The sequence below is a fragment of the Miscanthus floridulus genome, chromosome 7 (genome assembly GCF_019320115.1).
Source record: "Miscanthus floridulus cultivar M001 chromosome 7, ASM1932011v1, whole genome shotgun sequence".
In the NCBI taxonomy this organism is placed as follows: domain Eukaryota; kingdom Viridiplantae; phylum Streptophyta; class Magnoliopsida; order Poales; family Poaceae; genus Miscanthus; species Miscanthus floridulus.
The window spans coordinates 114,535,894-114,680,072 of record NC_089586.1 but is presented as its reverse complement, the minus strand read 5'-3'; the positions used below and the strand labels follow the sequence as shown (position 1 = coordinate 114,680,072).

The 144,179-nt window shown below is 45.2% G+C and overlaps 5 protein-coding genes, 1 long non-coding RNA gene, 1 other non-coding gene and 3 pseudogenes across 14 annotated transcripts; 6 read left to right on the top strand and 4 right to left on the bottom strand.

Moving 5' to 3' along the window:
• The first annotated feature begins 14,697 nt into the window (after positions 1 to 14,697).
• LOC136467630 (enhancer of mRNA-decapping protein 4-like) lies at positions 14,698 to 23,713 on the top strand. Its single transcript, XM_066466392.1, has 13 exons — positions 14,698 to 15,529; positions 16,440 to 16,489; positions 16,673 to 16,829; positions 16,907 to 17,125; positions 17,675 to 17,803; positions 18,339 to 18,912; positions 18,988 to 19,883; positions 21,411 to 21,770; positions 21,842 to 21,961; positions 22,148 to 22,318; positions 22,448 to 22,606; positions 22,834 to 22,959; positions 23,061 to 23,713. Exons 1-13 carry the CDS (start codon positions 14,792 to 14,794, stop codon positions 23,367 to 23,369), a joined length of 4,008 nt encoding a protein of 1,335 aa, XP_066322489.1. The 5' UTR covers positions 14,698 to 14,791; the 3' UTR covers positions 23,370 to 23,713.
• Positions 23,714 to 24,434: 721 nt separating this feature from the next.
• Positions 24,435 to 30,735, bottom strand: LOC136467646 (KH domain-containing protein At5g56140-like). Its single transcript, XM_066466413.1, has 7 exons — positions 30,482 to 30,735; positions 29,903 to 29,988; positions 26,670 to 26,818; positions 25,879 to 25,983; positions 25,685 to 25,801; positions 25,105 to 25,248; positions 24,435 to 24,998 (listed from the first exon to the last, which is right to left on the bottom strand). The coding sequence occupies exons 1-7, from the start codon at positions 30,589 to 30,591 to the stop codon at positions 24,849 to 24,851; spliced, it is 861 nt and encodes a 286-aa protein (XP_066322510.1). The 5' UTR covers positions 30,592 to 30,735; the 3' UTR covers positions 24,435 to 24,848.
• A 7,177-nt stretch (positions 30,736 to 37,912) lies between these two features.
• LOC136467648 (uncharacterized) lies at positions 37,913 to 39,804 on the top strand. The gene is made up of 3 exons (XR_010761606.1): positions 37,913 to 38,196; positions 39,288 to 39,390; positions 39,691 to 39,804. It is a non-coding gene; the product is annotated as an uncharacterized lncRNA (long non-coding RNA).
• Positions 39,805 to 41,138: 1,334 nt separating this feature from the next.
• On the top strand, positions 41,139 to 45,645 carry LOC136467642 (ADP-ribosylation factor GTPase-activating protein AGD12-like). Of its 8 annotated transcripts, none has more exons than XM_066466408.1 (10): positions 41,140 to 41,406; positions 41,521 to 41,579; positions 42,505 to 42,607; positions 42,908 to 42,992; positions 43,297 to 43,372; positions 43,544 to 43,707; positions 43,791 to 43,920; positions 44,094 to 44,210; positions 44,303 to 44,398; positions 44,927 to 45,645. In XM_066466408.1, exons 3-10 carry the CDS (start codon positions 42,556 to 42,558, stop codon positions 45,200 to 45,202), a joined length of 996 nt encoding a protein of 331 aa, XP_066322505.1. In that variant the 5' UTR covers positions 41,140 to 41,406; positions 41,521 to 41,579; positions 42,505 to 42,555; the 3' UTR covers positions 45,203 to 45,645. The 8 variants fall into 8 exon arrangements, with proteins under 8 accessions (XP_066322507.1, XP_066322505.1, XP_066322503.1 ...); XM_066466406.1 differs by having other exon boundaries at positions 41,140 to 41,413; XM_066466404.1 differs by lacking the exon at positions 41,521 to 41,579.
• Positions 45,646 to 48,614: 2,969 nt separating this feature from the next.
• Positions 48,615 to 48,688, top strand: TRNAE-UUC (transfer RNA glutamic acid (anticodon UUC)). Its single transcript has one exon. It is a non-coding gene; the product is annotated as a tRNA-Glu (tRNA).
• Positions 48,689 to 49,019: 331 nt separating this feature from the next.
• Positions 49,020 to 55,285, bottom strand: LOC136467631 (putative pentatricopeptide repeat-containing protein At5g06400, mitochondrial; annotated as a pseudogene).
• Positions 55,286 to 57,295: 2,010 nt separating this feature from the next.
• Positions 57,296 to 60,405, bottom strand: LOC136467633 (transmembrane 9 superfamily member 12-like; annotated as a pseudogene).
• A 9,975-nt stretch (positions 60,406 to 70,380) lies between these two features.
• LOC136467634 (transmembrane 9 superfamily member 12-like) lies at positions 70,381 to 75,092 on the bottom strand. Its single transcript, XM_066466395.1, has 2 exons — positions 74,921 to 75,092; positions 70,381 to 72,614 (listed from the first exon to the last, which is right to left on the bottom strand). Exon 2 carries the CDS (start codon positions 72,488 to 72,490, stop codon positions 70,619 to 70,621), a length of 1,872 nt encoding a protein of 623 aa, XP_066322492.1. The 5' UTR covers positions 72,491 to 72,614; positions 74,921 to 75,092; the 3' UTR covers positions 70,381 to 70,618.
• A 2,021-nt stretch (positions 75,093 to 77,113) lies between these two features.
• Positions 77,114 to 83,481, top strand: LOC136467635 (phosphatidylinositol/phosphatidylcholine transfer protein SFH13-like; annotated as a pseudogene).
• A 1,873-nt stretch (positions 83,482 to 85,354) lies between these two features.
• On the top strand, positions 85,355 to 90,034 carry LOC136467647 (GPI-anchored protein LLG1-like). Its single transcript, XM_066466415.1, has 3 exons — positions 85,355 to 85,725; positions 85,818 to 85,877; positions 89,413 to 90,034. Exons 1-3 carry the CDS (start codon positions 85,632 to 85,634, stop codon positions 89,766 to 89,768), a joined length of 510 nt encoding a protein of 169 aa, XP_066322512.1. The 5' UTR covers positions 85,355 to 85,631; the 3' UTR covers positions 89,769 to 90,034.
• Positions 90,035 to 144,179: the final 54,145 nt, after the last annotated feature.

Sequence of the window (144,179 nt, the reverse complement as noted above, 5' to 3'; positions counted from 1 at the left end):
CGTCTATGCATTTACATCAATGCATGTCATATAGGTACGATGATGGATCAACAGATCAATTGAAGGATGATTGGGAATCCGAAGATGGTGTAATGATATTCTCTCCAGGAGATGATGCAATGGGATTTCTATTTAGTTGATGGTGGATGATCTGATGATGCAGATACTAACTTTTTTAATATAAATCTTACCCAGGCGAGCACTAATGCATAACCCCTACTCTTCTGCAATTTAAATTATATTTATGCATTAAGTTCTAAGGAGTTAGTTGAAACCCACTTGCATATATATCTTTATCCTATGAGTCTTACTATTATGATAGGATCATGTAGATTGCTATGCTACAGGACTTTGGTATAAGTCGAGTGATGGCTGTCACTCGTGAGAGATAGAAAATATATTATTGGATTATTATCACTTGGAAAATATAAATGGTGGAAAGGAAAAATGGTGACCAGGCAGGGATATGGTTTAGGTATTGGTAGGTGTAAGAGGTTGTGTCGCCGTGGACGCGGGGCATGGCTTGGTTATACTGCTTGCCCTATCTATGTTGGTTAAGGACCAGTCATTGCATAAGGCTCTAGGCAAGTCAAAGACTTATTATCCCAAGCACATATTTGGGTATGGGTGCTTGTAAGATTTGTTGCTCTCTTGTCGTGGGTTTCGGCTCTTTCCAGACCGACTGTCATGGTTTTTTTTGGTGAAGGAGGTCCTTGCACTGTACAGAGTTCGGGACTCAGGGGCAGGGGCTTGGAGTCCTAGTTTGGACGGGGACCTAGGACCCTAGGATAGGAGGGTGATGGGTTGGTCTTGCTTGTGCCTTGGGTACAAGCAGGGTATGTGTTTTCGGGGTACCCAGCTGGGGGCATTGATTTGTGAATCGTCGGGCGATCCTATACGGCTTGTTTCATGTCTAGCGTCATAGTAAGAACTGAAAGCTAAAAAATGGAATGAAAAAGGAAGTCTAATTGCTTACCACCTGCTTGAAAGTAGTACATGTGCTTATATAGAATAGTTAGTTAATGAACTAATGTGGCTTCCTAATAAGAATCTAATATAAGGACGCACTTTTAGTAATGCTTTCTGTAGATGCAATAAGCCCATAAGTTAGATAGCCTTGCATATCGTAAGAGTCTTTTCTTTCCTCTTGTTGGGTAAGTCTTGCTGAGTACAATTGAGTACTTAGAGTTTTATTCCCCCTATTGCAGGTGGCAGGTGGATGCTTGAGCTGACCCTTGTGTGTGGATTCCTCCTGGTGGGCTCAGAGATGATTTCCTTTATGCTGTGATCGTAGTTTTATTTATAAATCTTACAAAATATTTTTACAAATGAAAGTTTTATAATCTGTTGTCCTAGATCACATATCAATGCTTCATCATGTCATGTTTAGATAGTTATTTCTGTTGTAATTCTGATAACATGTTTATATTCCGCTATTCAGTTAAATTATTTATAACTCTGATAATGTGATTACATTTCGCTGTTGTAATAATAGATATTATACTCTGATGTGGTATTAAAAGTGATGTAAGAAATGGTTAAGAATGATGCAAGCTTTATTCTCTCATTTGTGGCCCTAATAGCAAAAATGTGGATTTCTAGGTTCTCCCCTGGGTGTGCCCAATAAAATCAAGTAATTTAGTATTCTCCCCTGAGTGCTTAGTGTCTAATGGGAGACAAGCACTCCTAGGAGGCATTAGATTAGATGGTTCTACCACATTAGTTGCCGCTCATATCGAATGAGGCGACTACCGCTTCGTGACATGACATGAAGCGTTCAGATGCAGCAATTGCATATGCAACATTTTGGATGTATGGGATTAATGTACGATTTAATTGAAATGAAAGCGGGGTTCGACGATGTTACCTTGGTGGCATGAGCGACGGGAAGCTCTTACCGGACATGTTCGTGCAGGGTTCAAGTCTAACGTTCGCGATGGGGCCGGTGTAACCTGCACGAGCATCGTAATTTTTCGTTTCCATCTCTCGGTGGCGATTCGAGCCGTTCGATTGACTTTAGGCGACCTGATAGCTTTCCCTTGAAGGAGATTCTACAGGCAGACCCCTTCAAACCCTTCTTGAGAAGGCGGATGCTAAAGCTTAGGGTGTGGAGAATTATGAATTCGATTATGCTGGTGAACAAAAACACCGTTGCCACCAGGGCGTAGGGTCTAGCGGTTCATCCAATTTTACTCAAAGTTTTACACCCACACCCCATGTCTCTAGTTTTCAACGTAAGGAGGGGTCAGGCAAAGAGGATGTGTAAACAAGTAGACACTCTCGGTAGCCCTCGAGTGATGTCCGTGCCCCTACCGTTGCTGGGGGTCAGAGGCTCGATAATGAAATTAACACGCAAAGTAAGTAAACAGAGGTGCTTATCTTTCGGTGGCCATTTGTTTGTCATTTTACCTAGGCCGTCTGATCGACCCAGGAGGCCTGTTGGCCCCCCCTTGATGGGGGTTCTATCATCAGGTCCTTCTAGGTCCTACTTGGGGAAGTGGAGAGTCACCTACATGCAGATGTGCCCTGATTCTCGCGCCTAACGTGCGGTAGTGGTGGGCCATGCCTAGGCAACATCCTATTTGACCAAGCGACATCTCGTCGATCAGAGCATGTCCTGTCGGTCCAAGCGTGTCCCCTCGGATTCCCATCAACATCGATTTCTTATCTGCATTGAATAGGGGAAGGGAGAGGGTTTTTTTGTCCCAACCTTTCGCCTTTCTTTCGTAGCTGCATCTCCTACTTAAATAGGGGGGAGGGGGTTCTCATCCCCATTCCTTCACCTATTCTTGGGCTGCTACCTCCTCTCCTTCCTTTTCACCAAATGCGTCGTGCATCACAGCGGTTCCTAAGTGAGAGAGGGTAATGTCAGGGAGAGAAAAACTCACAGATCCACTCATGAATCTAGAGCGCGATATCAAGCTAGAGGTCATCCAACATAGATGAGATGGTGTCAGCTACCTTCATCGAGAAGGGGCCGCTTCCGCTGAAGGAGGAGACACACTAGAGGGTGCTGAGCGTCGTCGGTTTTGCCATCGTCCACGAGGCCTTCGTTGGGATGGAGCCATATGGGAAGCTCTTCCGGCTAATCTTCTCTAGGTGAGTCTTGTTGGTGGGGAAGCTACCTAGGACTACATCGATGGGGGGCTTCGCCCTTGCAGCTGCTTAGATCGGACAGTTCACGAAGCTTGATGAGATGTCAGAGACATCCATCAGCCATAGCGGCCTTTCTTCAGCGGGAAGCGCCCCCCCCCCCCCCGTCTAGGCGCCATTGTTAGGGTTGTGGCTGATCATGATGATGTAGTCCCTGGATGCCCTAGCAAAGGTGCCATGGTCACCAACGTGGTGGTCGACGTTGCAGACAATGGCACCCTTAGGGATCCCTTGGAGCGGTAGGACGTTGCCGATGGAGAGTGTGGCGCTGCGATCGTAGTAGTACTTAGAGTAGAAATGGTCAGGAGATGTAATCGTTTAATTTGTGGGGGAGCCCCAATGTGTACTGTTTTATGTATTCATGAATACATCTATCCCTTTTTATGATGAAATCACTTTGTAAGCAATGAATTTATGTAAAAATGAACATGTTCTTAAATTTTGTTATGGTAAACAACTTTTTAGCTCTTCTCCCTCTTTTTGGCAAAAGAGGTTTAATGCCTTCCGACCCTTCCCATAGTTATGGTCACAAAAGAATTAGAGTGCGGGTAAGTCAATTTTGATCACGCTGGTGAGCAAAGAGACCATAGCCGCTGGGGCATAGGTTTCTCATAGTCCTATCAGTTATACTCAAATTTTGTCCCCAAAATCCTAGCCCTTAGGACTTACCGTGAGAAGAGAGGAAAAACACAGAGAATGTCTGCAAGATAACACAGAGAATGTTTTTGTAAGGTAAACATGCTCATACCAGCCCTCAAGTGAGGTCCGACCCCTTGCACTTTGTAGGGGTCAAATGTCATTAACAGATCAGGGATTTTTTATGACAAAGACCGATAAGAGAAAGTATGCATTTATTTAAGCGTAAAAACGACGTAGCTGCTCAATGTTCCAGGCGTTGGTGAAGACCTCGCCGTCGATGGTTTTCAACTTGTAGGTGCCTGGTCGGAGTACTTCCACAACGACATACGGCCCCTCCTACGGCGGGGAGAGCTTATGACGGTCCTTTTTGCTTTGCACGAGGTGGAGAACCAGGTCCCCAACATTGAAGGCTTGGCCCCGCACTCATCGGTTGTGGTACCGATGCAGCGCCTGCTAGAACTTGGCTGAGCGGAGGAGGGTGACTTCTCGAGCTTCGTCTAGCTAGTCCATGGCGTCTTTGTGGGATGACTCGGCTCCATGTTCATCGTATGCTCTGATCCTTGGCACTCCATAGTCGAGGTTGGTTGGGAGGATGGCCTCGGAACCATAGATCATGAAGAAAGGCATGTAGCTAGTGGCCTGGCTGGGAGTCGTCCTTAGGCTCTAAAGCACCGCAGGGAGCTCGGTGACCCATCATGCGTCGAACGTGTTCATCCAGTCAAAGATCCTAGGCTTGAGGCCCTATAGAAGCATGCCATTTGCGCGCTTAACCTGCCCGTTCGTTCAGGGGTGCGCGACGGTGGCCCAATTGACCCAGATGTGTTGTTCATCATAGAATCAAGGGAATTTCTTTCTAGTGAACTATGTGTCATTGTCCATGATGATGGAGTTCGGTACTCCAAAGTGATGGATAATGTCAAGGAAGAACAACACAGCTTGCTCGGACTTGATCACGGAGATTGGCCGAGCTTCGATCCATTTTGTGAACTTGTCTATGGTGATAAGCAAATGGGTGTAGCCTCGGGGCGCCTTCTTGAGAGGCCCAACCAGATCAAACCCCCAGACTGTGAAGGGCCATATGATGGGGGATCATCTAGAGTGTCTGGGCCAAGAGGTGAGTTTGCCGAGCATAGTACTAGCACCCTTCGTAGGTGTGTATGATCTGCTCGGCGTCAGCTACTGAAGTGGGCTAGTAGAAGCCTTATCAAAACATGTTCCCAACCAAGGTTCTAGGTGAGGCATGGTGACCGTAGACCCCACCATAGATATCACTCAGCAAAAGCTTCCCCTGTTCGATGGGGATGTAGAGCTGTAGGATCTCGGTGTGCGAAACATCAAGCTTCCATCTTGTCCGTTGGTAGCGTGTCATGGAGGAGGTAGTCGAGGTAGAGCGTTCTCCAATCGACCAGAGGGTTGGGCTCTATCACTAGATCCTCTTCAAGCTCTATGACCTTAGGGCCAGATGGAGCCATTGGTTGGTTAGCCCCCGAGGCTAGATTAGACGGGCCATCATTGACCCATCATAACCTTTGTAGCGCACCGAGGGTTTGTGTTGGTCACTGGCGAAGACACCCGTTGGCACTGGCTCTCGACTGGATGCCACTTTTGCAAGAACGTTGGCTGCCTCATTGAGGCGCCTTGGGATGTGATTGAGTTCGAGGCCATCAAACTTAAAATCCAACAGTTAGACTTCTTGGCAGTATGCAACTATCCTGGCATCATGACAACTTGACTCATTCATGACTTGGTTGATGACTAGCTGGGAGTCGCCCTGGATGTCGAGGCATCGGATGCCCAACTCGATGGCGATGCATAGGCCATTGATGAGTGCTTCATGCTTGGCCACATTATTGGATGAGGGGAAATAGAGACGAACCATGTACCACATGTGAACCCCGAGGGGTGATACAAAGACTAGCCCCGTGCTGGCGCCCTTCTTCATCAGGGATCCATCAAAGTACATCATCCAATACTCTTGATCGACGATTGCCGGTGGTGTTTGGACCTCGGTCCATTCCACGATGAAGTCAGCCAACACTTGATACTTGATCACCATTTGGGAGGCATACATGATGCCTTGATCCATCAACTCGAGTGCCCACTTTGTAGTTCTTCTCATGGCATCCTGGCTCTAGACGACCTCGCTGAGGGGGAATGACGTCACGACCATCACAAGGTGTGACTCAAAGTAGTGGCGCAACTTTCTCTTGGTGATGAGGACAGTGTATAGGAGCTTTTGGTTTTGGGAGTAGCATGTCTTGGAGTTGGATATTACCCCATTGATGAAGTACATAGGGCATTGGACCTTGAGGGCATGCCCTTCTTCCTTCCACTCCACTACTAGGGTGGCACTGACCACTTGCGTGGTGGCCGCTATGTATAGCAGGAGGGATTCTCTGTTACTTGGCAGAACTAGGATCAAGGCCCTTGTCAGAAGCAGTTTGACCATGTCAAGTGCCTCCTGGGCCTCGGATGTTCACTCGAAGCGATCGGCTTTCTTTAGGAGGCGATAAAGGGGGAGACCTCGTTCACCGAAGTGCGAGATAAATCAGCTAAGTGCGGCGAGGCACCCTATGACTCGCTGAACCCTCTTTATGTTCTGGATTGGGCCCATCCTTACGATGGCTGAGATTTTCTCTGGGTTGGCTTCGATGCCATGCTCGAAGATGATGAAGCCGAGTAGCATGCCCCTCGGGACCCCAAAAACACACTTCTCGGGATTGAGTTTGATGCCATTCGCTCAAAGTTTTATAAAGGTCTGCTCAAGATCGGCAACGAGGTGGTCAGCTCATTTGGAGTTAACTATGATGTCATCGACGTAGGCCTCAACGATCCACCCAATGAGGTCCTCGAAGCATTTGAGCATACAACGCTGGTACGTAGCCCTAGCGTTCTTCAGTCCGAACAACATTGAAATGTAGCAGAATGATCTAAAGAGGGTGATGAAAGATGTCGTGAGCTGGTCGGACTCTTTCATCGTGATTTGATGGTAGCCGGAGTACGTATCAAGGAAGCAGAGGGTTTCGCACCTCGAGGTAGAGTCAACTATTTGGTCTATGTGCGGCAAAGGAAACAGATCCTTTAGGCATGCCTTGTTGAGACCCGTATAGTCTACACATCCTTCATTTCCTGCTCTTCTTTCATACAAGAACGAGATTGGCTAACCACTCTGGGTGGTATACTTCCTTGATGAATCCGACAGCCGATAGTTTTGCTATCTCTTCACCGATGGCCCTGCGTTTCTCCTTATCGAAGCAACGTAGGCATTGCTTCACTGGCCTAGAGCTCGGGTGGATCTTTAAGGTATGCTTAGTGACCTCCCTCAGAATACCTGGCATATCTAAGGGTTTCCACGCAAAGATATCTTTGTTGTCATGGAGAAAGTCAACGAGCGTGCTTTCCTATTCAGAGGAAAGCGTGGTGCCAATGCATACTATCTTGCCCTCGAGACTGTTGGGGTCTACAAGGACTTCCTTAGAGCCCTCGATTGGTTCGAATGACCCGGTTGACTTCTTAGCGTCGGGCGCTTCTTTGGTGACATCCTCCCTGAGGGTGGTGAGTTCTCCAGAGGCGACGATCACTGTGGCGTGGCCACAGCACTCGACCTCGCACTCATAGGCCCACTAGAAGGAGGTGCCGACGGTGATGACCGCATGGGGGCCCAACATCTTTAGCTTGAGATATGTATAGTTAGGGACGGCCATGAACTTCGCGTAGCACGAACGTCCTAGGATGGCGTGGAAGGTTCCAAGGAACCCAACCACCTCAAAGGTGAGGGCCTTAGTCCTATAATTGAACTGATCCCTAAAGGTGACGGGTAGATCAATCTGCCCGAGTGGCATGGCCCGCTTCCTAGGCACGATGCTGTGAAAAGGTGCTCGGGTTGGGCGGAGACATGTTCGGTCGACGCCCATCTCGTCGAGCGTTTTTGCGTACATGATGTTGAGGCCATTGCCCCCATCCATCAGTATTTTGGTGAGTCACTTTGGGCCGATGATCGGGTCGACCATAAGCGGATATCTCCCTAGGTGTGAGACGCTATCCGGATGGTCAGCCCGATCGAAGGTTATGGCGGTCTCTAACCATCGAAGGAAGGCAGGCGTGGCTAGTTCGATCGTATAGACCTCACGGCGTGCGACCTTCTAACGGCGTTTGGAGTCATAGGCCACTAATCCTCCGAAGATCATAAGGCAGCCATCCGGCATTGGAAAGTCATCATCCTTCTCCTCAGCATCGTCCATAGTGGGGGCAGGGTTCTTCCCCTGCTCCCCTTTGTTGGAGCCTCTAGACAAGAACCACCGCATGAGGCTGTAGTCCTTGAGTAGATGCTTAACAGGAAACACGTGGTTCGCGCATGGCCCCTCGAGTAATTTTTTGAAGTGGTTCAGAGTGCCCTCCATGGGCTTTTGACCACCCTTGTGGTTAGTAGCAGCCACGAGCGAGTCCTCGCGCCATTGTTTATTATTCTTCCTTTTGGCGAAATGATTAGAGGTGCCTTCGCCGACACCCTCGTCCCGCCTTGCCTTGCCCTCGAGGCAATCGAAGATTGCTCTGACCGCATCTTCTCCTAAGGCATGGCTAGTGGTGATGTCCAAGAGTTCCTTGGTGGTTCACGAGCTCTTGCATCCCAGCTTATGAACCAAGGACTCATAGGTCGTCCCGGATAGGAAGGCTCCTATCACATCGGCATCGACGACATTAGGGAGCTCATTGCACTATTGGGAGAAGCATCGGATGTACCTATGGAGGGTCTCACCGGCCTTCTGACAGCAGTTCTTGAGGTCTCATGGGTTCCTAGGGCGCTTGTATGTGCCCTATAAGTTTCCCACAAAGATCTCCTTCAGATCCGTCCAACTCTAGATTGTGTTGGACGGCAGGTGTTCCAACCACGCTCATGCCGAATCGACCAAGAACAGTGTAAGGTTGCGGATAATGAAGTCATCATTATCTACACCACCGGCTTGACAGGCAAGATGATAGTCTTCGAGCCAAGGTCTAGGGTTTGTCTCCCTAGAGTACTTAGGGATATTGGTAGACGGTCGGTACCTTGGCGGGAAAGCAGCATTGAGGATGTGTCGGCCGAAGGCCTAAGGGCCTAGCAGGCCAGGGCTTGGGCTTGGTCCTCGTCGCCATTGTAGCGTCCGCCACGATGAGGATGATAGCCATGGTGGGCTCCTTCTCTTAGGTCACTGTAGGTGCGTCTGTGGGCATTGAGAGTGTTGCGTGCGTCACGGTTGTGGCTGAGATGTTGATGTATCAGGATCGTAGCGCACTGCCTATCGCCTTATGGTGCCTAGTGGATAGATGCGTCCCTAGCAAAGCGCACTGAGGGCGTGCGCTAGCCGTTGTTGAGTTCACGTTGCCGAGACAATGAGCTTTCCACCTGCTGCGCCGCTGTATGCTTGAGCAGCGTGCGAATCTCGTGGTGGGCCTGAAGATCCTCGGGCATCACGGCGGTGATGTTCTGGCTTGCCCAAGCGAAGTAAGGAAGGGCTTCATCATCGGCGATGATCCTTCGGTTCACGTCATGGGCCACGATGCGTGCGCGCCCACCGTCTCCGTGGAGTTTGATCTCCCGATCGACCTCCGCATATTCCCACACAAGCTAGAGTCCGACTTCATCGATCTTCTGCTTTCGAGCTCTCAGCTGCTCCACCCCCATGTGAGGTAGGGCCGCTATCTCCCCTTTGGTTTCACCGCTGAGGTTGCCCACCAGGGTAGCCTCCTAGGCGGAGATGCTTTCGACATGCCCCTCGGGGGTGCTCGTCATGAAGTAGTCCCGGGAGGGGTGATGGCTTCCCCTGCTAGAGTTAGAGCCAGAGTCCGACGCCGGCTCCTCCACGAGGAGGCCGTAGAGGGATTCCATGATGCTTTCGATCATCCCCACAAACTTGATGTTCGTGGAGGACGGGATCATGCACTGTGCCATAAGGTGGTTGATGTTCGCCACGGCATTGTGGAGACCGAATGGAAGCACCATCGAGGCACTTCATGCAGTGTGTTCTGAAGAGAGGGTGAGGTGGCATAGGTCCCCCCTGGATGGCCGGGATCCAAGAGAGACGCTAGGCTGGCGCTCAAGCCTCCCGTAGTTGAAGCCGATGGAGGAGAGAGATTAGATGGCGGCGTGGGCCAACCGAACTCTCCTCCCACCATGACGATGAAGTCCAGGTCACCAAAATGCATGTGTTCGCCTAGGACCCAGCTGATTGTGTGGCTACCCATCCATGCCTTGATATGGAACGCGCAAAGGCTCCTACCTAGCGCACCAACTGTTGATGTTTCGAACAAACACCAACTAGTAAATTTATATTTATTACGCATTAGGCTCGGATGGTGTACTAAAGGACACAAGGTTTATACTGGTTTGGGCAGAATGTTCCTACGTCTAGTTTGCTGCTGCTCGTGTTATTACCACCGAAAAAGGTTTATAGTAGGTGGTACAAATGGTCAAGAGAGGGACAGGTCCCAAGTCTCTGATGGAAAGGTCGAAAGGATGCTAAGAGCTTAGTTGCTGCTTGGGTGTGTGTTGTGTGTGGAATTGATCCATCCCCTTAGCGGGGTGTCCTGCCCTCCCTTTTATAGACCAAGGGGGGAGCTGGGGTTAAAGATGGGAGAAAGAGGAAAAAACCAAAGGTAGTGAAGGTCCTTCAAAGGTGCCAAGTCTTCCTTTTCCCTTGAGCCTGTCCTGTTGACATGGCAGACCACGCCAGGGATAACATGTTTCGCTGATCCTGATAGGGCCAGGCTCTGGCTTTGTTTCAACGAGTGGTCACGTCCCATCCTCCCCCGGCGGATGGTGTGGTGTGTTCCAGAGAGAGGGTGAGGTGGCACGGGTCCTCCCTGGACAACCGGGTTCCAAGGGAGACGTCGGGCTGGCGCTCAAGCCTCCCGTAGATGAAGCCAATGGAGGGAGAGATTGGATGGCGGCATGGGCCAATGCCAACTCTCTTCCCATCATGACGATGAAGTCTAGGTCATCGAAATGCACATGTGTGCCCCCGGACCCAGCTGATTGTGTGGCTAGCCATCCGTGGCCTGATATGGAATGCGCAAAGGCCCCTACCTGGTGCGCCAATTGTCGGTGTTTCGAACAAACACCAACTAGTAAATTTATATTTGTTGCGCGTTAGGCTTGGATGGTGTACTAAATGACACAAGGTTTATACTGGTTCGGGCAGAATGTCCCTACGTCCAGTTTGATGATGCTCGTGTTATTAATACCGAAAAAGATTCGTAGTAGGATGTACAAATGGTCAAGAGAGTGATAGGTCCTAAGTCTCTGATGAAAAGGTCAAAAGGATGATAAGAACTCGGTTGCTGCTTGGGTGTATGTTATGTGTGGAATCGATCTGTCCCCTTAGCGGGTGTCCTACCCTTTCTTTTATAGACCAAGGGGGAGAAGGGGTTATAGATGGGAGAAAGAGAAAAAACCAAAGATAGCGAAGGTCCTTTGAAGGTGCCAGGTCTTCCTTTTCCCTTGAGCCTGCCCTGCTGACATGGCAGACCACGCCAGGGATAGCATGTTTCACTGATCCTGATAGGGCCGCGCATGTTTCGCTGATCCTGATAGAGCCGGGCTCTAGCTTCGTTTCAACGAGTGGTCACGTCCCATCCTCCCTCGGCGGACGGTGCGGTGTGTCAGGGTGCCGAGCCATGACTCTACAGGGAGTAGACAGGGAAGTGACTACACGCCTATTACTGTTGATGGCGTGAGTTCCCTCTTGGATTATAGTGGTTGTCGTATGCTCATGTTAGAATCCGCGCCTGAGGGCTAATGGCGGCGCCCACAACACTATAAGACCAAAGTCGGCGCCTACAACACTATTCAGGCTCTGCCATGCCTAGAAGGGCTTAACGTGCCCATCCCGTCGTATCCTGATGGTACCTTTCTGCAGACGTGCAAGGTATAGTCCTCGGTACTGCGATTGACTCGAATGTCCTGTCTTATCTCGTGCTCGTCATCATGAAGGAGCAGGGCGTAGTCGTCGGGCGAGGCGGAGCCAACCCTCAGCCGTCGGACGAGGTGGAGCCTGCCCTCAGCCATCAGGCGAGACGGAGCCAGCCCTCAGCCGTCGGGCGAGGCGGAATCAATCTTTCCATTATTCGGGCAAGAAGTGTAGTAGCGTTCTTGTCTGACTGGAAGCGTCGACGTTCGATGGTTATTAGCTCCACCTCATTGGGTACCCCGGTATTAGATCCCCAACATCGTGGCTCAAAAAAATCTGACGGATTAGCTTATCCAGAAGTTGATTAGCGCATGTTTTATACGACAATTAGAGTAGTATAGTGCTAATTAACATATTTTATTTTTAATTAATGATTATAATGATAAGATAAGTGTCGGTGCATATTTATTAGTGCATAGTTAGTTGTTACTATTATTTTTAAATAATAGATATAATTAGTCAAGTATTATCATCCCGTCCAATCCCATCCAAAAAAAAAATGGCTCACCCAATCTATCCAACTAAATAGACAACATGAACATTCATATCTAAAATCCATGAATAGCCATATCACATTCAGCCATTGTCAAACCAAACACACCTGGACCTTTCCCCTAACCAACGATTTTTGTTGTTTCCTAAAAAAAAAAACGAACGATTCTTTTGGCTCGTATGACCCTCTAAATTTTTGCGTTACCCTTACCCTGTCGAGTGCTCTTTGTGAACCACCATCTTGAACGACATGCTACTAAAATCATCGAGGATATTTGATTAATAAGATGTAGCTCACGCTTTTGTTTTCACAGACAGTGGAATTGGAGAGAACAGGTTGCATCAGCTTGGATCATCTTCGATTCGCATTTATGTTGTCTATAGTGCTGCCTGGAGAGACTGGACATGAGATCGTCACTGCAGATGACAGGTCTAGCTCGTCTCCGTCATGCTTGATGTAAATGATATAAAAAAAAAGTAACTGCCGCCACACATGCTAACCGCACACCCAACTGTTCTTTTTGTGGCGGCTGAAATTCTCAGCTAATCAAAACTAATTTGCTTTGATCAGCGCTGATGGAAAAAAGGGGTAAAACTGTACCTGTGGTTTGCTGTTGTCAAGCTTGACCGTGACCGGTTGTGGTTCCATCCATATCCCTCGTCAAGACTCGCTCAAATATGGTATTTGCCGTGCTTGTTGTCACTGTAAACAGCCTCCGAAGTATCTAAGGGTGTGTTTAAATTACATGACTAAATATTAGCCTACTTTGTAAAAGAATTAAACATAGGCTAATAAAGGCTAATGGATTTTAACTACCAATTAGCCTCTATTAGTTCTTATTAGCTTAGGATTAGCCCACGTGGCACAAAAAATAGGAGTTAAACATCCATGGGCAGACCCAGATTTAGTCCTAGTAATCTCAGGCCTACCCTAGTTTTAATCAAAGTTAGTGGTACTAGATTTAGAAAATCCAAATTAGGCCCTGTTCGGTTTACCCCATATTCGGCTTGTTTTTTCAGCCGAAACAGTGTTTTTCTCATACAACAATTCAGCCAGAACAATGTTTTTCAGCTAGTTTCAGCCAAGTTTCAGACCAACGATTGGCCTTAAAAGAGGAGCAGGGGCGTTATATGGCGGAGGTAAAAGGTCCATCAATCATAGTTATTAAGCCATATTCAGGTTTTGCATGTATCAACCTAGAACTGTTTTTATGTGTGCATGGGTAAATATTATTAAGCCATATTTATTTGTAAATACAACCTAGACATTTCATGAAGCAATCTGTAACTAATTCAAGTCATTTATACTAATCTATTTTTTTTAACCGGAACAAATTCGAAGATGCGCACAGAGAAAAAAAATGAAAAACTGACCCAACTAACAACCTGAGACACTTCGCCGAGATGCCCATCGCGCCGCTACTCCAGCCGCCTCAACCGCAATAACCTAAAGATGCAAATTTTTCGGTTTTCATCCGCACCAGCACAAAACTGCAGTACAATATCAAATATCCCATTAGAACAAGCAAATTGCTTGAATAAAATGCAGCATATGAACACAAATCACATTTGCTGACACATGCCACTACCTCTTTGTGCTTATGTACTGTCAGACTGAGAAGGAGACACAAACCTCAACCCTAGGGAGGACAGGCTTGGGCAGAGATGAAGATGAGTGAAGTGCCTTCACCTGGTACCGGTCATGCCCCAACCTTGCATCTGCTTGACGACCTTCCTTGAGCGGGTGCTTCATCTCGTCGACCTCCAGCAGCTGTGCACGCGAGGGGTCAGTACCACACCTAGGGTTTGGGCGACGAAGAAGCGCCATCGGGCAGCGGGAGGTGGGCGGGACCCTAGCAGCGGCGTCGCCGATGTCCACGTGCACGCCATCGCCATCCACGAGGATCTCCGATCAGGGGCGGTGGTGGCGTTGGGCTATGGCCTAGAGGTGAGTCGTGGAGGAGGAGAAGGACATGGAGCGGCGAAATCGGCGAGTGGGGGTCGCTGGTGGCGGCGGCGGAGAAGACCCGTGAATCGAGGAGCGGGATCGTGGGCACCAGCGGAGAAGGCAGGAATCGGGTGGAGGTGTCGATGGACGCGAGCGGAGGGCACGAGACGAGCGGCGACGCGAGATCTCACGCGTAGGCATCTTTCCTACTAGGCGAGGCAGCCAGGGTGCGGCGACAATCTTTCCTAATGGGCGCGTTGGGATAGAAGGGGAGGCAGACGGACGACGAAAAAAAAAGTCGCACAAAACAATTGTCATATTTTTTTTTAGTCGTAGGAGATTGTTGGTTAACCAGTTAGCCAATCACAATTAATTGGAGCTAATTTTTAATCCCAACGGGTAACTATACATGTGTGTAAAAATGCACTCAACATTCAGGGCCCTTGTTGCTATAAAGTCAAACGGCAGGGTGCAACGCGAAAAGACAAGCACCCTCCAGGCCTCCACTCCACCTAGACTTTGCCCTTCCACGCACCTCCACTTCGTCCTCCTCCCTTTCCCAGTTCAGATCTACTCCACTGCCACCTCCTCCCCCTCTCCCGAGCCGCCTCCCATGGCGTCTCCGAGCGGAAACCCTAACCCTAATCCCAATCCACCATTCGAGATCGGGAAGCTCTTCAGGCCACCGAACCCCATGCCCACCGCCAGTCCCAACCCCATCTTCCCCGGCGTCGCCGGAGGCCCGGCGGGCCCCTCGCCGCCGTCTGGTCCTTACTCCTACCCTCCGGTGACCCCGCCCTTCCACCGCGGACCCTACATCCACTACCCGCAGGACCCCCACGCCATGCCCCGCCCCGTTGTCTCCTTCCCCATGCCAAACCCAAACCTCAACCCCAACCCGAACGCTAACCCCAACGCCGCCGCCCCGGGCCCTAACCCCGGCGCGCGCCTCATGCAGCTGCTCGGGAACTCCGGGCCGACCCAACTCGAGACCGCCGTCTCCATGCCCCCGCCCACGTCGGAGTTCGCACAACCGCAGCCGCTCCCAGCGATGCCATCTGCGCCTCCGGCCAGGATGCTGAGCAGCACCAGCAGCAAGGTGCCCAGGGGACGGTTACTTGGCACCGGGGAACGAGCGGTGTACGATGTTGACTCGAGGCTGCCTGGGGAAGCGCAGCCACCGCAGCTGGAGGTAACACCGATTACCAAGTACACATCGGATCCGGGGCTCGTGCTGGGCAGACAGATCGCTGTGAACCGGACGTACATCGTGTATGGGCTCAAGCTCGGTAACATCCGTGTGCTGAACATCAACACCGCACTCCGCTCACTCCTCCGTGGTCACACACAGGTACGAGCATGCAGATTAAGAGATATAGTCATTGGTTAGTATTGTGTATAAATTTTGAGACTAATGACCAGCCGGCAGTTTCATCTCATGTACATGGTCCAACTGAGTTGAAAAGTGGCATGGCCTTGTGGTGAAAACTTGAAGAGAAACCTATTTCCATGAGATAGTCACATAGTTTGTAATTAAGCATATTGATGCATATCTTTTTTTTCTTGTGCCATGCTCATCTGCTTGTGTTGTATAGGGCTTTATAATATAGATTGTTAGTTTTGTTTTGACCACTTTTTTGTTTGATTCCATTATGAGATTGATAAGTTAACCATTTCGGACAGACTAACAGGGTGTCTCGATATGTTTTTCAGTCTGCTTGTGTGTTAGAATAGTGCTGAAATAGTATTGTATGCGAGCACACACACTTGTTTTTAATCTAGTGAGCTGAGCTTGAAGAAAATAGTTGTATATGTAGCCATTCTTTTCTCACTGAATTACTCGTGCACACAACTCATCCACATAAATCTTGGTTTAATAACACAGATGATGAGATGTGTGATACATTGTGCAATTCTAATCATTGACATAAAAAGTCAGTGATTTTGTATGTCGATTTTTGTTAGTTTCTTATATCACTATGTGGAAGGGCGGGCCTGGTGCAAGCGGTAGAGTCTTACCGCCTGTGACTAGAAGGTCCCGGGTTCGAGTCGCGGTCTCCTCGCATTGCACAGGCGAGGGTAAGACTTGCCACTAATACCCTTCCCCAGACCCCGCACAGAGCGGGAGCTCTCTACACTGGGTACGCCCTTTTCTTATATCACTATGTGCTCCTTTTTTTCCTTTGTGGATTCATTAATTTTACTCAGCACGTGACTGCATTTGTTTGATCTATCCTGTTGCCATTCTGTTTTTGCCGCAGAGAGTGACAGACATGGCTTTCTTTGCTGAGGATGTCCATCGTTTGGCAAGGTACTAATACAAAATGATGGGATGTTCAGTTACCACTGCACTAGCCAGTGATCTGTTTGCTGGCTATTATCTGGTTATCTAGTATTGCATTTTGGAATTTATCTTGTTGCTTCTAGTATATACATATTATTACTTCTGGTAGACTCCAATCTCCATGTCCTAATTTGCTTTGATCTTCTGCAGCGCGAGCGTAGATGGGCGGATATATGTGTGGAGGATCGATGAAGGACCTGATAATGAAAATAAACCACAAATTACTGGAAAGATTGAAATCGCCATTCAGATTGTAGGCGAGGCTGAAGCTTACCATCCAAGGATATGTTGGCACTCGCATAAGCAAGTAAAGCCTAGCATCACACCCCTCAATATTTTTTTTGCACATCAACCTACAAAGTGACTTAAACCTGTATCCTGTAGGAGATTCTCTTTGTTGGAATTGGGAACTGTGTCTTAAGAATAGACACAACTAAAGTGGGTAGAGGAAAAGACTTTACTGTGGAAGAACCTGTTAAATGTCATCTTGAAAAGCTTATTGATGGTGTTCGCTTAGTTGGTAAGCATGATGGTGATGTGACTGATTTGTCCATATCTCAATGGATGAGCACCCGCCTGGCCTCCGGATCCAAGGATGGCACGGTTCGTACTAAACTTTCTACTTTCGTCATTGAATATTTTGCAAAACTGCACTCGATTGATTTGAATGGTACCTTAAGCTTACTCAGAATTTATCACACGAATAGTCAACTTGTTAAGCACTGTATCTGTTCTATAAGCTCAAATGTGAATATGTATCTCTGTGGTTCAATCTTATTAGACTCTAAATCCCACTTTCGTACAATTTGGGAATCTTCCAGATACTAGCCACTTAAACAGTAATGTCCTACAATATACGTTTATATTGCAAAACGTATTGGGAAGAAAGGATAAAAAGTATGACTTTTTTTTTGTGACACCTGTCTGTAGGTGTGTAGCCTTTGTTACACCAGAAAATTCCCATGCAGCGAGGCTTCTGGTAGCAATTCACTGGAAAACAGTACCAGCTGCTGGCTTAAAACCATTAACCAAGCTATCAACAGTTTTATTCCTTAGCTGGCCAAAAATTTCCATGCTAGGAACAATGTTATATGGAGAAGTGCCATGCATCTCTACTGGCCCTTTTATGATGTATATTGTTTATCTTTGCAGGTTAAGATCTGGGATGATCGCAAACAAGTGCCTTTATCAATTTTTAAGCCCCATGATGGTCAAGCTGTTTATTCAGTTGCTTTTCTTACAGCACCTGAACGACCAAATCATATAAATCTAATTACAGCGGTATGTAGTCTTATATATATGTTTAAACTTTGCCAATCTTTTATTATGTTCACATGTTCTTTTAAGCTTGTGATTTTCTTTTGCATCTGATTTTGAATTTTTTTTCTGGCAAGTTATGGTCAGCCAAACTATTGATTCAGCAGCTTGAAACTCCTACTGCCAAATAATAAATGAGTGCCCCTGTACTGCATTATTAATACAATTCATATTACATCCCTCAACCAAAGATCAAGTCCTAGTTCTTGTTTCAGTTAAAAGGTCTCATAGCAGTGTCATATTACATTTCCAAATAAAATTAGACCCTTAATGGGGTACTAGCTGGGTACAATTGCTATGAAGTATGAACCTAAGATAGCCCAGAATTGGGTAATCTATGAAATGTTTGATACATTGGAGAAAATGTTTATCCATGGTGTTCCTTTAGGAAAGACATAACAATGTTGAGTTATGCTCTTAAATATTCCATGAGAAAAAAAGCCTTTGTGTTTTAGTTAGATATCTTCACCATTGGTTTAACCTTTTGTTGATGGTGCAGGGTCCTCTGAATCGAGAAGTTAAAATTTGGGCTTCTACTAATGAAGATGGCTGGTTGTTGCCAAGTGATTCTGAGACTTGGAAGTGTACTCAGACCTTGGAACTAGTTAGTTCTCTGGAACCTAGAGCCGAAGAGGCATTTTTCAACCAGGTTGCAGTGCTGCCTCAAGCAAGCCTGATTTTGCTTGCAAATGCTAAAAAGAACGCTATTTATGCTGTGCATGTTGAGTATGGCCCAGATCCTGCCTCTACTCGCTTAGACTATATAGCAGATTTCACAGTTGCAATGCCTATATTAAGCCTCACCGGAACACACGAAAGCCAACCAGATGGTGAACAAGTTGTTCAAGTCTATTGTGTTCAAACTATGGCCATTCAGCAATATGGTCTAGAGTTATCACTCTGTTCGCCTCCTACAGCTGATAGTACTGGGTTTGGAAGAGATCCTGCTATTTCCCGTGTTTACGAGGCGCCTCTGGAAATGGCAGGAACAGAGTCATCTACAGGAACTAGTTTCACAGACTCTTACTCTGTCAGTGCTTTGAGTAAACCACCAACTGTTGACCAGTCTGCAGGTAATCCAGTTGCATTTTCTTATTTAATTCTTTCAGTTAATTCAGAAGTAGTTATTTCTTGTGATTTATCTGCAGATCTTGATCTGAAACCATCAGCTCCACCGCTTGCATACTCGGAAGGTGATGGTTCCATGCCTCTTCCATCTGCACCTCTTGCACCAAAGATGGAGGTTCCTGGATCAGGACCAGCACCTGGAACTCGTGATATAGATCAATCAGCTTTTGACTATACAATAAACAGAAACATGGAGCGTGATGCTTTGAAAAGGCAAGATACACCCATGCCCATTAGAAAGGATATCTTAGGAAAAGATGAGCCAAGAGATGGTCACAGTGATGTTCCAATGCTTCCAAATCCCCGTTTGATGTTTCAGGTTGGAGGGAATGCTACACACTTGGTTACTCCATCTGAAATTATATCGGGCACTCTCTCGTCTGCTGAAAACAATGATGTTTCCAAATCTGATGGAGGAAAAAGTCAAGATATTTCCAGCAGAAGCTCTCGGGTTGCAGAAGTGGAACCAAAGCATATTGATGAGAGTAAACCAGATCAAAATTTAGGACTTGAAGCTGTCAAGGAAACTCAGATTGTTTGTGAGAATATGGAGAAGAGTTCCTTGGAGCAAACTGTTGAAATGATCAGTGAGCGCTCAGTTACAACTGATAAGTACAGTGTGGAAGAATCACAGTCATCATCTGATCGACGGGCATCAGACCAGACTGGTGTTGCTGATGAAAATGTTCTGAAGAATTTTGTGGAAATCCCTGAGAAAATTGATTACTCCTCTGCTTCCAGGGAGCAATCATCTTCGTTTACGAAAGAGGAGAAAGTTTTGCACCCTCAAACATCTGGTCAGCCATCTCCTGTGAGTGCTTTCAATTCAACTGAGTCACATGAGCCTTTGAGCTCCACATACCTACCTGCCAGCTCCATCCCAGAAGCTGCTGCCACACAAGGGATGCTGCAACAGGTATGAACTTTGCATTGCCCTGAGTGAAGCACAATACCACATACATTATTGGATTATCCATTTTTTACAATTTTATCTGTTTTATTTTACAGAATATTGCTAAACATTTTAGTGCTACATTGTTACATTGGGCCTGCTCGCTGCAGCTTGCAGCCGCAGCGGCTGCAGCTGTAGCAGTTGTCTTGTACATCTTTTTAGTTCACGAACTGCAGCAGCAGCTGCAGCGAACTTGCCCATTTATATTTATATTTACTGCAATTTCACCTTTTGAGCCGGCAGGGTATACATATCAGACATTTTTAATTCGAAGAAAAAATGATCATATCCATGCAGCCCTAATTTTTTGTACGCTTGCAGTGCCAATATCAGAAGTTAATCTTAGACCTTAAGTCAACCCTTTTCTCTCTGCCCCCCTCCCTCTTTCTCTCTAAAAAAATATAAGAAGACCTTCTCACGCAGGTCGAGAAAACCCCCGAACCCCTGCCCCACCCATACGTAGCAACACCGTAGCCCATGTGATAACGGCCACGACCGGGGCCGGGCCTTAGACCTGTGCTTTGGCGTGGGACAGACGAGGGGATTTTTTTTTAACCCCAGCCTGAAATTCGCTCCCACGGGGAGTCGAGGACCTGAGAAGTGATACTCAAGCCACCTAACCTCTCTATCCTAGCTTTGGTACTGCTTGCAAAAAATGTCACTATAGTGATAAATTATACTAATGCTATGTAAATACATGTTCATGTCGGTGTGAAAAATACATGTTCATGTGAACAGTCTTTTACTAGAGCAACAACTTATTGGTAGTCATCATATAAATTCTAGAAGTGCTGGCTGATCTTGAACATTATACTTAGTGGAGATGGTCAGGTTCCCTGGTTTAGCTTATTTTCATGAGAAGGGATAACCATGTGCAAGCCCAATTAAGCTTGAAATGAATGAAAAGTAGATAAATCTAGTTTCTCAATCCCCACCTTATTAGAGTTTTTTTTTCTCTGTTCTTTTTTTACCCTGGCCAAGTTTTTACTGGCTGTCACCAACAGAAACGAGGTCTATTTACACCTGGCTGTTTTCATCTTGGTCCTGATGTCCTGCATTGAGAAAAAGTTGATTTCAGATTAATTAGATCATTGCAAAACTGAATTCAAAACAGCAGAATTTTGTTTTACTTTAATCCAGTTTCATTGTATTCTACTCTGTATGTACTAGTTTTGGGCGACAATATCGATAAGCCAATCTTGAAATCCTCAGCTGGACTTGGGTCATTATGTTCAACATTTCAACTTGATTCTTTTTTTGTCAGCTTGCAAAACTAGCAAAGCTATTGTTTTCTTTTTAGGAAGAAAGATGAATTCTACTTGTGTTTATGCTCAGTTAAATTTGACATGCTACACTTGGTTAGTGTTACCATAGGACAGGACTGGAGAATTCCCTGTTAGCTATATGGTTTTCTGTTTCACTAAATGTTACAATGCGATAGCACTATATGAGTATCAAGGCTATTATTTACTGTGCTTGTGTGTATTCCAGCTCATGGGGATGCAGAAGGACATGGAAAAGCAGCTTAGTACTGTGGTTCCTGCATCCATCGCAAAGGAGGGCAAAAGACTTGAGACATCATTAGGGCGCACTGTAGAGAAATCGATCAAGGCCAATATTGATGCGTTTTGGGTTCGTCTCCAGGAGGAAAACACTAAGCGTGAAAAGGCTGATAGAGAGCGAATGCAGCAATTGGTTACTCTCATTACGAACTCAATAAATAAGGACTTGCCTTCTAATCTGGAGAAGTCACTTAAGAAAGAAATTTCTTCACTTGGACCTATTGTTGCCCGCGCAATTACACCTATTATTGAGAAGTGCCTGACCTCTGCTGTTTATGATTCAGTTCAGGTTAGTAAATTCCTTCTGTGTTTATTATGCTTAATTTGATCATGTTTCCTCATTTGATTATTTGTTTTTAGAAAGGGGTGGGTGACAAGGTGTGCAATCAGCTGGAAAAGTCTATTACTGGAAAACTTGAAGCTACACTTGCCAGGCAAATCCAAATGCAGTTCCATACATCTGGAAAACAGGCTCTTCAGGTATGAATCTTCCTTTTATATAGATGTTGTAAAGTGGCAGATTATTCCCCATTTAACATGGCGTGCTTTATCTGTTTGCTAGGCATTAATATCTTTGCAGATTGCTTTAGATGTTCAGGAAATATGATATTTGGTGCCTTTGTTTTAGCTATGCTATGTCTACTGATCGGTTTTAAATGGATGCAGGATGCTTTGCGTACTAGCTTTGAATCATTGCTTGTTCCAGCGTTTGAGCAAACATGCAAGACAATGTTTGAGCAAATAGATGGTGCATTTCAAAAGGGAATGTCTGAGCACTCCATTGCTATTCAGCAGCAAGTTGAGGCTGCGCATACTCCATTAGCGCTAACTCTAAAAGTAAGTTGAGGACCTACTTTTGATATAATTGTATGCCAAATAATAGGAACGCCAATTGATGGATACTCATTTTGTTCCGGCCATCTGCTAAGAAATGACTTCTGTATTTTTTTTTTCTCGTACTCCCAGGAAACCATCAATTCTGCATCATCAATCACCCAGAGTTTTTCATCAGAGTTACTTGATGGCAATCGCAAGCTATTGGCACTTGTTACTTCTGGGAATGCCAAGGCACATAATACCAGTGCTTTGCAGCCCATTAATGGTCCTATGGGTGGCCCCCAAGAGGTGGATGCAGACAATTTTTCGTTTTCAATAACACTGCTGATCAGGATTTGTTTATTTCATTTCATTCTTGTGATATGTCTGCTCCTTTTCATGTATTTAGTTAGATATCTGTTATATGTCTATTGGTCTGTTAATGATAATTCTTATTATTTTGTGTTGAGTTAGAATATAAAGAATGAAATAACAAGCATGCATCTAAACATTTATCTACCTTCTTTTTTTGATAGGTTGAGGCTCCCTTAGATCCGATGAAAGAGCTGAGCAGACTGATATCTGAACGCAAGTTTGACGAAGCGTTTACAATGGCTCTTCAAAGGAGTGACGTGTCCATAGTATCGTGGCTGTGCTCCCAGGTATCTTCCTTCCACCAAATTGATCAGCTAAGATGGACCCTAGTTCCCCATATTAGAACAACCTCGTTTTGGCTTTGTGATGCTTATACCCCCTTGTACAGGTTGATTTGCGGGCATTATGTGCAATGGCCCCAGTACCTCTTAACCAGGGGGTCCTTCTTGCCTTATTGCAGCAGCTAGCAATTGACATTCACAATGAGACATCACGAAAGGTTCAATGGATGACAGATGTTGCCATGGCAATCAACCCAGCAGACCAGATGATCGCGGTGCATGTGCGGCCTATCTTTGAGCAAGTCTACAACCAGTTGGCCCACCAGCGGACACTCCCCACCATGACCGCATCAGATGGCACCAGCATCCGTGTGATCATGCATGTAATTAACTCGGTTCTGCTTAGCTACAAGTGATTGTAGCTATGCAACTTTGAACTATGGCCTATTCTATCTTGTTTAGAGAAATTTTGAATGGCAAAGGGAACCAACAACCCAGGAGGGTGATGGTGTGACATTGTGGCCGAGAATACTTGCAAGAGGGTGGAGGCTCCTCCTTGGTGTAAATTTGGCTTCTGTCGCTCTTGAAATTGGACTACTGTAGTAATTGGGCATCCTCGAATTCTCTAGGTCATGTTCATTTGTCATATGATCAATGGGTCTTGTATTTCCGTCATACCTTTATGGAAATGGGTCGAATGTATCAGTCGTATCTTGTAGCTCAGCAGTTTGGAACCAATAGCAGCTGCTTGGTGGTGGTTGATCCACACAAATTTTTGAAGTCCAATGTAGACGTTTGTTTCCGGTGGCAACTGCAAAATTGGAGTTATTCTGTTTGACTATTCGACGACAGTGGATTTATCTATCAAAGTGTTCGTCTGGGATAAAATAAAATACTGTTTATGCTGAAATATTGTGAGAAAAAACCACTGCTCCGGTTGGAAAAATAAGCCGAAAAAGCCGGCTTCTTTCCTGGCTGAACAAGTCCTATGTTCTTAGTTATGTGACCCAATGGGCCAGGACCACGAGACTGCCTAAAGCGTGCTTGAGGCCTTTGAGGCAACAACTCGGCATTCGCTACCGCTTAGTGCCATAAAGTAAAGCTACTAGAACACTCACTCCGTTCTAAATTATGAGTTGTTTTGGCTTTTTTATATAACTATTTTTATTATGTATATAGACATAATAATATATCTAGATACATAATAAAGTAGATAAACCAAAAAAATCAAAGCGACTCATAGTCTGGGGATTGGACGGATATCTCAAGTGCGGTAGCTGAACGCTAGAACTTTTTTATTTTGAGATGGGACGTGAAAACTAGAGCAGCTGGTTGGTAGTTGAATTAGCCGTTAATAGCTAGCAGTGATTCCGATATCAGCACAACTTCACAACATTCGACATATTAACTTAAATTATTCTGCATCAGCAAAGTAGAACCCAAATTGAAAATGCAACTTAAGATGCTCAGTTTACTAGTAGTAAGCAAACGAGAGGTTCCAATGAAATATAGCAAGCCTCCATGTTTGCTGTGTACACAGATAAACAGTTAGCATTGCTTCAATCCCAAACAGCGTCCTTAAATACTATCTTGTCTTGATAAGAATTACAAGCCGAGAGCTTTCAAACGCTCCAAATGAGCATTACACAAACCACGTTGCTACAAAACCCTGCACAACCCAATATATAGCGCAACAACCTACAGCGCATAACCAAACTCCCCAGTAGCAGGAAACACAACTCCAGATATATGTTTTATCAGGTACGGCCGCCCCGATGCTGGTGGTGCGACACCGTATTGGGCCAGTAGCCAGCAAGGCAACCCCATGTGTACACAGGATCGGTCTCAGAATAGGTGATTTGGTTCTCCCTTCATGATGCTCGCAACTTTGTTCATTACCCCCTTGTCTTAGCTCTCTTCATTCCAAGGCTGTTGTGGAAAGGGGACGCTGAACCGGATCTCTGCATCCCTTCCTCACGAAGGGTGCCATTAAGCATTGCAAGCTCTCGTAGCTGCTGCTTCTTGAAGAAGTCCTGGGATTCATCCTGCAAAGAAGAAAACAAGAACTATTCAGCTATCCATTCTTCAAGATGGAGTAAAAGCAAACAAGCTAATAAGAGTTTTAAAAGGATAAAGGTGTTGATGGCATACCACAGGCTTTAGCAGATCTTCAAGGATCTCGCGGGCTTGCATCAGGCGAGCATCAATGATTTCAACAGGTAGCTCTGCCTCAACCAATATATGAAGGGGTTCATTCAGGTGTTCATATCCTGGCTTCCCTCGCATCATTTCCTCCTGAAAAATAATGGCACAAGTGACCCCAATCCCATAGCATAAAGTAAACAGAATCCACTAGATGTACACATGCATAAAGGTAGCTAGGCCATCTAAGGATGGATGGCCCCATTCTGGGAAGTTCCAGAAAGAAAGTGTTTTTTTAGAGAATCACCAGGTAGCCAGTGTGGGCTTTCATACCAAGACACAAACTGGAAGGTACATACAAGAAAACAATTTGAAAAACCAAGCAGTAACAAACTATAAAATAGCCATATTTTCCAAGCCAGAGGTTAATCAGGGATTCAGGGTTGATTTGGCTTTGAATGACTCAAGTCATACATGACGAATCAAGTCCATAAGTTCATAGTTCATATTTCATACATAAACTCCAAATTTCTGAGTACATCTAACAACCAAGTCCATAAAATTAAGAGGCACTAATCTGAATGTTTACCCGTGCTGGATCTTTGATGCTGCCGCGACCTCTTATCAGCACGCGGCAGTCTGTATTTGCCTCCACCCGCTTCAAGGAATTTCCTCTTGGACCAAGGATGCGGCCAACGAAATTGTACTAGGAGAATAGACATAAAAACAAGATGAGGATGTAGCAATTCAAGAGTATAACAATTTGTGAAATAGCACACTTACTGTTGGATATTTATCTACTGGGATATCGACCTTCATTGTTTTCTTGACAATAAGTCCAGAGGAGCTGCCTTGTGATCCTCCAAGCCAGCTATAAGCTGGTGAACTCTGCATGATCAGAAGTTGATCATATTATAAGTTTAGAACCCCTTTTCTCACTATTAGTGTTGGAAATGAAGCAAAGTGAGCTAAGATAGCAAATGAAAATCAACAGAATTCAAGCCAAAGGAAAAGCCATTGTGCAATGCGTACATTTTGATGGATCTGAATAAGTATAGGATTATGCTGAAAAGAGTGACGATGACACATCCAGCTATTCCTGTGCACATGGGTTCTATTTTTTAGAACAATATGTTTATGATCAGGCATAGCTTTGTCACAAGTCATTCTACATCGAATATGATTTCAATAAGAGCTACTGTTGCTGAAACATAAAATAGGTAGCAATCTGGTTAGACCAGTCAGCAGATTGCCAGATTCTGATTTAGGATGGCAACTGATTAGAATTGTCAGACTTTCAACATATGGAGCCAAATTAGTGACAATTAGCGTTAGCATGTTATCCAAACTTCGACACATGGAACACAGAAAAGAATTTAATGGCATCTTGGAACCCACTGCCTGAAAGGGATTATATTATAGTTAGCAAGTTAGCATAGGGGACAAGTAGTACGAGGAATGTAAGCATCTACATTTGAGTAAAAATCAGTTAGAGAAAACCTGATCTAAGCTTTCAAGATGGTAAATTAGGCATGAAGAGTAAGTAAGTCATGTTAAATAGTCAGTATCCATACTTCTGATTGAAACGCTGATGTCCACCCATTCATGTCAGTAGCTGCTCCATTTGAATACAATCCTCCCGTTGTTAGTGGACTACCATGTTCAAGGCCACTTTGATTTAAAAGGGACGCGTTCTCCAATAGTGTGGAAACACGTAAAATTTCTGCTCCAACATTGCAATTACAAGCACAAGATGTAGAAAAAGTTAGCAGTTAGAATTAGTGATTAGTAAATGCAGTTAGCATTAGTAATTAGTAAAGGCAGTCAGAATTAGTGAGTAGTAAATGCATAGATAACCTCACGTTGTTAGTGTCAAGACATTGATTTGGAAGAAATTTTCCATCTTAGAAGTAGACAGCTTGCAGAGTCAGAACAGAGTCAAGTTCTCTTATCTAAAATATTTATGTTGAGAATATATGCAAATATAGCATGTAACTACTATGGCAATCTTGGAACACCAAAAGAAGCTGCAAAAGAAAAACTTATAGTATGATAAAAAAAACATCGAAAACAAAACAAGCAGATATGCAATATAACACCTAAATGAAACAATGCAAAAATAAGTGTTCTTTATAGGATTATAACAGTTTGTCCCATACATGTACCCCAAGAGAGGAGAATAAATTTCTCTGGCTCATTCTCTGCAGATCGTCCTGGCCATTTATTATATCCAAGTGAACAGAAATAAAAAGGTGTGCTTCTATCTATTAATCCAAAACACATGAACCATCTTATATCTCTCACCAAGATCTAATTTTATGTGGATTTTAAATAATCAGAAGCGTGCACGTTGTTTGTCACTGTAAGCACAACAATGATCACTCAAAATTTAACCATCTGGATCTTTAAGTTCACCCAGCCACCCCGAACTGTGAGTCATGCACACTTGTGTCTCAAAGGAAACCACAATTCTACGAATTGTTGTTACCTCCAACCGATCATTTTCCAGCAATCAAGTGTTCACTGCTGTGCCGTTCTAGGAAGGGAATTCGATGACACTATGGTATGACTTCATTGTTATAGCTAGAGTGATCAGATGGACACAAGCCAGAGAGAGAGAGAGAGAGAGAGAGAGAGAGAGAGAGAGACTTCATTGTTATAGCTAGAGTGATCAGATGGACGAGGGAGAGAGTTCATTGTTATAGCTAGAGTGATCAGATGGACACAAGCCTGAGAGAGAGAGAGCTGATACTCATCCAATAACTGCTGGGTACACTTGCCAGAACCCTCTTGAGGAATTTATGGCAACGACAGAGAAATGCAATTCTCTAAATTACCGCTAAATATCAGAGGACTAGACAGAAATCAAGGAGTAAGTCTTATGAAACCAATACATTGAAACAACAGCGAAATGGCAGGGTTAGTGCTACTTAAGACATTTGCCTTTGGCCCACCTATACTTGGCCATGCAGCCCGAGGCACGACGGCACGGCACGAAGCCCGCTTTTTTAGCCCGACACGAGCACGGCACGGCCCGGTGACATGCGGGCCTGGGCTGGCCCGGCCCGAGGCAGCAGGCCGTGCCTGGGCCGCTGCTCAGGCCCGTGGGCTGGCACGGCACGGCCCGGCCTGAGTCAGCCGGCCCGGCAGCGGCCCGGCCACCCCCTCCCCCTCCTCACTCCTCCACTGACTCCCCGCGGCCCAGCTGGCCGGCCCACCATCCCCGCGGCCCAATTGGCCTCCCCCCTCCTCATATATAAGCGGAGCCGCACCCGCACGCCGCGGCCGCTCTCCCCCGCGCAGCGCTGCAGCCCCATCCCACCCCCGAACCCTAACTCCCTCCACTCTTCCCCCAGCCTCCGAGCCTGCCAGCGCTCTCATCCAGCGGCGGCGGCGCGGGAGCCACGCGGGCTAATCCGGTGACTCTACTGCGCCGTCCGTGGCCCAGCTGCTCGCGCTTCCTCCCCTTCCCCCTCTCTCTGGCTGCTCGCGCCACAGTAATCGCGCAACCTCGTGTTCGCGCGTCGTCGCCGACGCCTCGAGCTCCTGCTTCCCCGCGGCTCGCCGAATCCCCTCCATCCCCTTCTCTTCTCGTGGGATCCAACGTCGAGCGCCGCCATCGCCTCCCACAGTCCCGCCTCGGCTGCCGCGGGAACGAGCGCGCTGGCCCCAAGCTCCGCCCCGACGCCAGATCCGGCCACGAGATCCGCCCCGACGCCAGATCCGGCCACGAGATCCGCCCCAACGCCACGATCTCCGGCTGCTCGCTCACGCTTCCTCCCCTTCCCCCTCTCTCCGGCTGCTCGTTCGAGGACGCGTTCGCAACGGCCACCATCGACGAGGTCCCCGACACCGTCTACGGGCTCACGCTCTATCGCGGCGACGCCGACTCCTCCTGCAGGGCCTGCTTCCCCACTGTCTTCTACGGCTCCTGCCTCGTCCGCTACTCCGACCAGAACTTCCTCTCCATACCCTTCTCTTCTCGTCGGATCCGGCGTCGAGCGCCGCCACCGCCTCCCACCTCTCTTAGCCAGCGCCGCCCCTTCGCCACCCGCGCCCGGCCTGGAGGCGACGACGACGCCTCCGTTCCCCTCTCGTCGGGCTGCTGGGCCGGCACGGCCTGCTAAGATGCTCGGGCTTTTCAGGCCGGCCCGGCCCGAAAAATGGCCCGACAGGCCGTGCCTGGGCCGTTGGCCAGGCCCGGCGCCCGGTTCGGCCCGGCACGGGAGGCACGCGTGCCGTGCCGGCCCGACATCCTCCGGGCCGTGCCGAGCCGGGCCGGCCCGGTGGCCAAGTATAGGCCCACCTACAAGCAACAAGGCAGTCTGTTACAAGACTCAGACCAATGGTGCAACACACCCAAAGGAGTTTTCTATTTCTATGTATTTCCTTTTTTTTTTTGTGTGTGTGTGTGTGTGTGTGGGGGGGGGGGGGGGGGGGGGGGGGGATGGGGAGGTTGTTTTCTCTCTCTCTCTCTTTGAAACGCCGGCAAGAGAATTGGCCAGTAAATACAATCAGGAAAAACGAATTCAAAAGAAAAGAAAGGGAAAAGGGACCCGCTCGGTTTGAGTTGGATTCGTATTTCCACAATGAAACAGCGAGCAACAAGAATTGATTTTGCTGTAAGTTTGGCACATCCAAATCTGAACAAGAGGTGCAGAATGCACACGAACACCAATAGTCAACTATTCCTACATCGTAACAGAATATTCTGAATGCGTGGCAGCAGTATCAGTGCATCCAGCTATGGGTCATTCATCTGCTCAAATGCATCACGTTTAAATGGCATGACGGCACGAGATCTAACCTTGATTCAGCAACCGCACACTATGCGGGATCACTGGGATGAACGGGCCAAGCTTGTGCCTCTCCGCGAGCAGTTCGGCAAGGTACCTACAAAACCATCGGAACATGGTCATCATTCATCACGTGTGAACAGCCATGCAAACATAATTTTTTTAGTAAAAACAGGGTATAGCATGAAAATTCCCTAGGTGGGCTTCGCCCCCCGAATTGATCGAAAAAAAGGCTGAAAAATCCCCAAAATCCCACGGCATACACATGAAAGGACCATAAAGTGATCACGAACTGAACCAAGTAAATACTGAGCTAAGCGACTCGCTTGTTGAATCCAGCAGAAATCGAGCGAAAGTTCGACGAGAAGCAACTTTGACCAAAAAAACGAAGATCTTGCAGAGGCGAATCAGATCCGATGCTAAAAGGGCCTAAACCTCGGCGCGTTACACTAGATTCAAACCGTGAAAACTTCGATGCTCCCCAGAACGGACGACCCAGGCCCCAATCCGCTCCTCCAGGGCGCGATCGGAGCCGACACGAAGCAGGGGGGGAGCAGGAGACGCGGGCGAGGCGAAGTGCGATGGCTTACTTCTCGTGTTCGGCGACGGCAGCAGAGGGGGTGCGGAGGCCGGCGATGCGGGGGGAGTGCGGGGTGGTCGACGGCGAGGGCGAGTAGGCCATGTACCGCCCCGACGACATGTCTGCTGCTGCTGCTGCCGCTGCCGCTCTCCCTCCCTCGGCGAGATCTCAGCGGCCCGGGACTGTCGAGACGTCGTCGGCTGGAGCTGGCCTGGTAGATGGCGGCGGCGGGGAAGGAGGGAGGGAGGGAGGGAGAGGAGAGGGGAGTTGGAGGGGGTGGAGCGAGGTCTTATATCGGTGCGCGTGGCCGCCCGCGGGGGAGTGAGTAGAGACTAGGGAGTAGTGGTAGGCGCCCCGCGCGCGGTAACAGGTGAAGTGAATAGTGGCCGGGGCGTGGAGGCGAGCGTGGACGAGGGAGGTTGCGGGCGGCGCCCGCTCTCCCGGTGGTGGTTGGTAAATTTGCCGGGAGACTCGCGAGGAGCCAAGGAGGGTGGGAAATCTGACAGATCATCATCAGATTCAGACGAGGGGCGCGGCCTGCGTGCCGTCCGATTAGCAACGTACGGTACATAAAGAAGTATACGCTGGAGCATACTCCCTCAGTTCCAAACAGAGAGTCAAATCATCCCAAAAATTTAATCAAAATTATAGAAAGAAACACAAAGATTTAGGACATCAAATAGGTATACTGTAAAAAAATATAATTAATGAAGAATGTAAAGATACTAAGTTGATATCATAAATGATAGTATCTTAATTATTATATAACTTAGGTCAAACTTGAGATATTTTGATTCTCTAAGATTCATAGAATGACATATAATTTTGGACCAAGAGAGTACTAACTAGCCTGTTTTTTTTACCAGTATATATAGACATATTTTATACTTCTATGTGCACCTACATATATACCTCATCATGAGTCACATTTCAGTATCCCGAATGGAACAGCACTCCATGGCGGCGGTCAAAAACCATTTGCGATTTAATAGAGACTTCGCTATTTTTGGTAAAAGCTATGTTTTCAAATCACAGTACAGACACAAACACCCATACGTATAGCTACACGCACCTCTTATCCCTATTAGTATTTTCGCTGAGCCAATAACTCTTAAAACATCCGCGTCAAGTTAAGGACTTATCCATAGCCCCAAGTTTCATCTAAGGTTTTTTTTTCCGTCACTCAACTATGAAAATCATCATTTCACTACTCAAACATTCAATTTTTTGGACTCAATTTTATTCTTCAACCATCAAAATAGCCATTCTAGATCTCAAACTTTTATTTTTAGGATCAATCTATCCCTCGTTCTACATGGCACACATCACGAGAATTTAGCATGCCATGTGGAACAACGGACAAATATACTGCCTACAAATAAAAGTTTGAGGATCAAAATGATCTTTTCCAAAGTTGAAAGATAAAATTGAGGTCATAATAAAAGTTTAAGAACAAAAACAGTCATTTTCATGATTGAGGAATGAAATTGAGTATCTCTGTATCTATCTCTTCTCTATCTCTATCTCTATCTACCCATATAATACACCACTTCAAATTATCCTACAGCCACCAAACAAATCACACCTCTACAGTCACAACCTAAATTACGTCCACCCCACAAAACGTACACAGAAAAAGCCGACATTAAAAACGTGCGCACCAGAAAAAGATAACCCTTATTTGGAGGTGTGAAGAAGCTTGTCCTTGGAATATCTTGTACCATTTGGGGTTCATGAAACTTGTCCATATCCTGGCAAACAACAAGAATTTTGGCTAAACCAAACAAGGAATTAGATCCAACAGGGAAGTGCACCGAGAATATAGTGTATAAAGATGTCCTGGAATGGTGTCAAGGTGGTAAGTAATGTCCTAAATGACTATTTTTTAATCTCTATAATCCTTGTCAATTTAATTAGTTGATCAAAAAAAATTATTGCCATTGATTTGCATCCATCAGCAAAAACCGAAATACTAAGACGGAGAGAAGGCTTCGGCAAAACCCTCGGGGAGCAGAGATCAAGGCTTTATATTACCTCGAGATTCATTCTTATGCTGATCCGGTGGCATGACTGGCGAAGAACAGTTTTGGCTCCTGATTTCTTCTTTGCTCTTTCAGCTATCGTGTTGTTTTTTCTTTCCAGGCTTCTAGCTCCAGCTAATAGATTGGTAGTGAAATTGTGTATATGGACCACCATGCTAAAACATGAATCGATCTTTAGTTTTGTCCCTCTCATTGTTTGTCTTCTTGTGTATCGGTTTACACAATAATGAAAAAGTCGCTCAATGAAATTGTTTGTCTTCTTGTGTATCACCTAAAAAACACAAAATTTTGAAGGAAAAAACACGTACTAACTTTACTATGCCTTCTTATGCAAAAAATGTTTCCCCGATTGTATACATGATCAAATACAATTGTGTAAAAGCTAAACTATAGAAAAAAAAAGCATTGATTGTTTTCATGTGCATCCCCAAGATAAAACCGTGACATTAGCACGGACATTATACTAGTTAAGGGAAGTTTGAGAGAGAAATAATTATCCTGCTCTCTCTCTCTCTCTCTCTCTCTCTCTCTCTCTCTCTCTCTCTCTCTCTCTTCCTTCCTATGCTCATTTCTTTTTCATCAAAAATGAAAAGAGATTTCATTGCCTACGAATTGGTAGCGGAACCCTCAAGACTAGCGTTGGATCCACCTCTGCCTATAGCCCATGGTGTAAGCTTAAACTATAATTTTAAGTCGACCTAATGATAATGTAGGATATATACATCAAATAAAGTAATGCATGTGATAGAGTCATTTGTTAATCAATGGTATTTAAAGGTATAGTCAATTATACATGTAAAAAAGTTTTAAAAAGTTACTTTTTATCTTTTGAATTTTTGAATATGCATTCTTTGAATTCTAAGCCCGCCTCTGGTCCGAGTGCTCGAGCATGGTCCCATGAAAGCACTTGTTGATTCACCTCTCGTAACTGAGTCAGGCGTCGTGGTTGTAGTGTTTTCCATACGTATATTACGTGTAAGCACTAAATATTCTCACTCTCTTAATCTATGCTATCAAAGATATGAGATATCCTCTCAGTATCTATCCAATCTATCTCTGCTTAGGCCCCCGTTGGCAGTGGCGGATGCACGATGCGGGATAAGGGGGGGGGGGGGGGGGGGGGGCTAAAACAATGGAGATGTTGATTTGCATGAAGATTTAATGGTGAAATCAAGCTTTTGCTACAGTGATTAGTGGTGAAATCAAGCCCCCCAGCCCCCCCTTTGGATCCGCCCCTGCCCATTGGTATGACTAAACGGCTCCAGCTCCTTGTTATGGTACATGGAGGAGTTGGATCCGATGAAACAAAATATAGAGTGACTTAGCATACTCCTAATTTATTTTGGAACATGAGATAAAAAATAAACTCATTTCTAAGGTGGTGCATGAAGGAACCGAGGTCGAAACCAGTCGCAGCCAGGGAGCTCTAACAAATGAGACCTTAATCGGTTACGAGCGAGAGCTAAGTATTCTCCGCCCATAATAAATATCTATCGCTGATTCAGGAATGATTGACATCACCACCATTGTTGTAGCTCCCACGACGAGTTGCTATCGTCCCTTACGTGTTGTATATCTAACTAACGAAATGTAACGTGTAGAACACAAGATGTGGTGGTAGCTAGGGGAGGATAAGCCAGTACATCGATGATGACTTCTGACGACCAAGCTACGCCCAAGTTTACCCCCTCCTGGTTGCTTGCGTGTTCAAGTTACAATTAGTATTTACAAATGCAAGGGCAAGAAGCCAAGAAGTATCACAAAAAAGGAAGGCGGTAATTAAGCTCTCATGCATGTGGAGCAATCTATTGTTTTTTACTGGACATTTCTGCGCAGATGGTTCTAGGTAAATTAGCAAGCTCGCTAAATAATTAAACACTAGAGCGATAATTGTCATTACTTGAGGCGATACTAGCAGAGGACAGTTGTCTGTGCAGTAGGTAATGCTCCTGTTTATGGAATACACATATAATAATATAGAACCTATTAAAGAACGATAATACAGACCATAAATAGACATTTGTATAAGTATTTTATATCACGGCTGTCAATGCTACCACACACTAGGGGAATACTTGTCTTGCAGAATACACGAGCGACGACTTCCATGATTTAAACTGAACCGTTCCTGATTTCCAGTACGTTAAGCAATTGCGAGATAATGATGATTAAAACAGCGCTGAAAAGTACAAAGCGCGCACAGCACACTCAATCCCATCATCTGAGTCTGATATATGTGAAAAATACAAGACACCAAGATGCCACCTGAGCCTGCCTGCCATTTGCCAAGGAAATAGGAAAAATCATCGGTGAACGGCGCGAGGGGTGATGAGCAGATAGACACTGCCCATTACTGTAGTGGCATTACATTGGCCGCGCGCAGGCCGGCGGGTTGGTTCAAGTCAGAGGCGATCGATCGCTGGGCACGGCAGGGCCAGGCGGGGTGCATGAATGGCGATGACCCAGCGGCGCGTCCCGATCAGCCAGCCTGTCGCGGCGAAACGAAAGGGAAAGGCCCCCGAGGCAAAAGCGAAAGGCGCAGGGTGTTGATTGCGCCGCGAGAAAAGCGGGGCGGAGGATCCACCTGCCAACATCTTCTTCTTCTGATGGCAACGCCACTGATTTGTCCACCTCCCCACTCCCCAGCCGGCCTTCTGCTGAATCCATCTTGGCATTCACATTCCGTCAGGCTGCAGCAGCCTACAGACTCACTCCAGCCGTCCAGCGTCATGGTGCAGACAAAACTGCAAGTCTGCAAGCCATTTTTCGCAAGTTTCACGGTGTTTGAGGTCGACGCATCCCTGGGGTGGGGAGTTCCCTGCGACTGCGAGATGGAGACCGAGAGGCAGGGCAGGGCAGTGGGCAGGCCAGGCGTCTCGCGCTCGGGTTAAAGAAACGGACATAATCATTGGTGCAAAGCGTCCAGGAAGGCGCCAACGCCAACAATTTGTAGTTGTTGGCCTGTTGCAAGCCGCATCGCCGGAACGCAGCGCAGTGCAGGGCAGGCTGCAGGGATCCAATGCCAATATGGCTACCAAATTCTGGCTGGTAGTTAACTCCTATTATTATGTGTTTCAGACATCGGGGCCCCACCCCCACGTAAGCTGTCACTTGCCTACCTGTACTGGCCTACTGGGCCTGTCGGATTGTTTTTTTTTTCAAGAAGCCTGCGCAGATTGCTGATGCAGCGGAGATGCTGCTGGGGCATATCCGCATCTGATATCGGTAAGAGTGCGATCCAAGGGAAGATTACTGTGCAGAGACAGTAAGGTCAAATAATGTTGGGTGTGTGCTGTCTGTGTAAGGGTACCTTTTCCGTTCGCAGGTTTCTGCGAATTGTGATGGTGATGAACTAAATTGGGCTTTTTCCAGTTACTGTGAATCTTAATCACAGTTACCACTTACCACAAATCATTGCCCTTCTGGTTACATTTGTGACCTGACCACCAGACAGACTCTCGTTAATTTCTCCTCAATCATCGCCATCTTGTGTCCATCGTCAGCCATCCGAGAAGATCAGGGTTATTAAAATCCACTTGAAACTACTAGCAACAGACAACTAGTAACAGAGAAATCAGAGCGGGGGGCCCTCCTCCGCACGCTCATGCTCACTCCGTTCTAAAAAATATATATATATATATAATTCTCGTTTCTCGAGAAGCCAATCAATTTTAACTTTGAGCAAAAATTTATAAAAAGGTACCGACTTTTATAATATAAAATAAGTATCAATAGATTGATGATGGGATATATTTTCATAATAAATCTGGTTTCAGACATAAATGTTAATACTAATCACTATAAACTTAGTTAAACTTTAGCAAATTTGATCGGCACGAATCTCATAGTTGCGTTCTTTTTTGGACAGAAGGAGTACGTGTCACTGTCTATTTTTCTTGCAAAAACCCTTAAGCAGGGTTATTAAACCCCACTTGAAACTACTACCACATGAGAAATCAGAGCATTGGTGGCTCCTCCGCACTTCGATACGCGTCGCTGCCTATTTCGCACAAAAGGGTTTCGAAACTAACCCACAACCCAGTTCGTTATTCCTAAATAGTGTTCATGTTTAGATATTTTCATTTGAACCCCTAATGTAAAATTTATTCTGATGCAAAGAAGAGGAAATTCGAGACTTGCCTTTTTTTTTGCATAACCCCCTAGAGTTTTGTGGAGAGCTCCCTCTAGGCCTCCACCCAACCTGAACCCTAACCTCCTCCCTAGTCCTTTCTCTCTCTTCTCCCGACCGTCGATGCCGCTCGCATATCGTCACATCTCTTCCCGGTTCGCTGTCGTCGCTCCTCCACATCCTCCACAGGCGTTTCTCCACCCAGCTAGCTTGTGCCCCCCTATGAGAGGCAGCTTCATCTCCTTTTCTTCCATGTGCTATATATGTCAACTAGATGAATCTTATTTTCTCTAAGCACCTTTAAAATCTAACATGTTAACTTTGATATATGGTGATCCAATGAAGCTCATACATACCGAACTTCGCACCACATAACCCTAACTACTCCAAATCCTAACACTTTTATGAATTTCTTCTTGTTTCTTCGATATGGAGGAAGGGTCGTCAGGGCGATGCCAACATCTGGTTAAAGGAGAAGAAGAAGGATCGAGCAACCCAACTATATAGAGATGAGTCAGTCACGCCATCACATTTGATGCGACTTGATCACGCTAGGCACTTTGGCATGACTCAACTTTCACACAAGCTCCATGTGGTTGGTTTGATCCATGGGAGCTACCGTGGCACCCCTAAGTCCTATCACTGCATGTGACACGACTCAGTGATCAGTTGCACCACGTCTACTAGAGTAGCAAAAAATTAATTCTTAAAAGTTTAGTTAGGAATGAGCTGTTTAGCCATTCTCGGTGGAGAATTTCATGACGTTGTTTCCAAGATTGACAACATCATGTCAAATGGAATGAAACAAGGTTGAGACATCCATCCTTAATGCATAGTTTCGTTGTATTATTTCATAGACATTTAATTTCATGATTCATATAGAGTTTCGTTACTTCTTCTCTGTTCTAAAAAACATTGTCATGTCATTAAAAATATCTATGTGGTAACCTATTAAAAGCAGATGAAGCTCCTATGAAACTTTTACTGAGACTAGTCTTGAGACAGTTTCAGCTGTAAAGCCATGAGATAGTTTTCATACTTATACCAATCAATATAGCCAGGTTCTTCAACTTAAACTTTGTATCCAATCTTCTGCCATCTCCTATCATGAACCTACTAACTTTTTCTCTCTTAACTCATGTGTAGAGATAGTTTGTTGTGTATACTAATTATTTTGTTTTCTCTCTTCTATTTATTTTTATGGCACATCAGCATTTTGTCTACTTGACACTCTAATTAATTACTATCTAGTGAGACTAATCGTTATTAAAATAGGAGGAGCATTAGGAGATCCCCGCCCCACACACGACCCACCCGACGCCATGACCGCGAGCGAATCCACCACCACCATGTGACCAAGGTTGGCTACAGAAATAGGAGAAGAAATCCTCCCCACGTCGCCGTGCTCGTTCTGCGCGTCCACCAGCCCGCCCCCCAACCCCACCCAGCGCGACGAAGCCGGGGGGCGATCGCTCCAGCGCCGCCGGCGACCTTACCCCCTGGGAGCCGCCGGCGGTACCCCGCCTCGTCGAACCCTCAGGCCTCAGGCCTCAGGTTCGTTGGTTTGTTTGTTCTTTTTTTTCTTCCGACATTTCTACCGTGCGGATCCTCTGATTCGGTCGCTTTCAAGCGCTGACGCGGTCAGCTCCTTGATCCGCTAGGGGGGAGGAGAATGTGCTGCGTCGCGGTCGTCTGTAACTCTGGATGAGATCCGATTTATGTGAGTGCGTCTGATTTCGCTGGGTCCCGGGTGTTTGTTTGACACCTCGATTGGTCCCTACTGCAGAGTTTGAATTATGTAGGCATTTCATGCGATTTCGAGTCGGAACACAACCATCAGTACACGCTGTTGGAATGGAATCTAGGATGATCTGTATCGGAAGGCTGGGATAACCTATTAACATCCCAGCTCTTATTCTATGGAATATAGGGTGGTTCATGCTTTGGATGAAATCGAGATACTGGTCAGCTATAAACAGATACCAATGGATTTTCATAGGCACGATCCCACCTCCCCTTCACGCCAATCACCTCCAGTTCATGGTATATATTTTAGTTTGTAAATCCTGCATGATCTAGGCCGATTTCTTTCTGCCAGGCTTCAGAGCACATGGCATTTGCATATTCCTTTGGGGTTGGTGATCACCGTCTTTGGGGTATTGCGGTGGCAAAGGCAAGCGAGGGCTATTGGTTCTTGTTCTGCCCTTGTAGTCGTGTACATCTTGTGATTGCAGAGCTTATCAATGTGAGAGGAGCCAACCACATATAATTACTAGGATGATGGGTTCTTTGACTTCGATTCAGTTTTGTCTAGGTGATATGAACAGAAATTTCACGGACCAACCCTGTGAGCTTGATATCCAGGATTCACAAATATGTTCCAGCCCCAGCATTAATTCTTTTGTACGCTTCATTTTTCAACAACCAGACTTTATTAAGTTATATTTGGCCTGATATTCTCTGGGCTAGTGAAACCTCATTTGTAGTGAGGGACCAGCAGCTGTATAGTGATTCCTGTGTATCACGGAGCTATGTTCTTATGAAATAAAAAGCTTCAGATTTTGTTCTCTTAGTTGGCATGTCTGTTCGTTTCATCATGATAAGAAAATGATCTTAACTCCGGCTAATCCATATGTTGTCTGCAGGTCTAAGTAGTTTGTGTGGTTTTGTGAGTTATCCAAAGTTGCACCGCGAAGATGAGTACTGTTAATCGCTATCAACACATCAAGTCAACGAAGCCTATTGTAGGTATATAAGATATTCTTTGGTAACACAGTACTACGCTATTGCCATGTGGCATGCTTTTGTTCTGCGCATACATTGATGCTAATGATGGCATGAGTACATGACAATACAATGATAGTCATAATTCAATAAATAAATAAACTTCTGGCATGAACGTACTATATTCTTGAATATGATATAAGAGTGTGTTTTGTGCCATAGCTTGATTTTTCAATATTACATTATTCAACTCCACAAATAGTAGCAAGTGACTCTTTGGTTCCTTTTATTTTCTGTCACATACTCACATGCATGTTTTTTTAGGCAAAGCAAGAAAATTGAAGGATCTTATGATAAAAAGTGACAATAGGATATGTGCTGATTGTGGTGCACCTGATCCCAAATGGGCGTAAGTGAAGTCATTGTTTCTGATTAAACTTTTATTATTATGTTTACCATTTCAGAAGATAGCTACTTGCATGGCTTCTCGACAGAAAGATTCTTCCTTTTTATGTTGATAAACTGGATCATTGGTTTCTTTAATGTGAAGACAGAATGCAATGGAGCGCGCACGTGCACACACAAAGCTTTGCTGCTATACCCATGCTATTCGATTGCCGCCGCATTATCGTCGCACTCTTCCCGCGTTCGCGCTGTCGTCGCTCCTCCACATCCTCCACAGGCGTTTCTCCACCCAGCTAGCTTGTGCCCCCCTATGAGAGGCAGCTTCATCTCCTTTTCTTCCATGTGCTATATATGTCAACTAGATGAATCTTATTTTCTCTAAGCACCTTTAAATCTAACATATTAACTTTGATATATGCTGATCCAATGAAGCTCATACATACCGAACTTCGCACCACATAACCCTAACTACTCCAAATCCTAACACTTTTATGAATTTCTTCTTGTTTCTTCGATATGGAGGAAGGGTCGTCAGGGCGATGCCAACATCTGGTTAAAGGAGAAGAAGAAGGATCGAGCAACCCAACTATATAGAGATGAGTCAGTCACGCCATCACATTTGATGCGACTTGATCACGCTAGGCACTTTGGCATGACTCGACTTTCACACAAGCTCCATGTGGTTAGTTTGATCCATGGGAGCTACCGTGGCACCCCTAAGTCCTATCACTGCATGTGACACGACTCAGTGATCAGTTGCACCACGTCTACTAGAGTAGCAAAAAATTAATTCTTAAAAGTTTAGTTAGGAATGAGCTGTTTAGCCATTCTCGGTGGAGAATTTCATGACGTTGTTTCCAAGATTGACAACATCATGTCAAATGGAATGAAACAAGGTTGAGACATCCATCCTTAATGCATAGTTTCGTTGTATTATTTCATAGACATTTAATTTCATGATTCATATAGAGTTTCGTTACTTCTTCTCTCGTTCTAAAAACATTGTCATGTCATTAAAAATATCTATGTGGTAACCTATTAAAAGCAGATGAAGCTCCTATGAAACTTTTACTGAGACTAGTCTTGAGACAGTTTCAGCCTGTAAAGCCATGAGATAGTTTTCATACTTATACCAATCAATATAGCCAGGTTCTTCAACTTAAACTTTGTATCCAATCTTCTGCCATCTCCTATCATGAACCTACTAACTTTTTCTCTCTTAACTCATGTGTAGAGATAGTTTGTTGTGTATACTAATTATTTTGTTTTCTCTCTTCTATTTATTTTTATGGCACATCAGCATTTTGTCTACTTGACACTCTAATTAATTACTATCTAGTGAGACTAATCGTTATTAAAATAGGAGGAGCATTAGGAGATCCCCGCCCCACACACGACCCACCCGACGCCATGACCGCGAGCGAATCCACCACCACCATGTGACCAAGGTTGGCTACAGAAATAGGAGAAGAAATCCTCCCCACGTCGCCGTGCTCGTTCTGCGCGTCCACCAGCCCGCCCCCCAACCCCACCCAGCGCGACGAAGCCGGGGGGCGATCGCTCCAGCGCCGCCGGCGACCTTACCCCCTGGGAGCCGCCGGCGGTACCCCGCCTCGTCGAACCCTCAGGCCTCAGGCCTCAGGTTCGTTGGTTTGTTTGTTCTTTTTTTTCTTCCGACATTTCTACCGTGCGGATCCTCTGATTCGGTCGCTTTCAAGCGCTGACGCGGTCAGCTCCTTGATCCGCTAGGGGGGAGGAGAATGTGCTGCGTCGCGGTCGTCTGTAACTCTGGATGAGATCCGATTTATGTGAGTGCGTCTGATTTCGCTGGGTCCCGGGTGTTTGTTTGACACCTCGATTGGTCCCTACTGCAGAGTTTGAATTATGTAGGCATTTCATGCGATTTCGAGTCGGAACACAACCATCAGTACACGCTGTTGGAATGGAATCTAGGATGATCTGTATCGGAAGGCTGGGATAACCTATTAACATCCCAGCTCTTATTCTATGGAATATAGGGTGGTTCATGCTTTGGATGAAATCGAGATACTGGTCAGCTATAAACAGATACCAATGGATTTTCATAGGCACGATCCCACCTCCCCTTCACGCCAATCACCTCCAGTTCATGGTATATATTTTAGTTTGTAAATCCTGCATGATCTAGGCCGATTTCTTTCTGCCAGGCTTCAGAGCACATGGCATTTGCATATTCCTTTGGGGTTGGTGATCACCGTCTTTGGGGTATTGCGGTGGCAAAGGCAAGCGAGGGCTATTGGTTCTTGTTCTGCCCTTGTAGTCGTGTACATCTTGTGATTGCAGAGCTTATCAATGTGAGAGGAGCCAACCACATATAATTACTAGGATGATGGGTTCTTTGACTTCGATTCAGTTTTGTCTAGGTGATATGAACAGAAATTTCACGGACCAACCCTGTGAGCTTGATATCCAGGATTCACAAATATGTTCCAGCCCCAGCATTAATTCTTTTGTACGCTTCATTTTTCAACAACCAGACTTTATTAAGTTATATTTGGCCTGATATTCTCTGGGCTAGTGAAACCTCATTTGTAGTGAGGGACCAGCAGCTGTATAGTGATTCCTGTGTATCACGGAGCTATGTTCTTATGAAATAAAAAGCTTCAGATTTTGTTCTCTTAGTTGGCATGTCTGTTCGTTTCATCATGATAAGAAAATGATCTTAACTCCGGCTAATCCATATGTTGTCTGCAGGTCTAAGTAGTTTGTGTGGTTTTGTGAGTTATCCAAAGTTGCACCGCGAAGATGAGTACTGTTAATCGCTATCAACACATCAAGTCAACGAAGCCTATTGTAGGTATATAAGATATTCTTTGGTAACACAGTACTACGCTATTGCCATGTGGCATGCTTTTGTTCTGCGCATACATTGATGCTAATGATGGCATGAGTACATGACAATACAATGATAGTCATAATTCAATAAATAAATAAACTTCTGGCATGAACGTACTATATTCTTGAATATGATATAAGAGTGTGTTTTGTGCCATAGCTTGATTTTTCAATATTACATTATTCAACTCCACAAATAGTAGCAAGTGACTCTTTGGTTCCTTTTATTTTCTGTCACATACTCACATGCATGTTTTTTTAGGCAAAGCAAGAAAATTGAAGGATCTTATGATAAAAAGTGACAATAGGATATGTGCTGATTGTGGTGCACCTGATCCCAAATGGGCGTAAGTGAAGTCATTGTTTCTGATTAAACTTTTATTATTATGTTTACCATTTCAGAAGATAGCTACTTGCATGGCTTCTCGACAGAAAGATTCTTCCTTTTTATGTTGATAAACTGGATCATTGGTTTCTTTAATGTGAAGACAGAATGCAATGGAGCGCGCACGTGCACACACAAAGCTTTGCTGCTATACCCATGCTATTGATTACAAAAACCAAATGCTGAATATGCTTAGTACTTTATTTTGATTTTTTCATCTCATTATACATAGGTTGTAAAAGCTATTTGTTTTTTGTGCATTTCAGATCTGCTAATATTGGAGTGTTTCTTTGCTTAAAATGTGGAGATGTTCATAGGGCACTTGGACCTGACATTTCAAAGGTTATTTGAACCGTGACAAACTTCTATTTACATTTCTTTTCAGTGTAATGTACATATATGTGAATGCACCTTCAAACTCATCAGTTTTTCAGTATTCATATGATCTGTTGTCTGCCATAGCTCATCCTTAGACTCCTTACTCATGTCATGCTTCCACCTGTTCTCTATCAGGTATTGTCTGTAACTTTGGATGATTGGTCTGATAGTGATATTGACTCCATGCTTGAGGTTGGTGGAAACTCATATGCAAATTCAATTTATGAGGCTTTTCTTCCAAAAGATCACCCAAAACCCAAACCAGATTCAACGATGGAATATAGGACAAAATTTATAAGGTCTGCTAACTGTTCAATTCCGTACTCTGTAATGTCACCAATGTTTTCCTATATAATAATCCTTTTATCTTTTTTATATACAGAGCTAAGTATGAGACACAAGATTTTTTGAAGCCAAGTTTGCGCATTTCATCGAGATCATCTTTTAAATCTACCACTTCTGTGAAGAGTGTAGATAGCAATTTCTCTAGCACTTCAAGGAAGGATGTCTCTGTAAGTTGTGCTGAGAAATAGATCTTACATTTCTTTTAATACTCACTCTTCTATTTCCTGGCTTCCATGATTTCTGCATAGCAATTGCATGTCTGTGATGGAGCATGTTCATTGAAACTTGTATGGTTGTAGTGATCTAGTCAATCTACCTTACCCTTACAAATTTATCACAGGATGATACAAGAGAATTTGTTGGAGAGTTGAATATTACAGTGGTGAAAGGTACTAACTTGGCCGTGAGAGACATGCTAACAAGTGATCCATATGTTATTTTAACACTCGGAGGGCAGGTATATTTATATAATGTTTATATACATAAATCATTTTATTTATCATTCTAGTTTTGCTCCAAAAAAAAATCAGCAATTGGTCCTAACTGCAGAAAGCTCAATCGACGGTTAAAAAAAGTGATTTGAATCCGGTATGGAATGAAGTGCTTAAGATATCTGTTCCTCGAAATTACCGACCTTTAAAACTTGTAAGTTTTATCATTAGAACCTTTAAATTATTTTCCTTATATTCAAAGGACTCTAGTTCAAGCAAGAGTATAATATGCTAAGTGTCATGAATCATGGCAAAGTTCTTAGGGTGCTTCCTTGAATTCAGTCACATGTTAGTCCCTATGTCCCAAAATAACTACACATCTCACTTTTCTGGAAGTCAAACTTTTTAAAGTTTGACTAAATTTATAGAAACTATTATCAACATCTGTATCTCCTAATATGTTTATTATGAAATTAATGTAATCATACTTATTATAAATCATAAATATTAATATATTTTTGTATAGATTTAGTCAAACTTAAAAAAAAATTGTCGAAGAACAAGTGTGCAGTTATTTTGGGACGGAGGGAGTAATATGTAGTATGGAATAACTCGAAAAAAGCACTTAAAAATAATTACACATAATGCTTCAAGAAAAGGGCAGAGCATTGAGAAAGTAGCGAAGACAAAAGCTGCTGGCCATTAGCGACATGAAAGTAATACACATAATCTCCATGTCCAGGAAGTGTATGACCATGATATGTTCTCAGCCGATGATATCATGGGTGAAGCAGAGATAGATCTCCAACCATTGATCACAGCTGCCATGGCCTTTGGAGATACTTCACGTCTTGGTGACATGCAAATTGGGAGGTGGATTATGACCAAAGACAACGCCCTGATGAAAGATAGCACAGTGAATGTTGTGGCAGGCAAGGTAAAACAGGAGGTGCACTTAAAGCTGCAGAACGTAGAATCAGGTGAGTTGGAGTTAGAGCTAGAATGGGTTCTAGACTAACGATAACTCCCCTGACCTGTCTAAAGATCTATCCTGAAGATACATCGTTGTTTTCAAGCTGTCCACTTGATGGTCTTGGATATTTTTGCGGGATGGCTTGAATCTGTTAAAAATGTCATTGTAGAATATCCTTGTGTAACTGTCGGTTATACTCACAGCCTTTCATTTCCCCCCCCCTTTGGTAACTGGTTGTCATGCCTTGTAAGTATTCGTTGTCTCTTGTTTGTTGTTGTATTGTCCCATTGAAAGGACATGTGTCTTATAAGAGATGACAATTATAGCTAGTGAACTCTTTGTGCTGATGCCACGTTGGCGCTGCACTAGCTATTGGGTTTGTTTTCCTAGAGCTTTGCATAGCCGAGTCTGACCGATTCAGTTTTGTCGTTGGAGATGCTGCTGCACTGGCTAAGTGACATTTTGCGACACTTTGTTCTTACCATTCATCGATAATACTTCTATGGTCTCTAAAATAATATTATGGATTTTGTTCTCACCTTTCATCGATAATACTTCTATGGTCCTTAAAATAATATTATGCAGTATGGAACATATTGCTTCAGTCTCATCAAGAAAAAAAGAGATGCAAGATCTTGCAATCCAAAACATGTTTTAAGAATTTATGGACCTAGATGACACACCGTGACAAGTTCATGGGCAAAAGTTGTATTTAACTCAAAAATATATACCAAAATCCAAAACTGTCACGTTTTGATTAAATACACCGAAAAATACTATCTTTGATAGTGAATATATTTGATATTGTGCATGCTGATACATTCTATAAACTCGCAAGTTATCAGAATTTGACTTAAATATAAACATTTAATATTTTAGGCCTTTGGAATGGAGGAAATTTTTTCTGTTTCCTATATTTTTCCTGTGAAAATAAATGGATTCATGTGAAATTCTTGTACAATTTCTACGGAATTTCTGAGTTCCAAGGGGGCATAACGGATGAGTACGTAATAAGACCATACAATTGCCAATCTTGCTCTCTTTTAAGAAGCCTTACAACTCAACTTATTATACACCAAGATGATTCGCCCAAAAAAAAGAAAAATAATTATACACCAAGATCTTCGTACGCAGTCTGGAGAATGGAATTTGAAGTCTACCCGCGATTGTAGCTAAACGCTAATTATACAAGCGCACTGTATGTACACAACATGTGGCTGGATGCAGTCCGATTCCCATCCGAAAAATGCCCGACCGACAATTGCATTCGCAGAGTTGAATCGTCAGCTCGTCTCCGACCCGAACAACCCCCACCGCAGAGCCGACGGAGGCGAAGGCGCTGATGAGCAGGCAGACGAGGCTGAACGCATGGATGGCGAGCCACTGGTTGGTCCACGGCGCCACCTTGTTCCTCGTGAGGTACATCTCCACGGGGAAGTAGACGCCGAGCGGCCAGAAGGTGAAGGCGCCGAGCAGCCCGATGACCTGGTTGAAGTAGGGGAACCACACGGCCAGCGCCGTGGTCGCCGCCACGTACGCCGTGCGGATGCACAGCCTGAACACGTCCACGCGGCGCGTGCCCAGCAGCGGCGCGTGCCTCAGGTGCAATTTTTCAGCAATCCCTTTGTAGTCAAGAATACCACCGAACACAATCAACAAACTACACTGCGGTAATAATGTTTGAATGGTACACGTAGAATAAGCAAAGCGAGCAGATAAAAAAAACAGAGAATATTCATTTGTTCGTCGTATGTCTTTTGCGGTAAGTACCTTCGATCTACATCTTTTGGGAGAACAGTTTTTTTTTTTTTTGGCGACTTGGGAGAACAGGATTTCAGTCATCTGTCTTCTGCGAACGTGTGTCGTCCGCTCACAAAAAAAACCGCTCGCGTTTCCTTTTTTTAGTTTGTGTCCATCCTGATCTTCAGTAGTGTGCCCTGCTCGTTAGCATAGTCCACCTTCCATCCACCCCGTCCAGCGGTGAAGGTGACGCCTGCAGATCGCAATCGGACCTTTCTCCTCACGGACCGCCGGTTGGCACATGGGGAAAAAAAAAGTACTCCATTTTCGTCGGGTCATCCCAGCCATGCTGTGCACTAATATAAGAACGATTTTAACAGACAACTCCTTCTATTTACATATATGGTTAAAAATATGTCTCGGAAATACCTAGTGAAATTTAGAGGCGGGCAATCTATTTACGGAGATATTACCAAATCAACTGTCTCTATAAATGGATTTTTAGATATGAGCCTCCTAAGAAGATCACCTCTATGCATAGTTGTCTAAAAAAAACATAAATTTTGCATATGAAGTTAGATGAAGATGAGCTTTATATCAAGATTATAGAGCTCAATAATATATGCAACTTTATAGTTGATAAGTTTTTTATTTGAATTTATTTATAGTCCTAGAAATTTATTTTAAATTCTCATATTTTGAAATTTAAAAATTAGAATTGGCAACCTCAAATGTTAACATGGTCTATACAAAATAGAGGAGCGCACCCCTAATGGCTCCCGGTGACCGCTGTTCAGCGGGTGCATACACCACCTCTCTACAAGTTTGTTATTTTTTTGAAAAAACTAGAGGGGTTGCTCTCTACAAGGTTGTGGGCTCTCTACAAAGTTGTGGGCAAGGAGGCTTGCGCGAGATAGGGAGGAGGAAGGGAGGGTGGCTAGAGCCAAGAAGAGATAGGGAGGAGGAAGGGACGTGCAAGCGGTGGAGGTTAGAGCCAAAAGAAGAGGGAAGGAAGCGAGTGGGCGACCGTGCTTCTCGCCATCACCAGATGCACATGTAGCGTAAGGGAAGTCTAGTATGGCAGCGTCTGTCTTTCCGTTTATACAATATGGATGTGCTTGATTAGTACCAGAATCATTTCTAGCAAAAGAAGCCATTTTTAGCTAAAAACCAATGGAGATGGGGAAGTCCTTTATAAGCTTCAATTTAAAATACAGGAACTATTTTTGGCTAAAAATGAAATAAGTAAACGCATAATGACAAGGAAGTGATGGGAAGTTATTTTTTTTCTTGCTTTTTAAGCAAAGGAGTGTAAGATTTTTCTATACGAGTGCACTACTAGAAGGCAAAAGAGTGTAAGATTTTTCTTATAAGAAAGAGAGAATTTATTAATTTATTCTTAAGCAAACGCTTACTCCACCGTACAATAAATGTATCAACTCCTCCCGCCGTTGCCGGACCGAAGCACACAAAGGAAAGGCGACTTATTTTCTTCTCCTATTTTACCTTACATTTTTTTCTCTCAAAAGAAAAAAATTGTTCGTTGAAATGAAAATGATATACCGGAGCCCCGCCGAGCGATGCCAACTTTAGCCAGAGGACCCTACCGGTACCGGTGATGTTGGGAGCTGCTGATAGGCAGAAGCATGTGCCCAACACTAATGAAAGCGATAGACATTGAAATAAATTAGCTGTGTTGTACTGCCCACTCATCAAATCCATTGTCGTCTAGTCCGGTTAGGATACCTGGCTTTCACCCAGGCGACCCGGGTTCAAATCCCGGCAATGGAAGTTTTATTAATTATATTATATGTTTCTTTTTAACTTCTCGGCAATGCAATGTTCTTTTTTTTTAATTCTTGTTTCTTGTCCTTTGTGTAAACTGCACATCAGAAAGATCACTCGTAGTAGCTCTGCCAGAACCCAACAGCTGCAGAGTCAAGATGGCACATCAGATATCAGTGAGACCTTGCAGTTGAAAAGTGAAAAAAATACTAAGCATAAAACTCATAACCAACTGAACTCAGCATTTACAATTTGATGAACTTCACATTCTAATTATAACACAATGTACTCATTCTAATTAATGGCTAGAAGACTGAACTTCACATGGCTTCAGCTACGCCAGAATATAACACAATGTACTTCAAAGTAAAACTGAAGCAAGGTAGCAGGATAATACAAGATCAGCGAGTTTGTAGCAAGCAATTCCACCAATGCAATTGCATGATCCCCTTAATAAGTCAATTCCGGCTTTGCAGTTAACATCTAAGCATCGCTTCTTGATTCATTAGCTGGTACAACGGATTCACGGCCTCGCGTTGGTCCGTCAGGTCATCAGCTCAGGCTTTGCAGATTTGGTGCTATGCTGCAATCTTGGGGGCTAGTGAGTAACAGTCAGCAGATGTATTATTTTTGAAACAAAAGGTAGGAGTTCTGCTTCTCAATTAAGGAAGGAATATAGAAGGTTTATGTATAGTCACAGCCCGAGAAGCTGCGCAAACAAACAGGGGTCAAAAAATCCCCCCAAGCACGTATACAACCAGAATGGCCGGCTTGCTAGCCCCCTCCTTGGAATGCCCCTTGAAATGCCCTCTTTGCTCAATGTCTTCTTTAATTCTTGAAGCCACCGGCGATTCTTGTATGTTATTGAAAATTCTTCGGTTTTCTTTCCTTCCAAAGATTCCAGCATGTGTAGATCACCATCCCCGGTGTTCAATGCTTTGAACGCAGACATCATCTGCATTGTTTTACTCGAAAAAACAGAGAACGGAGTACAGCAAGAACATCCTGTACTACAAACGTTAGGTTTTTACTGATGAAAGTTTTCCTTCTCTACTGCACAAGTTCAGCAGGGAAGTATACCAGTTTCATTTTCAGCATACTGGAACTGGACAGAAGCAGAGAGAGGAAGTGTTTACACATTTAGTTAGCGACAACTTTACATTTCTTTAGATAAGACAGTTTGTAGAAATGGGGCGTAACCTAATTTAGTCAGATTTCATGAGTTGCTCAGAGAATATAGGTACAAGTTCAACATGAGAAAAGCCAATGTATTTAGAAATACAAAATATATCACCTTTCCCTATCTTCAAAGAGCAATCCTCACTGCCACTAGCAATTAGACCTGAAGAATGTGCATCCACAGAATATACAAGGGAAGAATGCCCAATCATGTCCAGCAGGGGCTAACCCGTCAATGCCCATAACTTGATAGTGCTGCGACAAACAAAAATATCACGTGTGAACAAATAGCAACGAGTGAAGAAACAGAGTGACTACATTGATGATGCAGCAAACTGAAAGATGAAGGGCAAAGGGCAAAGGACTGATTCCTTGGGTCAAAAACATTTTCAGCAAACCCAAGGAAACATTCTGATGCAAAAGGTGAGCATAAGTGAACAAGGAGCCTATATGGGTTTTCAGTATTCTTTTTCGCTTACCTCTCTCGTTTGAGGCGGAAAAATTCCTAGACCTGGCATTGAGGCTAAACATCTAACAGTATCTGCATGTGACATAAAATTAGGTCAGGTTTAAATGAAGCTTATAAATATTTAAAAGCAAGAACATAAAAAACTAGTTCTTATTCTCAACCCAATGCATAGTGTATCTGGCTGCTCGAGATAGAACTCAAGACGTGGATAAACTGCTACATATGATGGGAAGTAGGTTTACTGCTATCTTTATTCCTATTTGGTCAATCCATAGGAAATCTCAATCGGACTATCTGAGCCAACAACAAATATAGCTTTCCTTTATGTAGTTTGTTTGACCAAAGGCTTAAGAAGTTACATGATCCATCCCCAATTAGTAAGTATTAAATGACATTGCTTGTTTCTAAATTCTAACATATAAAAAAAAGGGCAGACCTAGTGCCGGAGGCTCCCATATGAGTGGGGTCTGGGGAAGGGAAAAACCGAGGCAAGCCTTCCCCTCGCAAAATCTGCGGAGAGGTTGCTTCGAACCCGTGACCTGGTGACTTAGTGAGACAGCTCTCAGGCCTGTCCTTCAAAATAAGAGATGCCCAGTTTTCATAAATTAATTGCACTTTTCACTGAAAAAAGTAGTAGCATAAACACATTAAAATATGAATGACTCAAGCGCAACTGTAACCAAGGATTTTTACTGTACACCTAGAGGCAACTAGATGATTGAACTAACAAGTTCTAACAATCATTCAGTTCCAGTTACAGTGGCTACAATCATCACTAACAATTTCTAACATATTGATGGATAGTTCGTTTCTTCTTTTTCTTCTGGTTACATTGTCAGTTCAACAGGGTAAGCAAACCAATCACTATCATGGCAGCCTACCTAAATTGAGACTGCCCAACTATCAATTCACAGAATTTCAAGATGATTTATGATCGTATCATAAGAATACGAACACCAATCCTAAAATGCGATAGAATGAAATGGACACCAGAACAGAATCAACTGGATCTAATCAGAATTCAAAATCTTGCAAGATTATAGTAAAATTTCAGTTGGCACAGGGGGCATTAATTTTTGTGGTTTGGAATCACTAAAAGATCTAAAGTTTGATATTTTCAAACAAGCATTGATTTTTTGTTCATGCACCTAGATAATACCAATAAAATGTTCAATGTAGAAGCAGCAGAATACTGGGGTGTGTTGCTTCTGGCGTTTTGGTCCCTTGATTGGGCTCAGAGCAACTCGTGATACCTTTGTCCTGAGTAAACTCACTGGGATTCGCCTGTCTCTGACTAAGAAGTAAGGCACGCCACATCGAGTCAATCCTCACAGCGATTTTTACTGTGCCTTTCTCCATCTCTGGTCCTAGTTTACCATGCTGATGCGTCAGATTTCTGCCCACCATTGACAAAATGAAGAGGGGGTTTTTGTAGCAAAAGTGTCCATGATTGGCTCCCACCATATGCTTGTTCCAAGAAAATACAATGAACATTGAATCTTGCCGTCCAAGTTGTAAACACCAACAAACATTTTGAGAGCATGAGAGAAGCAAAAACTAATATGAGATGGTTCTTTGCTTCCGCAAGTGCCATTTTGACCGTAGAACAGACTCAGCAAGCTCATGTTTGCCCTCCACATTTAGACCATGGACAACAGTCATGAAGTTTACTGTGCTGGGAATGAAACCACAATCTGACATGTCATGGATAAGATGCAACCCATCCTCTGATCTACCTGCTTTGCATAGGCATGACATGAACATGGAGTAGGTTTCAAAGTCTGGTGCAGGTCCTTTCAGCTTCATTTGTTGGAAAACATCCCAAGCCTCTAAAACCATACCCATGGCCATGTAGCCACGGATCAAAGCAGAGTATGTGACAACTGTAGGCTCACATCCATTCTCTTTCATCTCCCTGAGCACATCCAATGCCTTGACAACATCTCTCTTCTGAAAGTAATAAACAATGAAGGAGGTATATATCTGTGCGCTTTGAAGTATCCCTTCGTTCTTCATTTCTGTAAGCTTGGCAACAGCATCTTCAAATTTGTCCCTCCTTAGCAAAACATGGATGAGACTCCCGTACATGTACTGATCCCTGGAGCAACCATGTTCCTCAATACAATCGAACAAATGGAGAGCTTCCTCCATTCTATCAGCCCTGCACAATGATCTAAGGAATATAGAGTAGCCAGCCTGCACAGAAAATCCTCGTTCACATAAGGATACTACTGAGCTTGTTGCATCTGCTATTTTCCTACACTCGCATAGAGCCAAAAGATACATGAAAAGTATCCTATTATCAGGTATATGGCCTGCATGACACATTTCTTGGAAGATTGTGATTGCCACATCTATTTTCCGCCCTTTGCTGTGGGTGAGGTACATTATCAGGTGATTGTAAGTAGTTTTATCAGGCAGAAACCCACACTCCTTCATGTCACAGAATGTCTTCAAGGCCTTTTCAGACAGATCAGCATTGCCATACTGACAGACCATGACATTCCATGTATCCACAGTTGGGGAGCATCCGGTCCTTAACATTTCTCTGTACAGATACCACATGTGCTTAAAATCTTTTGCAGAACCCGCAAGTTTCATAGCAGTATTGTATGTTTTTGTAGTAGGAATGTAGTAAGGTCGTCTCCCAACCCATGAGAAAAATTGCAAAGCAGCACGACTATTCCTTTTACAACGCTTCAAAATGGCATCAACAAGATTAGGACTAAAATGGACTGATCTCATCTCCAGTGCCTGTTGAGTTGAGCCCCAATCATCAGAAGAAGACAGAATCCGACATATTTCTTCGACATCTCCATCACTGTAGTCCTGTTGTTCTTTCTGATGTGTATCATCAGAAAGCAGTGAAACTGGAGACCTTACCATATTGATCTGAAGGAGAGCCAGTGAACTCCAATGCCAGTTCTTTCTCTTGGGGATTAGACTTGCGCATTTTTCGAAACTTATCAACATTGTCAATGCCATCTAACTGTTCGAAATTGCAAACCATCTCTAGGGTTTCGCAAATTAAAAGATGCCCGCATTCTCTCAACATAACTTGCCTCTTCCAAATAGGATTTGTCGCGTAAAGAAGAAATTAACCAGCAGAAAGTTGTCTCAGAAGGCCTGACATCATATTCCAGCATTTCCTTCAGAAGTGCTACGGCCTCAAGGTGCCTGGACACTTGCAGAGCTCTCGCATGAACACTGTATATGCTTTCAATGTGGGTTTCTGACCATTCTTATTGATATTCCTGAAGACATCCCATGCTTTGGATATATGTCCGCTGCGAACATGCCCACAAATCAGTGCTGTGAACGTAACAATATCTGGTTCAACACTGTTCTTTAGCATCTCTTCAAACAGTCCACATGCTTCTTCACACTGATCTATTGCAAATAGGTGTTGCATGACCTGGGTATAAGATGATGCCAGTGGAACACATCCATATTCTCTCATCTCCCGCTAGCAAGTCAACTGCCTTGATATGCTCCCCGTTTCCTAAGGTAGCCATTGATGAGGAACGAAAAAGTTGTACTATTTAGATCTGATATCCTCTTCATGTATTCTGTGACCTGCAAAGCTTCATCCATTCTCCCTGCTCTGCAGAGCCCTCTCAGGAGATTCTCAAGTGCATATGAGTTAGCCATCGATTTGTTATTCATCTTCTGAAAGACTTTCCATGCATCACCAAGCTTTCCTGCTATGCAAAAGCTTCGAAGAGCCTCCGTGTAGCAGTACTCCTCTGGATGTTTCATGCCCTCAATCATATCATCTCTGATAAGATAGACACCTTCAGCAGTATTATCTGATGTTGCAAGACAACACATTAGTAGTCGAAGAATGTCAGTCCCGACCTCCACAGTTGCTGGGCATATCCTTGTAGAACTCAAGAGCAAGCTCAGGCTTATCAGCATTGCACAAAGCGTGAAGAACTGTCCTATAGACTTTACTGTCTATCAAGATGGATTCCGATTTCCTCATCGCCTCAAAGGTTGACAGCATCTTGCTGATCTGCCTCGCCTTCCCATAACTGGATAATAAAATCGTCCATGTCTTGATGTCCTTGGGGCACATCTCCTGATCCATCTCGCCCACGAAGCTCCTCCATGATACCAAAGCTCCTCGCTTCGCCCAGCGATGTACAGCATCGTGTTGTACGTCTCTGTAGTGTGGTGGAAATCTGGGAGTCGCTTTGCCCAGTGGAAGAACCAGAATCCCGATTGCCTGACCTTGAAGCACCTCTTCAGCACCATGTTAACAAGGTTCGGAGTGTAATTAGCACCCAGTCCTCTCAAGCTTCCGCTCCACCGACGGCCCAGGTGCCTCCTGACCGGAGGACTGCTGTAATCCTGTGCACCATTGCACTGATATTAGTCAATCATCAGAATCTACTGCCATGCCAGTGTTCTCCAGCCTCCCTGGCAGAATGCCTCTGCAGCATTGGCGATAGTGCCACAAGATTGACGACTCCCATCATCTGCAGAGTCACCAAGAACTAACCCGGTCCGAAATGCTGCCAGCAATGGAGGTAGAAGCCAATGCCGCTCTCTCTGAAGCAATTCCTCGAGCACCTTCGGTGCACCCCACAGCAGCAGCTCCGAGGTCATCACAAGGCGCGCCGCCATTCCTTCGGGGTCCTAACGCTTCGACATTGGCCACTGAGGCAACGAGTTCGGAGATTTCCTGGAAAAGAGAGGCGCGCGCTCCTGGTGGCTCTGGGCGACCGCTGCCGGCGGGCGCAGGCGCCAACTTTCTACGAGGCTGTGAGCGGGGAGGCTTGCGGGAGGTGGTCTTAGAACGGGATGTAGGGAGTAGGAGGAGGGGATGGTGGCGAAGGCGCAAGTGGCAGTGGCTGGAGCCGAGAAGGAGAGGGGAGAAAGCGAGCAGCCGGGCGGCGGCGCTTCGCGCCATAGGCGGACTACCGGAGTGGGCCGGCGTCGATTGCTCGCTAGATCTTATTTAACGACAGGATCTTTCCTGCGGGTGTCGCTCTAGGCATTCAGGGTCCGTTCGGTTGGCAGCCGCATACCGCACCCGCACCTTCCGCGCCCTATTTTCGTGAGCGTTTGCTTCGCGGCCGCATGTTGCCACATGTTTGGCTCGTCGCAATTTCCGCTTCAGTTGCAGTTTCTTGCGCCAAATGTGTGGCGAGCAATTTTGCCGCCGCACCTTTGGCGAGCCGCACTTCAGTTGTGGTGAGTTAAGAGCACAAATCAAACACGATCTCAATACGGTGGTCTTCATGTTTCTTCTGTTTTTGCAACGTCTTCATCGATTGCTCGCCGAATCTTATTTATTGAAGAGATCTCCCGTGTGGGTGCTGCTCTTGGCATCCAATCCAGTGGTTTTTTATGCTTCTTCGGTTTTTGCAGGGGCGCAATTAGGAGGATAATCAAGTTCAAGCGACGACCGGGTTTGAATTTGGGTTTCCAATCTAGCATTGCTAGTACTAGCGGCGCCAGATTGTTTGTCCCTTGATCATCTTTGACGGCGAGGTGGCCGATGTTACGTGGATGCGTCCTAAGAAGTTCCCGTGGCGTTGGCGGTTGATCATGCTAAGTTTTCAATTTTAGGCCACGTTCGCTTCTCTTATAATCCGTACTTTTCAGCTTATTTTTTAGTCAAAACATTATTTTTCTCTCATAACAAATCAGTCAGAACAGGGTTTCGGTTTATTTTTTCAGCGAAGCGAACGAGGTAGAAGGTTGCACTACTTTGGCCATCGTTGGTGTTATTGAGTTCCAACGGGTTAGAATTAGATAGTCATCAACAAGGTTTAGAGGTGAAGATTGCTATTAGAGGGCTCTAGATATACTCTGGTGTATTTTTGTTCGCTTGAACTTATCAGCTTGGCTTATTAGTCATGGTACAGTGTTTTTCTCTCACAACAAATCAGTGAACGGTACTTTTCAACTAGCTTTTCAGTGAAGCGAACAGGGCACCCATGAACATGGATGTAATTGTGCTACCTTATATTGATACAATCTCTTTCCCTTTGAGGTAAAAATATGGCACCACGTAGAATGACTGACGTGACCCCACGTCAAACTAAACTACTTTGAAAACTATACGAGGAAACACAATCGGTTTTTTAGCTTCGAGGAGTTAAAAGATTCGGTTTTCTAGTTTAAGTAAATCGGACCATAATAGTAATGGTTAAACGAGCTCTTGAGGAAATAATAGCTAAAGGAGCACTGGAGGACTTTTTCCGAGAATGTACAAGTCTGATTCACAAAAAAGGTTTGGCCGCTATTTGTCTCAACAACCAGATTCTGTACTTGCGAGCTTGCCTAACTTTGAATCGATGTAGAGTACAAGTTGAGTCCTCGTCCGTCCGCCATTGCTGCCTTCCGCAGCGTGTGTTATGATGTTTCATAAACAACAAAGTGACTAGCACATATCAAAGTTACTTTGCCTCTGTTGATATATCATCCACTTAGCACTGGGGCAAAGAATAGAGTTGCATTTGCATCCATCTATTGATTGGCGCGATGAACACTAATAATGTTATGGTTCTTCAAAAAACCAGTCCTAGTCCTAGTTTAAAAAATATATGAAGGTCTACAGATTGGGGGGTGGGGGGGGTGGTTGGGGGGTTGGTTGGACGAGATGGTCTACAACTGTCAATAGTATTTATCAAACAACAGTAAAAAGTCTGTAACTATGGCATGAGTATCTGAGCAATAGACACTTAGAAGTTGTGAGTTAGAACCGTCAATTCGTCACAAGCATCAGAACTGTAGCAGCTACCAACAACTCCACAATCCAACATTTAGCATCAGATTCATGTGAAATTTCACTATTTCAGTAGCATGTATATCAACTATCAATTGACTCAGTAGTCACACTTGATAAAAAAATCAGTAGTACTGGTGTTACTATTAACGAACAGCAGGCATCACAATTCACAACTCATGTGGCAACCATGTTACAGTAAAGCCTTCCCAGAATCGTAACAAACTGTAAATGAAGAGCTCCTTTTCATATTGAATAGATCTCAAGTGTTCCAACACTAAAGGCTGCTCACAAATGCCCAGAGCAAGCAAAACTGAATAGCATTACAAATGGTAATAAACATAGCTGAAGAACTTACAATCATTCCTAAGAAATAAGTTTCAACTTGAGTAACTGTGCTATGCTAAATGATTGAATTAATCATGACCAAAAGCCATGGCCGTTGCCATGTATCCATTTTTTCATTTGATTTATTGTGTAGTATTTCTAAGGGGGTAACTCTTACCACGATCAAACGACTCTATTGCAAAAAGAGGCAGCGGGCACCTCTAATCAATCTTAACAGACGAGAAGAGGTAGTGGACGAAGTAGAAGGAGAGCAGGAAACCAATGGCACCAGTGGAGAGCATGATTGCAAGGGCCATGATCAGGGAATAGCCAAGGTAGAGTGTTGCAGGAAACTGGTCCGCTCAGGCTCCTGAGATCGAACACCAGGTAGTTAATAGAGTAGAGGAAGACATAGAATGCGACAGAGCCAGAAGCAAAGAAGGCCTTCCACCACCATTTCCAGTCCTCCACGCAAAGGTGCATGTAGGTCAGGACCAGAGAAACCTCACCACAGACTATGACCAGCAGGAAGAGGACAATGAACAGGAAGCCAAAGACATAGTAGAATCTTCCCAACCAAATGCTGGAAAGGATGAAGAAGAGCTCAATGAAGAGAGTACCAAAAGGCAATGTTCCCGCACCAAGCACAAGCAGCCATGAGGGGAACTTGCGCTCAGGGATCTCTCGTGGAATCTGGTTGGTTCGGACAGGGTAGTCGATGCTTGCAGCACGTGTGCCTAGCAAGCCTCCAATAAGTGTGAGTGGCACAGAGATGCAGAACCACAGGGCCAGAAGGGTGAAGAACAGTGAGATGGGTAGAGCTCCAGTGCTCTTCTTGCCCCACAGAATGGAATTAAGCACAGTGAGGATGATGAACACAATCCCAGGGAAGAAGCAGGCAGTCAACCAAGCAACAGATTTCCACCCTTCTGAGGTTCCTTTGATAGTCCTCCAAACACGGACACCAACATATCCAGCAATGATACCAAGGAAGAGGTAGAGAATGATCATTCCGGTCAGGAGCATTCCCCTGGAAGCAGGTGACAGGAATCCCAGAGCAGCAAACACAATTGTAACAACTGCCATACCAGTGATCTGGATACCATCAGCAACCATAACGCACAACAACTTTGGACAGCTGGGCTCTCTGAAGACATCACCAACGACAAGTTTCCATCCTGAGAGCTCCTCATTCATCTGAGCTTGTGCTTCCTTGTCCATCTCCTCATACCTTGTCAGATCCCTACGGACAGTCCTCAAGAATATGACAAACACAATACCAGCCAGGAAGAAGACAACCATCATCGAGTTCATGATAGAGAACCAGTGAACCTTGGCACCATCCATCTTCAGATACGCATCCCACCTCGATGGCCACTTGATGTTGCTCTTGACATACTCAACCTCGTAGGTAAATGTAATCCGCTCATTCTCACGGATCACCTGAGATTTCTCAAGCTCCAACGGGCAATTCACAGAGTCAGCCTTGTCATACATCTTGAGCTTGGACATGGCCTCAGGATCACGCCTTACACTGCAAGGCACGACCTCAAACCCAACAATCTGGAACCCACTCTTGCGATCAGACTCAACCATTGCAACACCATCCTCACTCGTGATCACCACATCACCCTGCGCCTGGTACTGATGGACCAAGACTCTGAACTTGAGGTGGTTAATGATATAATCCTCATTGCTCCCTGTCGGGTTGTACCCAACTGGAAACCCAGTCCACTGGATCGTCACCCCATTCTGCTCAGTGAACCGCATGACCGGTAAATTATCCAGGATCATGTTGACCTGATACAGATCTCGCGCCCTCTTCTTGAGCAGCTCAGCCTGCTCCTTGGTGAGCGGGTCCGTGGTGCAAAGGTATACCGACTCATTGACATTAACTTGGAAGAGGTATGGGGAGTTGTCGATCTGGTCACCCATGAGGATCTCACCAAGGTTCTCAGCGCTCTTCTTGACACCATCCTGAGGCTTGCAGTACGGCAGGCTGTAGTAGCTGAAGGGCAGCTCGGTCTCGATGGAGGTGAGCGAGTTGACCTTGGCCGAGATCGCCTCTCCAGAGGAGTAGGTGTGCATGAAGGTGCCGGGGAGGTAGAAGGCATGGACACCCGGGTGCAGGCTCAGCAGCAGAACGAGCACGGACGCCGAGATCCATGGGGATGACATCTTGGCGACCATGGCAGTGACAGTTCTTGTGATCGCCCAATCAAGAACCTCACAACCTGCAAGCAATTGTATAAAAAATAATAAATCAATTCGATTCTTAAGATTGCCTCCCCCTATCAGTCTCCCTTTCCCCGTGGAGATATCAAGATATACGGGATAAAAAGGATAAAACTCCAGGATGGAATTAACATGTGACATAGGTTCAGTAGAACCCCAGAAACTTTTCGAAAATATAAACTACCATAATAAAAAAATAAAGAAAAAGGAAGGCATGTTGCTCGACGCCTCCACCGCATGAATGATGGTGGAGACAGCGTCAATTCAAATGGAGTGGATCTAAACGCAGCAAACGAATCCGCAGTAAGTCTGGTGGATCGGAGCATCCATGCCAGAATCAAACACTCGTATTCAGGGCGCGAGAGTCACAACAAAGAAAAGATCTCCTGCGGAACAAAACGAGCATGCCTCTAGTCTAGGCAAACTAGTGCTCCCTTACCAACGGATGAAGAAATGAATCCCAAATCCTAGTGAAAGAGACGACGCCTGGATCTGCGGCCGAGGCGCGAGGAGATGCAGGGTAAGGGAGTGAGGAGCTCGGAGATCAGGGGAGGGGAGGGAGCTCACCTCAGATCTAGATCGCTGCCGAGACGACGCAGGCGAAGGCGAGGTCAAAACATGGGCGCGCGCCTCCTCTTTCTCCGTCTCTAGCTCTCCCCTCCTCGAGATCGCGGACGAAGAAGTAAACGCTTCGCCGGCGGAATCGAGAGGCGGGGGAGACGCGGCACGAGCCCGCCAAATTTTATACCCGCCCTCTTCTCTTCTTCCCCTTCGCCCTTCGGGCCACGTCTCCCGTACAGAGCAGCTTTAATAGTTTCTTCGCTGGTGACACTACTTACCTCCGTCCCGCAAAAAAAAAAAAATAAAAAAGGTTTTGATTTTGTCCTAAATTTTCTGTATGACAAGTTTATAAAAAAAGATTATCAATACTTTTAACATTGAATAGATTTCTATAAAAACATATTTCATGATAAATCTAATAATAACTAGTTATAAATATTCATTTTATTTATAAATTTTAATTAATTTATGATTGGTTTAGAATAAAACTAAAATGATATATTTTTTCTGACACAACAGCATTTATCGTATAGTCAACTTTATACTCACTTTGTCCTATAAAAAGTGTTTTCATTCTTATTTTGCTAATAAATCAAATATATATAAAAATAATAATATTTCTGATAAACAATTAGTATATTGGATAGATCAGTTGAATATATTGTCGTAATAAACTTATTTAAAGATAGAAATGTTGCTAACATTTTCTGTTAGTGAGCAAGGATCAGGTCGTCGCTTTTTTAGTGGCGCGCTACATCGGCACCCGGGTGTAGTGAAAAATGAGGAAGAGTTTTCACATCTGAGTCGACGGGTGCGAAGGGTAAGGAAGCTAGTCAAACCAACTATGATCCGTTTAGTTAGTTGGAATATATGGTCGCTTACAGGTAAGTTAAAATAATTAGTTGATACCGTGACTAGCATGCGTGTAAATATATTATACGTTCAAGAGACTAAATGGAAGGGTCAGAAGACGAAGGAGGTGGACAATACAGGTTTCAAGCTTTGGTACACAGGGACAGTCGTGAATAAAAATAGAGTAAGAGTTTTGATTGATAAGAGCCTCAAGAATAGTGTAGTGGGAGTGAGAAGGCAAGAAGATAGGATTATCTTAGTCAAGCTTGTCATTGGTGATATGGTCTTGAACATAATTAGTATGTATGCCCCAAGTAGGCCTCGACGAGAGTGCTAAGAGACAGTTCTGAAAAGACTTAGATGCCTGATTAGAGCTGTACCTAGTAGTGAGAAATTTTTTATAGGAGAAGATTTTAATGGGCATGTAGGTATTATAAGCGTAGGTTTCGAGATAGTTCATGAAGAATTTGGGTATGGTAGTAGGAATTAGGAGGAGGAGAAAGTTCTGAACTTCGCGGTAACTTTTGATCTGATGATAGCCAACACTTTCTTTAGAAAGACTGTTCGCTTAAACGGTCGTTTAGCCCGTTTAAACACCGTGTAAACGCTACACGATGGTGCGCCGTTTCCGTTTAATCATCCGTTTACCCCGTTTAATTGGCCGTTTAGCTCGTTTAATGGGACGTTTTGCCCAAATAATGGCTAAACGGTAGGTGACCGACTGTTTACCGTTTAGCGTTTAGGAAAACACTGAGAATCTCATCTAGTGACCTTCAGTAGTGGACAACACTCTAGCCAGATTGACTTTGTCCTCGTAAGAAGAAAGGACAAACAAGCATGCTTGGGTTGCAAGATGATATCAAGGGAGTGTGTTATTTCTAAACATAAGCTTTTGGTGGCAGACTTTCGTTTTCAGGTGCGTGCCCGTAGGAATAAACAAGCTAAGATTGAAAGAACAAAGTGGTGAAAACTGAAAGGAGAAACGTCAGAGGTATTCAGAAAAAGGGTTATCAAAGAGAGCTCTTGGAAAGAAGAAGCTGACATAAACAATATATGGGAGAAGATTACAACCAACATTCAGAAGGTGGCCTCAGAAGTGTGTGGAGTAACCAAAAGAAGTGGAGGCAAGGCTAAAGATATTTAGTGGTGGAACGAGGACGTCCAAAGGGCTATTAAGGAAAAAAAAAGAATGTTATAAATGTTTGTACCATGACAGGAGTGTGGACAATATAGAGAAGTATAAGGTGGTAAAGAAGACTGTAAAACGAGCTGTAAGTGTGGCAAAGGATAGAGCGTACGAGGATCTTTATCAATATTTGAGTACGAAGGAAGAAGAGAATGGCATTTATAGGATAGCTAGGGTTCATGAGAGAAAGACAAAGGACTTCAACCAAGTTAAGTACATTAAGGATGAAAGAGAGCATCTCTTGGTGAAGGAGGATGAGATCCGACATCGATGGCAAGAGTATTTTGACAAATTGTTCAATGGTAAGAATACGGACACAACATTTCAGTTGGATGACTATTTTAATGACACCAATAGGCGCTTTGTGCGGAGAATCAAGAATCTGAGGTCAGAGAGGCGTTAAAAAGGATAAAAAGGAGGTAAGGCGATGGGACCGCATGGTATCACAATCGAGGTGTGGAGATACCTCGGGGACATAGCTATAGTATGGCTATCCAAGCTGTTAAAACATATTTTTCGATCGAACAAGATGTCTAACGAGTGGAGAAGTATATTCGTACCGATCTAAAAGAATAAAGGGGATATTCAAAGTTGTACTAATTATCAGGGAATTAAGTTGATGAGCCATACTATGAAGCTATGGGGGAGAGTTATCGAGCATCGCTTTAGAGCAATAACGCGGGTCTCTATAAATCAATTTAGTTTCATGCCCGGAAGATCAACTATGGAAGCTATTTTCTTAATAAGACAAGTTATGGAGCGGTATAGAGAAAAGAAGGACCTACACATGATTTTTATTGACTTAGATAAGGCTTATGATAAAATATCAAGGAATATTATGTGGTGGGCTTTAGACAAGCATAAAGTCACAACGAAGTACGTTAGGCTCATTAAGGACATGTACAACAATGTTGTGACTAGTGTTCGAACAAGTGATGGAGACACGGGTGACTTCCCGACTAGGATAGGACTACGTCAAGATCAGTTTTGAGCCCTTATTTGTTTACCTTAGTGATGGATGAGGTCACAAGGGACATATAAGGGGAACATCCCTTGATGTATGCTTTTCGCGGACGATGTAGTGCTAGTTGATGAAAGTTGAACAGGAGTGAATCAGAAACTGGAGTTATGGCGGGAGACTTTGAAGTCTAAAGATTTTAGACTCAGTAGAACTAAAACTGAGTATATGAGATATGACTTCGGTACTACTACTCACGAGGAGAAAGATATTAGTTTGGAAAGTCAAGTAGTGCCTAGGAAGGATACCTTTCGATATTTAGGATCAATACTACAGAGAGACGGAGATATTAATGAAGATGTTAGCAATAGAATCAAAGCAGGGTGGATGAAGTGGTGCTAAGCATCTGGTGTCCTATGTGACAAAAGGACACCACAGAAGCTAAAAGACAAGTTTTATAGGACGACAATTAAACATACTATTTTGTATGGTGCAGAATGTTGGCCTACGAAAATACGACATATTCAACAGATAAGTATCGCGGAAATGCGTATGTTGCGTTGGATTTGCGGCCATACAAGAAGGGATCGAGTTCGGAACAATGATATACGTGATAGATTAGAGGTAGCACTAATTAAAGAAAAAGCTTGTCCAACACCGGTTGAGATGGTTTGGACATTTCCAACAGAGACCTCCAGAGACACCGGTGTATAGTGGAATTCTAAGTCGGGTAGTAACATAAAGAGAGACAGAGGAAGACCAAAGTTGACTTAGGTAGAGACAATAAAAGGAGACCTGAAAGGATAGAATATACGTAAAGACTTAGCCTTAGATAAGAGTGCTTGAAAAACAACTATTCATGTGTTTGAACCTTGATTGTTTCGGTTGGGTTTTAACTTTAGACTATCCTAACTTGTTTGTGACTTAAATGTTTTGTTGTTGTTGTAAAAAAAATAACCAACCTGAAACTCATAGCGATATTTTTTATGGGATTGAGAGAGTATTTCGTGAGATTTATTTAAATACTTTTGTTAGGTCGTGCTCCCTTTCGTCGGTGTGTGCAGTGGAGTGTTTCGGGCGCTGGTCCACGTTTGGGATCCGTGCTTTCGTTGGTGTGTGGTCCACGTTTGGGATCCGTGCTTTCGTCGGTGTGTGGTCTTCCTATTGGCTTATTGGGTCTCCACTCTCCACGACTGACTGTCTCACCACGTGTATGAGGATTTTTTATTTTTTTTTAAGAACGTGTATGAGGATTTTTTATTTTTTAGCGGGCTAGGAAGGCTTGATCGTCGTTTGACCAAAGCGGGTTTCGGCAGGTTGGTGGGGAGCCTAACTGTGTTTGCTTTGCAGATCCGCACCGTCGGTTGGTCCTATTATTTTTGTGAGACGAGGTTATTTTTTGGTAAGAGCTGGTACACCGTAGAATATTATACAGTAACAGTACTACGTTGAAATGACTCACAGGGCTGCCTGCCCTGCCTACCTAACAGCTTAAATCACGTTAAATTTAGCTGGCTAACTAATCATGTGGTGCCGGTGAGCTGCCCACGAATTTGAGTATGGTTGCCCAGGCCTCAGGCTGTGAGCGCAGACGACATGAGCCCACGGTCTCCATCACACACCAAGCAATGGATGCAGCATGCCCCTTCCGCGGTTGTAGTCAGATGCTGCCCCAGCTCCAATCAGACAATCATGCATGAAACTTGTTTATGAAACTAATTATGCTAGTGGGCTTATACCGAATTAATTCTTGAAGCTCAAGAGCTCAAGAGTTATAACCCAAGAAGTTAAAGGGACATCTTCTATCTATATAAGGAACATATGTATTCACTATTATAGAGGTGAAAAATAAGAGAAGACTGACACCACAAATACTTTATCTATGGTGTCATTCTACTTTCTGTGATCTTGCAATGGTAACGAGAGACGAGATATTCTACTAATTCTCACGTCTCTTATTGCTTGGGTAACGGATCGAGGAATCCATAACTATTACATATTAAAATAAAACTGACCTCAAACAAGGAGACAAAAACTAGTGACTCACCGGAAGATGGGGATTTATGTTGGCTATGAAAATCCATAAATAATCAGATATTAGGAGCCCAAAACTGGTGACTTGTTCATGGCTAGATACGCCGATAGTATATTTGATGAAGATTGGTTCCCGGCATTAGCGAGAGGATTATATCTAAAACAAAGAAATGATGGAAAATCGAATGGAATGCTAGTGGCATTCATTCACTTGATCCACGCACTAAGACACCGAACTTGAAGTTCAAAGAATAATTAGCCTACAACAGTTGGCAAATAACTTATCAGATGCTTTCACTAATATAAGAGGAGTATCAAAATCGCATATCCCCGCAGCTAATGCACCGGAGAGAGTAGAGATACCCATGGAAGGGATAAACTCTTCTCAAATCCCCAATCCTAGGAAAAGGGGGAGAGAACCGGATGACTCTATGCAGGCACAGCGGAGACGTCCGCAAGGCCGAGATAATAGAGAACAAGCAGTAGATGAAGGCCCTAGTGCACTAGCACGCATAACGATAAGTAATGGCACAAGGGCATCGGAACAACCAGCCATATCAAATATGGGAAATCAAGATGAGCTGGATGAGCTAAATGAAGAAATTGCCACTGACTATGCAAAGTCAAGAGAGTTATACAATAGAAAGACTATAGTCGTTGATATAAATTTTGTCTCTAAAATTGTTGAAATCATTTACGAGGACTCCGAACCAAAGTCCATGGCAGAGTGTCGGGAGCGCTCAGATTGGGTCCAATGGAAAGAAGCTATAGAGACTGAATTGCGCTCGCTTAACAAGAGACAAGTATTTGGGCCTATAGCCCGTACCCCCCCCCCCCAAAAGTATTTCCGGTAGGATACAAATGGGTATTTGTTCGAAAAAGGAACGGGGATAATGTGGTGGCGAGATATAAAGTGAGACTTGTAGCGTAAGGGTTTTCGTAGATACCCGAAATTGATTACGATGAAACATACTCTCCTGTTATGAGTGGCATAATGTCCGATATTTAATATTAATGGCAGCTGGTATGAATCTTAAAATGCAGTTAATGAATGTTGTGATTGCGTATCTTTACGGGTCACTAGATACAGATATATACATGAAAGTCCCTGATGGATTTAAAATTCCGGATTCTAAAGGCAATCGCAAATTATACAGTGTTAAATTGCAGAGATCATTGTATGGGCTTAAACAATCTAGACGGATGTGGTATAATCGGTTGAGTGATTTCCTCCTGAAGAAAGGTTATGTAAATAATGATGATTGTCCATGTGTATTTATTAAAAGGTCCCATAATGGATTTTGCATCATTTTAGTATAGGTTGATGATCTGAATATCATAGGACACACAGAGGACATAGAGGTGGCGTGTACCTACCTTAAAACGGAATTTGAAATAAAAGACCTTGGTAAAACTAGATTTTGCTTAGGCCTACAAATTGAGCATCTCCCTGAAAGAACTATTATACATTAGATGACTTACACAAAGAAAGTTCTTGAGAGATTTAATATGTCTAAGACTCATCCAAAAAAAACCTCTATGATGGTGAGATCACTCGATGAGGATAAAGATCCATTTAGACCCAGAAATAAAGATGAGAAAGTCTTAGAACCTAAAGTTCCATATCTAAGTGCCATAGGAGCACTGATGTATCTTACAAATTGCACTAGCCCCGATATTGCTTTTACGGTAAATTTGCTAGCTCGATATAGTGCAGCCCCAACCAGAAGGCACTGGGTAGGAGTTAAAACAATACTTAGATACCTCCCAAGGTACAATAGATCTTGGCCTATTTTTTTTCGAAGAATCATGATTTGACTATGGTCGGCTATGCAGATGCTGGATACCGATCAGATCCTCATAATGCAAAGTCACAAACTGGTTTTGTATTTCTTTAGTGGTGGTAAAGCCATTTCATGGAGGTCTTGTAAGCAAACTTCAGTAACAACATGTATAAACCACTCAGAGATAATAGCACTGTATGAAGCTGCACGTGAATGTGTTTGGCTAAGACAGATAATTAGCCACATCCAGAAGTCATGTGGCCTTAATACTATGGATACCCCCACAATTATATATGAAGATTATGCAAGCATGTGTTACACAAATGCAAACAGACTATATAAAGAATAACTTAACTAAGTATATTTCACTAAAATTCTTTTATCCTCACGAACTCCTGAAGCAGGGTGAAATGAATATACTGTAAGTCAGATCATGTGACAATCTCGCAGATTTGTTTACAAAATCTCTTCCAGCCACGACATTCAAAAGATATATCCGAAAGATTGGCATGAAATTCTGAAGTGACTTGCAGAGCTCACGGGGAGTAAATCCCTAATTATCAGTTCATATTCTTAACATCCAGAAGATGTTGAAACCCGTGGTCTAGAAGATCATAAGATATATATGTTGCATACATCTGTGCGGCAAGAATGTACTTTTTTCTCTGTTCTTTTTTCCACTGGGTTTTTGACAGAGTTTTTGACGAGCCACGAGTTTATCGTGGTGTTAGCCCAAGGAGGAGTGTTATGAAACTAATCATGCTAGTGGGCTTATACCGAATTAACTCTTGAAGCTCAAGAACTCAAGAGTTATAATTGAAGAAGTTAAAGGGTCATCTTGTATCTATATAAGAAACCTATGTATTCACTATTATAGAGGTGAAAAATAAGAGATGGCTGGTTCCACAAATATTTTGTCTATAATGTTATTCTATTTTTGTGATCTTGCAATGGAAACGGAAGACGGGATATTCTACTAATTCTCACGTCTTTTATTGGTTGGGTAAGGGATGGAGGATCCGTAACTATTACATATTATAATAAAACTGACCTCAAACAACGAGACAATCAGACGAACGCCCCAACTGCCCAGCACAACCCGCCAATGGAGATCCTACGAACTTTTGAGAGAGACCACCAGATGTGTCCTTTTTTTTCTCCCCTGGTCCAGCCACGCAAATGCTACCTCCAACCTGCCGCCGCGCGACCGCGATGCCTTACTTGATTGATCGCCCACCACACCACTCCCGTTCAGTTTCCGTTTCCGAAGCCAGCAAAAGGAAGGGCATATGGCTTCACGATCACGCACCCACCCTCCCCTCCCCTGCGGCCCTGCCGCTCATTAGATTTTAGGTTTAGACAGACCCCCCGCGTTTCTTATCAAGCAAACCACGTCTGGTGGAAAAAGGGAAGGTGGAGTGGGGATGGGAGCACCCAAGACGTGAACCGTCCAACGATCTGAGGAAAAAAAAAGGTTGGAATAAACAAGGAGCGAAAACCATCGCGGTTTGCATGAGCACGAAAAGGGGTCACGTTTCTTAGGGAGCACACAACAGCTTGGGTTGGGAAGGGAGTACCTTTCACATGAACAAGCCAGGTCACGTCTGTCAAAGGAAATCGAGAGCACCTCCGCATCGAAAGCGAAGAGCCAAAGGCGCAGGCACATGACGACCGCAACTGCCGTATGCTATATAGAGAGAAATACTGCAAATAGACGACAGGTCACCGGGAAAAAGAAAGTCATCTGATGCATTCTGAACCCTGCATTTCCATTCCAGTAGAAAAGGTAGGTAGATAGACAAGCTAGATAGCAAAAGATGGTGCAGAATCATAACAAAAGATGGCGCAGAATCATAGCGGTCAGCATCAGCATTAGGTTTCTGGTATGTCTGTTTGGTTGTTATGAGTTGAGGCTGAGAACAACAGCGCAACGCCAAGGTTAGAGCTAGAATCATTTCATTTGAGCAATAAAAAAAGCAACAGCCAAGAATGGGACTTCCTTCCAGAAACAAGGAAAAAAGAGGCAGAGGGGTTGGCATACACATTTCATCAGTCTAGCAACATAACCAATCACTCGTCAGAAGTGCACGACAAAGAAAGGGCTTAATAAGTTGCCTAACATATGAATTTGACAGGCAATCCATGAACATATATGGGGTCAACCGTAGCAACCAAACATTTGAGCACCTCAAATTGTGACATGTTCAACTAACAAAACACAGGTCCTCAGAATGGCATGATGAGGGATGAACTGTTCCAGTCTCATAACTAAAGCAGAAACAATATAATAGCACTAATAAACAGCAAAAGGATCAAATGAGATATATATTCTAATACCAAGCAAAAGAACAACGGTGGTAACATCTGCAATTTTGATTCTCTTGCTGTAGTCACATGTACATGACACATGTTACTGAGGTCATGTTTGGATGCAAAGTATTTTTGGAATATTGAAGAAATACTATAAAAAGAGCGTACCCTAGTGCAGAGAGCTCCCGCTCTGTGCGGGGTCTGGGGAAGGGTGTCAGTGGCCTTAACCTCGCTTGTGCAATGCAAGGAGACCGCGACTCAAACCCGGGACCTTCCGGTCACAGGCAGTAAGACTCTACCGCTTGCACCAGGCCCGCCCTTCATTGAAGAAATACTATGGTTTTACAAAATACTTTGTTTTTTAAAAGCTACTAGTTATTTGGATACAACAAATCTTTTAGTCTCTAAAACCATGGTTTTATTAAAATTATAGTCTTTTTGAAGTTTTAAAAACTCTACTTATGACATCTTTTTTCTAAACCACAGTTTTGTGTCTCTTTAGCTAGTAAAACCATAGTTTTGTGATGCTATAGTTTTTTAAAAACCACATCATCCAAACAGGACCTGAGTCTCTTACAATCATTTTAGAACAGTGAAGAAAGGTAAATATGAATATAGGACCCTAAAAGATTATTTACAATATTTGAAAACACACATTTAAGTGAATGAAGTGCATGCCCAAAAATATATGACTGTTTTTCACAGATTTCAGTATCATCTTAACTAAGAAAAGGTAATAACCTCATAGATACAAACCTAATGAAACCTGAAATTGAGCGACTTGACATAACAGTGTTACCTAAAAAATCACACATCACTTTCATTCATAATAGTATGAGTAAAAGGCAAAAATGAACTTTCAAGCTTAACTATCAAACATAAAACTAGATGTAGTGTTCTATGGAATCTTGAGTAAATACATAACGACAAGAGAAAAGCACGGAGAAGGTGTGCATGGGAAACATTTTGTACATGTAGATTATACCATAAGAACATAGTTCTCCAGCTGCAAGCCAATCTTGCAGAAAGAAACAGACAAAACACACCATAAGGCACCAATGGGATCATAAACTCAAGACTTTTCCGACAGTATTGGCAGCATCAACAAAATGTTGTAGCAAAGTGTGACAAACTTTAAAGCACATCTGCTGAAATATACTATTCATTACGAGGTACAATAGTCTCAGACTCTCAGTAATAAGCTACATTACAAACAGCACTGCTTTGTGAAAGGCCTTCAAGATGCAATGATCATATCATTTGAGCTCACAGGTGATTTTGCGCAAAGACATCCTTGAATCTTCAATCAATCTTGACTGATGAGAAAAGGTAGTGGACAAAAGAGAACGAAGTCAGGAACCCAACAGTACCAGTAGCTAGCATAATGGCAAGAGAGACAATGAAAGAGTATCCGATGTAGAGCATAGCAGAAACCGGCCCACTCAAGCTTCTGAGATCAAACACCAAGTAGTTGATGGAGTAAAGGAACACATAAAGGGCCACTGTTCCAGAGGCAAAGAAAGCTTTCCACCACCACCTCCAGTCCTCCGCACAGAGATGCATGTAGGTAAGAACAACTGATACCTCAGCACACACCACAATCAGCAAAAGGAGCACGACAAGGAGGAAGCCAAACACATAATAGAACCTTCCTAGCCAAATACTAGAAAGAATGAAGAAGAGCTCGATGAAGAGTGTTCCAAAAGGTAGAGTTCCAGCACCAAGTATGAAGAGCAATGAGTACTTCTTTGTAGGGATTTCTCTTGGTATCTGATTGGTTCGAACAGGGAATTCTATTGGCTCAGCCCTTGTGCCAAAGAAACCACCTAAAAGGGTAAGTGGCACAGAGACACAGAACCACAAGGACAAAAGGCCGAAGAAAAGTGAGATTGGAAGGGCTCCAGTACTATTTCTTGTCCACAGCATGAAGTTTAACACAGTGAGGACAATGAAGACAATGCCAGGGAAGAAACAAGCAGTTGACCAGGAGACAGACCTCCATCCCTCGGACGTTCCTTTTAAAGTCCTCCAGAGCCTGACAGCAGCATACCCAGCCACAATTCCAAGTAACATATAGAGGACTATCATCCCTGTCAACAGCATTCCTCTCGATGCAGGAGACATGAAGCCAAATGTGGCAAAGAAAATGGTAACAATTGCCATACCCAAAATCTGAACCCCATCGCCGATCATGACACAGAGCAGCTTCGATGAGGTTGGTTCTCTGAAGACATCTCCAACAACAAGTTTCCAACCAGAGAGCTCCTCATTCATCTGAGCTTGGGCCTCCTTATCCAACTCTTCGTACCTAGTCAGGTCCCTCCTCACAGTCCGCAAGAATATGACAAACACAATGCCAGCCAAAAATAGAATTACCATCAAAGAGTTCATAATCGAAAACCAGTGAATCTTTGAACCCTCCATCTTCAGGTATGCATCCCACCGTGATGGCCACCTGATATCACTGTTTACAAATTCAACATCATATGTAAAGGTAATCTTCTCTTTCTCCCTAACCAATTGAGATTTTTCCAACTCCACAGGGCAGTTCACAGGATCGACTTTATCATACATATTAAACTTCGACATGGCTTCAGGATCACGCTTCACACTGCATGGGACAACTTCAAATCCCACAATCTCATATCCAGAATTGGCATCGGTGTCAGCCTCTGAGATAAATTCCATTCCTTCCCCAGTCCCAACTACCTTTACTTTGCCTCCTTCATACTTATGGACCAAGACCTTAAATTTCAGGTGATTGATGATGTGGACATCAGAAGTACCTTCTGGAATATAACCAACTGGATAGCCTGTCCACTGGATGGTCATTCCATTCTGCTCTGTGAACCTCCTCACAGGAAGATTGTCAAGAATCATGTTCACCTGGTATAGATCACGGCTTCGCTGCTTGAGGAGCTTCACATCAGCCTCATCAAGTGGGGTTGTGGTACACAGATACAGAGATTCGTTGACATTTACATGGAAACGGTATGGAGAATTATCTATTTGATCACCCATCAGAAGCTCGCCTAAGTTTTCAGCACTCTTCTTAACCCCACCTTGAGGACGACAGTATGGAAGGCTGTAGTAACTGAAGGGCAGTTCTGTCTCAATGGAAGTGAGCGAGTTCACCTTCGCCCCTATCACCTCGCCTTTCCGATATGTGTGCATGTAGCTACCTGGCAAGTAGAATGACTCGCAAGGTGTTGCGAACGCTAGAAAACGCCACTAACAAAGCAGAGAATACCCAGCCTTCCACCATGACGAACAGTTCAGGACAAACTTTGCCTATAGCCTGAAAGAAAAAAACAATACCATCCACGTTCAGTATCTCCAAATAGACATGTGTGCATAGAAAATGTATAACACCAAGGCCTATGAAACATAGCACCAAGGTTAAACAGAAGAACAGAGAAAGTGTGGCAGGTATTTGCAAACAGAGATAGATTTTATACTGAAAAACTGCAGTAAACTACAGCCTTACGGGGCTGAATAACAATCCTCAGCAAAGTTTAAAAGATTCATATTCACGATTTAGAGGGCACGATATCATGAACATATTTACTACTCCCTCCATTCCAAATTATAAGATGTTTTGGCTTTTCTAGATACATCGCTTTTGCTATGCACTTAAATATACACTATGTCGAGATGCATAGTAAAAGCAATGTATCTAAAAAAGCCAAAACATCTTATAATTTGGAACGGAGGGAGTACATAGAATTTATAAATATGTTAGCTAGCAGACAAAAACAGCTGATTGCACAATATGTTTTCTCTCCAAAACTATCCAGAGTCAGGATGAGTAGGCTGCAGGGTAAGACCTAACGGAATGGCGATCAGTTCAACACCCAGGGCTCATTGGCAATAATTCAAAAAAAAAAAGTGTGTACTAAACCACTGGGGGTCGTGTGAATCCACTCCTAGCCTCTCACCACCCAATGCATGTTCATGATGGGGGCTCGATCACTTGATTAGTTTATCTTGTTTGGCAGTTGCTTGAAGGGTCAGATTGAAACGATTAGCCCAATACAAGAACGAATGTATTCATGCACGCACTGGGTCATTGCTACAATCACAATATAAATTGTATTGTACTTACCAGAGAAAATCAAAAAGCATGGTTGTAATGACAGACTATGACTAACAAACATATTTACAACATCATCCACGGAGCCTGCACATGAGGGAGGGAGGGAGGGGGGATGGGGAGGGAAGGAGATTAATAGCTTATAATTCTTCAGCTATTAATCTGAAAAAGGAAGATCGAGATTTTATGACTGTAAATATAGAATTGGCAAACCCAAAAACAAACTTTGAGAACCCTTATCCGAAAAATAAATGAGAACCATGCACTAGGATTAATGGAAAACAAGGCATCCTTTACACATGATGCCTACTGTGATCATATAAAACTAATCATCGTTTTACTGAACTCCCTGAAACAATACAACCTGATTGTTCAGGTCCTATTAACCAAACATACAAGTGAAATTGCAAATAAGACCTCAACGGCTCAACTTGGCTTCAAATTGTGCCTATACAGTTGAACTGAGGGTTTTTTCCCCAGTTTCTTTTGTAGAACAAAAAACTATGTGAAAAATCATTTAACATTGATAGAGATCTATGTTTATATTAAATTGTTGATCATAAAAGTAATTAGACTGCACGGCAAATGCTCAGTTGTCACTCTTCCATCGATATTGTTCTGTAACATCTTAAAAACTAAATGCATTCATCAAAATAGCATCATCGACCAGATGTGTCCTGATCACTACTCGTTGTTTTTTATCAATGGATTTTTAGTGCTACTGTTACTACCAAACACTCAGAGCAGGTGGATGCTACCAGGGGAGAGCCAGATGGGAGGGTAATCATATCGTGCCAACAAAGGGTTTTGTAAGGAAATATCAAAGATATATACTAGGATTGTCAACTTCAAGTGTTTACTTTTATCATTCTGGTTTGAATTAGTAAGTGGAAAATGGTCTCATTTCTAATTTGGTATTGACTTCTTAGTTGCTGATTGCCCATGTTAGAAGTTGTACATACAGAAATTCTATCATGCATCATCAAGATCTAATTTCAGGTAAGGTAAAAGTCATCTAGCAAATTATATCATTCTTTCCTCGAAGAAACACTAACATAGTAAATTTATACTTAGTACACATACATCAGCCATTTGTATCATGACGAATTCAGATTCAGTAATCTCCTTCAGTGCTAGAGAGGATTCAGAATTTCATATTTAGATTTGTATCAGGAACATTTTCTTCTTCTTTTCCTCCTCTAGTTTACATTACTTTGTGAGAATTGTCGCAGCTTAACTGTAGACTGAAGTAGGCTTGTATAGAAAGCTAATCTTTCAACAACGGATTTGTTCATGGTATCAATAAATTTATGGACTAATGAACGAAACTACGAATCGAGGTACAGTTACGGGCGGACCCAGTAAAGGACATGGTGTACACCCGGTTAGTAGGCATAATACATGCATATACACTTGTAATTAGATCAGATCAGATCGAATACAGATAGTAAGTTAGGGTTTGGGTGCTCGGTTTCGCACAGCAGGAAGGGAAGACTAAGGGGTGGGCGTACCTGGTGGTGCTCGTCGCCGGCGAATGGCAGAGGGAGCGCCGCCGCCGGGAGCCGCGCCGCCCGGTCCTGCCGCCGTAACGTAAGCGCGCTCGGGAAAAGCTCCGACGCGTTTCTCCTATGGCGCGCCGGTTCGAGCGAGCAGGATAAAAGCTTCGAGGGAGGGGCATTGGCATTGCTGTCTTCTCTAGCTCCCTTTTTTTCTTTTTCTTTTTTTCCTTTTTGTCGTTTATAATCCAAACAGTGCCAACGGTGTTAGAGAGTAGGGTAAAGGATGGCTTCATTGAAAAATGACGAGAGTAAAATCGTAAAGTAAAAAACAATAAGAGATTAAATCACCGTTGAGGGGCAGAAATACCAAATTTCTAAGAACAAACTAACATGGCAACTCAGTTAACGAAGAAAGAAAGTAAAATTTAGAGGAAGGTCTCTCAACTACAAAACCAAATCGACTCGGTATCAAGACGCCACCAAATTATTACATAACTTTGATTTTGAGCATCAAACTCAAAAAGCATAAATCTCTAGTCACCCAGTTATTAAAATCAGTCATGTTGGACATCTACTTTATTTCATAGTGGTTTCGCTGACATAACGTGTACGCGATATCATTCGTCAAAGTACGGAGCACCTCACATGCTAGAGCTCCCCACGCCACCTTCACAAGCTCCCCTCTACCTCCCCTGAGCTCCATCTTCCTCCGACCATCACAGGCGCACAGCTGGCTTCTCCTTCTTGTGCCAACTCCCATGCCTTAGTGTCACGTGGATTGACATGTTGATGCTTGAATCAGAGTTTGAGCATCGATCCATTCCTACACGCGGCCATGACGCTCATGCAAACGGTTACCGTCGCCGTCCACTTCTTTCACCTCTCTTCCATCTTCCCCTATCGTCCCACAACTACATCCATCCCAACACCTCGCGCTGCGCCAAGTCCCATGTGTTGGCCTTCGTCTTGTTGATCGTGGCGCAAAAGCTGGTGTAGTCGACGAAGTAGGCGCTCAACTTGGGGACGCCAATGACCTTGCCAAGCGTAGCGTGTGCGGCGTGCTCCACGACAGTGGTCATGGTGAAGTACTCACAGAACTCTACCACCATGCCTTCGCCCACCATGTCATTGATCGTTGTCTAGGTACTTCACCAGGAGCGTATCATTGACGTGGTCTAGAAAAGGCATCACAAGGGAGGAGTGTGGGACAGCAGGTGTGTCCCTCGTGATGAAAAAGGGTCAGACGTGTTGGCATTGAAGTAGTCAGCAAGGAAGGTGTGGATGAGGGAGTTGGATCCCCAGCGACAACAGGAACGCAGCGGTGGGCGTCGATGGAGGTTGTCGTTGCAGTGGCGAGGGACCGAAAGGCCGAGGGCGAGAGCTTGATGACCTTCGTTGGGAGAATGATGCCAAAATGTTATAGCTTTGTATAGTGCCCGGTTACCCATGCATAGCTGCCTTTTGACATTTCACCATTCATTCACATGATTCTGCTGTTATTATTTTATTATTCTATATCTAGTTATTTATATTTTCTCATGATGTTATAAACTTTTGTAATTATTCTGTTGATGAAACATTTTGGACCGTGCTTATGGGCGCATACGCTGAACTTGAAAGTTTCCCAAATGGAAACATGCTTACATATTGAAACTTGTGACATTTTTTTAACCTCAACTCGTTCGGCGGTTTGGCTCTATTTTCGTTGTTTTATTCCTTGTTTATATTAAATCTCAAGTGTGAACCGAGTGACACAAAGTGTACTTTTGAAAAACGGCTGCAATTGTGTGGCTGTGAAAGATTCCTCCTCTAGGCTCCTAGGTGGCATAAATTTAGTTGAAAACACTCTCTAAGTTTAATCATATCAGAAAATGACAGCTTTTTTATTTGCCAAATAATAATCAGGTGACAAATTTTCTTGTTCGCGAAAGGTAGTACATAATCAATTCAGTGACTGTTTTCTTTGTATTTGGGTAATTACCCCTTTCTGTTTTTCGGCTAATTACCCCTTTCTTGATCTTCTTTTTAGGTCACTCCTCTATCTATATACAGCCTGTTCGTTTGCTCATAAACGATCGTAAATTTCTAGCACACCAAATCAGCCAACAGTAAATAATCCACGATCATGCCCTCCAAACAGGCCGATATATCCGAAGACGAAGCCTAAAATTCCTGTAACAGAAGAGATCTGCTTAATCGACAGAGGGGCCCTACACTCAGCGCCTGCTGGTGACCTAGTAGTAGGCCTTTCACGTGAGCGTCGGCGCGCCGCAGCCTGCGCAAAGCAGTCACGCAACGCGGGCGCGCCGAGCGGAGGAGCGAGTCAATCGCGACGCGCGCCCGCCCTTCTGGGCTCTGGCGTACACGACACCACGCGAACGCCGCTGACGCCGGGGCCCGGAGGAAGAACTGGGTAAAGAGCGCCCAGTAACCGAGCACTAGCAGAGGGCAGGGGCAAAGCAGAGGGCAGGGAGGGAGGAGTAGGCGGAAACGAAGCAACGGAAGCGTAAGCGTTAGGAGTCGAGGCGCCGAGGGAGGGGGGACTAGGGAGGCAAGCCGATCACACCAAACGCTTCGTGCTGCTGCCCCGTCTCTTCTCGTCGTTATCTCAGGGCAGCGGATCGATCTCACGGCGGCGGCGGAGGCGGAGGCGACCTTCTTAGGCGCGCCACCGCCATCCGAGCCGAGCGCGCGGCGATCCAGATCCAGGTACCCCTTCGTCGACCGTCCCCTGCGCCTCTCTTCTCCACTCCGTCGGCGTCCGCGTGTCCTCGTCCCCTGAGACGTCACCGGCGTGGAGTGACGATCCGATCCGATCTGATTGCTCGTTTTCTCCGCATAATCTCTCCCCCTTTGTCTGTTCTGAGCTCTGAAAGTCGAATATGCGCTGTTTTCCCCAATCCTTCCAGTTGGCTGCTTCCGCGTGGTGGAGTTCGTACCGATATAGGTGGTTTGGTACATTTTGGTCTAATTTTCCGATTTTATTATTTGGGTGTTCAACTGAGCCCCATGGCCCTCGTTTTATCCGCCCGCTGCTCTGGAATGAAATGCACTCGAATTTGACGCGAACACAAACTCTGTGAATTCTGACATGTATTTATGAACCGTTCTATGTCAGTGTTCTGGTTGCCGTGTGCACTGAATCAGTGATCGGGCGGAGTAATACAAAGCGGGAGGGCCTGATCATTTGAGCTGCTTTTGTAGAGAATGTCAGGTATGGCCAGGTGCTCGTTGTCGTAGCTATATGTATGCAGTTTTAATGAGTCGGTCATGCAATGCAGCTAATGTTCTGGGGTTTGCCATGCTCTGTTGCAGAGGGTAATGTGGATAGCATCGAGATATCTGTCAGTAATGATGAGAGGAGGAATAGGGCTGATGCCGAGATCTCGGAGGACTGAGCCGAGGCACACCAGGATGCGGTCTCTGAGGAAGAAAGCCCTGCATGCATCTACAAGGCTGACACACTCTCTGAAGAAGAGGGGGAAGAGAAAAGTGGACTGCAGAGTGCCAAGGATAGCTATAGAGGATGTCAGGGATGCTGAAGAAGAGCAGGCGGTGAGCTCGTTTCGGGAGGTTTTGTTTGCTAGGGGCTTGTTACCAGTCAAGCATGATGATTATCATATGATGCTTAGGTTGAGACCTGAGGAAATATGCTCATATTTGTTATTTTCAGCTATACAATGTCAGTTGGTGATTTTCAGTTCTGTGCTGTAGATTTTTGAAGGCGAGGAAGTTCGATTTTGAAAAAGCAGCACAGATGTGGGCGGACATGCTGCAGTGGAGAAAGGAGTTTGGTACAGACACCATTTTTGAAGTAGGATGTTGTCTATTCTAAAAAGTTGATCTAAAAAATTTATATGAAACTCTACTGATATATAGATGTTTTTACATGCACTGTATGACTTCTAAGATTGTTCATCATATGATTCTGCAAAACTATGTCATGCATACTAACAGTAGCTAACTTGACTCATTGAAGGATTTTGAATTTCATGAGCTAGAGGAGGTCCTGCAATATTATCCTCATGGTTACCATGGGGTTGACAAGGAAGGAAGGCCTGTCTACATTGAGTTGCTTGGGAAAGTTGAACCCAACAAGCTTGTACAAATTACGACAGTTGAGCGCTATATTAAGTATCATGTACAAGAGTTGAGAGAGCTTTCCGGGAGAAATTCCCTGCATGCTCAATTTCTGCCAAAAGGCATATAGATACTACAACTACGATATTGGATGTCCACGGTGTGGTACGTTCATTGTCTAAATTGTTTTATTAACTCCACTACTTATCTTGATTCTCGAAAGAGATAAACACAATAAAATTAAAGAGAAGAGCATTCCCTGCTTTCCTCTGCAACATCATCCCTATAAATTCATTTGCAAGAATCTATCTTCTTAACATCTTTGTTATTCTTGCCAGATGTATCTTATAGTTCAGATATCAGGATTAGAACATTAGTTTTGCCATCAATTACAGTTCTGACAGGATAGTTTGCCAAGATAAACATGCAAACTTTGGTTAAATTTGCAATTATCAGAAGTCTCCATAACGCAGATATTGTTTAAAACATTCCTGTAATTTGATTGATTAGGATTTAGGATGTTTTAATGTTTGTGGCAAAATTGACCCTTTTAGAGAAAAAGGACCAACTCTTGTTGTTTTTGCCATCTCTGTATGCTACTTCAACTAGATATCTAAATCAAACCTACTCCTTTTAGAAAAATTTATGCAGTGGATTTTGTTCTGATACTTTGTTTACTTTTTCCAAATGCTTGGATATAAATCCATCGATCCAAAAAAGAACCATCGATAGAGCTGCAGAGGTTTAAGGTCCTCTGAACTACTGATGCAGGCATAATTGCATTTTATCTTTGTTACTTCATTTGGTTTCTGTAAGCACGATGTAGTTTGAAAAATCTCAGATATCTAATATGACTTTCCTTTTCCTGCTCCCTGTGATATAGGGCTGGAAGAACTTTAGCAAGATTGCGAGGGATTTGGTGCGTTGTATGCAAAAAATAGATGGTGACTATTATCCTGAGGTTAGCCTTAGTATAGAGATGATTGAATGTAGCTTGGTTTGAAACCATTCTGATTACCAAGCATGTCATAAATTATGCAGACACTACATCAAATGTTTATTGTAAATGCGGGACCAGGTTTCAAGCTGATATGGAGCACTGTTAAGGGACTTCTTGACCCCAAAACGTCATCTAAAATACATGTAGTGATTTTGCAGCCCTTCCCAATTGATTATCCATGTTTTGATCTTTGTATGGCTTCATACCTACTCTTTGATTTCAGGTTCTAGGAACAAAATATCAAAGCAGACTTCTTGAAGCTATTGATGCAAGGTTGGTGGTTATTTCTCCAAAGATTATTTTATTGGTGAACCTATGTGCAAATCTTAAGCAAAATGTATCTTCAGCCAATTGCCAGAGTACTTTGGTGGTTCATGCTCGTGTTCTAACCACGGAGGGTGCCTGAGGTCTAACAAAGGCCCCTGGAGCGATCCTTCAATCATGAAGGTAAATTTATGACTGATGCCTTCTTACTGTATTGTAGTCTACTATTTTTTATGGTACATCAGTATATTTAACTTATCTGTTGGTTGTCATTGCTGTTGCTGCTGGTGATGACCTTATTTTTCTATTGTAGCTTGTACATAGCATGGAGTCGTTGAAGGAAGTTGGGCAAGTATCTGATATAGAAGAAACAGTTACAGGCTCCGTGAGATTGCGTGCTCTCAAGGTAAGTTTACTGATTTTGATAGTCTCATGTGCTGAATAAGCCATTCTGTTCTCCAATTTTGACATTGGATGTGCTGCTCTTTCTTCTTTCAGTTACCAGAACGAATTAGTGACACATCAAATGCTGAATCAGGTTCAGATGTTGATGATGTTGGATCCCCTGTGGCTCCTGAAGATGTTGAATATCCTACTTTGGCCCCAGTTCGAGAGGAAGTAAAGTCTTACTAAGTTCTGCTTTGTTTTTTTTGGAGAAATCTCATTATTTTTCTCGTGTATCAGTGTGTCTATCTTGGAACTATGAAGATTCGAACTTGCATATTTAGGCTTTCATTAGAAAATAGGTGTTCTGTTCCTTTTAGCCGCATGCCACCATGTTGGCATGTTTTATAACTTTGTAGTTTATTCATCTCTGAGTCGTTACCCTGTAGGCGAGGGAATCTGGATCTACAACGTACAGTGGTTCGATTGGCATGTCTCATATGGCGGATAAAGCTGTAGGATCCAACAGGAGATACAACTCTACTGGAAATGAAATTAGGCAGTTCAATACAGAACAAGGTTCCCTGATAAATGGGGGTTTACCTGCACCAGGTATCCATTTAAACTTCTACATTATTTGGTTAAGCTTTATAAAGAATTTGTTATACACCATAATTTCTTCAAATCAGTTGTCTCACCTTGATGTCCAGCTTGTCTCATGCTTAAATATGGGTTCAAATCAGCAGGTCGGCGTGCCCCAAATGATGGTGTAGGCAATGATGATGGGTTCTTGAAATATATATCAAGAAGAGTCGTTGCTGTATTTCTTAAAGTACTATCATTTTTGCGGTTCTTCATTCGTCGACGACAACACTTGGAAAACGTTCATTCACGTACTGCAACTGCACCCAGTAATCTGGCAGATCTTCAGACAATTAAGGAAGATCGTGTAAATCCTTGCCTGGAGCGTCTTGATCGACTTGAGTCAATGTTTAATCAGCTGAGCAGAAAGCCTCCACAGCTTCCACAGGACAAGGATCGGGCCATACAAGATTCTTTTAACAGGATAAAGTCCATTGAGTTTGATCTGGAGAAGACAAAGAAGGTACCTGCCAAACAATGTTTTATGGATCTCATGCTGCTTAGAATTGCTTTGGGCTTTCGCCTTTATGGCTCGAGCGCCATGGTACCTTTTATATCACTTCTTTTTACTAAACAAAATCTTTGTTCACTCTCAGGCTATGCGAGTTGAACTTATATACGAAAGTTGGTTTTACTAATTTATTTAAAATTGGCAAGTTTGTGATGTTAAAATTTCACATTAAAGGCCAAAACATTGCCGCTCATTGTTCAAAAACAACTACAGGGACCATCTGATGTAAGCTTTTGATTTTGTTGGGTAATCCCCTTAACTGTTCCCAGGTGGATATATCTTTAGGACAACTTTGTGGGAACCCACAGGTCTATATTTGATTGATACCTCTTAAAACACATCTTCTGATGATCTCGAGTCTCCACTGTGTATATTTCATAAAGTCCTGCTATTGTCCAGACTGCCAGAGTGTGTAATGTATTATATAAAAAAGGGCAGACCTAGTGCCGGAGGCTCCCACATGAGTGGGGTCTGGGGAAGGGGAAAACCGAGGCAAGCCTTCCTCCCGCAAAATCTGCGGAGAGGCTGCTTCGAACCCGTGACCTGGTGACTCAGTGAGACAGCTCTCACCACTGCAGCAGGCCTGCCCTTCAGTGTGTAATGTATTATGTGGTAGGTTTTTGCTATGGCACAATGTGCATACCGAGTAGTTATTATTCATCAGATACTGTTAATAATCTGTTCTCGATTTAATTAATAAAGCCATTTTCTGGTCATCTGATATCTGTTTGATATTTGTTCTTGATTTAACCGGTTAACTTATTTTCATTATTCAATAATACTAGTTATTATTCATTAGATCTGATAAACTTATTTTCCTTTGTTCTCATTTTTGTCAATTTTTTTCAAATAATATACTACATAGTTATGTGAAGGGCGGGCCTAGTGCAAGCGGTAGAGTCTTACCGCCTGTGACCGGAAGGTCCCTGGGTTCGAGTCGCGGTCTCCTCGCATTGCACAGGCGAGGGTAAGGCTTGCCACTGACACCCTTCCCCAGACCCCACACAGAGCGGGAGCTCTCTGCACTGGGTATGCCCCCTTTTATACTACATAGTTACGTGGTCTTTTTTTTTGTTCTGTTCTTCCAGGTATTGCATGCAACAGTTATCAAACAAATGCAGATGGCAGAAACCTTGGAAGCTGTAACAGAGCCTGATCTTAGGGTAAGTATGACATCATGCAATTGTTAGTACACTATCCATTGAGTGTCTGTCTTCGGATCCATAATATCCAGTTCAGGTTGGCATGGATAGTGCCTTGATGTCTGAAAGTGACACATTCAAGCTATTTCTGCCTCAGATATACTGATATTATAGAATATATGAATTTGGAATCATCATGTATCTTGTAATAGTCACACTTGTGCATGCTAACTTTTTTTTTCATTTTTTTTTGGTGCAGCGGAGGAAATTTTGTACATAATACACTTACCTGCAATGTACAGAAACAAGAGAAAAAAATGGCGATTTACTAATGTCTGCTGCCTGACAGAGACTTGAACTACATTGCTTTGTACATGGCCGCCTTTTGCCGATTATCTTTCCCAGTCTACTATAGAGATGAGTGCCATGGCATGTTAGCCTCAATAACAACAGATAGCTCACCTGTGATAAACTGAAGAGATAGTCATGAACAGCGTCCTGGAAAATCACCAGACACTGCCCAATCTATAGAGCTAAAGTAATTCTGTGTTATGCTTCCTCTAAGCGCTGAGCCTCCTGATCTGATGTATGTATCTCAATGCTCCGTGCGTTTTTATTATTATTATTTAAACAGTTAGTTTCACCCATAATTCAATCCATTTTTTGGTTGGTAGATACTGTATGAACAACTGATTGAACTTGGTTTTCTTAGAACTTTGCAACTAACCAAAATCTAGTGGTGAACACGTTGTTTCAACGTATTCACGTCTAACGGTCAAAGTCCTTGCATGTTTGCATTTTTAGACTCTGTAGCATGATGGTTGATGATGAATGATGCTCGTCTACATCATGACTCATGAGCTGTCTGCCAATTGAAGACGCAGTGGAACTGAGCTGTCAACTAGACCACAGCCATTTGCCGAAGGTCGTTTTCTGTTAGAAGAAGAAAGAGTCGCTGAAGGTCCAACTGCGCGGCAGAGGACGAATGGGAGCAGCGCACATGCCCGCGAGGAAAGAGTCGCAGAAGGTCCAATTGCAAACCTTTTGAAACTGTCAATGACGCGAGAATCTGAGCACGAAGCCACGCATACACATCTGAAGTTCACGGATAGGCTCCACCCATTCGTGTAGTTTTCCTTGCCCGCTGATCCAGGGTATTACCAACAGCAACAAGTCCGTTTTCCACTACAGACAGAATTAATCCACCATTTTGCAATTATCTTTTGTCTCTTGCCCTCTTCTTTACCGGGTACAAGGAGTTATATATATTATTTACTCCACACAAAGACTGGTTACCGCGTCAATCTTAAGTGCAAATCTCGAGTCAATCTGGTCAACACAAGGTGGGAATTAAACCTTCACTACTTTCCCTAATCTCGCCAGCTATTCTCATCTGGAAACCGTTTTAGAGCATCTTGAGCAGACCCCTTCTCTCAAAAAAAAAAAAAAAACCTTGCATTGAGAAAGTTGGCTTAAAATTCTTGCTAGAATAGATCCTCTTTCTCATTACTATTAATTGGTGATAAGTCCCTAAAACAGAGGGAAAGATGGACCTCCTGTAATACTTTGCACCAATCCCAACTACCTAGTCACTCCTACCCGAGCACGTGAGAACATGTCGCCCGCACGTTGGTCGTTGGAGTGTCGTCCAATGTCAAGTCAGCCTCCAATGGAGTTGATCCCTGAGAGACACGCTACGGTCAATTGCCAGAGTCTATCGCAGTTTGGTTTTCCTGGTCGACCTCCCCACCATTGAGCTTAGCCGCCTAACGAGGCGGGAGGACACTACTACCGGTCAACCGGTTGGGGAGGAGGGAGGAGGGAGGAGGGAGGAGGAGATTGGGAGAGAGTGTCAGCAAAGGTGTATTTGAAAGAGGACATATACATAGAGTAGAGAGGATGACCAGAGGGATGAGAAAATAAAATAAAATAAATTAGTAACAGATGGAGAGAATATGCATATATAGACTTAGAAATATACTATGTCTAGATATATATAGTTAAAACTATTATTAAAAATAGAACGATAATTTGAAATGAAGTGGTATGTTTAAAAAACACCTAATCCTAATCACCGTCTTTGATTTGATCATCCGTGATCCTCGTCACTGGCCCCAGTTCGCTTGTCTTCCGAGCCGTACTATTTCAGCGAACAAACAATGTTTTTCTCTCACAATAAATCAACGAACAGTACTTTCAGCTATAAATTTTCAGTGACTGAAAATACTATTCACTGATTTATTATAAAAAAAAATATTTTTCGTTCACTGAAATAGTACGGCTCACCAGACAACCTAACTGTTTCCCTCCAGCCCAGCTACAGCTAGCGTCCACTGCCAACCTCGCCACCGTCACGTAGCAGGAAGTAGTCAGGAACAGAGGAAGAATCAAAACCGCGTCCGCGTCGAGTCTCTCGGCTGTCTGGCTCTGGCTTCTCCAAGCTACCCCACCACTCCACCACCCCGCGACGCTAATTAATTCCAGCTGCGAGGAGGCTAGAGCTTGGCAGCTTGCAAACACCACCAGCGAAGACGTCGTGGCGCGCATGTGGGTGGCCTCTGCATCCCGCGTCCCACCGCCACCGCCGCTGCCGTCGTCGTCCTAGATCCGACAGCCTCACGAGCTTCATTTCCTCGAGGCCAGCCATCCCGGCGTCTCAGCAGCAGCAGCGGCGAGTTCTTGCTTGCTGTGGGAGGGCGCATGGCGATGGCCGGGCGTGGGCTCTTGGTCCTCTTCTTCTCGGCCGCCGTGGTGGCTGGGCTCACCTCTGCGGCGAATGGTCCTTTCCTGTCCGGTACGACTTCTTTGCTCCGGTGTTTCTTGCTGTCTGTTTCGCTTTCCGGTTTCGTAGCTGATGGGCTGGTTCTGTTTGCTCTGCATGAGCAGATAGCGTCTTCCAGCTGAGCGCCGGATCTACAGGGAGAAGCTTGCTGCAGGCCAAGAATGGTACGTTTCATCCCTTCCTTTCTCCTTTAACCAATTCAACCTGTGATTAATTTTGATCTGAGATTGGGACTTACGTGCTAGCGCACCCCTCCATTAATGACATAACAGTTTGGGTACAAACTGGATTACACAACCTCTTGGAAGAGGGATGTCTCGAGTTTAGCAAGCAATTTGGATGGAGGAATGGAGAATCGGAATTGGGGAAGGACGATAGCTCTAGACGTAGGGAGAAGGGCTAGAGGGAGAGGAAACGGAAGAGGAAGATGAACAGGACATGTCTCTGAATTCAATTCATTGAGTTCTCCTTTCTGATGCAGCTGCTCTTCTTGTGGTGTTGCCCTTCAGCTGCTTGGGCCAGTAGGCAACATGGCCCATGGCGCAACTCCAGCTCATACCTTGGATGATTCCTCACATTCTCCCCTCCATAAAATTTGACTTGCCCTGAAGTCAGATGCAAAAATGTCAAACCACCGGTATCCCATGGCACTTGTGATTCTTCAGTGCTATGACTTGACCTTGTTCCATTTGTCTTTTTCAGTTGTTCCACACTCAATTCCCTGCAGCTCAGGCAACTCCTTTGTTGTACATTGACAGACCTTTATCTTCATGGTTGCCCCCAGACTATTCTGATGTAGTTGCTCCTCTGAGATGGACTAAAAGTGGATGCTTAGCCAATTTGCGCATGCTGCTGCCAATGTTCAGAGCTTGACTATGAATTAGTGTGATTAGATTTAGGTGCACAAGTCTGAAACTTTCTAAAGGTAGAAAAGCCTGCGGAAAGGACCACTTTATTATAACTTGTGTTGACATACTACAATCTTGTTGGGAGACAGCAACTCAAGAATCACTTCATTCTCTTCCTGTGTCATTCTCATGCCACTGCCAACAGAAATCACCCTCTCAATCTTGTAGTGCATTTCAAACACATGCCAGGACAAACCACCATGCATCTGCATATCTCCTGGATACCATTGCTCTTGTACTTTCCTCGTACAATATGTAAGCATGGCATGAATCCCACTGCCAACAAGAGGAAGCTTACAAATAATTCTGCATGGTGTTTTTACCACTGGAAGCACCTAAAAGCCTGTCCCTACTGAATGCAAACACTATTGTCTGCATGTGCTGCAAACTTATCAATATATGTTGAAGGAAGATTGCACACAATACTCTTCTTGCGCCTCTTGTATTTGTACAATTGGACTGTTACTTTGACTTGTGTTATCAATGCCACCTCAAACAAATTATCTCCATCATGCAACAGTGCAACTTTTGCTGTTGCAATATTGGTCATAAACAGAAACGAACTCTTAACCATCCAATTTCCAGCAGCTCAAATAAACAATGGAGTACAGCTAGTTATCAACTGCAGAAGCAAAGCCTGTATGTCCAAAAACATCGGTCAACAATGATTTGAACTGAAATATTTTAACTCTTCTAGCTGACAATCCATCATCATGCTTCTGCTGCCAAACTACAGGAAGTTTAGGCCATTGAGCACTCACAGAATGCTTATTGTCAAAGCCCTCATGATGCGTTCCATCCTCTCTAGTGAAAGCTGCACCCAAGTTGTAGTTTCTCAGCAAATTAGCACAGGCTGCAATTCTATTAGTTCCACAACCCAGCACGCCATCTGCTCACTGGTTAGCTTGATGAAAATGCACTCCAATGAAGCAACTGAGCATTTATTCAAGGACAGGACAGCACAGAGTGAAAGCTCCAACCAAAACTGTTAAAACTGTCCAATCAAATTTCACAGATGCTAGAAATATGTTCATGTGGTAGTGACCATAGAATCAACTGCAGCAATCCTTTGGATAGAATACACAAGCTTGCAAAATAACCACTGCATACCCTTACGCCAAGCAAGTCCAAACATACCACCACATGGCCTTCTCGAATCAGCACAATGGAACACACTTTTATCACCATCTTGCGTTTCCAATTTTCTACAGTTTCAGCATGCACACATGAGATCTCGATGAACTGGAGGTTTCCTAAGCAAAATAGAACTGCTCCATGCTGTAACCAAATGAGGAACATTGAAGGACGGCCATGGTAGTAGCTTAATGTAGCTTTAAACCCCTCCACAGCCTAGGCTGTGGCTGGTTTTGCGCCCCTCGTGCATGTAACAGCTGTATGCTGACTCTTCTTATGATAAATCAAAGCCAGGAACTGGATCTTTCAAAAAAAAAGGAGGACGGCCATGGCATTGGCTGAATCTTATCACTACCATTAGCAATCTTCATGAGTGTATGCAATGATAGCCATAGAACAACTGTCCTCTCTAGGCCGCTTTGCTCCTTGCTCCTGTCCAGCAGCATATGCTGACAATGGCTCAACAGCTTGCGGACGCAGAACTTGCAGCCATCAAGTGAGTGCTCTCTTGAAAACATGTTTATATCCAGTGCCATGGTAGTCCAGAATGAAGGTGGAACAACCTTGGAAATGTTCCCTAACATCTTCAGGCCAGTGATGCATGACCCTTGGCCATTTCATTGAGCCCATGGTGGGTGTCATGCACTAGCAAAGTTGAGCTTGAGGTCCTAAGGCTTGGAATGGAGACGGCGAGCAGTGTAGATGTTGGAGATGGTGTTAGCGTAGCTTCTGCAGCCTACATGGAAGCCAGAATGTCAATGTCAGTGCCCGGAAATTCCTTTGAACACTTGGTCGGCGTGACAACAGCGACGTCACTGGCCGCTGCGTCAATGGCTAGGGCTTCTGCAGCAGCAATGCTGGTGTCGGTGACGGTCACCTCAGTGATAGCAAATGAAAGGCTTGCTACTATGTTTAGTAAATGCATAGGAGGAACAGACTCTTCACTACTAAAGCTTCAATGATGCATATGAGGAACAGTGCACAAGGTGCATATTATATGCTTATAGACACTTAGACAGTGACATGCAGCTTGTGGACTCGGAGAACACCTGTTCATTAGAATTATGAGCCATCATTGGGGGAGTATGGCCAAGTTTGTCTATTTGTAAAACAAAAAATCCAAACATCAGGAGCCATCAAAATGGTAGGAGGTGATGGTGATATGCTTTTGTTAGCCAATTTATATTCATGTCCGTGTCTATACATCCCCAATCCTTATCATAGAGGCAATAGAGAGCGAAACAAAAGAAGGATATTATCAAGCCTGTGTCCCTATGATGGTGGAGCAGGAACCTTTTTTCCTTCTAAACTGAACTGTTCAGAATTTGGATAGGAAAAAAAAATGGATACTTAAAATCAATTGTTAGTGTGACATGGAAAATTTCATTGGAGGAACTAAAAGTCAATTAAGAAGGCTGGTCCTAGCACTAATCGGCAACAAAGAAACCAAATTCTTCAAGGTAGCACCTCTGCAACCTTGGCTCATTGCAATTAGGAATACATATATATTGCTTTTATCTTGTGCCGAGTAGAACAAACTGAGCATATCTTATATCATCTCTTGACACACCTCTGGTCACATTCCGTACTTTTACTACTTATATATTGCATAATTATATTTTCTAATTTATTAATGCCTACCTATGCTTATCATCAGGTTGCCCTGTGAACTTTGAGTTCCAAAACTACACAATCATCACAAGCAAGTGCAAAGGGCCAAAGTTTCCAGCCAGCGAATGCTGTGCCGCACTCAAGGAATTCGCGTGCCCTTATAATAATTACCTCAACGACGAGAGCAACGACTGTGCATCGACAATGTTCAGCTATATCAACCTCTATGGCAAGTATCCACCAGGCCTGTTTTCCAGCGAGTGCAAAGAAGGCAAGTTGGGGCTTTCTTGCGCAGATGTCCCCCAGAGGGACAGTGCCACTGCAAACAGTGGTTATCACGCTCAGAGCAGCTTGCTTGCGTTGATTACTGTCTTGAGTGTGGTAGTAGCGTTGTTCCACTGAACTATAACTCCATTCATTTTCCCCAAAGATGGTGTGTTACACTGATGAGGCTTGAGTTGCACCTTTTGGTGCTCATTGTGGGCTTCCAGGTTCTTCCTTTTATGTGTAAAATCTCTCTAATGTAATTCATGGCCTACTGCATATTTTTCTGAATTCGATTTATCTGTCAGTGTCAATGTTAGCTTCTATCTCAGTTAACTGTATCATTGTATTGTAACCGTTGTGGTAAATTAGGACGAGTATATATAGAATATCATTCGTACGAATGGTTTGCCTGTTTCTGTTGGGTCAGACGTCAGAGGAATGGAATTGATGCTTCACCATATTATGTTCCTCTGGAAAAATGTTGTGTTTGCAACTTAGAAAGTATTGTTGCAATTCCTAACTATTGTGTTTGACAAGAAAATACTTAGAAAGTATTGTTGCAACTCCAGATTATGTTCAACGGCAGTCACCGACAGCTTTCGGTACTCTCGAGAGATAAAAGGTCCCTATTTGTTTCGCTGAAATTTAGCTTATGTTATGCTTACTGCTGAGTTGTTGTGAAAAAAAAATATTATTGTTTGCTGAAAAGTACTGCTAAAGCAGTGGTACAAAACAGGCAAAAAAAAAAAAAAAAACACATTGTTTTCGATGCCACAAACACACTGTGCAGTGTCCAGAACCTGCCATAAAAAAAAGCCAATCCATACGTTCCGTATCAACAAAATGCCTGGTGGCCTGCATCACCGACCAGGAAAATCGCTACATGCGCCTAGAGCGCGCGTAATGTGCTGCTCTAGGTAGCCGTACTAGTTAATGGGCTTATAGCATATTAAAATTATATCCCGCACGTTGATACACAAATTGCAGATGATTTAAAATAAAATTATACTACATAAGAGATAAGCTATTATAAATTAATATTGATAGATGATTGACACACTGATATGGATAGCTAAATGTATGCTAGTAGGTGATGTCATTGACATGAATACCATAAATGTATGTGCTAGTGCGTTGTACTAATTACATGTGCTAGTGGACTGATGAAGTGAATAACTTGCATGAGGAGATATAATGTTAGTGGGTTTTAGTATTATAAGAGTTATAGATTTAGGCCACTGTTGGATTCCACCATTAGCTCAACTTTAGTACACTAATTTGGCCAGCTAAAGTTTAGCCAGGGGCTATTTAGGACCCTCTAACTAATTCATGTTTATTTACCATGCTGCTCTTACTTTTGTTAAACCCGATGTTGATACACAAAAACTAGAGGTGTGCAATTTCGTCTTTAACCATGCTTTAGCTAGGTTAGAACAACTAAAGGGATTGTATACATTTTGGCCCCCCGCTAAAGTTTAGCTAAGTTTTAACATGCCCTCGTTCGGAATCCCTAACAGCTAAACTGGTGGAGGGACGTGTGTGGCACTTCTACCTTCGATGAGGCAGCCAGGTCCTAGAAGCTACATGAGTGTGCGTGCATGGATCTCTGTGGATGGTCGGCTTGGTGAGCGCTAGAGACAGCTTCTTATGCGTTTGGTTTGGTAGCTTGCAGCGATCTACAGTTGGCTAACCCTAGTTGGTGGTGGCTAGTCCGGTGTAGTACATCGTCTTAACAGGCGGCGTAAGCGGATCCGATTACGGGTGGGCTACACGGCTTGCAACAACCTACGGTGGCTAGTCCTGCTTGGGCAGCAGGCTAGCCCGGTGTGGATCGTCGTCGGTAATGACGACGCGAGCGGCAACGGCAACTGTGTTTGACGTCCTTAGTCGTCTAGGAGGTGGCGGTGCAGTGTGGTGGTTTGGAGTTGATGGTGGTTCTCTTTTTTCTTCTTTTGTTGAGTTGAGCTTTGGCGTTGTGCTTGTGCAGTTCGTGTCGATGTCCCAATCTGATCGACTAGAGTTGTTTGTTTTCTTTTTTGTTGAGTTTGTTTTTGGTCGTGTTTGTTGGTCGTTGTTATACCGTTGTGTTAACTTTGGGCTTATTTTTCTTTTTAGGGCCTGTTTGGCAGGGCTCCTTCTCGGCTCCGGCTCTAGCTTCACAGAAGAGCCTTGCCAAACATTTTGCCAAAAGAGCCGTTTTTCAGTGAAAAACAAAGGAGCCGAAGCCGGGCTCTAGCCCTTATGAGGAGCCCTGTCAAACACCCTCTTAATATAATCGACAGCTATCGGATATCTATATCCAGGTATCCGAGCCAAAGGATTAATGAGCGTCATGTCGGCTCATTCGATGGTTAAGGACGCAACTGCGGCCTCGTCCGACCCCCAGGGGCCGGGCCACGCCTTGTCCGACTTCGAGGACGAGGTTTCCGCCTCGTCCGACCCCAAGGCATGGGCTCCGACTCCGAGGATGAGGTTTTCGCCTCGTCCGACCTCAAGGTGTGGGCTCTGACTCCTCCAACCCTAGGGAGCGGGCTCCGACTCGTCCGATCCCACAAGAAGGGTTCCGCCTCGTCCGACCCCTGAGGGTCGGATTCCGTCTCGCCCGACCCCCAGGGCAGGATTTTTGCCTCGCCCGTCCCCTAGGGGTCGGATTTGCTATCGGACAAAAGTAGTGGCCCCAGGGTGGGACCCAAATCGCTTCAACCACTACGGTGTGGAGGCGCACGCCTATGAGCACGTCTCGGGTGCGTTCTGATGCGACTAGTGGTCGCATCAGGCCATGCTAGGAGACTCACATTGCCCACCGCGACAATAGGCCAGCACTGTGCTGCCAACTCCCTGTCTGACCACCGTCCAAACACCAGTCAATCGATGTTAGTTGACTGGCACTGTATCGCCAGCCCCCCGTATGGCCTTTGCCAAGGGACCCTTTGACCATTTCGTCTACTCGGATGGGATGAAAGATAAGAATGGTGCACGACGCCCGCACGTATGCTGCAGCGGCCAATAGGACCCTGGTGCGATGTCGCTGCCACCATAATCTACAGGGTTAGTGGGACCCACACGAAGAGGAGGACGACACACCCCCAGGAGCCTTATTTCTCTTTCTCTTTTCCCTCTTCCCCTTCCGTTGTAACCCCTGCTTTCTCTTGGCCTATAAAACAGAAAGCAAGGCGTCCCACTAAGGGGCATCGGTTCACCGCACCACAAGAGATCAATCGACCGATAGATCGAGCAGTAGAAGCATCGAGTAGTTAAATAACAGAGACTTGGGAGCTCCTCCCTCTCTTGCCAGTTTGTAACCCCCTACTATAAACTCAATGCTAGTAACACGAGTAGCCCAAAACTAGACGTAGGGACATTCTGTTCGAACCAATATAATCCTTGTGTCCTCCTAGCACACCATCCGAGCCAGACACGCAATATTACAAATTTACTCATTGGCGTTTAGTGTTTACTCAAAACACCGACTATTGGCGCGCCAGGTAGGGATACTTTTGTGTGTCTCGACATCAACACCAGGCCTCGGATGGCTAGTCATGGCATCAGCTAAGTCCTGGGCGCACATGTGCGCTTCAGGGACCTGGACTTCATCGTCACGGTGGAGGGAGAGCTGGCACGGGTGCCCATCGTCATTCAACCCCTCCACTCCGCTGGCCTCGAAGTAATTACCGAGGCGCTCGAGGAGCTGTGGCTACGTGTGCCGGAGGCCCATACCCCTAGGAGCGGCCAGCTCCTCGACTTCGACTATGGGAGGTTGGAGCATTAGTTCGGTGTCTTCCTGGGACCCCAACCGTCCCAGGAGGGCCTGCGCCACCTCAACTTCTTGTTCGCCAACGTCATGATGCAGCTTACCGGGAGAGAGCCGCTCTCCCCAAAGCACCCTGATAGTGCTCCCGTTCGGTCTCTGCAACGCCACAGAGACCGTTGGCCACCTTGTGGCGCAACGCATAATTCCATCCCCCGCGAATGACGAGTTCTTGGGGGTGATCAAACACGTCACAAAGTCTTTCAATGACCTCCTCACAGAGGAGCCAGAGTCACCCTCTGGCTCTAACTCCAGCAGGGGGAGCCATCACCCCTCTCGTGAATGCTTCATGACAGGTACCCCTGAGGGACACATTGAAAGCATCCACGAGGAGGAGGCTACTCTGATGAACGACCTCGACGGTGAAGTCAAGGGGGATGCAGGAGCCCCACCCCACCTATGGGTGGAGCAGCTGAAGGCCCAACACCTAGAGCTTAAGAAAGCGTGACTCTAGCTCGAGTAGTTACACGCAGAGCTCGATCGCAAGATCGAGCACCACGGAGATAGGGGCACGCATGTGCCATGGCCCATGACATAAACTGGAGGATCGTTGAGGATGATCAAGCACTCCCGCACTTCGCTTGGGCAAGCTAGAACATCATTGCTGTGGCCACCTTGCTTAGGGGGCTTTCGGAGCCTGCGACGCCCGAGGATCGATGGGCCCACCATGAGATTCGCACGCTGCTTGAGCGTGCGGCTGCACAGCAGGCCGAGAGCTTGCTATCTCGGCAATGGGAGCCTAACGCCAGCCAGCGCATGCCCTCAATGTGACCCGACAAGGACGTATCGGTCCACCAGGTGCCGCACGGTGGCAGGCCATGCATCACGGTTCCGGTGCAGGAGCGTCTCGGCCGCAATCGCGACGTGCGCAACACCCTCGACGCCCATTGATGTATCCACAGTGAAAGCATCTAGGCCCCTAGTTGGATTTCGGTGATTAATGTCAATACAAGATTACTATGACTAACGTGTGTTTTGCAGAGGCAATTAAGTTAGGTCATGGTAATGGAGATCGATTGGGCAATCGAGGTTGTCATGCCCCTACGATGGAAATCGTTTCGGTTTTCAAAGGATGGACGACAAGGTTAAGGATAACTAGTTCTAAGTGTCGATTGAAGTTGGAGAGACACTTAGAGTAGTTTAGGACTTTGTTTTTTCCTTTGGCCGTACTATGAAGGGGGGTATGAACGGGTAGCTTGACCTAGTTGAGTCTAGTGAGTTAGGTGTGGTGCACACTTGTTAAAACTAGCTCTAGGTAGCTCCTATGAATGCCTAAGATCCTTTGGAGCAAACTTCATTCACATATGTTCGGAAGTTGGAAGTGAATGGAGGGTCAAATACTGACCGGACGCTGGCTCCGGTGCGACCGGACGCTGGCCGCAGGGTCCGGTCAGTTCATTTGACCGAGAAGATCAAGTCTGGTGTGACCGGACGCTGGGAGGTCATGTGACCGGACGCTGAGGGCCAGCGTCCGGTCAACTCCAGTAAGGGTCCAGACTTGGAAAAGTGTGACCGGACGCGTCCGGTCAGTGTGACCGGACCCTGAGTATCCAGCGTCCGGTCGTTTACAGTAAGCATCCAAGAGCGACCGGACGCGTCCGGTCGGTACTGACCGGACCCTGACAGCGTCCGGTCATCACTTGAATGCTGGTTCGCGGGTTGAACTGACCGGAGCGTCCGGTCATCACGACCGGAGCGTCCGGTCATCCCGCAGAAGCTCATAACGGTTAGTTTTTCAGGCTGGCTTATAAATAGAAGCTCCACTCGTGAGTGGAGCATCCTTTGCTCATTCCAACAGCTGAGAAACACGTTTGTGAGTGCCAAGAAGAGCAAGATCCTAGTGAGGTGTTTGTGATTTGAGAATCCAAGAGAGTAGCCTCACTAGCAAATCAAGAGTAGCAAAGTGTGCATCCATCTTCTCATTAGGCTTCGCGTGGTCAAGTGAGAGTTCGTGCTTGTTACTCTTGGTGATCGCCATCACCTAGACGGCTTGGTGGTGATTGGGAGTTTGGTGTTCACCCGGCGGAGCTTGTGGGTGACCCAACTCAAGTTGTGAGCGGCTTTGGGTGATTCGCCGCGACGGAGTGTCGAAGAATCAACCCGTAGAGAGCACTTGATCCTTGCGCGGATCAAGGGGGAGCTACACCCTTGCGCGGGTGCTCCAACGAGGACTAGTGGGGAGTGGCGACTCTCCGATACCTCGGCAAAACATCGCCGCGTTCCTTTCTCTCTCTACTTACTTTGAGCACTTACTTTGAGTATTTACTTTGAGCAATTCAATACTTGTTTTACATCCATAGAATTGCTTGCTAGAGTAAGTTTGGAACATAGGTTGAGAGGTTGTTGTGCATTAGTTTGATATAAACACTTTTCTAGGCACAAGGGGTTAATTGGGCTATCCGTAGGATTTGATTATTGCAAGAGAATTTAGAATTAGCCCAATTCACCCCCCCTCTTGGGCATCTTGATCCTTTCAATTGGTATCAGAGCCTCGTGCTCACTTTTTTAAGCTTAATCGCTTAGAGCAAGATGTCTCACGGGGATGGACCTCCTCCTATCTTTGAGGGAGATGATTTTCCATATTGGAAAATCCGCATGGAGGCATACTTAGAAGCTCTAGATGTTGGAATTCTTAGAGCCGCCTCTCAAGGGTTCCCCGCACCTAGGAATGCCGCACAACTTCAAGGCGATGAAGTGAATTATGAGAAATGGAATGCAAAGGCTCGCAACACCATTTTTAGAGGCCTTTGCAAAGAGGTGTTCAATCGTGTAAGGAACCACAAAGACGCCCATGCTCTATGGTCGGACGTTTGTGCGCTCCATGAGGGAACCAAGAGTGAGCGTGAGGAACGCTATCATCTTGTGATTAAAAAGCTAAATTCTTTTGAGATGTTTCCCAAAGAAAGTGCTAATGAGATGTATTCTCGATTAAATGTTCTTGTAGAGGAAGTCAATGGGCTTGGACTTACTCAAATGTCACCATCCGATGTTGTGAGAAAAATCTTGAGTGTCCTCCCCATTGATAAATATGGGCACATTGTGACCGTGCTACATCAAGGTGATCTTTCCACCGCTACACCGACACAAATCTTGGGAAAGATCAATGCTCATGAGATGTACATGCACATCACACCACAAGATGGCTCATCCTCTACAAAGAAGAAAGAGAAGGACCTAGCATTCAAAGCTAGCCAAGACAAGGGCAAAGCAAGACTTGAGTATGAGAGCTCAAGTGATGAAGATGATGAAGAAAGCCTTGCCCTCATGGTGAAGAAGACCACCAAGATGCTAAAAAGGCTAAACAAGAGTGGCATCAAGTTTGATGGCAAGAAGAAGAAGTTCTTCACTAGCTCAAGAAGAAAGCCAATCTCCGAGATGGATTGCTACAATTGTGGCGAACTTGGTCATCTAGCTCATCAATGCACAAAGCCCAAGAAAGACAAGTTCAAGAACAAGGGCAAGAAAGATGATTCAAGTGATGAAGATGAAAAGAAGAAGAACAAGCCATACAAGAAGAGAGATGGCAAAAAGAGGGAGTTCTACAAGAAGAAGAAGAGTGGCAAGGCCTATATTGTCGGTGATTGGCTCACGGACATTGATTCATCAAGTGGATCATCCGATGATGATAGTGACGATGAAAAGGTGGCCGCCATTGCTATTGATCTTGCATCTTCACCACCACCATCGCCATCATCCTCTACACACCTATGTCTTATGGCCAAAGGTGAACGCAAGGTAACTAAGAGTGATGATAGTAGTGATGATGAACATGCTAGTGATGATGATAGTGATAGCGATGATGATGACTCACCTACCTATGATGATCTTGTCAAAATACTAAGAAAATATACTAAGATCATTAGAAAGAGTAGAGCTACAAATGAAAAACTTGATGCTAAAAATGACTCACTCTTAGCTAAATGTGACACATTAGAAAAGGCTAATGATGAGCTCAAAGAAACAAATGATTCTATATCATCCAAACTCAAGGAGCTCAAATCTTCTAAGAAAGAGCTTAAAGATAAAAATGATAAACTTGAGTGGGTGCACAATGAGCTTATCACTAGTCACAATAAGCTAAAAGATGAATATGCAACTCTAAAGATCAATTATGATGCCCTTATTATTGCACAAGAATTCTTACCAAATGAGCCACATGATGCTACTAACCATGTTGTTAAGATTGATATAGCTACCTCATGTGATGATTTAATTGATGAAAGCATTGAGCATGGATCTAGTAGCAAGGGCAAGCAAGTGGTTGAGTGCAATGACTATGATGAGTATGTCAAGCTCAAGAGTAACAATGAGAAGCTCATGAAAGATCTTGAAGAAATGAAAAGTCACAACACCATTGTGCTAGAAACTCTTGATCATGACAAAGAGGTGATCCTTGAAAATGAGAAGTTAAAAGAAGAAGTCAAGAAACTCAAGGAGGAGAAGAACAATGATCTTCTCAAGGAAGAGAACAAGAAGCTCAAGATGGAGAAAGAGCATCTCAAGGTGGGATTGAGCAAGTTTGCTAGAGGCAAGCATCTCCAAAGTGAGCTACTCATGAATACCGTCATGAAGATGGATAGAAGTGGCATTGGATATATGGCAAGTGTAGAGAAGAAGAAGGCTCAAGCTCAACACCAACAATCAAAGCCAAAGCCAAAGCCAAAGAGATGTTTTGAATGTGGACAAGAAGGCCACTTTGCTCATGAGTGTCAAACTCCACCGCCACAACCCTTGCCCAAGCATGCTAGACCCTTTGCTTTCAATGCTCACTACATGCTTAGAAAAGATTCGAGTGGAAAGATGAAAGTCATGTTCTTGGGTCCCCCCAACAAGAGTAGGCCTAAGAAAATTTGGGTGGCTAAGTCACTTGTTGAGAAGGTGAAGGGCCCTCAACAAGCTTGGATCCCTAAAGCTTGAATCTCTTGTGTGTAGGTGAACTACAAGACCGGTGGAAGTCATTGGGTTATTGATAGTGGTTGCACTCAACATATGACCGGTGATCCTCGTATGTTCACCTCACTAGATGAAGAGGTAGATGGACAAGAGAAAATAACATTTGGAGATAATTCAAAGGGCAAGGTTAAAGGATTGGGCAAAGTGGCAATATCAAATGATCATTCCATCTCCAATGTGCTCTATGTTGCTTCATTGAGCTTCAACTTGCTATCCGTTGGGCAATTGTGTGATCTTGGCTTTCAATGCTTATTCACCGAGAAGGAGGTGGTTGTATCCAAGGTAGATGACAATCAAGTGATATTCAATGGATTTAGATACAACAACTTATATCTAGTTGACTTCACCTCCGAAGATGCAAACTTGAAGACTTGCCTATTCACCAAAACAACACTTGGGTGGCTATGGCATAGAAGACTTGCTCATGTTGGGATGAGCTCACTCAAGAAGCTTATGAAGAATGATTTGGTGAGAGGGTTGAAGGATGTGAAGTTTGAGAAGGACAAGCTTTGTAGTGCATGTCAAGCCGGCAAGCAAGTTGCAAACACTCATCCAACCAAAGCTTTCATGTCAACCACAAGAGTGCTAGAACTCCTACACATGGATTTATTTGGACCAACAACATACAAGAGTTTGGGAGGAAATCTCTATTGTCTTGTGATTGTGGATGACTATTCAAGATATACATGGGTGTTCTTCCTTCATGACAAATCCGAAGTTGCATCTTGTTTCAAGAAGTTTGCCAAGAGAGCTCAAAATGAATTTGAAGTGAAGCTCAAGAAGATAAGAAGTGACAATGGCAAAGAGTTTGACAACACAAATATAGAAGCTTATTGTGATGAAGTTGGAATCAAACATGAAGTCTCCGCAACCTATACTCCTCAACAAAATGGTGTAGTTGAGAGGAAGAACCGGACTTTGATCACTCTTGCAAGGACAATGCTAGATGAGTACAACACCCCCGAAGCTCTATGGGCGGAAGCAATCAACACCGCATGTTATGCATCCAATCGCCTATTTCTTCAAAAGTTCCTTGTCAAGACTCCATATGAGTTGCTCAATGGGAAGAAGCCGGACGTCTCCTTCTTTAGGGTGTTTGGTTGCAAGTGCTACATCTACAAGAAGCGGCAACACCTAGGGAAGTTTCAAAGGCGTTGTGATATAGGTTTTCTTGTTGGTTACTCATTGAAGTCCAAAGCATATAGAGTATTTAATCATGCCACCGGCTTGGTTGAAGAAACATATGATGTGGAATTTGATGAATCTAACGGCTCCCAAGGAGCACATGAGAATCTTGATGATGTAGGTGATGAACCATTGAGGGAGGCTATGAAGAATATTCCGGTGGGAGACATCAAGCCAAAAGATGATGAAGATGATGTACAAGTCATTAATCAACCCTCTTCATCAAATGTACCACAAGATGGTGAAAAAGTTGGGAGAGTAGAAAATGAAGATACTCATATCTCCCATGAGCAAATGGTGGTACAAGCACAAGATGTTGATGCCCCACAACCTCCTCCTCAAGTGGTCAATAGAAGAAATACACCTCTCCTACAAGATCATCCTCAAGATCTCATCATAGGGAGTCCAACGAAGGGGGTGATGACTCGATCTCAAAAACTTACCTCATTTATTGCTCATCACTCTTTTGTCTCTTGCTATGAGCCTACCAAGGTAGAAGAAGCTCTCAAAGATCCGGATTGGATCAATGCCATGCATGAAGAGTTGAACAACTTCACTCGCAATGAAGTTTGGAATCTTGAAGAGCGACCAAAAGGATGCAAGAGTCATTGGAACAAAGTGGGTGTTCCGCAACAAGCAAGATGATCAAGGTGTTGTTGTGAGGAACAAGGCAAGACTAGTAGCAAAGGGGTTCTCTCAAGTTGAAGGTTTAGATTTTGGAGAAACCTTTGCACCGGTTGCAAGATTAGAAGCCATCCGTATCCTTCTTGCATATGCATCACATCATGAAATGAAACTATATCAAATGGATGTGAAAAGTGCATTCTTAAATGGCTTTATTAATGAACTAGTCTATGTTGATCAACCTCCCGGGTTTGAAGACCCTAGATATCCTAATCATGTTTATAGGTTGTCCAAGGCACTATATGGGCTTAAGCAAGCCCCAAGAGCTTGGTATGAGCGCCTTCGGGACTTCCTTATTGAGAAGGGCTTCACCATTGGGAAGGTCGACACCACACTATTCACCAAGAAGCTTGATGGGCATATCTTCATTTGTCAAGTATATGTTGATGATATCATCTTTGGATCATCAAATGAAGACTCATGCAAAGAATTTGGTGAATTGATGTCTAAGGAGTTCGAGATGTCAATGATTGGTGAGCTTACATTCTTTCTTGGTTTTCAAGTCAAGCAAATGAAAGAAGGCATCTTCATCTCTCAAGAGAAATACACAAAAGATCTTCTCAAGAGATTCAAGATGGATGAATGTAAGCCAATCAAGACCCCAATGCCTACCAATGGACATCTCGACCTAGATGAGGGAGGTAACTCGGTTGATCAAACTCTCTACCGTTCCATGATTGGTAGCTTGTTATATTTAACCGCATCTAGGCCCGACATCATGTTTAGTGTGTGTATGTGTGCTAGATTTCAAGCTAGTCCTAAGGAAACTCATTTAATTGCCGTAAAAAGAATCCTTAGGTATCTTAAGCACACACCAAGCATTGGCCTTTGGTATCCCAAAGGAGCTTTATTTGAATTAATTGGCTATTCCGATTCGGATTACGCCGGATGCAAAGTTGATAGAAAGAGCACATCCGGAGGGTGCCATTTGCTTGGTAGATCACTTGTGTCTTGGTCCTCCAAGAAACAAAATAGTGTGGCTTTGTCCACCGCCGAAGCGGAATACATTGCCGCGGGTGCTTGTTGTGCACAAATATTATACATGAAACAAACTTTACTAGACTATGGAGTAGCTCTAGAGAAAGTACCTCTTTTGTGCGACAATGAAAGTGCGGTAAAACTTGCAAATAATCCGGTTCAACACTCTCGCACCAAGCATATAGATATCCGCCATCACTTTCTAAGAGATCATGTAGCTAAAAATGATATATCACTAGAAGGTGTAAGATCCGAAGATCAATTAGCGGATATCTTCACTAAACCGCTAGATGAGGCTACATTTTGTAGATTGCGGAACGAGCTCAATGTACTTGATTTTAGTAACTTCACTAAAAATTGAGCTTGTGTTGTCCCTTGCATTCATTGTAATATACAACATGTTTAATTTGTGGCAATGCATATAGGGCTTGTCTAACATGGTTAAGATAACCGCCGAAAAGCGTGTGAAGAAGCTTAACCTTGGATCAAACTTGACAAGCAACTAGATTTACTTACAAGTATTACATATGCATGAATGTTGTTTTGTCGTTTTGTTCCATTTGCCCTCTTGTTGCCTATTTTCTTAAAAAGAATTATAGCCTAAGGCAAAATATTTTGAAAAATATGAGGGTTTGAGAGAGGTCACTCACATCAGTCCCAATTGGTGTTTATTTGGATCTTATTCAAGTTGGGACTTGATTGGGAACAGGTAGCGCGAAGGAATGTTGAAGGATTGCTGTAAAAGGTGCACCGGACGCTGCACCGGACGCTGCTGTCCAGCGTCCGGTCAGTTCACAGGAGGTGAACTACTGATGAAGGAGTGACCGGACGCTGCGTCTGTGCGTCCGGTCAGGAAGGGTTCTGCGTCCGGTCGATCGAAGGAAGGACAAGCAGTACTGACCGGACCCTGCCTGCGTCCGGTCATGGACCACCGGACGCGTCCGGTCGCGATTTCAGAGGATTCGGACCTCTCTGGAATCGACCGGACGCTGGGTGGTAGCGTCCGGTCGCTACCACCGGAGCGTCCGGTCAGTGGATCTCGCGCATCTTAAGGACTCTTTTCCCCGTTTCCTTTTCTGTCACGTTCTTGGGGGTTACTTAACCGCGTCCTCTGTCACCCGCCGTGACCTAGCCCAAGCCGCCGCCGTGCCCTAGCCCGAGCAGCCGCGCCGCCGCAGCCTCGCCGAGTCGCCGCCGTCCCTCGCGCCACCGCGCTCGGTCCCCTCGCCAAGCCTGCGCCACCATCCCGCGGGCCTCCGCGCCTGCTCAGTGCCGCGCCTCTGCAGCGCCCCAGGGCCCGCTGCCGAGCTGCGCTGCCCCGGCCTCGCGCGTCACCGAGCCCCGCGCCTGCTCGCCTCCACTGCCGTGCTCCAGGCTTCTCGCTGCCCTAGCTCGTCGCTCCATCGTTGCCTCTTGCGCCGATCTGTTGATCATCAATTTGTGAGCCCTAGCCCTACTATCTCCTTTGTTTAGTACGAAATTTTTTTCTCAATCTTGATCTATACAATGGTGACCTAGATCAATTTGTAGTCTCTGATTCACCATTACATTCAGGACTTTCACCCTAACCCTAGCCCGGTTCCGAGGATCCCCCGCGTGACATCTTACCTCTTCTCAGTTCGCTGATCGTCAGGTAGAAAGCCATTCGATTCAATTTCGCATCTACATTGCTTTCTCTGCTAGGTCTTCGCATCTATTAGACATATGGTATTTATTTGTATATCCATCTATTCTATCGTGCAGCGAGTCGGTTCCGTTGTGGTTCAATTGGCAGTTGGCAGTCAACTCGGAGCCAAGCTCGCGAGTAAGGATCGAGGCCAAGCCTCGAAAGCGACAGTTTGACAGTTGATCTTCATCAGCGTCAGTTCACCATCTTGTCAGCTCAGATGGCTCGCACCAAGAATGTTGGTGGTGGCCCAGGTGATGATGATCGGAGGCCACCGCCTCGTCAGCCAGCCGGATCCAAGGGCAAATCAACCAAGCAAGTAACATCCAAGAAGCGGAAGTACCCCGACGCAGAGACAGCCAGAGCAGCAGCTGTTGCAGAGGCCGCAGAGCGTGCCGAGAGAGGTGGCACCCGCAGGGGAATTGTCATTGCAGATCAGCCAGTTTCACCCGCAGTCAGAGCTGCGATTGAGGAGGTTGAGCGTCGTCATGGTAGTCCAGCTGGGACTGCCACATTTGCAGGACGACGGGTTGCCATTGAGGAGGGTCCTGTCAGCACAGCAGCAGCCTCCACCAGCAGAGCCTCAGCTAGCCCTAGGAGACTCAGGAGAGTCAGGAGACCGAGCCGGCACCTCAGCTACGCCGCTCGAGTCGTACCAGTGCTGTAGTTCCACCGAGGCCAGCTACACGGCGCAGGGGTTCACGCCCTCTGCCCAGACCACAGGGTCCGCCTCCAGTGGTTCACCTCGACTTGAGGGCCGCTACAGCCAGGTAGGTTCAGCAGCTGCGGTTTGTTGAGTTTGAGGTTTGGTTCCCTCCGAGGAGGGATGAGAGAGCAGCTGAGGGGTTCTACACGCCACTGCAGGAGGATTTCTACAATGCATATCTAAACAGTGGGGCAGTGTTCAGATCACAGAGGGTCTGTCCGATAGAGTCCATTGTGGCAGCAGCCGGAGAGGGCATTCGGCAATACTTGTCATATTTGCCAGGACTGTCAGATCTGATTGGACGGACAGGGATATATGTACCTTCTTGGGTTCGTCAGTTTTATGCCTCGCTCTACATTGATCCTCATCACAGATTCATTCACTTTGCCTTCAACGGCAAAGACTATAGAGTGACGAGTAGCAGGGCCAGAGAGATACTGAGACTACAGGAGCAGCCTGTAAGGATGCATGAGGTTTGCTATGGACATCAGGAGCCTCCCAGGCGTCCTCATGGAGGGTTGGTGCCCCCTACAGACTTAGTGCGCCATTGCTTCAAGGAGCCGTTTGGTGAGGGGTCGAGCAGGAACCCCAGTGACTTGACTCCTACAGCGAGGATACTAGAGGCCATCATCAGGAGGACACTGCTTCCCAGGTTGGGATACAGGGAGGGCCTGACTCGCTTACAGCTCTGGCTTCTCAATGCCATCATGCAGATGACAGTGTTTGACATCTGGGATCCTCCTTCTTTCAGAGATGGAGGATACTATAGCTGAGGGATTCAAGGGTCGCAGGCAGCTTCCCTATGCTCACTGGATCACGTTCCTCATCCGCAGAGTTGTGATTGATAAGCCCCCTGGCATGATGGATGAGTATACAGGTGCCACTACAGAGTTCCCAGCTTACAACCTAGTCACAGAGGATCAGACACGCCACTCCTCAGGCACCCAGTCAGCCTAGCCGTCGCCCCGATGTGCCAGAGTCTATAGCTCAGCAGGACGAGATCATCAGAGGGATTGCAGCCACTGAGGAGGAGGAGCTAGAGGCACAGCAGGGAGTGAGTGAGTACAGTGACAGCTCTGACGACGACTACCAGCCTATACCTCAGATGCCTCCACGCAGACACGATGCAGAGGCCGGTAGCTCCAGTTCTGCTCCACCTGCTCCACAGACAGACCCCGCTCTCATTGCTATTCTTGAGCGGATGCAGCAGGATCAGACACGACAGGCACAGGAGACAGCTACAAACTTCGCACAGTTTCAGGCTCGTCAGGACGAGTTTCAGCGGCAGCTAGCAGCTCCTTCAGCACCAGCAGTTACTTATGCAGCAGCAGCTCATGGGATTCATGCAGCATGTAGTGACAGCCATTGGGATTCCACTGCCACAGACTTCGCCCCAGCTTGCACAGCCTCCTACCACTTCGACGACTCCAGCAGTACAGCCCATCGGGCTTCAGAGTCAGGGACAGCCTCCAGCTCAGTTTACTTCACCTCCTGTACAGGTGTCCCAGTGGTTAGCTTCACCTGGTATAGCCCCGCAGTTCACTCCTTATCACACGGGTTTCTCACCAGAGCAGACTTCCTCGCTATTCGTGCCTGAGTCGTCAGTCTCCAGGAGTCTTGGAGCATCATTCAGCGAGTTGACCGGCATGCCTACTCCGCCTCACATGCATACTGCCGGTCCGTCTACAGCAGCTCCAGCTATCATGACTACTCAGAGGCTCCCCTCGTCTGTCGCCTCGTCAGATCCTACGACAGACATACTTGCAGCTTCACAGGCAGCACCAGCCCTAGCTCAGACCCAGACCGCTTCAGCTGACACTTCCTGCTTCAGAGGGTCAGTCAGTTCAGAGCTCAGGGTCAGATGATGATGGCGCCCAGTTCCACCTTGCTCCACGTACTTCAGCGCCCGACTCGTCCGCTGCAGCCCCGCCGACCGACCCTTAGGTTTTGGTGTTTGACGCCAAAGGGGGAGAGGGTTTGAGTATGTAGACTTAGGGGGAGCGAGTTTAGGGGGAGCTAGTTATCTAGTATTAGCTTATTATATACATTTGGAGTTTTATTTGTGTGATACACTATTACTTATGCATTCGTGTGTTTTCTTTCATGCATACTATTATATATACATGTGATAGTGCTATCTACATGATTGTGATATTTGACATGTGTGATTTCTACTTTGCTTTATCTATATGTCATATCACTTGTGGAATGCTCATTTGCTTTTGCTTCCACGTTTTTACTTCGAAGCAAATGAGCTTTGTTATTAGTACTCATGCTTAATTCATATCCTTTGAGTACATTGTGTTGGCTTGGGTCATATAAGCTTGACTAACTCTCTTGTTCTTATTGACAAAAGCTTATATGAACCAAGCCCGTCAAAAACCTCACTCCATAACATACTCGAGGTGGTATTGTCATCAATCACCAAAAAGGGGGAGATTGAAAGCATCTAGGCCCCTAGTTGGATTTCGGTGATTAATGTCAATACAAGATTACTATGACTAACGTGTGTTTTGCAGAGGCAATTAAGTTAGGTCATGGTAATGGAGATCGATTGGGCAATCGAGGTTGTCATGCCCCTACGATGGAAATCGTTTCGGTTTTCAAAGGATGGACGACAAGGTTAAGGATAACTAGTTCTAAGTGTCGATTGAAGTTGGAGAGACACTTAGAGTAGTTTAGGACTTTGTTTTTTCCTTTGGCCGTACTATGAAGGGGGGTATGAACGGGTAGCTTGACCTAGTTGAGTCTAGTGAGTTAGGTGTGGTGCACACTTGTTAAAACTAGCTCTAGGTAGCTCCTATGAATGCCTAAGATCCTTTGGAGCAAACTTCATTCACATATGTTCGGAAGTTCGAAGTGAATGGAGGGTCAAATACTGACCGGACGCTGGCTCCGGTGCGACCGGACGCTGGCCGCAGGGTCCGGTCAGTTCATTTGACCGAGAAGATCAAGTCTGGTGTGACCGGACGCTGGGAGGTCATGTGACCGGACGCTGAGGGCCAGCTGTCCAGTCAACTCCAGTAAGGGTCCAGATTTGGAAAAGTGTGACCGGACGCGTCCGGTCAGTATGACCGGACCCTGAGTATCCATGTGTCCGGTCGTTTACAGTAAGCATCCAAGAGCGACCGGACACGTCCGGTCGGTACTGACCGGACCCTGACAGCGTCCGGTCATCACTTGAATGCTGGTTCGCGGGTTGAACTGACCGGAGCGTCCGGTCATCACGACCGGAGCGTCCGGTCATCCCGCAGAAGCTCATAACGGTTAGTTTTTCAGGCTGGCTTATAAATAGAAGCTCCACTCGTGAGTGGAGCATCCTTTGCTCATTCCAACAGCTGAGAAACACATTTGTGAGTGCCAAGAAGAGCAAGATCCTAGTGAGGTGTTTGTGATTTGAGAATCCAAGAGAGTAGCCTCACTAGCAAATCAAGAGTAGCAAAGTGTGCATCCATCTTCTCATTAGGCTTCAGCGTGGTCAAGTGAGAGTTCGTGCTTGTTACTCTTGGTGATCGCCATCACCTAGATGGCTTGGTGGTGATTGGGAGTTTGGTGTTCACCCGGCGGAGCTTGTGGGTGACCCAACTCAAGTTGTGAGCGGCTTTGGGTGATTCGCCGCGACGGAGTGTCGAAGAATCAACCCGTAGAGAGCACTTGATCCTTGCGCGGATCAAGGGGGAGCTACACCCTTGCGCGGGTGCTCCAACGAGGACTAGTGGGGAGTGGCGACTCTCCGATACCTCGGCAAAACATCGCCGCGTTCCTTTCTCTCTCTACTTACTTTGAGCACTTACTTTGAGTATTTACTTTGAGCAATTCAATACTTGTTTTATATCCATAGAATTGCTTGCTAGAGTAAGTTTGGAACATAGGTTGAGAGGTTGTTGTGCATTAGTTTGATATAAACTCTTTTCTAGGCACAAGGGGTTAATTGGGCTATCCGTAGGATTTGATTATTGCAAGAGAATTTAGAATTAGCCCAATTCACCCCCCCCCTCTTGGGCATCTTGATCCTTTCACACAGCAATGCGAGGGAGGGGGCCAGCCACGGTTACCACCCTCAACGGGGCAGACGCTATGACCACGAGGACCGGTGTGGCAGAACCGCCTAATCTAATGCCTCCCAGGAGTACTCGTCTTCCATTAGACACTAAGTACTCAAGGGAGGACACCAAATCACGCGGTTCCATCGGGCACACCCCAGGGGAGAACCCAAAAATCCACATTTTTTCATCAGGATCACAAATGAGAGAATAAAGCTTACAACATTTTAGCCATTTCTTACATCACTTTTAATACAACATCAGAGTATAATATTTATTGTCATAACAATAGAATGTAATCGTATTATCAGAGTTATGAACAATTTAATTGAATAGCAAAATATAAACATGTGAACAGAGTTACAGTGGAATTAAACATCTATTTGTGACGTGATAAAATATTGATATATAAACTATGACAACAAATTATAAAACTTTCATTTAATAAAACATTTGGGAGAGTTATAAATAAAAACTATCATCGCAGCGTAAAGAAATCCCCTCTGATCCCACCAGGAGGAATCCACACACAAGGGTCATCTCTAGCATCTGTCTATCACCTGCAACAGGAGGAAATAAAACCCTGAGTACTCAATTATACTCAGCAAGACTTACCTGACAGGACAAAAGAAAAGACTCCAAGGATATATAAGGCTATCTAGCTTGTGGGTTTATTACATCTGCAGGAAGCATTACTAAGTATGCATCCTTATATTAAATTTTTATTAGTAGTCGCATTAGTTCATTAACTAACCATTCTATGTAAGCACCTATGCTACTTTCAAGCAGGTGGTAAGCAATCAGATTTCCTTTTTCCATCTTTCATCTTTCAATTTTTACTACAATGCTAGAGTTTAGACAAGTCATACCGGAATGCTGGTGATTCACGAATCAATGCCCCTAGCTAGGTACCTCAAAAATACACACCCCGCTTGTACCCTAGGCACAAGCAGGACCAACCCACTACCCTCCTGTCATGGGGTCCAGGTCCTCGTCCAAACTAGGACTCCAAGCCCCCACCCCTGAGTCCCGGACTTAGTACGGTGCAAGGACCTCTAATACCCTAAAACCACCTTAACAGTCAGTCCAGAAAGAGCCAGAACCCATGACAAAAGAGTAACAAGTCTTCTCTACGTCTATATCCAAGTATGTGCTTAGGATAATAAGTCTATGACTTGCCTATCGTCCAATGCAATGTCCAGTCCTTAACCGACATAGACTAGAAAAATAGTGTAACCAAGCTATGCTCCGTTGGCCGTAGGATACAACCTCTTACACCCATCAATACCTAAACCATATCCCTACCCGGTCACCATTTATCATTTTCACTATTTATATTTTCCAAGTGATAATAATACAGTAATAAATTTCCTATCTCTCGCAAGTGGCAAACAATGACTCGACTTCTATCGGAGTCCTGTAGCATAGCACTCTACATGATTATGTCATACTAGTAAGACTCATAGGATAAAGATATATATATATATATATATACACACACACACAAGTGGATTTCAATCAACTCCTTAAAACTTAATGCACAAATATAATTTAAAGTGCAGAGAAGTAGGGGTTATGCATCGGGACTTGCCTAGGTAAGATTTAATCAGAAGTTAGCTTTCCATCATGGCAACATGATATCCAAAAATACCATTCTCCAGCAACTCTCGATAACCACATGATCCATCGACGTCCCTATTATGATATGCAATGCAATGCAATGCAAAGACGTAATTAATCAACTGCAACCATGACTCATAAAATACGATTTACGCCTCTTAAGTTAACGAGCTAGTTCTAATGACAACCGTACTTAGGCTACATATCCATGTTGTCGAATAAGGCGTTATTTCCCAATAAATATTTTAGTTATATAAACCCAAGTTATTTCTTTATTCCATTCTATCAATTTAATCTTTATTCGAAATAGAACATCATTATCTATCTAGCAAACTAATTATTCAGGAGCTAAAAATTATAGTGAGTAGCTAATAATATTAGTAATTTACTATAAAATTCATAGAGTTAACACTATCACCGATTTATCACGAAAATTCCTATAAGTTCACATTTTAATAATATTAAATATTTTAAAAATAATTAGAGCAACCCTAAAAACATACAAAACCTATGCGAACAAAATACACTATTAGATAAATCATGATTTTAGGAGCCTAACAAAATTAGTTTTATAATTTTTGGACTCCTAAACGATTTTATATTTAAATAACAAAATTAGTTCAGAATTTATATTAGGAAATCTTCACTAATTCCTTGGAAAAAAGAACACCACGGCCCACACGGCCCACAGCGAGCGTGTCCTCAGCATCGCCCACGGCCGGTGAACCAGCTCGGCCCACAGGCGCACAACACGTGGCCCAGCGTGGGCATGAGCGGTAGGCCAGTAGCGCAACTCGGCCCATAGGCGCGCGTGGCCCAGGCAGTAGGCGGACCTCAGCCCAACACGAGCAGGCCGACCCATGCATGGACGAGCGTGGCCCAACAAGCCGGTCCACGCGGCCAGGGCAAGGCGACGACGGTATATTTGTAAAGAGGCCCATGTACTTTACTTAAATCAACCCGCAGGACACAAAAACTATTTATGTGAGTCACTGATTTTGCATAGAGAACCCTAGAAAGATTCTATCCTTACCTTTCTCACCTTTTCTCTCTCCCAAAAATAGAGCTTGGAGCAGAGGGCACTAGGCGGCGATCAATCTTGGCCGGGGAAGGCACGGCGGTGGTGGAAACCCACCGGTGAGGGCATGGGAGCCCGTGCGACCATTGGCTAGCTATGGCAAGACCTAAGCCAGCCCCTGGCAGCATGCTTGGGCGAGCCGATGTGGTGAGCGCGCCGGCTGCGGCGACGCCGGCTAGGCGGGGATGGCAGGACAACGTGTGGGGCATAGGCGGCTTCGTCCACACATGTGGGGGGCAACAATACGACCGGAGCAGCCGATAGAGCATCCACGATAAGGATCAGCAATAGGGGTGGCTCGGCGTGAATGACTGTGGACGGACAACGTAGAACAGCGATGTCGGCGCGACAGCAGCGTGGTGGGGCTCACGCACTCATGCGAAGGGGAAACGATAGGCATGGATGCAGTGGTGGCGCGACCATGGCAAGGACGCTATGGTGGCATGGGACGACAGAGATGCGACACGGGGAGGAAGAGGAGGGAATGTCGGTGCTACATGAGGAGGAGCGGGGGAGCAGGGGAGTAGTGTGAGACACATGGGCTCGAGCGTGCTGAGATGCGCCTTAGCGGCTATGGGGGTGCTGGTGCATGGGGCACAGGAGGAGCCACTGTGCGAGGAGCGAGGCGAGGCGGAGTCATGGATATTCATGTGCACTTGCGAGGGCCGGGTAGACGATGGGGGGCATGGCCGCTACGTGGAATGGCATGGGACCACACAGCTCGGGCGCTTGTGCCCACACGCGAAGTGCCGTGCGACCATGGGTGCAGCCACGGTGGGGATTTGTGTGAGGCAGTAGGGAGCAGGGAGCATCGTAGGGCTCAATGTCCAGGCTGGCAGCGGCAGGCACGGCCATGGCGTGTGCTGCGGGGCAGTGGCACCTGCAACAGCAGCAACAGTCGGACAGGAGGGGATGTTAGCTAGGGCTGGTGGGGAATGGCATAAACACAGCATAGGCAGGACATCCTAGCATAACATGGCTGGTAGGGCCAGGCCTGGCAGCGACACATCCCATCATCGCTGCGACCAGGACCACGGCTATGTGCAACGCCACTAAAAAATGATGTGACAGTGCTGGCCAGAGCAGGCAGTAGCGGTAGCGGTGTCGTAGGCCTCGGCCAGCCACAGCAGCAAGACAATGGATGGAGTAATGCAGTGCATGGCCATCGCAGTATGAGTCATAGCGGCGATAAGACCCTACACGCAGACCACGTCCCAACATGGCTAGCCAGCATGAGATTAGGACACGATAGCGACAACGAGACAGCCTACCAAGAAGCAGCGTCAGCAGCGTGGCCGCAAAGGCGAGGCTGGCAATGAGGCCAGCGTGTAGAAAGGCAGCGACGAGGCTAGGTGTGCACATAGGCGTCCATGAGTGTGTTGCATATGTGCGTGGCGTGCGTGTGTGTGGCCATAATTTTTAACATGCCTAAACCAAATTAATTGCAACCACTACACATTTCATACACTAGTCCATACTTCACACTAACTCATAGAAACAAACATCTATGAACTAATTAACCCGTTGTTCAATATAATTCGCCAAAATGACACTTTTAAACATAAGTTAAATTTTTAAATCTGAAAAATCATTTTGGTAAATCCTCTTAGGTCTAAATCTTGGTCCTAAGCAAGCTCATAACACCAGAGGTGTTACAACCAACTCCCCTAAAAAGAATCTCATCCCGAGATTCAAAGCAAGAACCACAAGAGGGGAAACACAATTATATTTCATAGATCAGAGATTACATAAAAGATTACATGACTTCGAATACTAACCACACGGGGATCTAGGGATACATGGTTAAGAGTAACCTAATCCAACCGAGACCTAATCTAGAAGTCAAGATAGACGAGGACAATGGAGAAACAATGAGATAATGATTATCCAAAACATGATGTATGACCAACAGATCCAAAAATAGAAGATTGAGAAGTCAAACATCATGAACCCTAAGACCAACTAACCAAAGGGAACTTGAACGTCTCCACAAACCAAATCCTTTCTTCTTCTTAGATTACACAATCACTTTGGACTGATGAGACTAGTCCCATGAATGACAACTGGATCTCGTAGCTCTACTCAAAACACGAGGGGAATGGGGATGAAGAAGAAGAGCAAGGACCAAGGGTATCTTATAGTGGCGAATGGAGGTGGGGCGCAACACACCAGAAGTGGAGGCGGCATGAATGGGATACATAGATAGTTCATGCTGTGGAGATAAGGTCAGACATGGTGCACTCTCTGTGCGAGCGAGCGGAGGGGAAATAAAGGAGGGGAAAGGAGAGGGTTCACTCGATGAGGCAGGCATGCGGGCGACCATGTTCCCAAAAGAAGAAAGAAAGGAGGGGGAAGGGGGGTCTGGTATGGGATGAGGGCATAGGGGTCGAGAGCCGACTGGATGTTGGGGAAAAGAGAAATGCATAGTGCACGAAGACAACGAGTGCGGTACAATGTCACGGCGATGCGAGAATGGGGTGCTAATGGGCCTAACACAGACAACGTCCATAGGGCACACAGTGAAATAACCCAACATACGTAGCGCGGTCAACTAAACACAAGGCTTGGGACATAACATCCACTCAAGCTTTTCCAAGCACTCCCGACTACCCAAGGCTAACTTACCTTACTACTCTTCTTTTCTTCCCTTTCTTGTCCACATCCATCTTTCTTATAAACTAAAACCATGCCATATGTTCTTCCTCCCAAACCAACTCTTCTTGTTTACTTTGAGAAAACACTATTTCATCAATCCATTGTGGATTTCCTATTTGAGCACCCGAGTATTTTTAAGAAGAATATTTGTAGCAAAAGTGGTACGATAGTGTAACTTGGCAAGGGTACTTGGTCAACAACCTCAATACCAGCGCGTGCTGAGCAGCGTCACCATGTGACAGTTGTTCTACAGAGAGCCCTTGGTTTTGTTGCGGCACCATAAGCTATTAACCAGGCAACTATTACCAACTTACACACCATGAAGGCAGTGGGGTCTAGACCATAGAATAAGAGGAGTATTGCAAGGGAAGATTCAAACAACAAGAGTTCCCTTCGCAATAAGGGACAAAGAATTCAAATCCAATGATGGATTTGATTTAAAGAGATTCAAGTGTTCTGTTGGGACATCCACAATTAATCGATACAGTGTCCTATGTTCTCCAATCACAACTGGTTTGCTAACCTTTGAATGGTAACTTCTCTTGTAACCCCCTTAATATTGTCCTTGAAAACCATAAGCACATCTACTAAGACCTAAAGGTAGATGGACACAATCACACAGCGAAATAAATAAAATGCATATTCCAACGGTCTCATACGGTTACAACATATAGGCATCTAGTCTCCTATTCATGACACATCATTCACCTCCCCTATAGTGGACAACAACAATGGCAAGAGTACAATATCAAAGGACAGCGATGAAAAGCACTACTACTACGGGTACAGCATCCTAAGGCAACTAATCTACTCTAGACTACGCATCTTCATTCCTAGGCTTGGTGGATTCTTCTACTGTCCTGGCTATAGATCTGCCTCCTCTCTTGGCACTGGCTGAGTGAGAGAAATCAAGGGTTTTACTTCTGACACTTCCGAGGGTGGAGGTGCTGGCGGCACTGCAACACCGGTTCTCCTTCTTTCTGACGGGTGGACAGAGATCCCCTCTAAGATCGAGGAATCCTACCTTTCAGTAGCCAGCGTCCTCCGCTTGGTCCTAGTGACAAGATAGGCTTCTCCCAACTAATGGACATGCCGACCTTTAGCCTCATTTAGAGCTTTCAACATGGCAGTCTCCTGACTCTCAGCGGCTGCCGCACTGGCATGCGCTTCAACAAGTTGCACCTGGAGCATCCTGGAGAAGATCTCAACTTCCTTGGCTCGTCGGAGGCACTTCCTCAGCTCTAAGGCTTGCTGGCCATACTACTCATCTAGAGCAAGCAGGTATGTGGTCAAGTGCACCATGGTTGGACTATCCTCTTGCACATCCCGCCCTTGCAAAGCCTCCATGTAATCCCTCCATGCCCATTGATTCTTTTCCAAAGGTGGAAAGAACCTCATGGGGATACAAGCAATGGGCTCTTCATAGATCTGGTAAAGGTACCGCAAGGCTTTGCGAGCCACAACCTGGTAGATGTCGATGAATGGAAACCTAGTTGTGGTCACATTCTAGGCTTCGATGATGTTGAGGAACTCTTCACTCTTTCCAATGTAGACGGTAACCTCACACCGCTCAGTGTCATGCTTCTCATACTCATGGCCCTCGTACTTGGGACGATCTTTGACTCTGAGCTTTTGCAGGGTAGCATGTAGGATTCTAGGAAAACCCTCAACGTTTAGGCAGTAACTACTAACCTAGGCTCCTACCATTCCTGGTGGTGGTTGCAAGGAAGTACTGAGGGAAAAGCTTGCTCAAAGGAAAAGCAAGACTAGCTAAAGTGCACCGAGTGGTGGTACTAATGGCTAAGCCAGTCTCTACTTATAAAGGTGGAGCGCTTAGTGGTCTTAGCGTGGTCCACCAGGGTTCCTGCGTGGGATTACTAGGAATGAATCAACCAAATTTTCACATGTTCAAGGTGAGCGATATCCGAGGCCATTACTGACTTGTATGACTATAGGGCAAGGATCCGATAAGAGCATAGAAAAGGGTACGGAGAGACATGGGTCACGACAGGCGCGAACGATGGGCGAATGCAGAGCACGAAGCCATAGTGCAGAAATAACTTCGGAACTAGAACGAGTCAGTCATTCACAATACGACACGCTTGACACCTATGAAGGGTGTGTCTACAAGCAATATGAGTGCTACAATGCACAAACAGGATATGCATGAATGCATGTCCTATACATCCTTTCACTATTGCCAACATATAGGGCAACCGTTCTTAGATTTTTGGCACACCATTCTCTCCCTGTAGCTAGTCGATACTATCGGACTATGCTCAGGGTCAGTGTACCTATAAAAAAATGGATTAAGCCTACCTAAGTCAACAGAGTGCCATCTATCCTGGATACATAATCATAGTAATAGGGCTACTTATATAACTTTGCATACAAATGTCCTAACTTTTGAAAAGAATTTGTTGTCAAATTTTACTTTAGGAAAGGTTTTCGAAGCTTTATTTCCTCACTTATGCTCTGATACCATCTGTGACAGAACCGCCTAATCTAATGTCTCTTAGAAGTACTCGTCTTTTATTAGACACTAAGTACTCAAGGGAGGACACCAAATCACGTGGTTCCATCGGGCACACCCTAGGGGAGAACCCGAAAATCCATATTTTTCCATCAGGATCACAAATGAGAGAATAAAACTTACAACATTTTAGCCATTTCTTATATCACTTTTAATACAACATAAGAGTATAATATTTATTGTTATAATAGTGGAATATAATCGTATTATTAGAGTTATGAACAATTTAATTGAACAGCAGAATATAAACATGTGAACAGAGTTATAGTGGAATTAAACATCTATTTATGACGTGATGAAATATTGATATATAAACTACGACAACAAATTATAAAACTTTCATTTAATAAAATATTTAGGAGAGTTATAAATAAAAACTATGATCGCAGCGTAAAGGAATCCTCTCTGAGCCCACCAGAAGGAATCCACACACAAGGGTCATCTCTAGCATCCGTCTGTCACCTGCAACAGGGGGAAATAAAACCCTGAGTACTCAATTATACTCAACAAGACTTACCCGATAGGAGGAAAGAAAAGACTCCAAGGATATGAAAGGCTATCTGGCTTGTGGGTTTATTGTATCTATAGAAAGCATTACTAAGTGTGCGTCCTTATATTAAATTTTTATTAGCAGTCGCATTAGTTCATTAACCAACCATTCTATGTAAGCACCTATGCTACTTTCAAGCAGGTGGTAAGCAATCAGATTTCCATTTTCCATCTTTTATCTTCTAGTTCTTACTACGATGCTAGAGTATAGACAAGTTGTACCGGAATGTCGGTGATTCTCAAATCAATGCCCCCAGCTGGGTATTCCGAAAAGACACACCCCGCTTGTACCCCAGACATAAACCGGACCAACCCATTACCCTCCTGTAATGGGATCTAGGTCCCCATCCAAACTAGGACTCCAAGTCCCCGCCCCTGAGTCCCAGACTCAGTGCGGTGCAAGGACCACCAATACCTAAAAACCACCCTAACAGTCGGTCCGAAAAGAGCTAGACCCATGACAAGAGAGTAACAAGTCTTCCCTGTGCCCATACCCAAGTATGTTCTCGGGATAATAAGTCTGTGACTTGCCTATCGTCCAATGCAATGGCTAGTCCTTAACCGATATATACAGGGAAAACAGTGTAACCAAGCTATGCCCCGTTGGCTGCAGGACACAATCTCTTACACCCACTAATACCTAAACCATATCCCTACCCGGTCGCCATTTATCATTTCCACCATTTATATTTTCCAAGTGATAATAATACGGTAATAAATTTCCTATCTCTCGTGAGTGACAGACAATCACTCGACTTCTATCGGAGTCCTATAGCATAGCACCCTACACGATCCTATCATACTAGTAAGACTTATATGATAAAGATATATATATATATAATGCAAGTGGGTTTCAATCAACTCCTTAAAACTTAATGCACAAATATAATTTAAAGTGCAGAGAAGTAGGGGTTATGCATCGGGGCTTGCCTGGGTACGATTTAATCAGAAGTTAGCTTTCCATCGTGGTGACACAATCTCCAAAAATACCATTCTCCAACAACTCTCAATGACTCCGCGATCCATCGACGTCCCATTATGATATGCAATGCAATGTGATGCAAAGACGTAATTAATCAACTGCAATCGTGAGTCATAAAATACGATTTACGCTTCTCAAGTTAACGAGCTAGTTCTAACGATGACCATACTTAGGATACATATCCATGTTGTCGAATAAGACATTATTTCCCAACAAATGTTTTAGTTATACCAACCCAAGTTGTTTCTTTATTCCATTCTATCAATTTAATCTTTATTCAAAATAGGACATCATTATCTATCTAGCAAACTAATTATTCAAGAGCTACAAAATTACTATGAGTAGCTAATAATATTAGTAATTTACTGTAAAATTCTTAGAGTTAACACTATCACTGATTTCTCATGAAAATTTCTAGAAGTTCACATTTTAACAATATTAAACATTTTAAAAATAACTAGAGCAACCCTAAAAACATACCGAACCTATGCGAATAAAATACACTATTAGATAGATCATGATTTTAGGAGCCTAACAAAATTGGTTTTCTAATTTTTGGACTCCTAAATGATTTTATATTTAAATAACAAAATTAGTTCAAAATTTATATTAGGAAATCTTCACTAATTCCTTGGAAAAAGAACACCTCGGCCTACACGGCCCACGGCGAGCGCGGCCCATGGTCGACGAACCGGCTAGGCCCGCAGGTGCACAGCGTGCGGCCTAGGCGTGGGTGTGAGCGGCAGGTCGGCAGCACGACTCGGCCCACAGGCACGCGCGCGGCCCAGGCGGTAAGCAGACCGCCGCCCAGTGTGAGCAGGCCGGCCCACGCGTGGACAAGTGCCACCCAACAAGCCAGTGCATGCGGCCAGGGCGAGGCGACAGTGGTATATTAGCAAAGAGGCCCTTGTGAGTCACTGATTTTGCATAGAGAACCCTAGAAAGATTGTATCCTTACATTTCTCACCTTTTCTCTCTCTCTCCCAAAAATAGAGCTCGGAGCAGAGGGCACCGGCCGGTGGTCAATCCCAGTCGGGGAAGGCATGGCGGTGGTAGAAACCCACCGGTGAGGGCACAGGAGCCCGCGCGACCACGGGCTAGCCACGACAAGACCTGAACCGGCCTCTAGCAGCATGCCCGCATGAGCCGATGTGGTGAGCACGGCGGCTGTGGCAACACCGGCTAGGTGGGGATGGCGGGATGACATGTGGGGCATAGGCGGCTTCATCCGCACACGTGGGCAGCAACAGTACGATTGGAGCGGCCAGTGGAGCACCTGCGACGAGCATCAGCGATAGGGGTAGCCCGGCGCGGACGACTACGGACGGACGATGCGACACAACTATGTCGGCATGGTAGTAGTGCAGTGGGGCTCGTGCGCTCACACGAAGGGGAAACAATGGACAGGGATGCAGTGGTGGTGCGGCCATGGCAGGGACACTATGGTGGCACAGACGATGAAGACGTGGCATGGGGAGGAAGAGGAGGGAATGCCGGTGCTACACGCGAAGGAGCAAGGGAGCAGGGGAGCGGTGCGGGACACGCAGGCTTGGGCGTGCTCGAGATGCGCCTTGGTGGCTGTGGGGGTGCCAGCGCACGGGGCATGTGAGGAGCCATGGTGCAAGGAGGAGCAAGGTGAGGCGGAGTCATGGATGTTCACGTGCGCTTGCGAGGGTCTAGTGGACAACGGTGGGCATGGCCATTGCGTGGAGCGGCGTGGGACCACACAGCTCGGGCGCTTGCATGCACACATGAAGTGGCGGGCAACCATGGGCGTAGCAATGATGGGGACCTACGCGAGGCAGCAGGGAGCTAGGAGCTTCACAGGGCTCGGTGTTTAGGTCAACAACGGTGGGCGTAGCCCTGGCATGTGCTATGGGGCAGCGGCAGCCGCAACAGCAGCAACAGCCGACATAGGCTAGGGTTGGTGGGGAATGGCATGACTAAGGGCTAGGGAGCGGCTATAGGAAGGGAGGAGCAGTAGCCTGATGGAGAAAAAGGAGCGACAGCAGCACTCCCCCTTTAGACCAGGTCACTACGATGTAGAGGACGAGAGCATGAGAGAGACCGAGAGGATTGAATGAAGGAGTGCAAGTGAGAGATGGGGAGGAAGAGTGGGAAGGAGACAACAGTGGCTTGGTCATCTACTTTCATAAACATAGCGTGGGTAGGATGTCCTAGCACAATGTGGCTGGTAGGGCTAGGCCAGGCAGTGATGCATCCCATTGTCACTATGATCAGGGCCAAGGCTATGTGCAGCGCCATTCAAAAATGACATGACAGCGCTGGCCAGAGCAGGCAGTAGCGGTAGTGGTGCCATAGGCCTCGGTCGGCCGCAGTAGCAAGACGACAGACAGAGCAATGTAGTGCATGGCTAGCACAGTATGAGTCACAGCGGTGACAAGACCCTGCACACAGACCACGTCCCAACATAGCTAGACAGCATGAGATTAGAACATAGTAGCAGCAGCGGGACAGCCTACCGAGAAGCGGCGTTGGCAATGCGGTCGTAGAGGCGAGGCTGGCAATGAGGCCAGCGCATAGCAAGGCAGCGATGAGGCTAGGTGTGCACACATGCATCCATGAGTGTGTTTGAAAGCTCTAGTTTGGTTTTGGTGAATTGATGAAACCCTAAGTGCTAACCTAGTTTATCAAGTGATCATGACATAGGTAGCACACTTCAAGTAGAAGAAGCTAATGAAGATCATAGCATGACAATGGTGATGGCATGGCGATGATCAAGGGCTTAAACTTGAAATGAAGAAAGAGAAAAACAAAAAACTCAAGGCAAAGGTATAAACCATAGGAGCTATTTTGTTTTAAGTGATCAAGACACTTTAAGAGTGTGATCACATTTAGGTTTGATAGCCATACTATTAAGAGGGGTGAAACTCGTATCGGAATGCGGTTATCAAAGTGCCACTAGATGCTCTAACTCATTGCATATGCATTTAGGATCTAGTGGAGTGCTAACACCCTTGAAAATATTTGTGAAAATATGCTAACACATGTGCACAAGGTATTTGCAGGGTTGAGATGGGTTTGGGTCCCTCTCTCCCTCCCGCCGAGCTTGCGAGGCGAGATTCGGCGCTTTTGGAAAAATGAAATGTCTATTTTCTATTGCGCCGGATGCAAAATTCTTGGTGATTGACACATTTGAGCAAGGGTGAAGAAGTTAGAGTTGAAATGGAGTTGGTCGAAATGATGCTGGCGTCGGTCTACTGACCAGACGCTGGGTCACTCAGCGACCGAACGCTGAAAGGCTACATCCAGTCGAGCTGTCAGACGACACAGTGGGTAGGGTTGAGCACCGGACGCTAGTCTGCGTCCAGTCAAGGTAGACCGGACATGTCCGGTCGAAAAAACATGCCTCAGGGAGCTTACTGGAAATGATCGGACGCTGGGGCTTCAACGTCCGGTCAGTTTTGATCGGAGCGTCCGGTCAGCTTCGTAGCCATTGGAATCTGACAAACAACGTTTGAAGCTAGTGATGCGTGGGTCCATCGGGCGACTGGACGCTGAGGGCCAGCGTCCGGTCAGTATGACCGGAGCGTCCGGTCAGAGCGCGTTTTGCCTAGTGAAGGGGTATAACGGCTCTATTTGATTGGGGCTCTATTTATAGCCCCATGGCCAGCTGTGGCTCACATCTTTGGCCATTTTCATTGACATAGCAACCTTGTGAGCTAAGCCAAAGCCCTCCCACTCATCTACATCATTGATTCATCATCATAGTGAGATTGGGAGTGATCCAAGTGCATTACTTGAGTGATTGCATCTAGAGGCACTTAGTGATCGTGTTTCGCTGCGGATTTTGCTTGTTACTCTTGGTGGTTGCCGCCACCTAGATGGCTTGGAGCAGCGAGGATTGTCGAGCGGAGGTGGTGATTGTCTCCGGCTCCGATCGTGGTGATTGTGAGGGGTTCTTGACCTTTCCCCGGTGGAGCGCCAAAAGGTACTCTAGTGGATTGCTCATGGCTTGTGTGATCCTCATCTTGTGTTGGTTGTGCGGCACCCTATTGAGGGTTTGGCGTGTGAAGCCAATTAGTGCGTGAACCTCCAAGTGAGTGAATCGCCACAACGAGGACTAGCTTGTCGGCAAGCAAGTGAACCTCGGTAAAAATCATTATGTTCATCATTGATTCCGAGGTGATTGGTCATCATTGTTATTCATCTTTGTGATTGATTGGTACTTCATCTACACGGCGGTATAACTATCCTAATCACTCTCTTTACTTTATCGCAAACTAGTTGACAAGCTCTTTAGTGTAGCTAGTTGTGAGAGCTTGCTTGCTTGGTTGGTGTGGCTCTTTAGTTAGTCTTTGAGAGCACACTAACATAGAATAGTGTCTTTGCTATTGTGTGAATTGACACTATCTAAACTAGAATTATGGTAGGTGGCTTGCATTTTAAGTAGGCTAGCGCAACACTCACTTCGCCTTATAATTGTCTAACCACTTTGTTAAGTGTTGTTGTAGAAATTTTATTAGGCTATTCACCCCCCCTCTAGCCATTAGGACCTTTCAGTGTTGCGTACGTGCGCGGCATGCGTGTGTGTTGCTGTAATTTTTAACATGCCTAAATTGAATTAATTAAAACCACTACACATTTCATACACTAGTCCATACGTTACACTAACTCATAGAAACAAACATCTAGGAACTAATTAACCCATTGTTCAATATAATTCACCAAAATAACACTTTTTAACATAAGTTAAAATTTTAAAATCTGAAAAAATCATTTCGGTAAATCCTCTTAGGTCTAAATCTTGGTGCTAAGCAAGCTCGTAACACTAGAGGTGTTACAACCGGAGTCATAGCCCTAAACCAATGGGGCTCTAGGCCTTCGGTTGGCATATCCTCAAGGCGGCGCTCTTGCCCCAATACTGCCCCCAACTAACATCTCAAAATACTCTGGGGAAACGAACTCTGGCTTGTGGCTCGAGGACTACTGACTCGCCTGTCGGGCCAGTGGTGCGGTTAGTGATGACTTCGTCATCCGTAATCTCCCCCTGTTCCTGGTCGACTCGACACGAATATGGTTGGAGCACCTTCAGCCCAGCTGCGTTCATAGTTGGGTGGACCTGAAAAAAAAATATTCATGGAGAACTTCCAAGGCACTTACGCGTGCCCTAGGAACCTCTAGGAGTTGAAGTACAACCGTTAGAAGTTAGGAGAGACTCTCCACGAGTACATCCAACGCTTCTCTTGGCAGTGCAACAAGCTCCCCAATGTCACCGATGCCGAAGTCATTGGAGCCTTCCTAGTAGGGACCACCTACGAGTCCCTGGTCCATAAGTTGAGACGTAAGGACCTATGGACTACCAAGGAACTCCTCGACATCGTGACCAACCATGCTTCCGGTGAGGAGGCAGTTGGAGCAATTTTTTATCACTCTAGAGGCAAGGTGAAGTGAAAAAAGGACACCGATGAAGGACCCACCGACCGTTCAAATAAGAAGGACCAGAAAGGGCATGGGGCTCGCTAGTGGCCACCGTCGAGCGAAAACCGGTCGAGCGCCAGCCGAGGGCGCCCCGATCACTTCAACAAGCTACTTGAGGGGCCATGCCTAAACCACGTCTTCCCCATCAAACACATGTACAAGGACTGCTCCCTCATGAAGCGTTTCTTCAACGGCGGCTCTAAGAAATGGGAGCAGAAGAAGAAGCCTGAGGCAGAAGCTGATGATGCTAGAGAGAAGGATGGTGGCTTTCCATCACTTAATGGCTGTCTCATGATCTTCGGTGGGCCAGAGGCATATGGCTCTAAGCACCGATAGAAGCTCACACGCCGAGAGGTCTACGAAGCCAAGCCCGCCGCGCCTGCTTTCCTCAAATGGTCAGGGTCTCCCATAACCTTCGACCGATTTGACTACTCAGATAGCGTCACACACCCAGGTAGGTACCCGCTAGTGGTCGATCCTATCATCAAAACAAAGCGGCTCACCAAGGTATTGATGAATGGAGGCAACAACCTCAACATCATATACGTCGAGACACTTGATGCTATGGGCATCGACTGAGCGCGCATCCGACCGATCAGAGCGCCTTTCCATGGCATCATGTCTAGAAAGTAGGCCATGCCACTTGGGTAGATTGATCTGCCCTATTACCATTAGAGGTCTGTCCAACTATAGGACGGAGACCCTCACCTTTGAAGTGGTTGGGTTTCATGGAACCTACCACGCCATCCTGGGATGACCATGTTACACGAAGTTCATGGCTGTCCCTAACTGCACCTACCTCAAGCTCAAGATGTCGGGCCCATGTGGGGTCATCACTGTTAGCACTTCTTTCTAGAGGGCCTATGAGTATGAGGTCGAGAGCTGTGAGCTCGCTTCGGCAACCCTCACTTCTGAGAAGCTCGTAGCCATCGGGAAGGACATCGCTGAAGGAGTGCCCAACGCGAAGTGGGCAGCCGGATCCTTTGAGCCTACGGAGAACGTCAAGGAGGTCCTCGTCGACCCCAACAACTCTATCGATAGGGCAGTCCACATCGGCACTGCCCTCTCCCCTAAGTAGTAAGGCGCGCTCATCGACTTCCTCCACGCCAATTGGGACATCTTTGCATGGAAGCCCTCGGATATGCCAGGAATTCTGAGGAAGGTCACCGAGCATGCCTTGAAGATCAGGTTAGGTTCTAGGCTGGTCAAACAACGCCTACGTCGCTTCAATAAGGAGAAGCGGAGGCACATCAGCAAGGAAATCGCTAAGCTCTTGTGAAAGGACCTAGGATGCCGCCTAGAGGGGGGTGAATAGGCATTTCTGAAAATTAACACCTTTAAATGCAGAAACAATTAGAAAGGGGAGTTTCCAAAATGGAAACTCCAAATTAAGAGTACTACCACCCCTCACAAGTTAGCTACAAAGTAAACAAGGTATAAAGAATATATCTAGAAGCTACAACCCTGCAACACCAAGTTAGAACAGAGAATAAATATTTTCAGTGCAGGCAGGAAATACCGGACGTGTCCGGTATACACGATTTCTACAGATTAGCTTTGAACTTGCTCCTTTCGATTTCTATCTTCAAACCAAACTGTAGACACCTAATGGAGATGACAATATACACAGAGAACCTGCAGCATAGCTAGAGCAACACAAATATCAAATGAAATGTGAATTAAGACATGATATTTGTTTTACCGAAGTTCGGACTCGTTCGAGTCCTACTCTCCGTTGAGGGGGCTACGGGTGACCCAGCGAAGGTCAGCCCTAGAGGGTACTACGAAGGTCACTCTAGCCAGAGTCTTTTCCAACTCCTTTTCCTCCTTCCACTAAATGATTCCGAGACGGTGGAATCGATCGTTACAAACTTTCCGAAGCAACCACAATCTCTCGGTTGCTCTCCGGCGACGCCTAGCCGTCTAGGACCGAAGAGTCCAAGAGTAACAAATGCGAATCACGAGATTGACAATATGCATAAGTGCTCAAGTGGTGGCTTGCTCTCTTTTTCAAATTCTTTCTCAACCCACAAATTGATTTTGCAATTTGGATCACACACTCACTAAGAGAGGGTTTAGGAGAGTTGGCAAGGCTCAAAAACGTGTGTCTATCTCAGCAAAATCAGCAGCCTCCAAAGGTGGAGGCTTAGGGGTATTTATAGGCCCCTTGAAAAACTAGCCTTTTTATAGCCGTTGCAATACCAGACACGTCTGGTATGATTCACACTGCGCCAACGGTAACTAAGTTACAGTGATGTTGTGAGGCGTCGGAACTCCCGAAGAATGCCGGGATTTCTGACCGTCGGAACTCCCGACTCAAGTCGGAACCCCCGACCCTCAGCAATTTTGAAAAACATATAACTGAGTTAAAGTTAGTGAGGTGTCGGAACTCCCAACGTATGTCGGAACTCCTGACCGTCGGAACTCCCGACTCACGTCGGAACTCCCGACCCTCAAGGCTTTTGAAAACTAGCCGTTGGCTTCTGGTCATCCATACCGGACACGTCTGGTATGAATACCAGACACGTCCGGTATGACCAGGACAGTGAACCCTCCAATTAGTTGAAGTGCTAGACGTCGGAACTCCCGACCCATGTCGGGACTCCCGACCGTCAGAACTCCCGACCTACGTCGGAACTCCCGACGAACCAACCCGAGAACAACATTTTTACAGTTACTGGGCAAATACCGGACACGTCCGGTATGGCCAGACCAGCAACAAGTCAATTAGCTCTTTTGTCTCTCAAACACTCAAATCTCATATGGGTTGGCTTGAGCACTTATGAAACATTATCTATCAACATGATGCATCCCTCTTAGTAGTACGACATACCTATTAAACTCAAGATCAAAGCAAAAATGAATTTATACCACTTGAGTTGATTTCTTTTGAATTGATGCCGTCCCTTCCAATCTTCATCAAGTAAGGGTGCTAACAAGTTGATGTTGATCTTTTCCATTTGAGCATAGCCATCTTGAGCATGTGACTTGATTCCATTCATTAAATTTGAATAATCCCAAATGTATCAAGTCACTTCCATCAAATACTTCATTATAGATTTGATTCTTTACATCAATATGATCATCTTAGCTTGATTAGTACCTCAACTAAATGCAAGTACTTTCTTCTTCACCCTAGCTAGGTTCTTTGGCTACCAAGCCGTCGCTTGCCCTTCACCCTTGCTTAGTACCTCGAAGCCTTTCCTTGCTATCTTCACCATCTCAAGCCATTAAGTCACATCTTGTTGTTGAATCATCCATTCATATGTATTGTTATCTTTTTCATTTTAATTTAGCAAGCTTCAAATATGAGACCATTCCATATGCAATCCCTTATGTCTCATTAACTAATAATCATGAGCTTGCTTTCACATAGTACATGGAAATCCCACAAAAAATAAGCCTTCACATGAATTCCATTTGCATTGTTGTCTTGTGCTTGAACTAGATTGTTTATAAAACAACACATCATTTTGGCTTTCATTAAGTACCTGTGAGATAACCTATTACCTGTTCACACTTAGCAAACAGGTTAGTCCTTTAATCATGTTGTCATTCAATCATCCCAAACCCACTAATGGGCTAGATGCACTTTCAATCTCTCCCTTTTTGGTGATTGATGACAACTTGATTAAAGCTTACAAAATGATATAAACATTTAAACTTTTGGGTTCAATGATTTATGAGAGGCTCCCCCTTAATATGTGCTTATGATTAGAATTCACAAACTGACCTCAAATGTCAATTGCACATACTAAAACAAATAGGAGACTCCCCCTGAATCATTGCATCCGTGGGGTGCATGTGTGTGTGACAAAGAGAAAACGTGATGCATATGACAAGATATATCATACAAGAATAAATATAAAGGCATCACATCAAATATTTTCATTCTAGCATGCATAGTCCTTATGAAAATAAATATGACACATGTAATTCACGCATAGCACTCATTACAAATTTTCTCAAGTCCAGAAACCACTGATATATAGATAAAGATCATGTCTCAAGAGATACATAGATAAAGCATAAGTCTCATCTCTCACAAGATATAATCAATGAAGCTCAAAAACAAACTACAGCCTGCAGTACATATCTTCAGGTACAAAGATAAGCAAACAAAACTATCCTGAAGCTTTAATCAGTCTCTCTCCCCTTTGTCATCTATCACCACAAAGGTCCAACAATGACATACTAAGGACAAAGGGGCTATAAGCTGTCACTAATCTCTAGCATCACTCATTATCATCATCATCATCTCGACCAGCATCCTCATCATCTAAGCGTGCAACACCGGCTGGACGAGAACCACCCGCACCAGATGGGTCATAGCCACCAGACCCATAGAAACCACCACCACCTATCAGGTCACTCCACCAATCTATAGCATAGTCATCTACAGTGCTGGGACGTGGCTGAGAGTGAGTAGGCACACGAGCCTGAAGTGGTAGAGTGTCAGGGTGCTCAGGTGCCTGCTGCTGCTGTTGTCGCTGTATGAACTCAACATACTCTCTATCATATCTAGCCTACTGCTGCTCCTCAGTCTCAGGCTCACTGGCTACCTCATCTTATAGAGGAGACCTAGGAGGATCAAGCTCAAGATTAGAAGCAATTTGCTTCAAGGTTCGAGTGTCCTTCCTCCTAGCCTCCCTCTCCTTCTACTGCCTAGTCTGGATGTCATGGCACATCCCAAATATGGAGCTGAAAAGCCTACGGATAGGTGAGGGAGGACTGCCATGGCGTGAAGTAGAACATGAAGGAGCACGTGGTGAAGGTGAAGCTCCTGCTGGTGCACCACTCCTAGGTGCATCTACCTCTGGTGCTACGGCTGCTCCTCCTGGTCCTGCTGGAGGTAACCCTGTCTCAGGCAGATCTGCAATAATCTTCAGGGCCTTGTGACTCTTATCGTACTCGAATGTGTGCCTAGTCACCTGCTCAATCATATGCATGATATAAGGAGCAAAACCACAGCCCTTGAGGGGCCTCTCTCCAACACTCCTGATCTCGGATCAAATAAAGTCAAACACGCTGAAGGGCCGAGCATCAGGTGCCATCCTGTGGAGTAAGTTCCTAGAATAATCTGCAATGTTGCCCTTGTCTCCACCCTTGCAGTCAATAGTCTTCCTGAACATCCTATCCAGGTATCTATAGGTAGGGTGAAGACCTAGAACCTTCCCCACAGCTCCTCTCTCACCACCTGGAGGATACATGTAGGCGAGCTGCTCAGGAGGTAACACCTGCTCGGTGTGGATCCTGTCCCTCTGAAGATCATCCTCTGAGAAGCCAAGATGGGTGGCAAAAATATCATAGTCAACACTGTACCACTGGCCCTCAAGCATCCAGTGCATCCGCCTCTCATCCTCCTCAACAAACAGAGTAGCATAGAACTGAGCTACTACCTCTGTGTTCCAGTCATGCTGGAACTCCATGATCTCATAAACCCTAGTGCGCTGGCAAATAGCAATGGCATGATCAATTGAGGCCTTCTGCAACTCTCTGACGTACTGCCAGTCAATCCACTAAGACCTGGCAATCACAGGGTTCCTGGTGAGAATCACACTGGAGTAGAAGTCCAAGTGAAAGGCTGTCTAGAAGCGGTGATCGTACTGAACCTTAGGTAAGCTCCTCGGATCAACCCTTCGCTCATCTCTAGCTCTCCTGGTCATACCCTTTCCTCTGTAATCGACTCTGGGAACATAGGAGGGCACATTGGGCAGATGTATCTCAAGAAGACCATAATGCATCCCCTGACCAGGCTGGTGCTGAACTAGAGGAACTGACTCCTCCTCCTCAATCTCCTGCTCCTCATCTGAGCCATCACCATCTGATCCTCTGTCAGTGCTCTTCCTCTTTCTTTCATCTCTAGACTCCACTCTGAACTCATCAGTGTCTGTGTCAGAAGAAGAGCTCCTGGACCCCTCTGCATACTAAGTTGCTGCACTAGAGGCAGCTCTGGTAGGCCTCCTGCTGCTCGGCTGGAATCCAGGATGCATATCCTATCTTGCCTTCTTGTACTTCTCAAGTGCTGGATCATGCCTGTGCTTGGACCTAGGCTCCTGTTGTCCACTCATGGCTGCTGTCCTGTATCCAAAGATTTCCAAAGGATTTTAGATACATGCCCATAGCTTATTCTTGAATTGTAATTAGATATAGATTCTTTTATCCAAGATTTTACAATCACCTCGACACACCATTGTCACAAGGTTTGCAAAACATAGATACAGAAGAAATTGTGCCTAATAAACAATTCTAGGATAGCATTGAATCAAAGGAAGCAGAGAGCCTGCTCTGCTGGGTCATATCGGACACGTCCGGTATGGGCGACCAGCAACCCTAACCAGGGTTCCTTGATTCAAACCAACACGGATTAATACCAAACTTTGGGCATTGCTTCTCCATCACCAATGCAGCATATTGACCGAAGGAATTTTCAAATCATGTATTGACCAAGTAGATCGGATGAGGTCCATGATTAGGGTACCTTGAGAGGAGAGAAGAGAGAGCAATGTGAAATTCAAATCCACGGGCCTTCAATCCTTGATCCAAGCCTTCTCCAATGCAATCTCCCTCTCTCTCTTTTCCTTGGTGAAATCCTTGGTCGCCCTAGGTGGGAAGAAGGGTGTCGGCTGGTTGATTTGGAGGAGGCAAGTCTATTTGGGCCGAAGGGGTATGCTCTGTTTTTATAGTCCTGATCATACCGGACACGTTCGGTAGCATACCGAACACGTCCGGTATACGCGGGCTGGCCCAAATAATTCCAAAATGTGTTCTCACTCTTCCAATCCCTTTCTCTGTTGTTGCTTAGTCCAAAAAGGTGTATGATCTTGATCCAAACTGAGTACTATCACTTTTCTTATCGAATGCCATCATTTTATTTTCTCTTTTCCAAATATATGGCATATACAAGATTTTGCTTACTTGAGAGAGAGAGAGACATAGTAGATTATGGACTTAAGAAAGCCATGTCATGTGTGATTAGATAATCAAACAATCAAGGAGAGCTATAATCATCACATGGCAGGGCTAGGTCGTAAAGACCAAGATTCAAATAGTTTTTCAAATTCACACTACCTACACATGCTAGTTATGGGTTTTGAAAAACATCTCTCCTATGTCACACAAATGCACATTCTAACATGTAAAGGGCCTTAGATGCACTTACAATACATGTATGCAAAAACATACCTTTGCCTTGAGCCCACAAGAATACCACTAAGAAGATACATGGCATGATAATCTTTATGTTGACCTTGATTGCCAAGTAATCATGCTTGATACAAATTCAATTTTTCATCCAAAGGACTATAAAGAGTGCTAGATAAATTTGTTAGTCCACAATGGTGCAAAATAGAAATTTAGCTCCCCCTAAATAAGTGCTTCAAGTATTTTGAATGACTTTCAACAAGCACTTTTATTCTGATAAGAAATTGAGAGCCAATTTTCATTTTGACCATAAACCAAATAAGATTGCCATATTTAAAAGTGAGTTTAAGAGATGCTCACAATCCACTTAGATTTGATAAAACACAAGCTTCTGAGTATGTTAGGGATATATGAAAAATGTATGGATCGAATACTCAGTTGCAACACAATTAGTGTTCTGGTCAATGCAATACCGGACATGTCCGGTAGTATACCGGACACGTCCGGAATACACAGGACGGAAACACTGACTTTCTGTCCCTAGCCATACCGGACACGTCCGATAGTAATACCGGACACGTCCGATAGGTGCAAGACAGAACCAATTAATTTGCTGCTTGTGATTCTTCATTTTAACTGTAATATTTATTTATTGTATACTAGCATCTCAACAAATAAATTACTCTACTAGAGAGCGATCAAAAGCATCATATGGCAAACATGATAAATCTTAAGTGAAATCAATTAGCCACTTTCATTATTTCACAAATGTACCTATTTGTGAACTATAGAGCACGAAACGAACAAAGTGACTATCCTAAAAGGTTTAGGTACTTGTTACCAATGGTGAGGATGAAATATATGAGATGTTCATTGAATTATCTTCGGGTCAACCATATAAGGGATTATGATAAGAATTGGTTGATAGATTAAGTGAATATTATCAAATTGCTTGCTTAACCACCCCGAAGATTTCATCTCATCACCAAGTACATACATCATTAACCTAAGCACACTTTGGTACCCAACTCTTGTTGGGTCCTTTTGAGTTAGTCAACAAGTGCTTAGGCACCCAAATGGCTTTAGCATTAGTTAGTGGTGAACACATCACCTTACTAGTGCTAACTCTATTTGTGGTCTTCCAAAGCATATCATTATAAACAAATGTGTTTGGCTTAGGAGTTTTACCGTTTGGGCATTCATAGCTTAGATGCCCCTTTCTTCTACAAGCATAGCATATGCGGCCTTTGTGTGCTCTATGCTTACTTTGCTTGTATGGACATCTATCAACCTTGTGGCCCGTCTCCTTGCACCCATAACATCTTCTAGTTGCAACTTGGGCTTCCTTTCTTGCTTCTTTGTACATTGGGCATTTCTTGGTAGGATGCCCCAATTTCTTGCTCATGAGACAAGCACTTTGTCCATGACTCTTCACTTGCTTGGCCTCCTTGGTAGAAGCCTTTTGATTGGCGGCTTCAACCTTGTCGGCCCAACTCTTGTATGGACACATAGCCCACTCATGTCCATACAATCCACAACCATAGCACATCCTTTTTCCATGTTTCTTGCTTTTGGTTGTGTTGGCCTTGCTTGAGATGTGATTCTTTTGTTGAGCTTTGGAGCAAGCAAGGTTTGAACCCTTCTCAAGCTTCTTCACCATGTTATCATGGTTATCTTGAGAAGGTTGTGCTTTCTCCTTACCCTTCAACCGAATCACATCTTTCTTTAATCTTTGCACTTCTTCTTTGAGCTCTATGTTTTCTATAAGATTTAGCTCAATCGAAGATTGGCTTGCTTGAGGAGCACATTCATTAGTACAAGAAATATTTAATTGAGACGGTGTACTAGTGAGCGGATGTGTGAGAGGTTGAGAGAGTTTTACCGATGTAATCACAACCTCATGAGCCACCTCAAGCATGATGCTTGATTCTACTACTTCCTCATGAGAGCACTTTAGATGAACATAATTTGCTTGTAGCTCATTATACTTGCTTGATAGTTCATCTAGCCTTGCCTTGAGCTCAAAGTTTTCCTTCTCTAGTTGTGAAACACTAGAAGAGGAGTTAGTAACTAAAGCATGCTCAATTGACATTTTTTCATACCTCTCATTTATTGCCTTTAGCTCTTGTAATTTGGAGATGAGAAACTTTTCTTGATTTTGAAGCGATTGCTCTTGCTTCTCAATCTCTTCTTCAAGCTCATCATTCTTTTCAACTATCTTCATGATGATGAACTTGTCTTTATGGTTGAGATGATCAAGGTTGTAGTTGTCTTCAACTTCAATATCACTCTTATCTTGATCATCCACTTGAGCCTTCTCCTTTTCTTGATCTTTCTTGTTACTCTTCTTCTTGCTTTTCTTGGCCATGAGACACAAGTGATGAGTATCATGAGATACTGAGATTGACTCATCACTTGGTTGCCACTGTGCTTGAGCATCGTTGCAAATAGCTGCTTGCTGGTCTGCTACCTCGGCCATACCGGACACGTTCGGCAGGCATACCGGACACATCCGGTACATGCAGGCAGACAGCAGGTCATGCGCTGCTTGTACTTCTTGCTCCGGCTCGGCATTCTTGAGGTCTTGTGAGGCTTCTTCGCTGTATGAAGACACAATGGATATACTTTCCATTGACTCGATCTCAAGTGCATCATCACATTTGGATTTTCCATATAAATCAAAAAGTCTAGTCCAAATGAGATGAGCACTCTCTAGAGGTGGTTGTCCATTGAATATTGCCTCATCTTGAACCTCTACACTTAATATACTCAAAATGACATTAATAGCTTGAGCATTGAGTTGCACGCATACCTCTTCCTCTTTTGACAAATTTTTATAGTTGCTCCAATCAACTATAGGAAGAGGTATGCTTGCATCCACAATATGCTCAACAAGAGGACTAATATCTCTAAAAGCATTGAGTACATTAATTGACCAAGGTAGAAAGTTTGAACCATCATTTTGGAGAAGCACTAGCTCCAACTCGATAGGCGTCGACATCCTTTTCTCACGGTGGTGAAGCTTTAGGTGAGAACCTTGCTCTGATACCAATTGAAAGGACCTAGGATGCCGCCTAGAGGGGGGTGAATAGGCGTTTCTGAAAATTAACACCTTTAAATGCGGAAACAATTAGAAAGGGGAGTTTCCAAAATGAAAACTCCAAATTAAGAGTACTACCACCCCTCACAAGTTAGCTAGAAAGTAAACAAGGTATAAAGAATATATCTAGAAGCTACAACCCTACAACACCAAGTTAGAACAGAGAATAAATATTTTTAGTGTAGGCAGGAAATACCGGACGTGTCCGGTATGAATACCGGACGTGTCCGGTATACACGATTTCTACAGATCAGCTCCGAACTTGCTCTTTTCGATTTCTATCTTCAAACCAAACTACAGGCACCTAATGGAGATGACAATATACACAGAGAACCTGCAGCACAGCTAGAGCAACACAAATATCAAATGAAATACGAATTAAGACACGATATTTGTTTTACCGAAGTTCGGACTCGTTCGAGTCCTACTCTCCATTGAGGGGGCTACGGGCGACCCAGCGAAGGTTAGCCCTAGAGGGTACCATGAAGGTCACTCTAGCCGGAGTCTTTTCCAACTCCTTTTCCTCCTTCCACTAAATAATTCCGAGGCGGTGGAATCGACCGTTACAAACTTTCCGAAGCAACCACAATCTCTCGGTTGCTCTCCAGCGACGCCTAGCCGTCTAGGACCGAAGAGTCTAAGAGTAACAAATGCGAATCATGAGATTGACAATATGCACAAGTGCTCGAGTGGTGGCTTGCTCTCTTTTTCAAATTCTTTCTCAACCCACAAATTGATTTTGCAATTTGGATCACACACTCACTAAGAGAGGGTTTAGGAGAGTTGGCAAGGCTCAAAAACGTGTGTCTATCTCAGCAGAATCAGCAGCCTCCAAAGGTGGAGGCTTGGGGGTATTTATAGCCCCCTTGAAAAACTAGCCTTTTTATAGCCGTTGCAATACCAGACACGTCCGGTATGACTCACACTGCACCAATGGTAACTAAGTTACAATGATGTTGTGAGGCGTCGAAACTCCCGAAGAATGCCAGGATTTCCGACCATCGGAACTCCTGACTCAAGTCGGAACCCCCGACCCTCAGCAATTTTGAAAAACATGTAACTGAGTTAAAGTTAGTGAGGTGTCGGAACTCCCGACGTATGTCGAAACTCCTGACCGTCGGAACTATCGACTCATGTCGGAACTCCTGACCCTCAAGGCTTTTGAAAACTAGTTGTTGGCTTCTGGTCATCCATACCGGACACGTCCGGTATGAATACCGGACACGTCCGATATGACCAGGACAGTGAACCCTCCAATTAGTTGAAGTGCTAGACGTCAGAACTCCTGACCCATGCCGGGACTCCCGACCGTCGGAACTCCCGACCTACGTCGGAACTCCCGACGAACCAACCCGAGAACAACATTTTTACAGTTATTGGGCAAATACCGGACATGTCTGGTATGAATACCGGACACGTCCGGTATGGCCAGACCAGCAACAAGTCAATTAGCTCTTTTGTCTCTCAAACACTCAAATCTCACATGGGTTGGCTTGAGCACTTATGAAACATTATCTATCAACATGATGCATCCCTCTTAGTAGTACGACATACCTATTAAACTCAAGATCAAAGCAAAAATGAATTTATACCACTTGAGTTGATTTCTTTTGAATTGATGCCGTCCCTTCCAATCTTCATCAAGTAAGGGTGCTAACAAGTTGATGTTGATCTTTTCCATTTGAGCATAGCCATCTTGAGCATGTGACTTGATTCCATTCATTAAATTTGAATAATCCCAAATGTATCAAGTCACTTCCATCAAATACTTCATTATAGATTTGATTCTTCACATCAATATGATCATCTTAGCTTGATTAGTACCTCAACTAAATGCAAGTACTTTCTTCTTCACCCTAGCTAGGTTCTTCGGCTGCCAAGCCATCGCTTGCCCTTTACCCTTGCTTAGTACCTCGAAGCCTTTCCTTGCTATCTTCACCATCTCAAGCCATTAAGTCACATCTTGTTGTTGAATCATCCATTCATATGTATTGTTATCTTTTTCATTTTAATTTAGCAAGCTTCAAATATGAGACCATTCCATATGCAATCCCTCATGTCTCATTAACTAATAATCATGAGCTTGCTTTCAAATAGTACATGGAAATCCCATAAAAATAAGCCTTCACATGAATTCCATTTACATTGTTGTCTTGTGCTTGAACTAGATTGTTTATAAAACAACACATCATTTTGGCTTTCATTAAGTACCTGTGAGATAACCTATTACCTATTCACACTTAGCAAACGGGTTAGTCCTTTAATCACGTTGTCATTCAATCATCCAAAACCCACTAAAGGGCTAGATGCACTTTCATCTTGGCTACCGATTTCATCAAGGAAGTATACCACCTAGAGTGGTTGTCCAATCCTGTTCTGGTAAAACAAAAAAGTAAGAAATGAAGAATGTGTATTGATTACACGAGCCTCAATAAGGCATGCCTGAAGGATTCATTTCCTTTGCCACACATAGATCAGGTAGTTGACTCGACCTCGAGGTGCAAAACCCTATGCTTCCTTGATGCGTACTTCGGGTACCATCAGATCGTGATGAAAGAGTCTGACCAGCTCGTGACCTCTTTCATCACCTTGTTTGGATCGTTCTGCTACGTTACGATGCCGTTCAGACTTAAGAACGTTAGGGCTATGTACCAGCGATGCATGACCAAATGCTTTGGAGACCTCATCGGGTGGACCATTGAGGCTTACGTGGACAACATCGTAGTCAAGTCCAAGCACACCAACTAGCTTGTGGCCGACCTGGAGCCAACCTACATGAAGCTCTAGGAGAACAACATCAAGCTCAACCCTAAGAAATGTGTCTTTAGGGTCCCAAGGGGCATGTTGCTCGGATTCATCGTCTCCAAGCGTGTCATCGAAGCCAACCTAGTAAAAATCTCAGCCATCAAAAGGATGGGCCCGATTTTGTACCTAAAGGGAGTTCAAAAGGTTATCGGGTGCCTTGCAGTGCTTAGTCGCTTCATTTCGCGCCTCGACGAATGAGGGCTTTCCCTTTATCGGCTCCTAAAGAAAACCAACTGATTCGCATGGACGCTTGAGGCTCAGGAGGCGCTTGACAAGGTCAAAGTGCTCCTGACGAAGGCCTCGATTTTGGCCCCACTAGCTGAGAGAGAGCCACTCCTACTCTACATCGCAGCTATGACTCAGGTGGTCAGTGTTGCCTTGGTTATAGAATGGGGAGAATAGGGACATGCCCTCAAGGTACAGCGCCCTGTGTACTTCTTTAGCGAAGTCTTGTCTAACTCTAAGACACGCTACCCCTAGATCTAGAAGCTCCTATACGCCATCCTAATCACCAAGAGGAAGCTGTGCTACTCCTTCAACTCACACCAGGTGATCGTCGTGTCATCTTTCCCTCCTCGGTGAGGTTATCTAGAACCCAGAGGCGATGGGGAGAATCATGAAATGGGCGCTCGAGCTGATGGATCAGGGCGTCATGTATGCCCCACAAACAACCATCAAATCTTAGGTACTGGCTGACTTTGTAGCCGAATGGATCGAGATCCAGATGCCATCGGTGACCATCGATTAGGAGTACTGGACGATGTACTTCAATAAATCACTAATGAAGAAGGGAGCTAGGGTCGGGCTAGTTTTTGTTTCCCTCCTTGGGGTGCACATGAGGTATGCAATTCGCATCCACTTCCTAGTTTCAAATAATGTGGCTGAGTATGAGGCACTCGTCAATGGCTTACGCATCACCATTGAGTTAGGCATCCAATGGCTTGACGTCCGAGGCGACTCACAACTGGTCATTGACCAGGTCATGAAGGGGTCAAGCTACCACAACGCTAAGATGGCTGCGTATTGTCATGAGGTCCGATAGTTAGAGGACAAGTTCGATGGCCTCAAGCTCAACCATATCCCAAGGTGGCTCAACGAAGCAGCCAACATGTTAGCAAAGATGGCATCGAGCCGAGAGATGGTCCCCATCGACATCTTCACTAGCAACCTGTACAAGCCCTCAGTTTGATATGAGGAACTAGAATAGACCAGCAACGAGCCACCAGTCCTGGGCTTGAGGGCTGACCGACCCTCAATTCCATCTGACCCTAAGGTCATGGAACTCGTCAGAGATCTAGTGGCGGAGCCCAACCCTCCAACCAACTAGAGAACACCTTATCTTGATTGCCTCCTCCACGAGGTGCTCCCTGCTGACAAGATGGAGGCCCGATAGCTCACGCATCGTGCTAAGTCCTTCATCATCATCAAAGGGGAGCTCTACAAGTGTAGCCACACCAGAATCCTACAGCATTGCATCCCCACCGAGCAGGGGAAGGACCTACTGGAAGACATCCATGGAGGGGTCTGCGGGCATCACGCCGCACCGAGAACCTTGGTTAGAAATGCATTCCGACAAGGTTTCTACTGGCCAATCGCGGTGGCTGACGTCGAGCAGGTCATACGCACTTGCAAAGGATGCTAGTACTATGCTTGACAAACTCACCTGCTGGCCCAAGCGCTCTAGACGATCCCCATCATGTGGTCATTCATGGTCTGGAGGCTCGACCTAGTAGGGCCCCTCAAGAGGGCGCTCGGGGGCTTTATGCACTTACTTGTCGTCGTGGACAAGTTCATAAAATGGATAGAGGCTCGGCCGATCACCGTGATCAAATCCGAGCAGGCCGTGTTGTTCTTCATGGACATCATCCACTGATTCAGGGTCCCAAACTCCATCATAACCGACAACGACACATAGTTCACGAGGAAGAAATTCCTCCGATTCTACGACGACCACCACATCCGTATTGATTAGGCTACCGTAGCGCACCCCCATATGAACGGGTAGCTCGAGCGCATGAATGGCATGGTCCTCCAAGGCCTCAAGCCCAGGATCTTTAACCGGCTCAACAAAGCCAGCAGACAGTGGGTCGTGGAGCTCCCCTCGATACTTTGGAGCCTAATAACGTCCAACAGCGAGGCAACTGGTTACATGCCGTTTTTCATGGTCATAGCTCTAAAGCCATCCTCCCGATCGACCTCAACTATAGAGCGCCAAGCGTCAAGGCCTACAACGAGCAGGGCAATGAAGCATCTTTGGAAGACGCCATGGATCTGCTTGACGAAGCATGCAACATCGCCCTGCTCCGTTCAGCCAAATACCAACAGGCACTATGACGGTACCATAGCTGATGTGTGCAGGGTCACGCCTTCGACATAGGCGATTTAGTCCTTTGCCGCATCTAGAGCAACAAAAATCACCATAAGCTTTTGACGTCGTGGGAAGGACCGTACATCATCGTAGAAGTACTTTGACCCGGCACCTACAAGCTCAAGACTGATGATGGCAAAGCCATCACCAACGCCTGGAACATCGAGCAGCTATGTCGCTTTTACCCTTAGTTTTCTCATTCCAAAGCTTCTAATATGCTTGTCAAACTAAGTAATGTTTCCGCAAAAACATAAAAATGTTACCTCCTATCGGATTCGCTTATGATCTAATCGGTCTTCAGTAACACCCAACCCTCAGCAACTACTAGGGGTTGGGTTTTACTCAGGGGCTGATAGGAGTACATATACTCAGGAACATTTTCCCATCCGACCCTTCCTTTTTATGACAAGACTTAGAAATAAGAGTTGCCAAAAACTAACGATGAGTAAAACTGGTTGGAATGCAAAAAGCCTACACCCTGATGGCTACGGCATCACTTGCTCACCAGCGTAATCATTACTTAGTCACTCACAACTTAAGTTTCTAATGCCTTAACATAAAACAAGGGTCAGATCGCAACGAACTTTATAGAGTCTGTATACTCAGAATATTTTCCCATCTGACCCTTCTTTTTTATGACAAGACCTAGAAATAAGAGTTGCCGAAAACTAACGATGAGTAAAACTGGTAGGAATACAAAAAGCTTACGCCCCGATGGCTACGACATCGCTTGCTCACCAGCGTGATCATTACTTAGTCACTCGCAACTTAAGTTTCTAATGCCTTAACATAAAACAAGGGTCGAATCGCAACGAACTATATATACATACATACATACATACATACATACATACATACATATATATATATATATATATATATATATATATATATATATATATATATATATATATATATATATAAAGAACAGCCAAACAATGTTTGCGCCCATAATAAAAGTATTTACAAAAAGACCGACGCCAGACTCAGCTATCTAACTAAACACCCCTTGGTAGGACTTCTTCACCGACCTTCTTCGCCAGGTCCTACATCGAGGGAGCCGCTTCCTTCTCAATTTCGTCTAGCTTGGCATTAGTGTAGCTAGATGTGAAGCCCTCACTAATCCTGGCAGGTCGATGTTGATGTAGTGGGAATGGGCGATGGCGAACACGCGATGGATGCCGGTGTACAGGGCCTCCCTTACGAGTGTGCGCACTCGATCTGGGATCAGGGCAACCCAGACTACGAGCGAGCTCATCTCCACAGCCGGGGTGACCCCGAGGTCATTGAAGACCAACCCGACAGTAGCGCGCAAGGTGTCATGGTCGTCACTCTCTAACTAGAGCTGACCCCATACATTAGAGAGTTGCCCCTATAGGACTGCCTAAGCCGAACATTAAAGAGCGTTAGAAAACTGACTGCGAATGTCAAGCAAAAAGGTAACCAGAGCCTCACCTTTCACTTGCTCCTTGAGGAATGTCTTCTCCCTCTAGAGCATGCCAACATGCCTTGCCAAGGAGGTGGCCAGGCCCTCGGCATCTTCCTTCAACTTCAGCTCATTTTTAGCGCACGCCGAGCGTCGGCGCTCTCTTGACGGGCAAGGTCAAGTTCCGGGCAGAGTCCTCCAAACTCCATGGCATCTTTCTCGGCCTTGGAGACCACAACCTTGAGCTTGTCCTCAGCCTCGTCGGTGTGTTGACGGGCTTCCCGTTCCTTAGTCTAGAGGCTTGCCACCTCCTCCCACTGTCGTGGCACTTTGGTAGCAAGTCCCTAGACCTCCCTCTCACGTGGAGGAATAGGGAATTCTCCCGACTGCGCATCTCAAGAGATTGCAGAAAAATCAGGTTAGAATTATATAAACAAGGCTTGAAAGTAGAAGATGTGAAGACATGACAAATTTGGCCGGCCGAGGTGACGTCATCCTTCAACACCCCCAACGCGTCGGTCAGAGAGTGGATTGCGGACTCAAGTCCTGAGCGCACGCTCGTCTAGTCCTTCACCTCTGCCGAGTCATCGAGGGTGAACACCGAGTTGCTCGGGTCCAGCCACCTGGCCAATGGAGCCGGTTTCTTCCCCACGTGAGCAGATCGTCGCCCGGACAGATAAGGGATTCGGAGGGCCTAGCCCCAACTAAGGGGTCAGCCATCGCAACAGTCGGCATCGCCCTAACGAGAGCCGACGATACCTCCTCCGTCACTAGCATTCCCTCAGGAGCGGACCCTTCGATGGTAGAGGAGGCTGGTAGCTCGGGCTCCATAGTCCGAGCCATCACTGCGTCCATAGGGGACACCTCGGTTGCGCCTTCTCTCATCTGCCCCACCTCGGGTGCGTCAACCGGCGTGGGTGCCAATTACACGAGCGCCGCCTTTGGCACAATTGGCACCTCTAGCTCTCCCGCTTCCTCAGGCGGTGCCGTGTCTGCCTCAGCGCCATCACGACGTACCCCCGGCACCATGCTAGTTGGCTCCGAGGGGATTGACCGATGCGCCAGAATCTTCTACGGTGCCAACTCCAAGCAGTTGTTGGGGCCAGTTCCGCGGAAAGCACCAACGTCACACGACAAAATCCAAGAACACAATGAGAAGGTGAAGATGTCATTAACTCACCTCGATGCCATTATCCGAGAACACTTTAGGGGCTGGTTGCTCAACCCTGACTCTACCACGTTGGCAATTGGCCGCTTCGATCCCCCGATGGGGTTGGTCGGAGCAGGGTGAACTTGCACCTCTGACCTCAGGGGCATGTCCTCCCCCATCGATCTTGGGTGCGCAACCTCTTCGGCTTGCACCGGGGCATGCTGCGGAATCAGGGTTAGGTTGGCCTGCCCCGCGTTGGCCTGTTCATCCTCGTGCGCAAGCGCGCCCATGGGATGTTGGGTCGAACTCCTCCTTCTCCTCTTCCTCCTCTTCCTCCTCCTCCTCGTTGCTCTCCTCCGAGCCTTACTGGCACTTTCCACGTTGTAGCCTCGCTCCCTCCTTCTTCGCCTTCTTTCGCTTCTTCTTTGCCTTCACCGCCTCAGCCACGGTGTGGTTCACCACCCTCCTGGCTATGTCCTCTGGCAGTGGCAGGTTGGACTCACGAGTGAAGAGGTCGGGCTACAAATCCCGGCGCTTAGAATCTAAGAATAAAGGAGGGTCGACCAAGGAAAGAAACTCGAAGAAGGCTTACCAGTTCGACGAAACCTGTGTCTAGCCGTATCACAGGATGGCCCAGGACCAGGTACACTAGGGTGAGATCCACCGATGGATCCATTGAGCACTCCATCGCCTCCTTGATGCATTGTGTCATTTTGCCGATGCTGAGGGCCTCACCGGCGACCATCATCGTCCCTTCGGGCGTAGAATTCGGCGTCATCTTGTACATCGGAAGGGCACGTGCCATTAGCGGCGCCAGCCTCCTGACGTGGTACACTCTGACGACACCGGTCTCATGAAGACCGCGGCCCTTCAGAGTCGTAATGGCTTTGAGAAGGTCGCCGAGACTCTTCTGCTCCTTCATGATGGGTTCGTACCTCCACATGTTTGGCACCTCCTAGATCAGGTGGCTGGTGAAGATTGGCAAGGGGGCGGTGTCGTTGTTCCTCAGGTAGAACCAGAGCTTATGCCACCCCTTAATGGACTTCGACAATGGGATGGGCATGTACTCCGATGATCGACTGCCTCGAAGACGGATGCTCGCACATCCCATCAGCACCACTAGGTCTGGCTTCTTCCTTTCCTTCTTCTTCTACAACTCGATGGTGAAGAAATACTTCCACAGCTCGAAGTAGGGTTCGATCTGCCTTAAAGACAGATGCTTGCACATCCCATCAGCACGCTCATGGAAGGAGACGAAGGAGATGACATAGTCGTTGGGTGGCGACGGCTCATCCTCGCCACTTGGTACGATCCACTCCATCATCGCAGTCCTTGCACGGAGAAGGCCTTTCTTAACTAGACCCTCCATGCGTGCATGGAGAACATTGGAGTGAGGCCACGACTCCATCGAGGAATGGGCATGGTGATGCAGAAGATCCGGTGGTGGCGTAGGGTTGGAGAGCGAGAACTTCGCCGATGGCGGAGCGAAAGTAGGGGAACGAAGGCCAGAACTCAAGAGTGAAAGGCAAAAAGACTAGAGGGGCAAGGATGCGGCTGCACATACGGAGGCTAGGGAGAAACGATTCCGTTTATAAGGTAAGGGTGGAACGGGCGAGGAACGAACCATCCGCCTAATTTAACATGCCCCACGCCTCGCCAGATCCGCTTCCTTCAGGGGGTCGTGCCCTCACTGTTCCACGCTGCATCTATTGCATCGCTGCCTCAAGAGACGAGCGCATGCCTATCCAAATCTTCCCCATGAAGGATCCGCCAGGTGATGGTACACCTTCAAAGGCTACGGGCCACCACATATAAGAGGGATATGGAACTGAAAATGCTCCCACGGCCCATTAACGCCTAGGAGTTCGAAGGCTAGCCAACCAATAGGTTCATAGTCACTCCAGGGCAACCTAGAGCGAGGGTAGGTTAAGGATAGGCCCGCTAGCGGCCAATGCCCAAAGCGTGTGAAGCGCCACGGGCGTCCTGACCCTCGTTTTGAGTCTTGGATGATGCAAGGTCCATGGTTTTCCCCCGAAGAAAGGCATCGAGCCCTCGAACTGGTTGAACGGATCCGAGAACTATATGGACCGGCCACCAAGAATCTAGAGTTAGTCACCAGTTGATCTTGAACTGGGCCCCCACGAAGGGGATGCCAGGGCTCCACTCGAACAAGCCCGTTAACAACTCACCGAGCACCGTGCTCCGTCTAGAGGGGAAAGCACGACACTGCTCAGCTCCTTCGTTCTAGCGAATGGACGCATGAGGGACGACGATCACAACACGAACCGACCCCCTCGACTAGACCCCTGCTACACGCGGGGGCTCGGGGGTTCGGCATCACAAAGAGACCAAACACGTTGTCGCAGACAAACGACGAGTCACCTCCAGTTGTGGAAACCACGGACGGACTGCAAAGCGATAGTAACGAACAGTACTTCTGTGCGCCCTCAAACGACGGATCGCAAAAATTCTTTGCAGGAGTGTTTCACTCCTCCAAAGGCTCGGGGGCTAGTGTTGGATATCTATATCCAGATATCCGAGCCAAAGGATTAATGAGCGTTACATCGGCTCATCCGATAGTTAAGGACGCAACTATGGCCTCGTCCGACCCCTAGGGGCTGGGCCACGCCTCGTTCGATCCTAAGGCATGGGCTCCGACTCCGAGGACAAGGTTTTTACCTCGTCTGACCCTAAGGCGTGGGCTCCGACTCCTCTGACCCCAGGGCGCGAGCTCTGACTCGTCCGATCCCACGAGAAGGGCTATGCCTCGTCCAAGCCCCGAAGGTCGGATTTCTTCTCGCCCGGCCCTCAGGGCGTGATTTTCGCCTCGCCTGTCCCCTGGGGGTCGGATTTGCTACCGGACAAAAACAGTGGCCCCGAGGTGAGACCTAAACCGCTTCAACCACTACGCCGTGGAGGCGCACGCCTAGGAGCACGTATCGGGCGCATCCTGATGCGACTGGCGATCGCATCAGGCCATGCTGGGAGACTCATGTCGCCCACTACGACAACATGCCGGCACTGTGCTGCCAACTCCCTGCCTGACCACCACCCAAACGCTAGTCAACCGCGCGTCAGTTGACTGGCACTGTACCGTCAGCCCCTCGTATGGCCTTTGTCAGGGGACCATTTGACCATTCCGTCCGCTCGGATGGGATGGAAGACAAGAATGGCTCATGACGCCCGCACCTATGCTGCAGCGGCCAATAGGACCCCGGTACGACGCTGCTGCCACCACGATCTATAGGGTCAGCAGGACCCACACGAAGAGGAGGACGTCACACCCTGGAGGCCTTATTTCTCTTTCTCTTTTCCCTCGCTCCCTTTCGCTGTAACCCCTGCTTTGCCTTGGCCTATAAAAGAAAAAGCAAGACATCCCACTAAGGGGCATCGGTTCACCGCACCGCAAGAGATCAATCGACCGATAGATCGAGCAGTAGAAGCATCGAGCAATTAAACTACAGAGACTTGGGAGCTCCTCCCTCTCTTGTCAGTTTGTAACCCCCTGCTACAAACTCAGTGCTAGTAATACGAGCAGCTCAAAACTGGACGTAGGGACATTCTGCTAAAACCAGTATAATCCTTGTGTCCTCTTAGCACACCATCCAAGTTAGACACGTAATATTATAAATTTACTCGTTGGTGCTTACTCGAAACACCGACAACAGCTCT

What these genes read in the sequence shown, in the direction of transcription:
- LOC136467630 (XM_066466392.1), top strand. Translation starts at nt 14,792, where the DNA reads ATGGCGTCTCCGAGCGGAAACCCTAACCCTAATCCCAATCCACCATTC. An exon ending in CACAAGGGATGCTGCAACAG is followed by an intron (nt 19,884 to 21,410) that starts GTATGAACTTTG and finishes TGTGTATTCCAG; the next exon opens with CTCATGGGGATGCAGAAGGA. An exon ending in CATTAGCGCTAACTCTAAAA is followed by an intron (nt 22,319 to 22,447) that starts GTAAGTTGAGGA and finishes TCGTACTCCCAG; the next exon opens with GAAACCATCAATTCTGCATC.
- LOC136467646 (XM_066466413.1), bottom strand. Translation starts at nt 30,591, where the DNA reads ATGTCGTCGGGGCGGTACATGGCCTACTCGCCCTCGCCGTCGACCACC. An exon ending in CAGTAGATAAATATCCAACA is followed by an intron (nt 25,802 to 25,878) that starts GTAAGTGTGCTA and finishes CTATTCTCCTAG; the next exon opens with TACAATTTCGTTGGCCGCAT. An exon ending in AAGATCTGCTAAAGCCTGTG is followed by an intron (nt 24,999 to 25,104) that starts GTATGCCATCAA and finishes TCTTCTTTGCAG; the next exon opens with GATGAATCCCAGGACTTCTT.
- LOC136467642 (XM_066466404.1), top strand. Translation starts at nt 42,556, where the DNA reads ATGAGTACTGTTAATCGCTATCAACACATCAAGTCAACGAAGCCTATT. An exon ending in TTGGACCTGACATTTCAAAG is followed by an intron (nt 43,373 to 43,543) that starts GTTATTTGAACC and finishes GTTCTCTATCAG; the next exon opens with GTATTGTCTGTAACTTTGGA. An exon ending in ATTACCGACCTTTAAAACTT is followed by an intron (nt 44,399 to 44,926) that starts GTAAGTTTTATC and finishes CTCCATGTCCAG; the next exon opens with GAAGTGTATGACCATGATAT.
- LOC136467634 (XM_066466395.1), bottom strand. Translation starts at nt 72,490, where the DNA reads ATGCACACATATCGGAAAGGCGAGGTGATAGGGGCGAAGGTGAACTCG.
- LOC136467647 (XM_066466415.1), top strand. Translation starts at nt 85,632, where the DNA reads ATGGCGATGGCCGGGCGTGGGCTCTTGGTCCTCTTCTTCTCGGCCGCC. An exon ending in GAATGGTCCTTTCCTGTCCG is followed by an intron (nt 85,726 to 85,817) that starts GTACGACTTCTT and finishes CTGCATGAGCAG; the next exon opens with ATAGCGTCTTCCAGCTGAGC. An exon ending in CTTGCTGCAGGCCAAGAATG is followed by an intron (nt 85,878 to 89,412) that starts GTACGTTTCATC and finishes GCTTATCATCAG; the next exon opens with GTTGCCCTGTGAACTTTGAG.